General features: G+C 46.1%; 2 protein-coding genes across 6 annotated transcripts; both read left to right on the top strand.

Annotated features, from left to right (window-relative positions):
- The first annotated feature begins 29,243 nt into the window (after nt 1–29,243).
- LOC141154976 (cytochrome P450 2A5-like) lies at nt 29,244–47,536 on the top strand. Of its 2 annotated transcripts, none has more exons than XM_073641558.1 (9): nt 29,244–29,540; nt 31,755–31,917; nt 33,126–33,275; nt 33,883–34,043; nt 34,124–34,300; nt 44,848–44,989; nt 45,623–45,810; nt 46,374–46,515; nt 47,229–47,536. In XM_073641558.1, the coding sequence occupies exons 1-9, from the start codon at nt 29,361–29,363 to the stop codon at nt 47,414–47,416; spliced, it is 1,491 nt and encodes a 496-aa protein (XP_073497659.1). In that variant the 5' UTR covers nt 29,244–29,360; the 3' UTR covers nt 47,417–47,536. The 2 variants fall into 2 exon arrangements, with proteins under 2 accessions (XP_073497659.1, XP_073497660.1); XM_073641559.1 differs by lacking the exon at nt 29,244–29,540 and adding an exon at nt 30,374–30,525.
- A 5,142-nt stretch (nt 47,537–52,678) lies between these two features.
- On the top strand, nt 52,679–123,327 carry LOC141154977 (cytochrome P450 2A5-like). 4 transcript variants are annotated; one of them, XM_073641561.1, is made up of 10 exons: nt 52,679–52,826; nt 70,784–70,976; nt 98,959–99,121; nt 113,018–113,167; nt 114,794–114,954; nt 115,058–115,234; nt 117,628–117,769; nt 120,831–121,018; nt 121,296–121,437; nt 123,043–123,327. In XM_073641561.1, the coding sequence occupies exons 2-10, from the start codon at nt 70,797–70,799 to the stop codon at nt 123,222–123,224; spliced, it is 1,485 nt and encodes a 494-aa protein (XP_073497662.1). In that variant the 5' UTR covers nt 52,679–52,826; nt 70,784–70,796; the 3' UTR covers nt 123,225–123,327. The 4 variants fall into 4 exon arrangements, with proteins under 4 accessions (XP_073497662.1, XP_073497661.1, XP_073497663.1 ...); XM_073641560.1 differs by having other exon boundaries at nt 52,702–52,870; XM_073641562.1 differs by lacking the exon at nt 70,784–70,976 and having other exon boundaries at nt 52,702–52,870.
- Nucleotides 123,328–126,988: the final 3,661 nt, after the last annotated feature.

The following is a 126,988-nucleotide window of genomic DNA, read 5'->3' as shown; positions in this document are numbered from 1 at the left end:
CCCAAATATTTTTTCAGAGCTAAATGAAGAAAAAAATTATTTTTAATTTGCAACCTGATGGAGGTCAGTATAGATGGACTAATAGACCAAGTCCCACACACTGCTAGAAGCCCAAATATTTTTTCAGAGCTAGATGCAGAAAAAAAATATTTTTAATTTGCAACCTGATGGAGGTCAGTATAGATGGACTAATAGACCAAGTCCCACACACCGCTAGAAGCCCAACTATTTTTTCAGAGCTAGATGCAAAAAAAAATTATATTCAATTTGCAACCTGCTGGAGGTCAGTATAGAAGGACTAATAGAACAAGTCCCACACACTGCTAGAAGCCCAAATATTTTTTCAGAGCTAAATGAAGAAAAAAATTATTTTTAATTTGCAACCTGATGGAGGTCAGTATAGATGGACTAATAGAATGATGCTATGCCCAAAAGATTTTACTTCACTAGGTGCAGTAAAAAAATTGGTATTCTATACACAGGTGTTATATCTTGCAACACAGATAGGCTACTCCAGGGGCGGACACAGACTGTAGTGGGCCCCTGTGCAAGAAATTTTGGGGGGCCCCCCCTGCCCTTCATAAGGCAACAAAGTTATGTAAACATAACCCCCCATTTGCATCTCTCACCCCCCCATGTGCAGCTCTCATCCCACCCATGTGCAGCTCTCACCCCCCGTGCATCTCTCATCCCCCCATGTGCATCGCTCATCCCCCCATGTGCATCTCTCACCCCCCCATGTGCATCTCTCATCCCCCCATGTGCATCTCTCACCCCCCCATGTGCATCTCTCACCCCCCCATGTGCATCTCTCACCCCCCCATGTGCATCTCTCATCCCCCCGTGCATCTCTGATTCCCCCCACTCCTAGTTAATTAATTGTATTTAAAAAAAATAAAACTTGTTATACTTACCCCCATGCAATCCCTGCAGAATCCTGGCGCTCGTCCACGTCGCTGCCACCAGGTTCTCCTGACGTTCGGCCATGTGACGGCGCCACATACATAGCCATCAGCTTTTGTTTTGGCCAAAAGATTTTTAAAGCCGCCACCACGATAAGGTAGACTCTTCTGGCCGGGCCCTACTCTAACCTATTAAAATTTTCTTAAAATATCCAATACTCTTTTTAGATATATTTTTATTTAGTTTTCTTTAAGGGAATGTGTCATATACATTTTTTTTTTAAATGACCAATAATACCACATACAGGGAATACCGCCACACCATGACCAGACCACATATTACCACAACATAGTGACCGAATAATACCACACAGAAGGGAGAAAAACTGCCACACCATGACCAGACCACATATTACCACTACATTACTAATATTACCACCACATTACTAATATTACCATAAGTGTCATTATACACGGGAGCTCTATACATGGTATGTATAACGTAAGTGTCCAGGTAATCTAGTGATCACCAGTGAAATTATACACAGGAGCTCTGTATATAGTGTCAGTGTACAGGTAATACAGTGATCACCAGTGACATTATACACAGGAGCTCTGTATATAGTGTACAGGTAATACAGTGATCATCAGTGACATTATACACAGGAGCTCTGTATATAGTGTCAGTGTACAGGTAATACAGGGATCACCAGTGACATTATACACAGGAGCTCTGTATATAGTGTCAGTGTACAGGTAATACAGTGATCACCAGTGAAATTATACACAGGAGCTCTGTATATAGTGTCAGTGTACAGGTAATACAGTGATCACCAGTGACATTATACACAGGAGCTCTGTATATAGTGTCAGTGTACAGGTAATACAGTGATCACCAGTGACATTATACACAGTGTACATGTAATAGACTGACTCACCGGTGACGTCTCTAGGTGAAGTCCTTCATCTTCGCTTTTCTCCTTCATCCAGCACAGACCGCCATCACGTCTTCCAGCCAGGACTCGTCTCTGCATAAAATAACACAGTTATCTAGAGCACATTCCCCAACTTCTACATTACGCAGCTGAATACAGACGTGCATCCACCATCAATATATGGTTAGTTATTATGCAACCTACCATTCCAAATATAAATTGTAATCCACCACTGTGCCCCCATTAACTGTAAATAGGCACTTAATATATAGTTTAATTAGAACCTCTACTCTTTCCGCCAATTTGTTACCAGTCACACTCCTGCATCCGCAACGCCCCCTACTCTATACTTCCTGCTCCCCGCATTCAATATTTACATGCACCCCCTGCCCCAATTCATTATATCATGTCCGTGCTCTCCCCACCCCATCATCATTTATCATTTACTCTCCCCCACCCCACATTCGTTATGTGCAGCTCATTATCCCCCTACTACCAATTCCCCCATGTGCAGCTCTCAAACCCCCCCATGTGCAGCTCTCACCCCCCCCATGTGCACATCTCTCACCCCCTCCCCCACATGTGCCCCTCTCGTCCCCCTCCCCCACATGTGCCCCTCTCTCATCCCCCTCCCCCACATGTGCCCCTCTCTCATCCCCCTCTACCACATGTGCACCTCTCTCATCCCCCTCCACCACATGTGCACCTCTCTCATCCCCCCCACACATGTGCATCTCCCATCTCCCCCCACCACATGTGCATCTCCCATCCCCCCTCCACACATGTGCATCTCCCATCTCCCCCCCCACACATGTGCATCTCCCATCTCCCCCCCACACATGTGCATCTCCCATCTCCCCCCCCCACACATGTGCATCTCCCATCTCCCCCCACACACACATGTGCATCTCCCATCTCCCCCCACACACACATGTGCATCTCCCATCTCCCCCCACACACACATGTGCATCTCCCATCTCCCCCCACACACACATGTGCATCTCCCATCTCCCCCCCACACACACATGTGCATCTCCCATCCCCCCCCACACACACATGTGCATCTCCCATCTCCCCCCCACACACATGTGCATCTCCCATCTCCCCCCCCACACACACACATGTGCATCTCCCATCTCCCCCCCCCCACACACACACACACACATGTGCATCTCCCATCTCCCCCCCACACACACACACACACATGTGCATCTCCCATCTCCCCCCCCCACACACACACACACACATGTGCATCTCCCATCTCCCCCCCTACACACACACACACACATGTGCATCTCCCATCTCCCCCCCCACACACACACACACACATGTGCATCTCCCATCTCCCCCCCCACACACACACACACACATGTGCATCTCCCATCTCCCCCCCACACACACACACACACATGTGCATCTCCCATCTCCCCCCCACACACACACACACACACATGTGCATCTCCCATCTCCCCCCCCCACACACACACACACATGTGCATCTCCCATCTCCCCCCCCACACACACATACACACACACACACACACACACACACACACACACACACACACATGTGCATCTCCCATCTCCCCCCCCACACACACACACACACACATGTGCATCTCCCATCTCCCCCCCCCACACACACACACACACACACACATGTGCATCTCCCATCTCCCCCCCCACACACACATACACACACACACACACACACACACACACACACACACACATGTGCATCTCCCATCTCTCCACTCCTAGTTAATTGTATTTTAAAAAAAATAAAACTTGTTATACTTACCCCCATGCGATCCCTGCAGAATCCTGGCGCTCGTCCAAATCGCTGACAGCAGGTTCTCCTGACTTCCGGCCATGTGACGGCACCGTCACATGACCGGAAGTCAGGGGAATCATGAAGGCGCTGCTGCAACAGCGCAGCTCAGCGCTGAAATGTCCCGGACCCGGCGCATAGCATGGGGCCGGGGGCCCCATGAGGAGAGAGACGCACAAGAGGGGGGCCCCCGAGGGGGCCCCTACCGGCCGGGCCCCATACTGGAGTCAGGGCAGTCATGCCCTGATGGCGGCCCTGCTGGAGGCTGGAGGGGCCCCCTCTCCCTCGGGGCCCCCGTTCAATGAACCGGCTGCACGGGCGGTAGTTCCGCCCCTGGGCTACTCCACTGACTAACACACTCTGCAATAGGCCAAAAAGGATTAGCTTTGCTAGATTCAGCCAAATGCTGTGAAAAAAACTTGCACAGCACTGGCACAGACCTGCCTGGCAAAAACTGATAGGAACTCATGTAACCTAGTCCTGAAAAGGACTCCAATTACAATTAGTCTTTACTCCCACAACCTATCTATTTAAGAGCACAGACCTCCCTGATAAAAGTCGTAGGAAATGCTGCAACCTAGTCCTTAAAAGGACTGCAATCACAACTATTCCCTACTCCCAAGCTATCTGTATATTTGTGCGAAAATTGGCTTGAAATTAACAAGGTATAGCGCACACAGCAACAGCGGTGCCGTCTAACACGCAGCTGCAGCAGTGAGAAAATGGTGGCGACGGGGAAAATGGCTTGGTCTTATAGGGCAAGGACATGTGACATACACTGCCAATGACACATGCCCTTGCTTGTGTGAAAAAAAGCACTTCGCTCCGTGTGTGCGCTGCTGATAGGCTGACAGATTGCACCTCCCCACTGCAAATGCGGGAAAGAGAAAAAAAAATGGAGATCTTCATTGTTCCTGCAGAGATCCATCCCCTGCCCCTCCCCCCACCCCGCTGTACACTCAAACTGCGTATTAACATTAATTTTCATCATTACTGAGAAAAAATCCAGTTATGATTTTGGTGCACGAACAGTTATCGAACATAACCTCGAACAGCCGAATTTTTCTCAAATTGTTCGTGTTCGCCGAACGGCTCGAACACCGCCCAAAACAGCTCGAATTTGAGATTGGCGAACAGTTCGAGTAGAACAACGCTCATCTCTAAAAAACACTGCGTTATATGGACATTGATATAAGTGACTTTGCTGAAGGCTGTAACTGGAGCCAAGTGGGCCTGTCCGCCACTTGAAAGGCTCACGGATGTTATGTGTGTAAACATGCCGGTGAGACACTGAGATGGACTCGGTTATGAGCGGTTTATGATAAATAATAAACTGCTGGATTGTGAAATACCGGAAAGGTGTTGCCTGGTGTGCTTTAATTGTCCCGGTGCAGCGAGTATCGTATCCCCCAGCATGATGACTAAAGCTGCCTTACAATATCCATATATATATATACAGTACAGACCAAAAGTTTGGACACACCTTCTCATTTAAAGATTTTTCTGTATTTTCATGACTATGAAAATTGTACATTCACACTGAAGGCATCAAAACTATGAATTAACACATGTGGAATTATATACTTAACAAAAAAGTGTGAAACAACTGAAAATATGTCTTATATTCTAGGTTTTTCAAAGTAGCCACCTTTTGCTTTGATGACTGCTTTGCACACTCTTGGCATTCTCTTGATGAGCTTCAAGAGGTAGTCACCGGAAATGGTCTTCCAACAATCTTGAAGGAGTTCCCAGAGATGCTTAGCCCTTGTTGGCCCTTTTGCCTTCACTCTGCGGTCCAGCTCACCCCAAACCATCTCGATTGGGTTCAGGTCTGGTGACTGTGGAGGCCAGGTCATCTGGCGTAGCACCCCATCACTCTCCTTCTTAGTCAAATAGCCCTTACACAGCCTGGAGGTGTGATTGGGGTCATTGTCCTGTTGAAAAATAAATGATGGTCCAACTAAACGCAAACCGGATGGAATAGCATAGCGCTGCAAGATGCTGTGGTAGTCATGCTGGTTCAGTATGCCTTCAATTTTGAATAAATCCCCAGCAGTGTCACCAGCAAAGCACCCCCACACCATCACACCTCCTCCTCCATGCTTCACGGTGGGAACCAGGCATATAGAGTCCATCCGTTCACCTTTTCTGCGTCACACAAAGACACAGTGGTAGGAACCAAAGATCTCAAATTTGGACTCATCAGACCAAAGCACAGATTTCCACTGGTCTAATGTCCATTCCTTGTGTTCTTTAGCCCAAACAAGTCTCTTCTGCTTGTTGCCTGTCCTTAGCAGTGGTTTCCTAGCAGCTATTTTACCATGAAGGCCTGCTGCACAAAGTCTCCTCTTAACAGTTGTTGTAGAGATGTGTCTGCTGCTAGAACTCTGTGTGGCATTGACCTGGTCTCTAATCTGAGCTGCTGTTAACCTGCGATTTCTGAGGCTGGTGACTCGGATAAACGTCCTCAGAAGCAGAGGTGACTCTTGGTCTTCCTTTCCTGGGGCGGTCCTCATGTGAGCCAGTTTCTTTGTAGCGCTTGATGGTTTTTGCAACTGCACTTGGGAACACTTTCAAAGTTTTCCCAATTTTTCGCACTGACTGACCTTCATTTCTTAAAGTAATGATGGCCACTCGTTTTTCTTTACTTAGCTGCTTTTTTCTTGCCATAATACAAATTCTAACAGTCTATTCAGTAGGACCATCAGCTGTGTATCCACCAGATTTCTGCACAACACAACTGATGGTCCCAACCCCATTTATAAGGCAAGAAATCCCACTTATTAAACCTGACAGGGCACACCTGTGAAGTGAAAACCATTTCCGGTGACTACCTCTTGAAGCTCATCAAGAGAATGCCAAGAGTGTGTAAAGCAGTCATCAAAGCAAAAGGTGGCTACTTTGAAGAACCTAGAATATAAGACATATTTTCAGTTGTTTCACACTTTTTTGTTAAGTATATAATTCCACATGTGTTAATTCATAGTTTTGATGCCTTCAGTGTGAATGTACAATTTTCATAGTCATGAAAATACAGAAAAATCTTTAAATGAGAAGTGTGTCCAAACTTTTGGTCTGTACTGTATATATATAGATAGATAGATAGATAGATTCATCTATATATATATATATAGTACAGACCAAAAGTTTGGACACACCTTCTCATTTAAAGATTTTTCCGTATTTTCATGACTATGAAAATTGTACATTCACACTGAAGGCATCAAAACTATGAACTAAAACATGTGGAATTATATACTTAACAAAAAAGTGTGAAACAACTCAAAATATGTCTGATATTCTACGTTCTTCAAAGTAGCCACCTTTTGCTTTGATGACTGCTTTGCACACTCTTGGCATTTTCTTGATGAGCTTCAAGAGGTAGTCACCGGAAATTGTTTTCACTTCACAGGTGTGCCCTGTCAGGTTTAATAAGTGGGATTTCTTGCCTTATAAATGGGGTTGGGACCATCAGTTGTGTTGTGCAAAAGTCTGGTGGTTTCACAGCTGATAGTCCTACTGAATAGACTGTTAGCTGCTTTTTTCTTGCCATAATACAAATTCTAAGTAAAGAAATACGAGTGACCATCATTACTTTAAGAAATGAAGGTCACTCAGTCCGAAATATTGGGAAAACTTTCAAAGTGTCCCCAAGTGCAGTTGCAAAAACCATCAAGTGCTACAAAGAAACTGGCTCACATGAGGACCGCCCCAGGAAAGGAAGACCAAGAGTAACCTCTGCTCCTGAGGATAAGTTTATCCGAGTCACCAGCCTCAGAAATCGCAGGTTAACAGCAGCTCAGATTAGAGACCAGGTCAATGCCACACAGAGTTCTAGCAGCAGGCACATCTCTACAACAACTGCTAAGAGGGGACTTTGTGCAGCAGGCCTTCATGGTAAAATAGCTGCTAGGAAACCACTGCTAAAGACAGGCAACAAGCAGAAGAGACTTGTTTGGGCTATAGAACACAAGGAATGGACATTAGACCAGTGGAAATCTGTGCTTTGGTCTGATGAGTCCAAATTTGAGATCTTTGGTTCCAACCACCGTGTCTTTGTGCGACACCGAAAAGGTGAACGGATGGACTCTACATGCCTGGTTCCCACCGTGAAGCATGGAGGAGGAGGTGTGATGGTGTGGGGGTGCTTTGCTGGTGACACTGTTGGGGATTTATTCAAAATTGAAGGCATACTGAACCAGCATGGCTACCACAGCATCTTTCAGCGGCATGCTTTTCCATCCGATTTGCGTTTAGTTGGACCATCATTTATTTTTCAACAGGACAATGACCCCAAACACACCTCCAGGCTGTTTAACGGCTATTTGACCAAGAAGGAGAGTGATGGGGTGCTACGCCAGATGACCTGGCCTCCACAGTCACCAGACTTGAACCCAATCAGGATGGTTTGGGGTGAGCTGAACCAACAAGTGCTAAGCATCTCTGGGAACTCCTTCAAGATTGTTGGAAGACCATTTCCGGTGACTACCTCTTGAAGCTGATCAAGAGAATGCCAAGAGTGTGCAAAGCAGTCATCAAAGCAAAAGGTGGCTACTTTGAAGAACCTAGAATATAAGACATATTTTCAGTTGTTTCACACTTTTTTGTTAAGTATATAATTCCACATGTGTTAATTCATAGTTTTGATGCCTTCAGTGTGAATGTACAATTTTCATAGGCAAGAAAATACAGAAAAATCTTTAAATGAGAAGGTGTGTCCAAACTTTTGGTCTGTACTATATATATATATATATATATATATATATATATATATATATATATATATATACACAGTAGGTGTGGAAAGTATTCAGACCCCTTTAAAATTTTCACTCATTGTTTCATTGCAGCAATTTGGTAAATTCTAAAAAGTTCATTTTATTTCTCATTAAAGTACACTCTGCTCCCCATCTTGACTGAAAAAAACAGTAGTTTTTGCAAATTTATTAAAGAAAGACTGAAATATCACATGGTCATAAGTATTCAGACCCTTTGCTCAGTATTGAGTAGAAGCACCCTTTTGAGCTAGTACAGCCATGAGTCTTCTTGGGAATGATGCAACAAGTTTTTCATGCCTGGATTTGGGGATCCTATGCTGTTTTTGCAGGCAGATCCTCTCCAGTTCCATCAGGTTGGATGGTGAACGTTGGTGGACAGTCATTTTCAGGTTTCTCCAGAGATGCTTAATTGGGTTTAGGTCAGGGCTCTGGCTGGGCCATTCAAGAATGGTCACAGAGTTGTTCTGATGCCACTCCTTTGTTATTTTAGCTGTGTGCCTAGGGTCATTGTCTTGTTGGAAGGTAAACCTTCGGCCAAGTCTGAGTTCCAGAGCACTCTGAAAGATGTTTTCATCCAGGATATCTCTGTACTTGGCCGCATTCATGTTTCCTTCAATTGCAACCAGTCATCCTGTCCCTGCAGCTGAAAAACACCCCCATAGCACGATGCTGCCACCACCATGTTTCACTGTTGGGATTGTATTGGGCAGGTGATGAGCACTGCCTGGTTTTCTACACACATACTGCTTAGAATTATGACCAAAAAGTTCTACCTTCATCTCATCAGACCAGAGAATCATATTTTTCATATTCTGTGAGTCCTTCATGTGTTTTTGAGCAAACGCTATGCGAGCTTTCATATGTCTTGCACTGAGAAGAGGCTTCCAACTGGTGGAGGGCTGCAGTGATAGTTGACTTTGTGGAACTTTCTCCCATCTCCCTACTGCATCTCTGGAGCTCAGCCACAGTGATCTCAGGGTTCTTCTTTCCCTCTCTCACAAAGGCTCTTCTCCCACGATTGCTCAGTTTGGCTGGACGGCCAGGTCTAGGAAGACTTCTGGTGGTCCCAAACTTCTTCCATTTAAGGATTATGGAGGCCACTGTGCTTTTAGGAACCTTGAGTAACACAGAAATTATTTTATAACCTTGGCCAGATCTGTGCCTTGCCAAAATTCTGTCTCTGAGCTTCTTGGGCAGTTCCTTTGAGTTCATGATTCTCATTTGGTCTGACATGCACTGTGAGCTGTTAGGTCTTATAGACAGGTGTGTGCCTTTCCAAATCAAGTCCTATCAGTTTAATTAAACACAGCTGGACTCCAATGAAGGAGTAGAACCATCTCAAGGAGGATCACAAGGAAATGGACAGCATGTGACTTAAATATGAGTGTCTGAGCAAAGGGTCTGAATACTTATGACCATGTGATATTTCAGTTTTTTTTTTTAATAAATTTGCAAACATTTTTACAGTTCTGTTTTTTTCAGCAAGATGGGGTGCAGAGTGTACTTTAATGAGAAAAAAACAATGAACTTTTTAGAATTTACCAAATGGCTGCAATGAAACAAAGAGTGAAAAATTTCAAGGGGTCTGAATACTTTCCATACCCACTGTATATAGATATAACTGCACTGCTCAAAAAATAAAGGCAACACTTAAACAACAGAATATAACTCCACGTAAATCAAACTTCTGTGAAATCAAACTGTCCACTTAGGAAGCAACACTGATTGACAATCAATTTCACATGCTGTTGTGCAAATGGAATAGACAATAGATGGAAATTATTGGCAATTATCAAGACACCTGTAGTGTCGGCGTCCCTGCCTCCTGCTAGGCAGGGACGCTGTTCCCCTCACCTCTCCGCTCCGAGCCCGGCATCTTCCTCCCGCTCTGCTGGCAGCACGCGCTCCTTCCCGGCCACGGTGTTTAGGGCGCGTGCGCGCGCGCTCCCCCCCTCTTAAAGGGGCCGCGCGCGCCGTCCTAAGGAGTCCCCGGCCAATGGCCGGAGGACTTCACCATATATAAGGCACCTCCTCCAAAATGGAGGTACCCGAGCAATGTTGTTGCACTGTTCACTACTCTGCTTCAGCCCTCAGGTCCCGTTTCCAGTTACCTGCCAGTTACCTGCCAGTTTCCTGCCAGTTTGCTGTCTGATTCCTGCCTGTTATCCGCTTACCTGCTTGCTAGCCTGAGGTCCGACGGTCTGCCTTCCGACATCTGTCAGTCTGTCTATGGACCAGCTTGCCCGCTCACCTGGGAGCGCTCACCTGCTACCTGTCTGTTAGCCTACCTGGAGGCTCCGCCGTCACGTGCTGTGACCACCTGCCAGTCCAGAGACTCTTGCCCGCTCACCTGGGAGCGCTCATCAGCTACCTGCCTGTTAGCCTACCTGGAGGCTCCGCCGTCACGTGGTGTGACCACCTGCCAGTCCAGAGACTCTTGCCCGCTCACCTGGGAGCGCTCATCTGCTAGCTGCCTGTTAGCCTACCTGGAGGCTCCGCCGTCACATGCTGTGACCACCTGCTTATTTAGAGACTCTCTCCTGCTCACCTGGGAGCACACATCTGCCATCTGCCTGCTAGCCTACCTGGAGGCTCAGCCGTCACAGGTCGTACCTACCCTTTACCCAGAGACTGTCCCGGTCACTTGCCGTGACCTCCTGCCCGTTTACCCAGAGACTGTCCCGGTCACTTGCCGTGACCTCCTGCCCGTTCACCCAGAGACTGCCCCGGTCACTTGCTGTGACCTCCTGCCAGTTTACCCAGAGACTGTCCCGGTCACTTGCCGTGACCTCCTGCCCGTTTACCCAGAGACTGTCCCGGTCACCTGCTGTGACTACCTGCCTGTCTTCCCTGGTCGCCACCCGCTTCTTTACAAGGACCGCCCCCTTGTATAAGTTGCTCAGAGGTTCCGCCTCCCAGACCCGTTACAGTTTGCTCGGGCCATGGAACCCGGTGGCACCCAAGCTCCGTCGCTCTCGGACCTATGTCATGAACTGTCCCGTCAGAGGTCCCAACAGGAGTCCATCCTGAGTCACCTGCGGAATGTCAACTCCCGCCTGGACACACTGACTGCTCCACCAGCAACCACCCCTAGTGTCATGACTCGCAACCCGGCAGCGCCGCTGCCCACCAACACCATGGTATCCTGTCCTGGACCCCGGCTTTCCACACCTCCTCGCTTCGGAGGTGACTCTGCCCAAGTTCGGGGCTTCATAAACCAGTGCACCCTGCACTTTGAACTCTTGTCCCACCAGTTTATCTCCGACCGGTCCAAAGTGGCCTTTATCATGTCCCACCTTAAGGGGGAGGCTCTGGCTTGGCTAAATCCTCTATGGGAGAGAGGAGACCCCCTGGTGGCCGACTTGTCAGCCTTTCTCACGGCTTTCCGGAAAGTCTTCGATGAACCCGGACGGAAGACCTCATCCGCTTCGTCTCTGCTACGCCTCCGTCAGGGAAGTCTCACCGTGGGCCAATATGCCATACGGTTTCGTACCCTTGCCTCGGAGCTGGCCTGGGATAACGACGCTCTGGTATCTGTCTTCTGGGAGGGTCTGTCCGGCCGTATTAAAGATGAACTCGCTGGTCGGGACGTTCCTACCACTCTCGACGACTTAATAACTCTTGCCACCGGGATTGACCTACGGTTCCAGGAGCGTGCCAAAGAGGTCACCCGTGAGAGGAGGTTTCCACGTCTAGCTCCTACCTTCCAGAAACCCGTCACTCCCTCCGTTACTCCCCAGGCACACTCTCCTGAGCCTATGCAGGTCGACCAGACCAAGATGGTCAAAACCCGTCAAGACTTACGCCGTGCCGAGGGGAGCTGCTTCTACTGTGGCAGTAAGGAGCACCGGATCCGTACCTGCCCGGAGAGGTCGGGAAACGCCTGTGTCTAGGATCGCTCAGAGAGGTCGTCCTAGACAAGAATAAACCCTCTCCATCTCTGCTGCTGTCAGTCTCAATCATCTGCGGGGAGAACCGTTATTTCGAACTAGCCCAACTTGACTCTGGAGCAGCCGGGAATCTTATTTCACTGTCCCTGGTAGAAAAATACCGCATTCCCACCAAACCTCTGGCTGTACCCTTATCTGTTGCTGCCGTGGATGGGGGCCTCTTACCACGTCCCATCCAACTCATCACCGAATCCATTACTCTGCAGGTGGGAATGCTGCATTCTGAGAGCATCTCCTTTCATGTTCTGCCTGGACTCTCTCACGCCCTCTTACTAGGCCTACCTTGGGTCCAGAAACATGCACTCGTGCTTGACTGGCAGACCGGAGAAGTCCTTCGCTGGGGACAGGACTGCCATAAGACTTGTTTGGTTCCCGTTCATCCCGTCCGTCCTTCTCCTACCCCAACTAATCTACCTGGACTTCCGATTCCCTATTGGTCATATGCTGATGTCTTTAATAAAAAGGAGGCAGAGACATTACCCCCTCATAGACCATACGACTGTCCTATCGACCTGTTACCCGGTACTACTCCTCACCGTGGGCGTATTTACCCGTTGTCCGCTGCTGAGACCCGGTCTATGTCCGAATATATTGAGGAGAATCTGGCCCGGGGATTTATCCGGAAATCTACCTCCCCGGCGGGAGCAGGCTTCTTTTTCGTTAAAAAGAAGGACGGCTCTCTCCGTCCCTGTATAGACTATAGAGGCCTTAACCAGATCACGGTGAAGAATAAGTACCCCCTTCTGCTCATTCCGGAATTATTTGATCGTCTGAGGGGGGCTAGAATCTTCACCAAACTGGACCTCCGTTGGGCGTACAACCTGGTCCGTATCCGTCAGAGGGATGAATGTAAGACTGCATTCAACACCCGGGACGGCCACTATGAATATCTGGTAATGCCCTTTGGTCTTTGTAACGCTCCCGCCGTCTTTCAAGAGTTGGTCAATGACATCTTCCGGGACCTTCTCTACTCCTGCGTAGTGGTGTACCTGGACGACATCTTGGTCTTCTCTCCGGATCTCCAGACTCACCGGAGGGATGTTTGTCAGGTCCTGCTCAGGCTCAGGCAGAACCACCTCTTCGCTAAATATGAGAAGTGCCTCTTTGAGCAGACTTCGCTTCCGTTTTTGGGCTACATAATTTCTCAGACTGGCCTACGAATGGATCCTGAGAAACTGTCTGCCATCGAGAAGTGGCCTCGACCGGAGGGGTTGAAGGCTATTCAGCGGTTCCTGGGCTTCGCCAACTACTACCGTCTCTTCATACCGTACTTCTCTTCCCGGACTGCCCCAATTTCCGCGCTCACCCGTAAGGGCACTAATCCCAGAGAGTGGCCGCCCGAAGCAGAGGAGGCCTTTCTTTCCTTAAAACAGGCCTTCTCTTCCGCCCTGGTGCTGCATCGCCCGGACGGCAACAAGCAGTTCTTCCTGGAAGTTGACGCCTCCTCCTCTGGAGCCGGAGCAGTACTTACCCAAAAATCATCTTCCGGGAGAATGGTAACTTGTGGCTTCTTCTCCAAACTCTTCTCCTCTTCCGAGCGCAACTATTCCATAGGAGACCGATAGTTATTGGCATTGGAGGAGTGGCGTTACCTGCTCGAGGGGGCTCTTCACCCGGTAATAATTTACACTGACCACAAGAACTTGGCTTAACTCCAGCATGCCCAGAGGCTTAACCCGCGCCAAGCCCGGTGGTCCTTGTTTTTTGCTCACTTTGATTTTGTTCTTCATTTTCGCCCGGCTGACAAAAACATCAAAGCGGACGCCTTGTCCCGATCCTTTCTGGTGTCTGATCTCGAGGAAGAACCTAAACATATCATCGATCCCGCCAGAGTAATGCAGGTGGCTCCCGTGAGTCTAAATCGTCTCCCTCCCGGTAAGACGTTCGTATCGGTACCTGATCGGGAGAAGATCCTACACTGGGGTCACTCGTCTAAACTAGCTGGCCACGCCGGTCAGAAAAAGACCCTCCAGCTTATTACCCGGCACTACTGGTGGCCTACCCTGCACAAGGACGTAATAGACTTTGTTTCTGCCTGTGTGTCCTGCGCCCGCAACAAGGTTCCGAGACACCTGCCAGCCGGTCGCCTCCTTCCTCTGCCAGTACCTGCTGCCCCCTGGCAGCATATAGCTATGGACTTCATAACCGATCTCCCCGTCTCTGCCGGTTGTACGGTCATTTGGGTGGTCGCTGACCGCTTTTCCAAGATGGCTCATTTCGTTCCCCTGCCAGGCCTCCCGTCTGCACCCGAGTTGGCTAAAGACTTTATCCACCACATCTTCCGCCTTCATGGCCTGCCCCTCCACATCGTGTCGGATCGTGGTGTACAGTTCACCTCACGCTTCTGGAGAGCCACTTGTAAACTGCTAGACGTCACCCTGGACTTCTCCTCCGCTTACCACCCTCAGTCTAATGGTGAAGTGGAGCGGATCAATCAGATCCTGACCAGTTACCTCCGGCACTTTGTTAATGCCCACCATTCTGACTGGGTGGATCTCCTGCCATGGGCCGAATTCTCTTACAACAATCACGAGAGCGAATCTTCCTCCAAATCCCCGTTTTTTGTAGTCTTCGGTCAGCATGCTCGGATCCCATTTCCCGTCTCCACCTCGGTGGATAATCCGGCTGCGGAATCTCTTGTTAACAAATTTTCCTCCATGTGGGAGAGTACCCGGTCCGCACTCCTTCAGTCGTCCGAGCGTATGAAAAGACACGCTGACAAAAAACGTCTGGATCCTCCTCAATTCCGTCCTGGGGATAAAGTTTGGCTCTCGTCCAAGTATGTCCGGCTCAAGATTCCTTCCTATAAGTTAGGGCCTCGGTTCATCGGTCCTCTGGAGGTCATCAGTCAGATCAACCCGGTGGCCTATAAATTGAAACTCCCGGCCAACTTGCGGATCCCTAACACCTTCCATGTATCTCTCCTCAAACCCGTGGTACTTAACTCTTTTTCCAAGTATACAGGTATGCCTCCTGCTCCGGTTTCCGCTGAAAACGAGTTTGAGGTAGAGAACATTCTGGCCACCAAAAGGGTAAGAGGAAAGACCTTTTTTCTTGTAGATTGGAAGGGGTTTGGTCCTGAGGAGAGAACGTGGGAGCCCCGGGAGAACATCCATGCCCCTCTCATCCTTGCTAAATTTCTGTCTGGCCTAAAAAAGGGGGGGCCTAAAGGGGGGGGTACTGTAGCGTCGGCGTCCCTGCCTCCTGCTAGGCAGGGACGCTGTTCCCCTCACCTCTCCGCTCTGAGCCCGGCGTCTTCCTCCCGCTCTGCTGGCAGCACGCGCTCCTTCCCGGCCACGGTGCTTAGGGCGCGCGCGCGCTCACCCCCTCTTAAAGGGGCCGCGCGCGCCGTCCTAAGGAGTTCACCATATATAAGGCACCTCCTCCAAAATGGAGGTACCCGAGCAATGTTGTTGCACTGTTCACTACTCTGCTTCAGCCCTCAGGTCCCGTTTCCAGTTACCTGCCAGTTACCTGCCAGTTTCCTGCCAGTTTGCTGTCTGATTCCTGCCTGTTATCCGCTTACCTGCTTGCTAGCCTGAGGTCCGACGGTCTGCCTTCCGACATCTGTCAGTCTGTCTATGGACCAGCTTGCCCGCTCACCTGGGAGCGCTCACCTGCTACCTGTCTGTTAGCCTACCTGGAGGCTCCGCCGTCACGTGCTGTGACCACCTGCCAGTCCAGAGACTCTTGCCCACTCACCTGGGAGCGCTCATCTGCTACCTGCCTGTTAGCCTACCTGGAGGCTCCGCCGTCACGTGCTGTGACCACCTGCCAGTCCAGAGACTCTTGCCCGCTCACCTGGGAGCGCTCATCTGCTACCTGCCTGTTAGCCTACCTGGAGGCTCCGCCGTCACATGCTGTGACCATCTGCTTATCCAGAGACTCTCGCCTGCTCACCTGGAAGCACACATCTGCCATCTGCCTGCTAGCCTACCTGGAGGCTCAGCCGTCACAGGTCGTGCCTACCCTTTACCCAGAGACTGTCCCGGTCACTTGCCGTGACCTCCTGCCCGTTTACCCAGAGACTGTCCCGGTCACTTGCCGTGACCTCCTGCCCGTTCACCCAGAGACTGCCCCGGTCACTTGCTGTGACCTCCTGCCCGTTTACCCAGAGACTGTCCCGGTCACTTGCCGTGACCTCCTGCCCGTTTACCCAGAGACTGTCCCGGTCACCTGCTGTGACTACCTGCCTGTCTTCCCTGGTCGCCACCCGCTTCCTTACAAGGACCGCCCCCTTGTATAAGTTGCTCAGAGGTTCCGCCTCCCAGACCCGTTACAACACCCTTAATAAAGGAGTGGTTCTGCTGGTGGGGACCACAGTCCACATCTCAGTACCACTGTCAGTGGTCACTTTTGAGTGTTGGCTGTGCTTTCACACTCGTGGTAGCATGAGACGGACTCTACAACCCACAGAAGTTGTTCAGGTAGTGTAGCTCATCCAGGATGGCACATCAATGTGAGATGTGGCTAGAAGGTTTGCTGTGTCTGTCAGCGTAGTGCCCAGAGGCTGGAGGCGCTACCAGGAGACAGGCCAGTACACCAGGAGACGTGGAAGAGGCCGTAGGAGGGCAACAACCCAGCAGCAGGACCGCTACCTCCGCCTTTATGCAAGGAGGAACAGGAGGAGCACTGCCATAGCCCTGCAAAATGACCTCCAGCAGGCCACAAATGTGCATTTGTCTGCACAAACGGTTAAATACCGACTCCATGAGGGTGGTATGAGGGCCCGACGTACACAGATGGGGGTTGTGCTCACAGCCCAACACCGTGCAGGACGCTTGGCATTTGCCACAGAACAAGAGGATTGGCAAAGTCGCCACTGCACCCTGTGCTCTTCACAGATGAAAGCAGGTTCACACTGAGCACATGTGACAGACATGACAGACTCTGGAGATGCCATGGAGAGCGAGCTGCTGCCTGCAACATCCTTCAGCATGACTGGTTTGGCAGTGGGTCAGTAATGGTGTGGGGTGGCATTTCTTTGGAGGGCCGCACAGCCCTCCATGTGCTCACCAGAGGTAGCCTGACTGCCATTAGGTACTGAGATGAGATCCTCAGACCCCTTGTGAGACCATATGCTGATGCGGTTGGCCATGGGTTCCTCCCAATGCAGGACAATGCCAGACCTCATGGACCATGGACTGGCCCGCCCGTTCCCCAGACCTGAATCCGATTGCGCACATCTGGGACATCATGTCTCGCTCCATCCACCAACGTCACGTTGCACCACAGACTGTCCAGGAGTTGGCGGATGCTTTAGTCTTGGTTTGGGAGGAGATCCCACAGGAGACCATCCATAACTTCATCAGGAGCATGCCTATGCATTGTAGGAAGGTTATATAGGCACGTGAAGGCCACACACAATACTGAGCCTCATTTTGACTTGTTTTAAGGACATTACATCAAAATTCGATCAGCCTGTAGTGCGTTTTTCCACTTTAATTTTGGGGGTGACTCCAAATCCAGGCCTCCAATTTGATTTCTATTGATGATTTTTGTGTGATTTTGTTGTCAGCACATTCAACTTTGTACAGAACAAAGTATTCAATGAGAATATTTCATTCAGTTAGATCTAGGATGTGTTATTTGAGTGTTCCTTTTATTTTTTTGAGCAGTGTATTTCAGTACTGGAAAGCTTTTAATTTCTTGGTAAATACACTTGGGGGGAGAAGAGAGAGAGAAGATCCCACTCATCATATGAACTTATATTCTACAGCAGAGAGAGAAAGAGGACCTGCTGATCATAAGGGGTTATATTCTACAAGAGCGAAAGAACCCCACTGGCCATAAGAGTTTACACTCTACAGCAAAGAGAGGAACCCGCTGATCATAAGAGTTTACTCTCTACAGCAGTGAGGACCCCGCTGATCATAAGGCTGTGTGCCCACTCTGTGTTTTTCAAGCTTTTTTGCTGCGGAATTTCCGCAGCGTAAACGCTTGCAAAACACTTGGTAATCCGTGCCCCATGATCCCCAATGAAAATCTGCATGTTCTGTGCCCATGGTGTGGAATTTTCCACAGCGGATTTTCCTTGCGGAAAAATCCACAGCATGTCCATTATTTGTGCATTTCTGCATGAGGATTTGAGGTCCCAATGCATTTGAAAAACGCAAGTCAGATCAGCATGTAAAAACGCTGCAAAAACGAGTGAAAAACGCGTGTAAAATCCGCAAGCGTTTTTGACAGCCAAGAACATGCAGAAACGCTTCAGAAATTTTCTGCTTCATTTCTGCATCGTGGGCACATACCCTAAGAGTTTAAGTTCTACAGGAGAGAGAGGACCCTGCTGATCATAAGAGCTTACACTCTACAGGAGAGAAGAGACTTACCTAGTGACACCGGAGTTAGAAAATGACTCTGCCGTATAAACTGTGTTCTGCAGGGAACCGCTGATTTGTGATGGCCTCGGAACTAAACACAAGTGTACAAGGTGTGATGATCTGCTAGATGTTGTAGCTGCAAGACATTATGGGGAGGCCCGCACGGCCACACAAAAAGACATTAGCCCACTCTCGGATGCTTCAGCAGCATGGGAAATGGTGCTGGGCAAGTCTTTTTTTTTGCAAACGGCTAATTGAACCTCGCGCAAAACTGAAAATTTCAGGAAATTCAACTTAAACATATATAATATTTATATATGTGTGTGCAAGACTGGACCCTTGTAGTCCGGTGGAACAACCAGCTTCTCCAACAAGATATTCAACAAACACAGGATTCTTAAAGTCTTACAATGCAGTGGTGCAATTTTTGAAATGGTTGAAATTTCATCACTTAAAGAAAGCTTATTCTGCCTTTCTCCACTTTGTGGCTTCTTTGGTGTGCCAGGACTCATGCCAGTTCTAAGCAACACTCTTTTGCAGGTCTCACATACTCCAAATCTCAGTAAGGCGGTCTCTCTCTCATTTCAAGGCCTTGAACTCTGCTGCTGTCTCCTGACAGTATTCCCGAGCCTCTAGTACACCTGTAACACAGTCACAGGATAGTCCCCTCCTGGAGTCCTGTCTCCTGCCAGTGTTGTGCTCTCTTGCCAGTCTCCCCTTCTAGGTGCTTCCTGCCACCTGTCACCAACTGCCAGACCTTTACTCTCAGTACAGCTGTCCCTAATGAGGACAACACTACTGCTTGTGGAGCTATGCCGGCTACTCTGTGTCATTCTCCACAATGGACATAACACTCTTCCTCCCTACCTGGGGTTACAATAAGGATTTTGGTATGGGCTGGCAGAATTTCACTGACTCTTCTCTGTAAAGTTCTCATTCTTATACTGGCCTTCACCTCTACATTTACTGAATCCACATAGGAAAAAGTTTCTCCCCTTTTTCCCCCTTAAACTGTAGGATGACTTACTGGGTCAAACACATCCCACATTCCATTTCAGCAATCTTCCAGTTGACCCCTAATCACCCAGTGAAGATGTGTCACCAGCACCAGTTTGCATACCAAAATATATTTTATGCGATGGAATAAAAATTGTACAATTTCTGTATATTATTCTGTTGGCAACATACCCAGTTTAAATGCAACATGGCAGATCAGGATACAATGGGTGTAAGTCCATTGTGCATCAATGCTCACAGGGAGCATGTATTTGGACAATGACGGCACCAAATTAAACATACATACATAGCAAATTACAGAGGTACCATATATTGTTATCCTGAAAAATACATTTTAATGTACATTGACCTTAGGATAGGACATCAATATCAGACCGATGGGCATCCAACACTCAACAAACTGATGAATCAGCTATTACAGGCTCTAGCGCCAGCCAGTTGAAGACACATTAATCAGAGCGCCCCTATTCATTGTGTAGTGGCTGCTGCTGGGGACTGTAGAGCAGAGCTTGTAACAGCTGATCGTTAGGTACCGGGTGTCATATTTCCAATGATCTCTTATCTCCTGGGGTTAGGCCATCAATATATTCTGACTGGACAGCCCCTTTGATATAAAATCACTGCTGGTCTAGGGTTTAGCTAAAATTCTTCTGATACTCTAAGGGTTAACATTCCTTGTGGTCTGGGTTGTTTTAGGGGCTAATTTTTTTTGCTTTAAAACTTAATATCCGTAGTGATCCTTGGAGTTTGCGGGGGTTTATGACTTGTGGTCTCATGGTCTTGGGAGTTTTATGCTATTACATGTTTATGTTGGTGACAGTGACAATTTCTCTGTGTATTGTGGTGAAAGACTTAACTTCTTGGCCAATATTGTCATATTTATGCATCTGGGGAATTTAGTTCTTGAGTAATTAGTAATTTGTGCTGTTGCTTTCTACAATCCCGGGCAATGATTGTGTTAGATAAATTCGATTGAGAGCAATATTTCAGAACTGATGTGAATAGTGAGTATTTTATACAATAGACTCAAATAAGTTGACTCTGTATAAGCAATTTTAATAACTTTTAGAACCATCTATGGTAATGCAACTGCTTATGATTCCTATATTTGGTCTGATAAGAGGGACTGTTGAACTGTGAACTAACATATATGTTGCTTTGTATCTTTACCCGGAGAGATTTATGTTTATTACCCGTATTCTCCTCTGCTATATCACTATCGTCAGCAATATTGACCTTTCTGTTTGTCGCAGCGCTAAATAGAACAAGCCCAGTCAGCTCTTACAACAGGCATTTCTTATATCTTAATCTTAGGTCCTCCTCAGAAAAGTATAGGACTCACTTCCAAATATAGTAAATCAGAGTATAAGGATGGCAAAGGTAGCAAAAAGAACTAGGATAATACCATCAGGGCCCAAAAGCCACACTGTAATTGAGCTTTTACTAAAACCAAGAATACCGATGACGTAGGAGAATTATCGCTAGCGATCTAAGGGCTAATCTAGACTGGACGCTGAAAAGGTGGGTTCTGTGTAGGCCATCATTGAGTCTGTTTTACCCGTGTACATCATCATCCTGTAGTGGCTAACTCTGGGGAGTCAGCCGAGACTGTGGAAGTAATCAACCTAATTAAGAGTGTTGGGTTAATGATAATTAAACATTTCGGGTGTAGCATCGGCGTCTCTGTCTCCTGCCGGGCAGAGACGCCGTTCCCCTCACCGCTGCGGTCCAGGTCCGGCGTCTTCCTGCTCCCCTGCTTCTGTGGCACACACTGCACCCAGCTTCCCGGGCACCGTGCTTAGGGCACGCGCACGCTCCCTCCCTCTTAAAGGGGCCGTGCACGCCGTCCTAAAAAGTCCCCGGCCAATGGCAGGACAACTTCTATATAAGGCACCTCCTCCAAAATGGAGGTGCCTGTGCAAGGTTGTTGTTCCATGTGCTAGCACTTGCTTCAGCCCTCAGGTCCCGCTGCCTGTCAGTCCAGCCCGCCAGTCTGTCTATAGTTCTGCCCGCCAGCCTGCTAGTTACCTGCCGTGCCCGCCAGCGTGCCTACCTGGAGCACCTGCCAGTTACCTGCCAGTTACCTGCCATGCCCACGAGCCTGCCAACCCAGAGCGCCTGCAAGTTACCTGCCAGTTACCTGCCGTGCCCGCCAGCCTGTCTACCCGGAGCACCTGCCAGTTATCTGCCATGCCCGCCAGCCCGCCAACCCGGAGCACCTGCCAAGTAACCTGTCGTGCCCGCCTGATTGCCTACCCGGAGCGCCTGTCTGGCTATTAGCCGTACCTGGACCACCCGTCAGCGTGCCTGCCGTGCTCATCCGCTGTACTGGTCACCTCCTGTCATCTGACCCAAGGGAGTCGCCTCCTCTCACACATGGTCGGTCCCAGAGTGGCACCTGGTTCACCTGCCCAGTCCCTCCCTGGTTCACGGAGTCGACTAAGCCGCCGTGTGACCTGGATCGGGGCGAGTAGTCACTTAGTCACGCCCCTCTGGTCCCTCCTTGCACCGAGCAGAGAGGTTCCAACACCCGGACCCGTAACAGTTTGCACCGGCCATGGAACACGGTGGCCCCCAGGCTCCTTCGCTCTCTGACCTGTACCAGGAGGTCTCACGTCAGAGATCCCGACAGGAAACTATCCTGTCCTATCTGCAGATTGTCAACTCCCACCTAGACATGCTGTCCACCCCGTCTGTGTCCATCTCTAGCCGAGCGGCACCCACTCCGGCGGCACCTCCACCTAGCGGCGCTGTGGTACCCGGTTTTGGACCCCGGGTCTCTGCACCTCCACGTTTTGGTGATGACCCTGCCTTATGATGGGGCTTCATAAATCAGTGCACACTGCACTTTGAACTCCAGGCACACCAGTTCACCTCCGACCGGGCCAAGGAGGCGTTCATCATGTCTCACCTCCCCGGGGAGGCATTGGCATGGCTAAACTCTCTGTGGGAAAGATGGGATCCCCTGGTGTCCGATCTTCTGGCTTTCCTCACTGTCTTCCGGAAGGTCTTCGATGAGCCCGGACGAAAATCTTCTACTGCCTCCTCACTTCTCCGTCTCCGCCAAGTGAGTCTCACTGTGGGCCAGTATGCCATAGGTTTCCGAACCCTCGCATCTGAACTTGCCTGAAACAACGAGGCCCTGGTGTCTGCCTTTTGAGAGGGTCTTTCCAGATGGATCAAGGATGAGCTAGTCGGTCGTGACATCCCTTCCACCCTGGACGACCTGGTGTCGTTAGCTACCCGGATTGACATGCGTTTTCTGGAACGTGCTAAGGAGCCTACCCGGGAGAGAAGATTTCCGCTTCTCGCTCCAACATTCCAACGGCCAGGCTCGTAACCAGCAATTCCCTGGCCATGTTCACCTTAGCCAATGCAAATTGACCAAACCAAGATGGTCAAGTCTCGCCTGGAGACGCACCGAGCCGAGGGGAGTTGCTTCTACTGTGGCACTATAGAGCATCTGATCCGTTCCTGCCCGGTGAGGCCGGGAAACTCCAGTGTCTAGGACCGCTTGGAGAGGTCGTCCTAGGCAAGAGTAAATCCTCTCCATCCTTGACTCTGTCTGTTTCTATCTCCAGTGGTGAGACCCGCTTCTTCGAGACTGCCCATCTGGATTCCAGAGCCGCTGGGAATCTTATTCAACAGGCTGTTGTGGAGCAATATCAGATTCCTACCGTATATCTGGCTGAACCGCTGGCGGTTGCCTCCGTGGATGGGAGGCTTCTTCTGGAAACCATCTTGCTCGTCACTGAGCCTGTAACCCTTCAGGTGGGAATGCGGCACTCGGAGAAGATCTCCTGTCATCTGCTGTCCAGTCTCTCTCACCCCCTCTTGTTTAGTCTACCCTGGTTACAAAGTCATGAGCCAGTCCTGAATTGGAGGTCTGGTGAAGTGCTCTGTTGGGGTCAGGAATGCCATGAGTCGTGCCTGGTTCCGGTTCGTCCTGCTCACCCCCGTCTACTCCGGCTAATCTACCTGGTCTGCCAGCACCCTACTGGTCCTATGCGGACGTCTTTGACAAAAAGGAAGCGGAGACACTACCACCACATAGGCCATATGATTGCCCCATCGACCTGGTACCTGGTGCTTCGCCTCCCCGCGGGCAAATCTACCCCTTGTCGCAGGCTGAGACCCGGGTCATGTCTGAGTACATAGAAGAAAATCTTGCTAGGGGATTTATTCAGAAATCCACCGCTCCGGCTGGAACAGGATTCTTCTTCGTCAAGAAGAAAGACTGCTCTCTACATCCCTGTATTGATTACAGGTGTCTTAATCAGATTACCATCAAAAATAAGTACCCCCTGCCTCACATCTTGGAGCTGTTTGACCGCCTTAAAGGTGCAAAGATCTTCACCAAGCTCGATCTTTGTGGGGCGTACAATTTGTTCTGGATCCGCCAGGGAGATGAGGGGAAGACGGCATTCAACACCCGGGACGGTCATTACGAATACCGCGTGATGCCCTTTGGTTTCTACAATGCTCCATTCGTTTTCCAGGAGCTGGTTAATGACATTTTCCGTGATTTCCTGTATTCTTGCATGGTGGTGTACCTGGACGATATCTTGGTTTTCTCTCCAGATCTGCCCTGACACAGGAGGGATGTTCGTCAGGTTCTGCTAAGACTCCGGAAGAATCGTCTATATGCTAAATTCGAGAAATGCCTCTTTGAGCAGGCCTCCCTACCGTTCCTGGGCTATATTATCTCCGAGACTGGTCTGCAGATGGATCCCAAGAAGGCGTCTGCCGTCTTAAAGTGGCTCCGACCGGAGGGGTTGAAGACGATTCAGCGATTCCTGGGCTTTGCAAACTATTACCGCCTCTTCATTCCTCATTTCTCCTCCCAGACTGCTCCCATCTCCATGCTCACCCGTAAAGGAGCAAATCCCAGGGAATGGCCTTCTGAAGCGGAGAAGGCCTTCGTCTCCCTTAAACAAGTCTTCTTTTCCGCTCCTGTGCTGCACCATCCGGATTGCAACAAGCAGTTCTTCCTGGTGGTTGATGCTTCCTCCTCCGGTGCCGAAGCGGTGCTCACCCAGAAATCCTCGTCCGGGAGAATAGTAACCTGCAGCTTCTCCTCCAAGCTCTTCTCCTCGTCCAAGCGCAATTACTCCATAGGGGATTGTGAACTGCTGGCCATCAAATTAGCGCTGGAGGAATGGGGCTACTTGCTGGAGGGGGCTCTGCACCCGGTGGTCATCTACACTGACCACAAAAACCTCGCTTATTTGCATAACACCCAAAGACTAAATCCGCATCAGGCCAGGTGGTCTCTATTATTTGCCTGATTCTGCTTCACTCTGCATTACCGCCCGGCGGACAAGAACGTTAAAGCTGACGCTCTATCCCGCTCATTCCTGTCTTCTGACCAAGAGGAGGAGCCTCTACATATCATTGACCCCTCCAAAGTGATCACTGTTGCTCCATTGGACCTGTCTCATCTTCCACCCGGTAAGGCCTTTGTAGCGGTTCTGGATCGAAAGAAGGTTCTACTCTGGGGTCATTCATCCAAACTATCCGGTCATGCTGGCCAGAGGAAGACCTTTCTGCTCATCGCCCGACATTACTGGTGGCCTTCACAGCGCAAGAATGTTGCCGACTTTGTCGCGGCTTGTTCCTCTTGTGCCCATAACAAGGTTCCCAGGCACCTTCCAGCCGGCTGCCTCCTTCCTCTTCCCGTGCCTTCCACTCCGTGGCAACACATTGCAATGGACTTCATCACGGATCTTCCTGTATCAGACAGTTGTACTGTTATTTGGGTGGTCGCTGACCGCTTTTCTAAAATGGCCCACTTCATCCCTCTGCCTGGTCTTCCGTCTGCATCTGTGTTGGTTAAGGACTTCATCCATCACATCTTCCGTCTTCATGGCCTACCCCTCCACATTGTGTCTGATTGCGGGGTTAAATTCACTTTGCGCTTCTGGAGAGCTACGTGCAAGCTGCTGGATGTCTCTTTGGATTTCTCTTCTGCTTATCATCCTCAGACCAATGGTCAAGTGGAATGTATCAACCAGATCCTTACCAGCTTTCTTCAGCACTTTGTCAATGCTCACCATAACGATTGGGTTGAGCTCCTGTCCTGGGCTGAGTTCTCCTATAACAACCATGAGAGCGAGTCTTTTTCTAAATCCCCGGTTTTTGTGGTCTACGGTCAACACCCCCGGATTCCGTTTCCCGTATCCGCTTCAGTGGACAATCCTGCCGCGGAGTGTCTCGTCAGTGAATTTTCCGTGATTTGGGAGAACACTAGATCTGTGCTTCTTCAGTCCTCCGATCGGATGAAGAAGCATGCTGATAAAAAACCTCTGGATCCGCCTCAATTCTGCCCGGGAGACAAAGTCTGGCTCTCCTCTAAACATGTCCGTCTCAAGATCCCATCATATAAGTTGGGTCCGCGGTTCATTGGTTCGATCAAGGTTCTGAACCAAATTAACCTGGTAGCTTACAAGCTGAAACTCCCGGTCACCTTAAGGATTCCCGACTCCTTTCATCTATCTCTCCTCAAACCTGTTGTCCTTAATTCTTTCTCTGACGATCCAGGTACCACCCCAGCTCCAGTCTCCGCTGAGGACATCTTTGAGGTAGAGAACATTTTGGCCACCAAGAGGGTAAGAGGAAAGACTTTCTTTCTTGTGGATTGGAAGGGATTTGGCCCGGAGGAGAGGTCTTGGGAACCCAGGGAGAACATTCATGCCCCTCATCTTCATAAAAATGTTCTCATGGGCCTAAAGAAGAGGGGGCGTAAAGGGGGGGGGGGGCACTGTAGTATCGGCGTCTCTGCCTCCTGCCGGGCAGAGACGCCGTTCCCCTTACCACCTCGGTCCAGGTCCGGCATTTTCCTGCTCCCCTGATGCTGTGGCGCGCACCGCGCACAGCTTCCCGGGCACTGTACTTATGGCATGCCCACTCCCTCCCTCTTAAAGGGACCGCGTGCGCAGTCCTAAAAAGTCCCACGGGGAACTTCTCCTATATAAGGCACCTCCTCCAAAATGGAGGTGCTTGTGCAAGGTTGTTGTTCCGTGTGCTAACACTTGCTTCAGCCCTCACGTCCCCCTGCCTGTCAGTCCAGCCCGCCAGTCTGTTAATAGCTCTGCCCGCCAGTCTTCCAGTTACCTGCCGTGCCCGCCAATCTGCCTACCTGGAGCACCTGCCAGTTATCTGCCAGATACCTGCCGTGCCCGCCAGCCTGCCAATCCAGAGCGCCTGCCAGTTACCTGCCAGTTGCCTGCCGAGCCCACCAGCCTGTCTACCCGGAGCACCTGCCAAGTAACCTGTCATGCCCGCCTGCTTGCCTACCCGGAGCGCCTGTCTGGCTATTAGCCGTACCTGTCTGCTTATCTACCTGGACCACCTGTCAGCCTGCCTGCCTTGCTCATCCGCTGTACCGGTCAGCTCCTGTCATCTGACCCGTGGGATTCGCCTGCTCTCACACAAGGTCGGTCCCAGAGTGGCACCTGGTTCATCTGCCCCGTCTCTCCCTGGTTCACGGAGTCGACTAAGCCGCTGTGTGACCTGGGTCGGGCCGAGTAGCCACTTAGTCAAGCCCTTCTGGTCCCTCATTGCACCGAGCACAGAGGTTCCACCACCCGGACCCGTAACATCGGGTAGAAAAAACCTTAAAGAAGCACTCGCATCAAAATTTTTATTCGCTTAATATATTGCAGTCATCATATTATATAACACTGTGTGCTTACAATTGCTAATTTTTGCCTTTCTACCAAGATAATTGTTATCTTTTCTCTGCTCTATGCAGAAAAAGAAAGTTTCTTTTCTCTGCATAAATCATTCTCCTCTTCAACTCCTGACCCAGCTACTCCCTTCTCTCACTTGCCAGGGACTTATCCAGTGACTTATGACTCATGCAGGGTTAATTGATCTCTTGTTTCTAAATAGTGCTTAGAAGGATTCAGTTTTTAATCATGTAATGAGAAGATAAGAATTATCTGGGTAGAAAGTCAAAATCAGCAATTTTAAGTACACAGTGCTATACAATATGATGACTGCAATATATTAAGAGCATACAAATTTTGATAGGAGTACTTCTTTAACCATAGCTATGATTAAAAAATTTTCTACTCGAAACGTGTAAGCATTATGGGCTTTATTTTTTAACATGTGCACACACTCACATTTTTTTTATCCTATATGATTAAGAGCTAAGTTTTAACTACTTTCCTTTGGTGCTGGATAACATTCCCTTTTGGACCCTTGAGAACTATTTGACCTGGAAGCAAGACCAGTGCATACTCTGTGCACCACTCCCAGACCACAGACTGTCTGCCCTGGAAGTCTCCTGAGATACTTATCTCTAACATATAAATGGGGATCGGAATTGACACTTTTTCTACTAATGGTAGTTACTAGCTATAGTTAGGTCCTGTTAGGGGCTGAAGATAGTCCCTATCCTTGTGTGCTATAGTGAAGACTGGTTGCCCTGAAGGCCTTGTGTGTCCTGAACTAGTATGGACTGGGTGGCGTACACGTGGCAGGATGACATTGTGGGGTGATTAAGAGTCAGGTCAAAAGTGGAATGGCAGTTCTAGTGTCTATGGGCATTAAAGTAGAATGGGCTTGAAGTATGGCTTAAATATTCTGTAGTGAGCACATGTAGATGCCTTTGAAGGAAAAGTATGAGTGGACAGAACCTTTAATAAGCTGTTTTTTTTTTTCATAAAGACAAAGTCCTTGGGAACAGGCCCAGTGCTAAGAAAGGGAGAAGCGAATTTCAAGCAAATATTGAGATATGTGTCGAGACTTTGTGAAACAACAAAATATTAGATGCAGTTCCTACGAGCTGAACAAAGTCTCAAGAAAGAAGGTTACACAAACTGTTCTGGGTGTTATTATTTTGTTTTCTTTTGTGACATTAAAAATAATTAAAAAAAAAGCTGCACTTGGCTAATCTTCAGCGCTCCGATTAAGAATAAATGGAGCGGCACTGTGCAACTGTGCATGATCCAGTTACACTCCATTCCGGTTCTCTGAATCGCTGGGGAACATGGCAGTCAGACCTCCAGAGATCTAAGAGATATCCCCTATTTCATGGATAAGAATTAACTTACTAACTTAAGAGTGCCCTTTTAATCAAATAACTTGGCATGTCATTGTATCATCAGTATTTAGTAAAGTTGAACTATTTCAACGTGACACTTCCTAGTGAGACGTTTTTCCATGGTTTGGTAAAGTTCGGAAGATGGCATTATCCAGAGTATTCTGTCATCGGAATACATTTTTCAAAGTATTCACAACTACAAACAATTTTTGCAAACAAATATTGTATTATAGGTACATTTTCATAAGATTACGTCCCCTGTAAAGGTGCACGTCCTGCACAATACACACATCTGACTCCTTATATGGATCGTCTTGTGAAATTGCCTTATTTAGTGATAGACTTCTCTTTCATTCAGAGCCACTTATCATCCTGTGCAAATAACAACCGTCAGTAGGTGAATACATACAGTCATTCTGCTCCATAAAACCCATGCCAATCTTGTACATTGGACTCACGTGAACTCAAATAAAAGACTATTAAACAACACTTCCCCTGTGCTAGGTGCAGCCTGCTCTTGTGCACTGGCTGTATCATACTTTCCACATACCTGTTTTCAGTCTACAGGGAATATGGAGCTAGGAGTAACAGGTACCATCTTTCTGACCTTGTGTGTCACACTGGTCTTGTACATCCGTGCATGGAGAAGAAAATTGAGAAGTAAAAACTTACCCCCTGGACCTCCCACCCTTCCAATACTGGGAACTATTCTGCACGTGAGCACTTCTGAAATGCCCCAGTCTTTGGTGAAGGTGAGTAGTATTGAGTTATATAATTTTAGAAGTACATAAGGGGTAACATCTCTCCTTGTGGAGATTGACATGCCTGACATGCCAATTAAAGGAGACTTTTAGGCCAATGCTCCTCTGGTGAATTAAATATGCAAATTGCCTCTTCAGAGAGGAAGAAGACTTGAATTCTAGTGCCACTTTTTGGAGGTAGCAATACTAAAAGTGTTTGCAAATTGAGACTTTTATCCTAAGTCATATGGCAAGGCTTGTTAAAGGGTCAAGATTGACTTTTAGGACTTCTACTTCCGGTAGGTGGCACTGGAGTACAACTCCTCTTCTTTCCTGAAGAGAACATTTGCATATTTAATTTCCCAGAGGTCCATTGATGGCTTATAAGTCTCCTTACACTGACATGTCAGGCATGTCACTCTCCACAAGGAAATTATCTCATCAGAGAAGAAGAGGACTAGAACTCTAGTGCCACCTATAGGAAGTAGCAATCCCAAAAGTCAATATAGACTCTCTAATGAGCCTTGTCACATGACTTAGGATAAAATCCAGAATCTCAATTTGCAGACACTGTTTCGGGGTTACTGCCCCTCGTCAGTGCAAATTGTGAGATCTAGTTTCGCAGGGTGAGAGGCGTCTGACCAGGATCCAAGGGGGGACACATTCCCCTTTAGACCTCAGTTAGAGGCCTCTCATACAGCCAAATCAGATCTCATACTTTGAACTGAGGAGGGGCAAATCCCCAAACATGTGACAGCAAATTGAGATTCTGGTTGGTCTTTTATCCTAAGTAATGTGGCATGGCTCAATAAATGGTCGATAGTGACGTCTATGACTGCTACTTCCACTAGAGTTCAAGTCCTCTTCCTCTCTAAAGAGGCAATTTATATGCTGTGAAGTATATGTTGCACTATATTCACCATTGTTCATGGTGGTCTGTGTTTTTGGGATCATTTACAAAGCTGCGATGATTCAGATCTGCGGAGCATTTCTCTTAGTAAGTATATTGACTAGAGTCACCTCACTGGAAGGTCACAGGCAACGTTTAGTAGTAAAACAGATACCTTTATTTTTTTTTTCTTGCTTCTCACAGAGAGGCTCAAAAATTTAGTTACTACTTGGCTCCCCCAAATAATATGCTCCTTTATTTCAAATAAGGATAAGTCTAACAAAAGACTTCAGATCTAAATCAAGTGATCTGGCCAACACAGAACTATTAAGTGACGCACTCTGTAATATCTCAGGTTTGATAGACTAGGTAAATATTCTTACCAGGAAAACATTTCTTTATCCAATTTCTTCTAGACATAGTGGAAATACTCTGGAAATAGTGAATTTCACTGTTACTAACCTGATGTGTTCATTCATGTGGCAGGCACATTGATTTACATTGGTACTTTAATTCTAAATAGATGTTTGGTTGTCACGGGGATACCGCGACAGAGTGGGGTCAGACAATCGCAGCTTCTGGTGACACATACACCTGCGGTTGTTAGAACGACTTCACCGTCCTATTAGCAGTTTTGGCTATCTTTAGTGCTGAAAGGGGTAAACTGCTTAGTTGAAATTCTGGAGTTCTCTGTCTTGGGCTCTTCTGAGTTTGTTACTCCCAATAGGTATAAAAACCCTCCTCCTTGCTTCTCACCTTGCCAGTGATAGTTACCACTACCTGGTTTGGAGTTGAGGGAGAAAGTTCAGTGTTTGGAGTAGGTGGATGGAGAGTTTTTCAGGCGATTGCTGGGTGGAGTTGGTTTACATGTCTATCCCTATCCTCTCCCATTTAGTTTCTTCCTTCCTATTCTTCCCCTGTTTCCCACTCTGTAGTTTTGTGAGTGTATATGTATTATTGTAGTTTTATTTTATGCCTGTCTGTTCACCCATCTGTCTGATTAGTGTTTACCTATGCACTTCAATCTCACACCTTCCTGGGTGGGGGAGGGAACAGATAAGGGAAAGGTAGGAGCATAGTAAGGTACAAGACCCTGGCATATCCACCATTCGGGGTAACCCGGAGGACAGGGATTGCCTAGGGCGTCCCTAGTTCAAGGGATCGAGTAGGTGCCAAAGTCTTTTGTCACTTTGTGAAAATGGTTTTGTAGATACTTCCATTTGTTATTCATTAGCTCCTTCGCAGTTGACTCACTTCTGATCATGTTACCATTGAATGATAGGTTTAATGAGCCAATTGTGACAATGTAATATAACTTTCTATCTTTAAATTTTTAGCTCAGTAAGCAGTATGGGCCGGTGATAACTATATTTATTGGCAATAGCCCCATGGTGGTCCTTCTCGGCTATGATTGTGTAAAAGAAGCCTTAGTGGATCATAGCGATGTGTTCACTGCACGAGGAAACACATTTTTTGCAAGTTCAGTTTTCAAAGATTATGGTGAGTAGTGATATATTTTATACTATTTTTAGAAGTCAGAAAATGGGACAGCAAATACTGGATACCAGAGAATGAAGTGCAAAACACTAGTTGGCCACATGGTCTGCCAAACACTAAGCATCAAGAAATGAGACTATAAACCAAGAGACATAAGGGATTGGGGGACAAAATCAGTGGACACCTGGAAACCAGAGATTGGAGGATAAAACACCAAAGAGCCCAGGGCTATCACTCACTTGCCACCAAGAATCACCAAGAAACCATGGATGCTAGGGAATGGAGGACAAAATCAGTGGACACCTGGACATTTGGCAATTGAGTACAAAGCACTAGACAGCAGCAAGGACTAAAAAACACTAAACACTAAATTAGCTAAAAAATCAAAATCTAACAATCAAATCAAGAAGTGGGACACCAAACTAAAGGACACAAGAAAATTAGGCACAAAACAAGAGAAGACTAAGGCACGAGGTAATAGAGTACACAGCACTAAATAGCCTAAAGGTTTACCAAACATTGATCACCAAAAAGTAGCAAACCAAATGGGACATTAAACCAATGATGACCACCAGATCACCAAAAAATGGAGTAGAAGAGAAACGATAGTCACAAGGTCTAATAAACAATGAAAATATAGGCATGAGACACCAAACTGATGGATGCAAGAGAATGAACGACAAAGTTAGGAAATACCAGATCACCAGGGAGTAAAGTACAGAGCAGTAAAGAGCCCACAGATTTACCTAAATGAAATCACAAACACAAAGTGGAAAACCAAGCCACCAGGTACCATGAATGTGGTACTAATCGAGACATATTAGAACATCAAGAAAACAGAATAGAAAATGCACAATGCCTACTAAAGGATAGGCTAGAAGTGGGACATAACACCAATTGACAGAGGTGTATAAAACTAGACATTGAAGTGCTGAGCTAGTTGACATGTAAGACTATGAATATTAAACTAAGATGATATATCAGTGACTAGAGCACAAAAATCAACACACACCGAGATTGGTACTTGAGAAGGCATATTTTGGCATCAAGTTTATCCCAATACCAATTTGACTTGTTAATGGTCATAAAACACACATTTCCACTGTATTTAAATATATAACAGAATCTCTCAAAGACAAATGCATATATTATTTATATGCTACACCCTCATAGTTTTTTTTCACATTGCTGATTTTCCTCTTTAATTTTAGGGATTGTGCTTAGCAATGGTGAGCGTTGGAAACTGTTACGTCGTTTCTCACTTACCACCCTTAGGAACTTTGGGATGGGGAAAAGAGGCATTGCAGAGAGGATCAAAGAAGAAGCCCATTTTCTGGTAGAAAGGTTCAGAAATAATGGAGGTTTGTGAGGACTTGGATATATTATTGACTACTGATGCTTGTAATGAAGTTATTTTTCAGATGCATTGTGGAGGGCATGGTTGAGAAGCCAAGACATAACATAACAATGGCAGTCATTGTATGACCATATGAACGTACAGTAAGCTGCAAAAACTACAGTATAATGTCTCCATAACAGAGCACTAAGCGACAGGGACTAGAGATGAGTGGATTGATTCACAGGACTCACAGGTGGCTAGACCGGAGTCCCCCTAATCTCTTATCCTCTAGTGTCCCTGGTGCTTTTTTTCATTAGCCACGGCTGGTACGATATCATCTGTGACGTCGAACCAGATTACGTTGCACCAGCTCTGACGAATCAAATGTCACACCAGGGATGCCAGAATGTAAGAGATTCATGAGACTCCCATCTAACCACCAGGTATCACTGACCAGGACACTGGACTGGAGTCGCGCAAATCGTTCCGGTCATCTCTTATATGGACCCCTTTGTATTGGCTAAATTTCAAAAGTCAATATCAGTATAGAATACTTGATGTGATGGAAATAGAGGCTGCAGTTAGGAGCTTACACAAATTTCTGATCAATCTTTTGTGTCTCTATATAGAAAATCTGTTTGACCCAACTGATTCATTACGTTTGGCCGTCTCTAATGTCATCTGCTCAATTGTGTTTGGAGAACGCTTTGATTATGAAGATGAGAAGTTCATGACCCTACTGTCACTACTGCAGGAAATGTTCACCCTTCTGGCCTCTGCATGGGGGATTGTAAGTCAACCTACAGCAAATTCTCCTTAAAGTTGACCTCCAACTATAAATCAGGTAATGAAAATACATTATTTTCACAGCTGCTCAATCTGTTTCCAAAGATGTCAAATTATATACCAGGACCTCATAAGAAGGTCTTTAGAAACCTGGATCAGCTCAAAGGATTTGTCCTTCAAGCTGTTGAGAACCACAAAAAGACCATTGACGTGAACTGTCCACGAGACTTCATTGATAGTTTCCTAATAAAGATGGAAGAGGTAAAGTCAATAAAAAAAAAAAAAACATTTTCCCCAAACTGATTTTTTACCACACCTCTGTACTGCTGCTGGGTTCCTCATCTGTCTCCACACTTACTCTTTTGTTGGGAAGTATAAGTTGACCACAGTAGCTCACAAAATGTGACCACTGTATTTAATCAGGGTCTGCTGTCTAAAGGATGTTAATGATGCCTAGTTAGAAGAGAAAGCCAAAAGAATCTTCAATGTTTTGGCAGAAAAATAAGTTTGTTATCAGAACACAATGGGTACTACTAGCATGCCTGGAATCATTACGGCAGTGTTGACACTACCCAGACTAACAGTCATAACTCTCATCACAACGGTTTTTCGTTAATTGTTGACCCCTGGGATGATTTAAAAGCAAAATACCTAAACAGATAGTTTTTTTTACTGTTTCATTTTACTCCTAAAGGTGAATTCACACATTGCATAGTTTGTTGCAGAAATTTCAGCAATTGGAAATCCATTTCATTTATTTGGAAATCCATTTCATTCATTTGAATGAGATCGTTTAAGATGAGTGGGACAGTTGCAGAACTTTCCGCAACAAATTTTGCAACAAAAAAGTGAACAAGTGGAGAAGCACTAAATGCATAATTATTAAGCAACTTTCTAAATAGTTTTCATCAGACATTTTTTTTCACAATTTTGCTACTACAGAGTGCCTGTTAGTTCTGTTAGTCCTTTATCTAGCTGAGTGTTCTGCAAAATTGTTACAAACCCATTGGAGTTTTCACTCATGGTTCTGATGGCAACTTCTTTCTTTCTGTTTTAGGCCACGGCCCCTCTATCAGTATTTGGTCAGTATTCAGTCAGTATTTTTCTCAGGAGTCGGAGCCAAAACCAGGTGAGGAACAATCAGAGAAAAGGTATACTAGAAACAAGTCACCAATTCTGCATTTATCACCCACTCCTGGTTTTGGCTCCCACTCCTGAGAAAAAATACTGACCAAATACTGATAGTGTAGCCGTGGCTTTAGAGAGAACAGCGGAGAGGTGTACAAGGGTTGTGCATATACAGAAACCATAGGGGAGAGAGTGGGGAAAGCATAAACAGTTTCAGAGAGTTCAGGTAAAACAGGCTACGGAAAAGAAGGACAGCTCATGAGAAGGAAGTAAATCCAGAACATAAGTTGTGCTGATGTATGCGTAAAATAAGATACCTGGATACACAGTGAGTTCACATCCAGCCTATATTACTGGAAGGAACACTCCCATAAGAGAAATATTTAAAGCTTGAAAATCATCTTTTGCCATGTCATAGGTGTTTATATAACTTTTAAGAGCAGGTAGTACTGATGTAAAAAGCTCTGGGCAATGTTGTTATGGTAGAATGGACAATGTACAGTAATATGGTGACAAAGATGAGGGGGCACACTATGCGTCTGGAGGAATGGAGGTTCCTGCACCAGCATAGAAGGGGATTCTTTACGGTCAGAGCCGTGAGACTCTGGAACTCTCTGGGAGAGGAAGTGGTGATGTCCAACTCACTTAATGAGTTCAAGAGAGGCCTGGACGCCTTTCTTGAGAACAATAAAATTACATCTTATGCTTAGTTAATTAATCCAGGGATTTAATCTGACTGCCAGATTGGAGTCGGGAAGTGAATTTTTCCTCAATGATGTAAATTGGCCTATACCGCATGGTTTTTTTTTCCCCTTCCCCTGGATCAACGCTGCGGAATAGCTGCAGTGCACAAGAAATAGGCTGAACTCGATGGACGCTTGTCTTTTTTCGGCCTTATAAACTATGTAACTATGTAACTATGTAACTATGACTCTGTGACTCTACACAGCAGCATAACTGCCCAATGACTTCATGTATATGATTTTCTCATAGTATGCACTCGTAAAAAAATTGTAAAATGAGTGCACAAGTACTACAGTATGTACAGTGAAGGAAATAAGTATTTGATCCCTTGCTGTATTTGTAAGTTTGCCCACTGACAAAGACATGAACAGTCTGTAATTTTAAGGGTAGGTTAATTTTAACATTGAGAGATAGACTATCCAAAAAAGAAATCAAGAAAATCACATTGTATGAATTAGATAATTTAATTTTTTTTGCATTTTGCAGTGAGAAATAAGTATTTGATCCTTCTGGCAAACAACAATTAATACTTGTAAAAATGTTCAAAATCCATATATTGCCCAATCTGGCTGGAGTCATGATAAAATCAGTCTCCTCATAAATAAATTAGCAGTAGATTACTATAAATATACAGTGGTGGCCAAAAGTATTGGTACCCTTGCAATTCTGTCAGATAATACTCAGTTTCTTCCTGAAAATGATTGCAATCACAAATTCTTTGGTATTATTATATTCATTTAATTTGTCTTCAATGAAAAAACACAAAAAGAATTGTCCTAAAGCCAAATTGGATACAATTCCACACCAAACCTAAAAAAGGGGGTGGACAAAAGTATTGGCACTGTTTGAAAAATCATGTGATGCTTCTCTAATTCGTGTAATTAACAGCACCTGTAACTTACCTGTGGCACCTAACAGGTGTTGGCAATAACTAAATCACACTTGCAGCCAGTTAACATGGATTAAAGTTGACTCAACCTCTGTCCTGTTTCCTTGTGTGTACCACATTCAGCATGGAGAAAAGAAAGAAGACCAAAGAACTGTCTGAGGACTTGAGAAACCAAATTGTGAGGAAGCATGAGCAATCTCAAGGCTACAAGTCCATCTCCAAAGACCTGAATGTTCCTGTGTCTTCCATGCGCAGTGTAATCAAGAAGTTTAAAGGCCATGGCACTGTGGCTAACCTCCCTAGATGTGGACGGAAAAGAAAAATTGACGAGAGATTTCAACGCAAGATTGTGCGGATGGTGGATAAAGAACCTCGACTAACATCCAAACAAGTTCAAGCTGCCCTGCTGTCCAAGGGTACGACAGTGTCAACCCGTACTATCTGTCGGCGTCTGAATGAAAAGGGACTGTATGGTAGGATACCCTGGAAGACCCCACTTCTTACCCCGAGACATAAAAAAGCCAGGCTGGAGTTTGCCAAAACTTACCTGAGAAAGCCTAAAACGTTTTGGAAGAATGTTCTCTGGTCAGATGAGACAAAAGTAGAGCTTTTTGGCAAAAAGCATCAACATAGAGTGTACAGGAAAAAAAAAGAGGCATTCAAAGAAAAGAACACGGTCCCTACATTCAAACATGGCGGAGGTTCCCTGATGTTTTGAGGTTGCCTTGCTGCCTCGGGCACTGGACTGCTTGACCGTGTGCATGGCATTATGAAGTCTGAAGACTACCAACAAATTTTGCAGCATAATGTAGGGCACAGTGTGAGAAAGCTGGGTCTCCCTCAGAGGTCATGGGTCTTCCAGCAGGACAATGACCCAAAACACACTTCCAAAAGCACTATAAAATGGTTTGAGAGAAAGCACTGGAGACTTCTAAGGTGGCCAGCAATGAGTCCTGACCTGAATCCCATAGAACACCTCTGGAGAGATCTCAAAATGGCAGTTTGGAGAAGGCACCCTTCAAATATCAGGGACCTGGAGCAGTTTGCCAAAGAAGAATGGTCTACAATTCCAGCAGAGCATTGTAAGAAACTCATTGATGGTTACCGGAAGCAGTTGTTCGCAGTTATTTTGGCTAAAGGTTGTGCAACCAAGTATTAGGCTGAGGGTGCCAATACTTTTGTCTGGCCCATTTTTGGAGTTTTGTGTGAAATTATCAATTATTTGATTTTTGCTTCATTCTCTTTTGTGTTTTTTCCTTGCAAGCAAATTAAATGAAGATAATAATACCAAAGAATTTGTGATTGCAATCATTTTCAGGAAGAAACTGAGTATTATCTGACAGAATTGCAGGGGTGCCAATACTTTTGGCCACCACTGTATATATATGTATATGTATATATATCTACATCTGTGTCTGAAACACCCAGAAAAAAGCACTGAAAAGAGGCTATAATACTAAAAAATAATAAATTTTATTCATATTCAATTAAAATCATGAAGTGCCACACATACACAAAGGCACACAAACAAACAGAGTATTGTGCAAAGAGGATTATCCAAATAATTGAAGGCAGTGGTAGAAAAACAATCAGTATACATTCATTGCATCAAAAATGTTTAAGGTCATGTTCGTATCGAGTAATGGCTACCAGCACTGTTGCTGGTGATAAGCTCATATCAATTTAGACCATGAATTTGAACACGATCGATATCTCAATCAGACTTACCCATATTGGGACACCACCACAAGCCGCCCCAACGCGCGTTTCGCACACACCAGAAGTGCTTTCTCAAGGGGAGTGTGTTATAATGCCGTACATACCCTGCATTTGTACCCACAACACTTCACCAGGAGCCAATTACGTCAGCGCATGCGAAACTTACTTCCGAGTCATGAGTGCAATTAGTTTCGGCATTCACCACAGCCGCGTGTCTGCGAGGACAATATCCTCGTGACGTCAACGACACGTGACTGCAGTAATAAGAAGCCCTCGCCAATGCAGTGACCGGGGTGAGATATGCATGCGTGGAATCGGCGCCATGTTATTGGAGCAACAGAAAGAATATATAGTATACCCAGGCATATCACCTCACAATTCTGATATAAGTATTCCAGGGGAAAAGCCGCCATTTTTGTGGAGTATAATAAAGGCAGCCAACACATCCAACACACAGGAAGGTAAGCCCCAAATACCATCATCTACTTCCATAGGCACTATAGACCAGCATCCTGGACTGTCCCAATAGACCCGGGACAGGGCCAAAGGTAGGTAGATTATAGTCAATCAAAAATTGTGGCACGTCTTAAAGCTGGCATGCTTTAACCAATCCAGCGACGTGCCACACAAATAACAGAAATCAGGCATACTAAAAATTAGTAGTCTCAGGGGAGACCATAAAGAAGGGGGCATAATCATACTGGGAATCACCCATCTTAACTCCTAAGAGTGCCGTAAAAACATTAAATCATCATCTATACAACCCCATACTACGAATAACATGATACAATTAATTTCATATCAATCACAAATCTGTATATCAAGCAATACATATGCTATCCAGATGGTGTTTTTCATCTACTGTAGTTGATGTTCTTTATCCAATTGATCATGTTCATCAGTGGATTGGTCTCAAATAGCCCCAAGACAGTGTCCATATCTGTATGTCATTTCCAACACATCTGCTCCTAAAGCCATCCGATAAGTGGTATCACAAATAATTATGCAGGAGTCCTTTGCTAGAAGTTGAATAAACATAAATTAAAAACACACAAAAAAATGACACAATAGAGATTAAAAAATGCAAGAGACACCTATAGGAATGGAGCAAAGCTGTTTTTTTCATTAAGCCCGTTTGGGGACATTGTTCCAAGGTCAAAAATCCACCGTGACTCTAATTGTGCCAATATCTTTTTATCATCACCACCTCTAATGCCACGGTGGACCTTATTTATACCCCTCACCTGGAAACCTTGTGGATCAGAGTTGTGATAGACCGTAAAAAGTGTTTAGGTATAGTTTTCAAAACTGAAAGATCATCCACCTCCCCTGCCGCAATGATGTCCCTCACATGCTCTCTTCTCCTAATACACAGCTCCTTAGATGTGAGCCCAACATATATTTTGGAGTATGGACAACATATGACGTGCTGCATGATATGTAGTTGGTGACCACAAAATGCCGAGTCCCATCTGCTGAGGAAAATGAGGTGGCTCTGATAATGTTTTTATTACACGCCAGGAAAACACCCCCCATTTTTGTTTCCTCTCCCCAAGAAGTTCTTTGATTCAACCACATAATAGCTCTTCACGAAATGATCCTTGAGATTTCTACAACGCCTTGCTGTAACTAACGGCTTTTTAGAAATTTCCTTGCTCAAAACTGGGTCCGTCATCAGTACTGACCAATGTTTATTTAAAATTTGATACATAGATTGCCATTGGCAGTTAAACGTAGATATAAATCTCGGTTTATGATTGCCGTGCTTAATCTTCTTGGATGGAATAAGGAGTTTTTCCTGCGGAACCGCCCTGGCTCTAGAATATCCGTTTTTAATCATTTTGTGGCTGTACCCTCTCTCAACAAATCTGACTGTTAGGTCTCTAGCTTGTTGCTCGAATGCGCCATCTGTTGAACAGGTGCGCTTAGCCCGCTAAAATTAGCCTATCGGAATGGCCTTGGCCTTTATGGTAGAGTGCATATGTGCTGAGAAGGAATGCAGTACCGAGTTGACTGATGTTTCCTTATGGAAGATGTCAGTCTGGATGAATCCCCCATCATCAACAACTATGGCAATGTCCAGAAAATCAATCTCTTTCCTACTGCATTTGTAGGTAAGTTTGCCACACTTAATACTTGGTGGCAAAACCCTTGTTGACAAGCACAGCAGTCAGACGTTTTTCCTAGTTGATGATGAGGTTTGCGCACTTGTCGGGAGGAATTTTGGTCCACTCTTCTTTGCAGATCATCTCTAAATCATTAAGATTTTGAGGCTGTCGTTTGGCAACTCGGAGCTCCAACTCCCTCCATAAGTTTTTCTTGTGATTAAGGTCTGGAGACTGGCAAGGCCACTCCATGACCTTAATGTGCTTCTTTTTGAGCCACTCCTTTGTTGCCTTGGCTGTATGTTTTGGGTCATTATCTTGCTGGAAGACCCAGCCACAACCCATTTTTAATGTCCTGGTGGAGGGAAGGAGGCTGTCACTCAGGATTTTACGGTACATTACTCCATCCATTCTGTCATTGATGCGGTGAAGTAGTCCTGTGCCCTTAGCAGAGAAACACCCCCAAAACATAATGTTTCCACCTCCATGCTTGACAGTGGGGATAGTGTTCTTTGCGTCATAGGCAGCATTTCTCTTTCTCCAAACACGGCGAGTTGAGTTAATGCCAAAGAGCTCAATTTTTGTCTCATCTTACCACAGCACCTTCTCCCAATAACTCACAGAATCATCTAGGCGTTTTTGGGCAAACTTCAGACGGGCCTGCACATGTGCCTTCTTGAGAAGGGGGACCTTGTGCACACTGCAGGATTTTAAACCTTTAAGGCGTAATGTGTTACCAATGGTATTCTTGGTGACTATGGTCCCAGCTGCCTTGAAATCATTAACAAGTTCCCCCCGTGTAGTTTTAGTCTGATCTCTCACCTTCCTCATGATCAAGGATACCCCACGAGGTGAGATTGTGCATGGTGCCCCAGATCAATGTCGATTGACAGTCATTTTGTATTTCTTCCATTTTCTTACTATTGCACCAGCAGTTGTCTCCTTCTCACCCAGCGTCTTACTTATGGTTTTTCAGCAAATTCCAGCTTTGTGCAGGTCTATGATCTTCTCCCTAACATCCTTGGAAAGCTCTTTGGTCTTGCCCATGTTGTAGAGGTTAGAGTCTGACTGATTAATTGAGTCTGTGGACAGGAGTCTTTTATACATGTGACTATGTAAGACAGCTGTCTTTAATGCAGGTAATGAGTTGATTAGGAGCATCTAACTGGTCTGTAGGAGCCAGAACTCATAATGGTTTGTAGGGGATCAAATACTTATTTCTCACTGCAAAATGCAAATACATTTATATAATTTATACAACCCCTGGCAAAAATTATGGAATCACCGGGCACGTAGGATGTTCATTCAGTTGTTTAATGTTGTTGAAAAAAAGCAGATCACAGACATGGCACAAAACTAAAGTCATTTCAAATGGCAACTTTAGGGCTTTAAGAAACACTAAAAGAAATCAAGAAAAAAAATGTGGTACTCAGTAACAGTAATTTTTTTCAGACCAAGCAGAGGGAAAAAAATTATGGAATCACTCAATTCTGGGGAAAAATTATGGAATCAACCTGTAAATTTTCATTTCCAAAACTAACACCTGTATCAAATTAGATCTGCTCGTTAGTCTGCATCTAAAAAGGAGTAATCACACCTTGGAGAGCTGTTGCACCAAGTGGACTGACATAAATCATGGCTCCAACACGAGAGATGTCAATTGAAACAAAGGAGAGAATTATCAAACTCTTAAAAGAAGGTAAATCATCACGCAATGTTGCAAAAGATGTTGGTTGTTCACAGTCAGCTGTGTCTAAAATCTGGACCAAATACAAACAACATGAGAAGGTTGTTAAATGCAAACATACTGGTAGACCAAGGAAGACATCAAAGCGTCAAGATCGGAAACTTAAAGCAATATGTCTCCAAAACAGGAAATGCACAACAAAACAAATGAGGAACGAATGGGAGGAAACTGGAGTCAATGTCTCTGACTGAACTGTAAGAAACCACCTAAAGGAAATGGGATTTACATACAGAAAAGCTAAACATAAGCCATCATTAACACCTAAACAGAAAAAAAAACAAGGTTACAATGGGCTAAGGAAAAGCAATCGTGGACTGCGGATGACTGGATGAAAGTCATATTCAGTGATGAATCGCGAATCTGCATTGGGCAAGGTCATGATGCTGGAACTTTTGGTGCCGTTCCAATGAGATTTATAAATATGACTGCATGAAGAGAACATGCAAATTTACACAGTCATTGATGATATGGGGCTGCATGTCAGGTAAAGGCACTGTGGAGATGGCTGTCATTACATCTTCAATAAATGCCCAAATTTACATTGATATTTTGGACAGTTTTCTTATCCCATCAATTGAAAGGATGTTTGGGGATGATGACATCATTTTTCAAGATGACAATGCATCCTGCCATAGAGCAAAAACTGTGAAAACATTCCTTGAAAGAAGACACATAAGGTCAATGTCATGGCTTGCAAATAGTCTGGATCTCAATCCAATTGAAAATCTTTGGTGGAAGTTGAAGAAAATGGTCCATGACAAGGCTCCAACCTGCAAAGCTGATCTGGCAACAGCAATCAGAGAAAGTTGGAGCCAGATTGATGAAGAGTACTGTTTGTCACTCATTAAGTCCATGCCTCAGAGACTGCAAGCTGTTATTAAAGCCAGAGGTGGTGCAACAAAATACTAGTGATGTATTGGAGTGTTCTTTTGTGTGTTTGTTTTTCATGATTCCATATTTTTTTCCTCAGAATTGAGTGATTACATAATTTTTTCTCTCTGCTTGGTCTGAAAAAAATTACCCTTACTGAGTACCACATTTTTTATCTTGATTTCTTTTAGTGTTTCTTAAAGCCCTAAAGTTGCCATTTGAAATGACTTTAGTTTTATGCCATGTCTGTGATCTGCTTTTTTTCAACAACATTAAACAACTGAATGAACATCCTCCGAGCCCAATGATTCCATAATTTTTGCCAGGGGTTGTACAATGTGATTTTCTTGATTTTTTTTTTGGAGATATTCTCTCTCTCAATGGTAAAATTAATCTACCCTTAAAATTATAGACTGTTCATGTCTTTGTCAGTGGGCAAACATACACAAACAGCAAAGGATCAAATAATTATTTCCTTCACTGTATATTACTTACAAATAGTGGAAGCCAGCTAATTGGCCAATGTGAAGGATAGTGGAGGGTATGGTAGTCATAGACAGCATTCAAATACAAAACCTACAGATATGCCCACGAGTGTATTAAAATACAGACTTTATTACATCAAATTTAAAATTAGCAAAATAAAAAATAATAATGAAGGATGATATCATCATTAGAAAATGGCAAAGAAGATACAAAAATTTGAGGTAGTGCACTAGTTAGAAAGTAATAATGAAAAAGTATATACAGTAAATGTACTGCCCCCTGAGGAAGTGGTTTGTCATGAAACGCGCGTTGGGACAGTGGGACATGAGACCGCACTGTACACAGGATGTACATGTACAGCAGCAACATACTAACATGTAGATAACCATATGATTTTGTGTTACTGATGTTCCATTCAGTGTTGCATGTACTTAACATTTTTCAAGATAATGAATAGAAAGAGTGCAGCATCAGTTAAACACAGGATAAAAATTTATTGATGCATCTTGCTATTTGTTATATACAATTTGAACTAGGCAGGCTATGTATGTGAGATTTTGTTATGACAGTTACTATTAAGTGAATATATTTTGGTCATTTACATTGTTAGGAATTTTGGTCTTGTGTTCGTATTTTGAGGCACCTTTTGCATGTGTTTTTTTTTAAAGAATTTCAATAAAGTGGTTTTGATTTTATATGTATGGGCAGTCATTTGATATATCTCATCAATTAGATTATGAATGTCTACATTGATAATAATTATCTATAGAGTGACGCCATTATTTGGGTCTGAGTATTGGGGACACCCTATTTTCATTGGTAAGACAAATAATGTAGCACTTGTAGTGTCTGATCATAGTAAAAATATATATACAGTGATAGAACAATAATTGGATGACAACTATATGTATAGCTACAGTAACATGCCAAACATATGCTCTAGTATAAAATTGCCATAGACTCAAAATGTATGAATAGTGCCCGACACTCGTTTCGCCATGGCTTCTTCCCGGGGTACCACAGTATCATAACATTCATTTAAGCACTAAAAATCTGATGTCAGATTCCTTTTAACTAGCAATGTTTTGTGGCCAATCATATGACTTGTCCAAATCTACAGGAGAAGGACAAATCAAACACTGAATTCCACTTTGAGAACTTGTTTGGAACGGTGATAGATCTGTTCTTTGCTGGAATTGAAACCACCAGTACAACTCTGAAAAATGTCCTCCTCATCCTCCTCAAGTACCCCGATGTGGCAAGTAAGTAAAGTCCTGAGGTTTTATGATAATTGTGGTATAATCCATCAATTATTTCATAATGTTAAGAAGTGGATGAAACATTGGAAAACTTTTCACAATGTGAATATGGTTGTCATACATCAATTCTAAACATTAACCTATTAAGTTCCAAAATATCTGTGATATTTCCGAAGTTCCATTCAACTGGTTTGTGGTTGACATGAATAGGGCAGGGCAATAAAGGAGATTTTATAAGATTTTAGATCATGGGGTAAGAGGGACCTACAGAAGGGAGACACAATAGAACTGGTTGGTTATAAATGGTGGTGGATTTATCATAGAAAATGTGTACCTACTGAAAGAAAACCACAAGCAAATAAGTAGTTTGATGATAAAATAAGTGATTTTACTTACATGAATTTCTAAAGGGGATTTCAAATTGTGTTAGTGCTTATAGAGATATCAAAATGTAATAAGTTTTGGTAACTTTGTCAACTTTTTAGAAATTATCATACAGGTTTAGAGGGCAATAACACTGAAAATTTCTGATTTTTTAATGTAATTTTGCTGGCTTGCATTGAGATACATAGTCCTTTGGTTGCCTGGTCTTGGTTACTGGTTAATATCTAGTGAACATGTAGTATTTATCTATAGGGAAGATCCAGGACGAGATTGACAGCGTGATTGGACAGAGTCGATCTCCTGCCCTGGAGGATCGTATTAATATGCCATATACAAATGCAGTGATTCACGAAATCCAGAGATTTGCTGACATAGTCCCTATGGGGATTCCACATGCAGCCAGTAGAGATACAGTATTTAGAGGATACAACATCCCAAAGGTGAGAATAATAAGAAGGATCCTTACACAATTTGTGACATTTTTTGCAGTTAATTGCTTAGAAAGAAAGGTAATAAAGTAAATATCATGATAAATGGATTCAATCATTAGTGATCAGTTATGAAAACAAATACGTAAAACCTCAGTATATTCAAATAGCAAAGGCTCAGGATACTTTGTTGAAAGGTACTACATTCAAACTTTTCATACTGTCTTAAAGGAGCTGTCCATTACTATGATATTGATGACCTATTCTTTAAATGTGTCATCAAAATCTTAAATAACAGCCCCAAATTAGGGGATTTGACTGACTTATCTACTCTGTGCGGTGAGTTTTACAATAAGATGGTTCTCTTGTGCATTTTCAAAACTTAGGATGGCCAAAGATGCAAACCTTGAAGTAATTTTATATTCAAGTTTACAATAATTTTTTTTTTTTTTTTTTTTACATATGTTGACTGGAGACAATCTTTAAAGTAGACCCGAGGAGCATAAAAATATTTAAATGGTCTGATAATTAATTATTTCTTCATTTTCTTCATTCTTGTTAAACTTATGTTTCAGAACGCTATCGTGTCGCCACTATTGACATCTGTTCTTAAAGATCCCAAGTATTTCGATCAACCAGAAAAATTTGATCCGAGACATTTCCTGGATGATAATGGATGCTTTAAGAACAACGAAGCTTTTCTTCCATTCTCTATTGGTAATATGACAGGAGTATAAAAGTCATTTACTTAAAAGGTTGGGACTTAAAGGGAATCTTTTAACAGGTTTTTGCTGTGGAATCTGAGAATGGCATAATGTAAGGGCAGAGACCCTAATTCCAGTGATGTGTTACTTACAGGGCTGCTTGGTGTAGTTTGGATAAAATCCCTGTTTCCCCTGTTGTAGATGTAACAGTTGTTAAAATGCTGAGCTTTACATAGCTCCACCCACAATCTTGATTGGCTGCTTTCTTTGCACACTGTCAGAAAACTTCCAATCAGTGATGTGGGTGTGACTACACAGATTAGCTGTACTGGCTTACATGTGAGACCTAGTCCTGCAGTGATAATCTCCTGCTGATAAAACACTGATTGTACTGAAACTACAACACACAGCCTAATAAGTGACACATCCCTGGAATCAGCATTATGCTATACTCAGATTACATAGGAACAAATTGCTGATAGATTCCCTTTAATACATTTTTCTCATGGCTAGTCATTGACCTAACATAATAATGGGTACATATTTTCAACTAAAGTACATGTATCTCAGTGGTGGAAGATAAGGTAATGCTGACTTTTATCATAGATACATGATAATTGAAGGCAATTCACCATCTTCCAGATTTGTATTGCAAAAATCCCTTTATGTCCCACCAATATGTCACATACTGAAGAGTTCTAACCTTTTACATATTATTATCCACAGGAAAAAGGAGCTGTCTAGGAGAGGGGTTAGCTCGCATGGAGATCTTCCTCATGTTGACCAATATATTGCAGACGTTTCACCTGAAATCTAACAAAGCACCAGAAGATCTTGAAATAACCCCTGAACCCGGGACAAATGGAGTCACCGCCAGAACTTATCAGCTCTATGTTCAACCCCGATGTCAATAATTCAACCACGGCTAAAATATAATAAACCAGTCTTTACAGTGTATGTTCTGAATTTTATTCATGTTACTGAAGACACTGCATAAAACCAATCGCGTTGTATAATAAAAAGTTGGAAAGATACCTGATCAGATTGGCATTGGATCAACTAGCTCTGTATGTGCAATCGACTTCCTTGACAGCACTACATTATGACTTGATACTAGAGATGAGAGAATCTTTTAAAATTAGAATTTGCCAGCCTCGTCAATTTTTAAAAAAAAATTAATTAACGGTGAATCGATTAGCAGCAAATCACAAGTACTGCAATTGCACAAAACTCTCTGAGATCCCCTCAGACTGTATCCAACCCCATTCAAACTCTTTAAAGCAAACACAACCTTAGTAACATCAAAGTGACCTCAACATACATGGCCATATATAAAAGGATGGCAACTGTTCTTCACTTCTGTGCTATCACACACTATCTGTAGAAATTGTCCACTGTTTAATGGCTTTCTTTCCCTATCACTATTGCTAAGCTGTTACATCCTCTCACTATCCAGTTTTACCCCAAAATAACTGCTGCATTCCCTGTCTTTGCTTTTATACAGGCTATGATCATCCCTCCTGATTGTCTGTGCTATATTATGTAAAGTGATAGCTGCAAGGCATTATAGGGGGGGTCCGTTCAGCTGAAACTTAGGTCATATGTTACACGCGCGCCGCTAGGTTCAGATAGGGGCGAGACAGGTTACATGAATTCTTTGGAATCCTGGGGGAACCGTTACTCAGGACGAGCATAGACCATGTGCTGCAGCTTCTCTCAGGCACACAGGGGTATTGACCCTCAGGCACAGACACGTTGGTTGTTTCACTTGCTGACCAGACACACTTGACAAGAGTCCTCATAAAAGGTAGAACAGTAGCATTTAATAAGAAGCCGCATACCCAGTGCAAGTTAAGTCTTATGAGCAACAGGCTCCAGTGACAAACAGTACAGTTTCCTTAGCAGCACAGCAGTTCACAGTCTTCCCAGTAGTACAGGACAGCACAGTTCTAATGAAAAGGCACATTAACGAACACAGCATTTTTTACAGCACAGTGAGATGGAGGAGGGGGGGGGTTTGCTGAGGGAGATGATCCCTGTGACACCATTTCTTCCAGTCCTCATCTATCTGCCTGATAATACTCTACACTGCTAGCTCATGAACTCTACCTGACCTGTGCTTAGCTTCACTACTGACTTGAATCCTTTTCGCTTGCAGGGGCGCTTCTGTGAGATACAGAACACACACACCACCATTCTCTTCGGTTCCAGCCAGACAGTAAACAACTTCCCCACAATCTCCCTGGGGCTCTGATAAAGCACTTCCCTTCTCCTGTGACTGTGTTAACCCCTCGAGTTGCTGGATGCTTCTGGAGCACAACACTTTGTGTCTCATGTGCGTGTGTTACTTCTTATAGTTACTGAATGCTTTTAAAGCAATAGCACTACTTCTGCATGTCACACTCTGCAACAGCACTACTTCTGCATGTCACACATATGAGTATTCTCTTGCTGATGCCATCTTCGGCAATGTGTAAAATGGTGGCGTCCATTTTTGGCAATTAGCGCAAAGCAAATCATGGGTCATAATAATTACTAAAACTTAGACACAAATTTAATTTGCATTGAATCAATTTGCTCATCTCTATGTGATACCTAAAGTATAAAGCCTCTTTTATTAAAACTGTCTGAAAGAAATATTTTATTGTTCATCACAACTAATCACAGAGCAGTTTTCATTTCTTTATCACTGCTAGAAAAATGAAATTTGTAATTGGTTGCTTTGAGCTAGAAGACAGTTTTTATAACTTACAGGTCCACAAACACCAAGTGAATTCTAAGTGTAATGTTGGTGGGTGAGGACGGGCTTACTCTGGAGGGGTGTGAATAAGCGACTACTTGGTTTTTGCTTGAGCCTCTGGTGGTGAGAATAGGGACTGCAGTAGCTGACCGGAGGGTCAGAAACATGGGTTCGTGGAACAGGAGGGCACATACAAAAATGTGGTCAGACAATCCAAGATCAGGGCAGGCAACACGGAATCAGTAGATATAGCCGAGGTCAGGCAGGACAGGAAAACTGCTGGGATGGTAGCAGGAAGCAGAATATGGAGAAAAGCATGGACAAAAAAGGTAGGAACCAACGCTTGGGCAAAGAGTGGTGAGAGGAGGTACCTTAAATTGAGCCTGTTCACATGGGATAAGCCGGGGAACTTAATATCTGCAGGACACAGTAGGGTTAAATTCCTGCAGAGGCTGGCCATGCCCCCCTAAGGCCAAATCGAAGCAGCATGCATTTTTAACAGTGCAGAGGAGTACATCGAAAGACAAACCTCAGTGAGCAGACAAGATGCGAGGAGGAGCCACGTGGCGACCATGGTAAGTTGGGCGGCACTGAGGAGGCATACAAATTACCGCCGTGAAGTTCTGAATTTTCCATGTATCTTTTTTAGCTCACTCAAATGGGAGTTGAAAGGTATGGGCTAATCAGCAGTTTAATAGTGTTCTGACACCATGCAGCACCGCCACTGAGAGCCCCACTGCCAGGAGGAAATTAAACGTTTGGCTTCCAGTCATAATGGTGGCACCAACGTGGGTTGAGTCACCGCTCTGTAAATAGAGAGCAATGGCGGTTACAGTGACTGAGCAGTGACTGAAACTGTGCCGGTGTCTCCCCTATAACGGGAACCCGAATGCTGCCAGGCGCAATAAAATTCATTTCCTTCCGGCAGCATGGGTCTAAGTACAGGCGCCGAGCACGTTCACAACGCAATTAACTTGCAGATTAACCCCACATCTACAGGTTAATAGCGTTATTTTACATGACAGATTTTCTTTAATAGTGGTCTATAAAATGTGCCGTTTCATCAATGTGTTTTCACAACATGTAATTGCCCCAAAAATGTGCGACGTTTGCCATTATTAAGCCAGTCCTGGTCAGCACCACAAAATTGGGCGTAGCTTAGGAAGAACAGGACGTTATGAGGTCCACCCAGCAAATTCATGAAAGTTCATGCCAGTTTAGTGCCATAAATTATTCCAGAAATGAACTACAGTCAAAGTAACATTTCTGGCGAAGTCACACGGCAGTTGTAAGATGCGCCTTATTCATTAATAGGATTGTGCTTCTTAATAAATTGTGCGCACCTTACTTCTTCTTTGGCCACGGCCCCACTATCAGTATGTGGTCAGTATTTGGTCAGTATTTTTTCTCAGGAGTCGGAGCCAAAACCAGATGAGGAACAATCAGAGAAAACGTATAATAGAAACAAGTCACCAATTCTGCATTTATCACCCACTCCTGGTTTTGGCTCCCACTCCTGAGAAAGAATACTGACTGAATACTGATAATGCGGCTGTGGCCTTAGACTGACATACAAAATTCCAGTCTTAGGCTCTGTGCCCACGTTGCGGAAATGAAGCATATTTTTTACGCTTCTCCCTGGCAGGAAAAATGCATGCGGATTTTACATGAGTTTTTCCCGCCAGGTAGAAGCGTTTGTCAAGCGTTCTTCACATGCATTTCCGCATGCGGGTTATCAAGCGCTTTTCCAGGCGATTTTAGCATCACTTGGAAAAGTGCTTGACAACTTGTTCACACTATATAAATCCATACAACCGGCATGGATTTATAGTAGTGTGACCAAGTTAGTTAAAAAAAAGAATAAGAATGGTGAAAAATAAAAAAGTTTATACTCACCTTCCGATGTCTTCCCGGTGTTTTTTCTTCTCCGTCCGGTGTCTTGCACTGCTCGCGGTGGTGTGAAGGACCTGCGGTGACGTCATTGAGCCATGTAATGGGTCACATGACTCAGTGACATCATGGCAGGTCCTTCACATCAACGCGAACATTGCAAGACACCGTCCCGGAGCAGACAAAACACCGGGAAGACATCGGTAGGTGAGTATAAACTTTATTTTTTATTTTAAAATTATTTTTTTTTACAGTTTCTATGGTACCCGGGTCTGGAGGAGAGTCTTCTCTCCTCCAGACTTGGGTATCATCCGCACATAGAAACGCATAATAACCATGTATACAAATGTACTGACACGGATATTATGCGTTTCAATGCAAGTCAATGGCGGCGATTACGCTGCGTGTCCGCAAAATTAATGGACATGCTGCGGATTTTTGAGCGCAGCATAAACGCTGCGGAAAAATCCGCAACATGGGCATTGAAAGTGCGGCTTGTCATTGGGGACCATGGGGGGCGGATTACCAAGCGTTTCCCAAGCATTTATGCTGCGGAAATTCCGCAACATAAATGCTTGTAAAACGCTACGTGGGCACACAGCCTTAAAGCGTAACCATTTTAATTTTGGTTTATAATTCAATAGTGCACATGAAAATAAGCAACATTATAATTTATCTGCTTCTTTCTCCTCCTGGGCAGATCGTTCACTCTCAATTTCTTAGTAAAAGCTGGCTTCAGTGAAGACAGATTTTCCCATTACTGAGATAGGAGATGACAATTGGTGCTTATAAAATTCTATGGGGAGGGGAGGAGCTAGAGGCTGACCCAAACATTCTCCAAATTCTCCATAGAACTTTGAGCACCAACTGTCATCTCCTGACTCAGTAATGGGAAAATCTATATTCACTGAAGAAAGATTTTACCCACGAGTTGAGAATTTTAAGAACGAACAGTCCGCAAGGAAAAAAAAAACAAATTTATCCAATGAGATTTATTAAAAGGTTTCTTATTTTCACATGTATTACTGATTTCTAAAAAAAAACCTGATGGTTATGCCTTTTTGAAAAAAAAAACAAAAGCAAAAAAAACACTTTGTTGCCTGCAAGATAAAAAGAATGCATGTAGAACACAACAAAAATTTTGTCTAATTTTCTATGGAGCCCCTGATTTTTATTTCCATTCGAAGCAGCAGGTTTGGCACTTTTTTGTTTGTTTGTTTTTCCTTTTTGGAGTTACTGATTTTTTTTTTTAATTCCAAGCAGCATACTTTAGGAGTGACGTTTTTTTTTTTTTTTTCCAGGCTTTTCAATAAGCTTCTCCATAGAAAATAAAAGCATAAAAATGCATTTTGGTATGTAAAAAAAAAAAAAAAAACAGCACAAAAAAGTATCTAAAAATACAGAAGCCAAAAAAGCCCATCAACATAAAAAACAATGTGGGAAGATAACCTTAGTGGAAATGAATATATTGCATACAGTATGCAATAAAATAAAATGTAATTAACAAAATATAGAGGAGGGAATAGTTTCACTGCTGACTATACAGTAAGTAGGCTGGATAGGTTTCCTGGAGAGCGGAGAAGAATGTAAAGTCTATAATGCTACTTCCTGATCAGATGGGGGAGGACAACCCAAGAGAGAGGACATAGTCTAAAACCCCTGCTGCTTGCAGGAGACAACTTTACACCCTCCAGGTAACATTTCCTCCCCCGGTTGCACACCTGTGTGACATATCCAGGTGAGCGCTATGTATTATTTTGGAAATTCTTCCTTCTGACTTCAAAATTCTTAAAAGGTCGCTGCACCTATATCAATATGATCTGCTACTGAATGCAATCAATGACGTTATGAGATGTTTTAGCTGTGTTCGATAGATCTAGATACAATCGAGATAAGTGTCTGATCTTCTGATCCTACATTCTTTATTCTGTGCTTTTCCAAGCTGCTCGCTCTTTCACAATATTCACGCAGTGTCATGGTGGAGGTGGAGTTGGGGTGGGTGTGTAGTGTATACAGGGACAGTAGTGTTTATAGGAAGCATTAAGAGCATACAAAAGGTTTTCTGGTGAACTCATGATGAGAACAAAGCGGAAGAAAACATTCAACTGGACAGATGTGAATTTTCTCTAAAATACATATATATATATCTTAAAAAAAAAAGTGAATAAAGTTTTAGAACTGTAAACTGGGAAAGTTGGATGACAACCAATGTGGCCACCACTGCAGCTCTATTAAAGGTTGTCAACCAGCTTCCTTAGGGTTATGTACGAAAAAATCTGTACGGCAAGGCATTAACATTGATCTTTAGGATAGGTCAGCAATGCCTAATCGGTGGGGGTGCGACACCTGGCATCTTCCCGGTGTTGGTGGCAGCTGCTCAGTTGCGGAGCTACAGAGCACAACTCCATTAACTGTATGGTGACAGCTGGCTATTGCATATCTGCCCCCTATCCTAATCGATACGATGTGCAGTATGCGGCCGCAGACAACATAAATGCAATTCATTTATGGGAATGCACTGGCTTTTGGGCTATGTCTTACCTAAGGCCATGTTCAGTATTCGGTCAGTATTTTACATCAGTATTTACAGTATAAGCCAAAATCAGGAGTGGAACAATCAGAGGAAAAGTATAATAGAAACACGTCACCTCGTCTGCATTTTCACCCACTACTGGTTTTGGCTTACAAATACTGATGTGAAATACTGAACTGATGTCCGAACAGGATATATTGTAAGGCTAAGAGCCCACGATGCAGAAATGCTCCGGATTTTCCCTGAGCATTTCTGCATCTCCTTGTCAGAAAAAACGCATGCGGATTGTACATGCGGATTGTACATGCGTTTTTCCTGCCAGGAACATGCGGATGTGAAGCGTTCTTCACATGCATTTCCGCATGCGTATTGACAAGCGCTTTCCAAGCGATTTTAGCATCACTTGGAAAGTGCTTGACAACTTGGTCACACTATATAAATCCATGCAACCGCCATGGATTTATATAGTGTGACCAAGTTAATAGTTGAAAAAAAGATTAAAAATGGTTAAAAAATAAAAAAAATAAAAATTATACTTAACTTCTGATGGCCCCCGGACTTTTCTCCGCTGCATCTGGTCTATTCTACGGCTCGCGGTGGTCTGAAAGGACCTGCCATGACGTCATTTACTCATGTGACAGGTCACGCGACTGCCGACGTCAGCGGTCGCGTGACCCGTCACATGACTAAATAAAGTCATGGCAGGTCCTTTTAGACCACCGTGAGCCGCAGAAGAGACCGAACACAGCAGAGAAAAGACGGGGCCATCAGAAGGTGAGTTGAATGTATTTTTTTATTTTAATTCTTTTTCTTTACAAGTACTATGGTACCCGGGTCTGGAGGAGAGTCTCCTCTTCTCCAGACCCGGGTACCATCCGCACATTGAAATGCTTAATATCCACATGTGCACATGTAGTCATGCGGATATTAAGTGATTCAATGCAAATTAATGGCGGCGAAACCACCGCGTTTACGCAAAATAGTTGGTAGTGCTGCTTATTTTTCCCCAATGATAATCCGCAGTGGAAATTTCCACAGCATGTGCACAGCACATGCAGATTATCATTGGGGAACATGGCAGGCCTTCCACCAAGCGTTTTTAAGCGTTTCTGCAGCAGAATTGCCGCTGCGGAAACGCTTAAAAAACGCATAGTGGGCACACAGCCTAATAGATGCTCATTAGTGATGATCGAGTGTGCTCTATTAACCCCTTCAAGAGCACGCTTGGGTGCTCGCCGAGTATTTTGGCTTGCTCGACATTTCTTTTAAGCTAACAAGTGTCAAGGCTGTTTGACAGCTTTGACACTTGCAGAGATTGCCTGTCTAACTGTAGTGCTGATTCCCAGGCACCGTCTGTGTTATTCTGATGCGGCACACGGGCCGCACATGGTTGCCACACGTGTGACACACTCGGTTTCATGGGACACTGATATCTCCGGTACCGGAGATATGCAGATGTGTGAAACCAGCCTAAAGCAGTAGTCGCAGGATTTATACCTGTGCTGACAATCAGTGATTACATCAGCATTGTGTCATTAAACAGAAATACATGGAAGGAGCATCAAACACAGCGATCAATCACTTTTTTATGCACTTGCATGTTTTTTTCATTTTTTTTTTTACATTCACCACTGTAAAGCCTTTTACATGTCAGAGTCTCAAGTACATGTGGTGATAGTTCTCACACATACTGGAGACACTGACACACATTCAAATGAATGGGTCTGCGCACGTTAGTGTGTTTTCACAGACCGTGTCTGTGGGCAAAACACACTGACATGTCTGTTTTTTGCACGCTGCACAGGCCGCAAAACGTCCCACACTGATCACACATGGTTGACATCAGTGTGAAACATACTGCCGCCTGGGAATCAGCAGTCCACTTCATGCTGTTCCCCGGCACTGGGTGCTGGAGCCTAGTCTCATCATTGTCTCCGGCTTGTGTTGCGATCAGCGCTAGCAAGAGACAATGTTGAAATTTGTAGTCAGCCCCCGCTGACTACATAGAGTGTAATATTAAGAATAAAATAAAAACACATTATACTCACCTTCACACCAAATTCCCTGAAGCCATTGTCCCCTGTAAACAAATTAAAAATAAAAAAACACAATATCGTTCACCTGGCCGAAGATGAAATAATCCAGTGTCCAATGCCATAATCCATCTGTGCAACATTTCTTCATCAGAGTTCGCAGTGGCTTGAGGCGACCGCTCATGCTGAGGAGCACGGGAGAATGACTCGATCCAGTGGGTGGGCCCCTGAACTGTGCTGAGCTCATTGAGTTCAGTGCAGTTCAGGAGCCCGCTCGCTGCATCGAGTCCCTCTCTCATGCTCCTCAGCATGTGCAGTCGCCTCAAGCCACCGCACATGCTGACGAAGAAATGTCATTTGGAAGAATTACGGCTTGGGGCACTGGATTATTTTATCTTCGGACAGGTGAGTGATATTGTTCTTTTTATTTTTGGTTTGTTTACAGGGGACAATAGCTTCAGGGAATTAGGTGTAAAGGTGAATATAAGTTTTTAAAAAAAATGCATTCTTAATTTTACACTCTATGTAGACAGCGAGGACTGACTACAACTCTCAACATTGTCCCTTGCTCGTGCTGATCTCAGCGCAAGCAGGGGACAATGATGACAGATTGCTCCAGCACCCGACTTTGGGAACAGCGTTAACTGTACCGCTGTTTCCCAAGCGTCGGTACGTGTGATAATAATGCAGCACAGGGTTGTTACATGGACATCTCATGTACCGGAAATATCAGGATGTGTGAAAGAGGCCTAAGGTGCAGTTTAAGGTTTCCAGACCTCTTTGCTTGATTCATCATTTGCAAATTACTCCAGTTCCTGCTAGATTTGTTATATTTTGGCAGAGATTTTCAGACATTTAGTGAAACAAGCAATGTTTTGTGCTAAAACGTTGCAAAACAAGTTAGACACAAAAAAAAAAATTTTGCATCAAACCTATTTTGATTAATTTGGAGCTACAAAAAGGCAGAAAATATCACAAGACAATAGAAAAATGACTTCAAAAATATCTCAAATAATGAATCGGGCCTATAGCTTTTTTTTAGAAAAAAAAATCCAATCAGAACACTTGACATCTCATTTTTTATATTAGTCTGCTGATCAGTGCTTATTATAAGATATATAAATATTATAAGCCAAACATCGGACTCAGATACCGTTTGACGCTACATACAGATTACTATTCCATGTCCTTTAAAGCTGTGTGCCCATGATGCGTTTTTTAAGCATTTCCGCAGCAGCAAAAAGGCTGCAGAAACGCTTAAAAAATGCTTGGTAGAAGGCCTGCCATGTTCACCAATGATAATCTGTATGTGCTGTGCACATGCTGTGGAAATTTCCGCTGCAGATTATCATTGCGGAAAAATCCGCAGCACTACCAATTACTTTTCGGAAGCGCTGCGTTTTTGCCGCCATTGAGTTGCATTGGAACGCATGTCATCCGCATCACTGGATCTGTACATGCGGAATCCAAGCGTTTCAATGTGCGGATGGTACCCGGGTGTGGAGGAGAGGAGACTCTCCTCCAGACCCGGGTACCATAGAACCTGTAAAAAAAAGAATAAAATAAAAAATAAATATTTTATTTAACTTCTGATGGCCCCCGGTCTCTTGTCTTCCCTTGACGGCCGCTCGCGGTGGATTGAAGGACCTGCGCTGACGTCATAGTCATGTGACGGCAGGTCCTTCAGTGTAGTGTACCGCGAGCTGCCGGCAGCCAGGACGGAGCGACGCAAGACTTCATATCCGCATGTCCCTGGCGGGAAAAACGTATATACAATCCACATGTACAATCCACATGTGTTTTTTCTGCCAGGGAGAAGCAGAAACGCTCAGGAAAAATCGGGAGCATTTCTGCATCGTGGGCACATAGCCTAAAGGAGCAGTGTAAATCTCTTGTCGGTCTATTCATTAGAGATGAGCGTTGTTCGACTCGAACTGTTCGCCAATCTCAAATTCGAGCTGTTTTGGGCGGTGTTCGAGCCATTCGGCGAACACGAACAATTTGAGAAAAATCCGGCTGTTCGAGGTTATGTTCGATAACTGTTCGTGCACCAAAATCATAACTGGATTTTTTCTCAGTAATGATGAAAATTAATGTTAATACGTAGTTTGAGTGTACAGTGGGGCGGGGGGAGGGGCAGGGGATGGATCTCTGCAGGAATAATGAAGATCTCCATTTTTTTTTCTCTTTCCCGCATTTACAGTGGGGAGGTGCAATCTGTCAGCCTATCAGCAGCGCACACACGGAGCGAAGTGCTTTTTTTCACACAAGCAAGGGCATGTGTCATTTGCAGTGTATGTCACATGTCCTTGCCCTATAAGACCCAGCCATTTTCCCCGTCGCCACCATTTTCTCACTGCTGCAGCTGCGTGTTAAACGGCACCGCTGTTGCTGTGTGCGCTATACCTTGTTAATTTCAAGCCAATTTTCGCACAAATCTACAGATAGCTTGGGAGTAGGGAATAGTTGTGATTGCAGTCCTTTTAAGGACTAGGTAACAGCATTTCCTACGACTTTTATCAGGCAGGTCTGTGCTCTTAAATAGATAGGTTGTGGGAGTAAAGACTAATTGTAATTGCAGTCCTTTTCAGGACTAAGTTACATCAGTTCCTATCAGTTTTTGCCAGGCAGGTCTGTGCCAGTGCTGTGCAAGTTTTTTTCACAGCATTTGGCTGAATCTAGCAAAGCTAATCCTTTTTGGCCTATTGCAGAGTGTGTTAGTCAGTGGAGTAGCCTATCTGTGTTGCAAGATACACCACCTGTGTATTGAATACCAATTTTTTTACTGCACCTAGTGAAGTAAAACCTTTTGGGCATAGCATCATTCCATTAGTCCATCTATACTGACCTCCATAAGGTTGCAAATTGAATATAATTTTTTTCTGCATCTAGCTCTGAAAAAATATTTGTCCTTCTAGCAGTGTGTGGGACTTGTTCTACTAGTCCATCTATACTGACCTCCATCAGGTTGCAAATTCAAAATAATTTTTATCTGCATCTAGCTCTGAAAAAATATTTGTCCTTCTAGCAGTGTGTGGGACTTGTTCTACTAGTCCATCTATACTGATCTCCATCAGGTTGCAAATTAAAAATAATTTTTATCTGCATCTAGCTCTGAAAAAATATTTGGCCTTCTAGCAGTGTGTGGGACTTGGTCTATTAGTCCATCTATACTGACCTCCATCAGGTTGCAAACTGAATATAATTTTTTTCTGCATCTACCTCTGAAAAAATATTTGGGCTTCTAGCAGTGTGTGGGACTTGTTCTATTAGTCCATCTATACTGACCTCCATCAGGTTGCAAATTAAAAATATTTTTTTGTCTGCATCTAGCTCTGAAAAAATATTTGGCCTTCTAGCAGTGTGTGGGACTTGGTCTGTTAGTCCATCTATACTGACCTCCATCAGGTTGCAAATTGAATATAATTTTTTTCTGCATTTAGCTCTTAAAAATATTTGTCCTTCTAGCAGTGTGTGGGACTTGTTCTACTAGTCCATCTATACTGACCTCCATCAGGTTGCAAATTCAAAATAATTTTTTGTCTGCATCTAGCTCTGAAAAAATATTTGGCCTTCTAGCAGTGTGTGGGACTTGTTCTATTAGTCCATCTATACTGACCTCCATCAGGTTGCAAACTGAATATAATTTTTTTCTGCATCTACCTCTGAAAAAATATTTGGGCTTCTAGCAGTGTATGGGACTTGTTCTATTAGTCCATCTACACTGACCTCCATCAGGTTGCAAATTTAAAATATTTTTTTGTCTGCATCTAGCTCTGAAAAAATATTTGGCCTTCTAGCAGTGTGTGGGACTTGTTCTATTAGTCCATCTATACTGACCTCCATCTGGTTGCAAACTGAATATAATTTTTTTCTGCATCTACCTCTGAAAAAATATTTGGGCTTCTAGCAGTGTGTGGGACTTGTTCTATTAGTCCATCTATACTGACCTCCATCAGGTTGCAAATTAAAAATATTTTTTTGTCTGCATCTAGCTCTGAAAAAATATTTGGCCTTCTAGCAGTGTGTGGGACTTGTTCTATTAGTCCATCTATACTGACCTCCATCAGGTTGCAAATTTAATATAATTTTTTTCTGCATCTAGCTCTGAAAAAATATTTGGGCTTCTAGCAGTGTGTGGGACTTGGTCTATTAGTCCATCTATACTGTCCTTCATCAGGTTAGAATTGAATATAATATTTTTCTGCATCTAGCTCTGAAAAAATATTTGGCCTTCTAGCAGTGTATGGGACTTGTTCTATTAGTCCATCTATACTGACCTCCATCAGGTTGCAAACTGAATATAATTTTTTTCTGCATCTACCTCTGAAAAAATATTTGGGCTTCTAGCAGTGTGTGGGACTTGGTCTATTAGTCCATCTATACTGACCTCCATCAGGTTGCAAATTGAATATAATATTTTTCTGCATCTAGCTCTGAAAAAATATTTGGCATTCTAGCAGTGTGTGGGACTTGTTCTACTAGTCCATCTATACTGACCTCCATCAGGTTGCAAATTCAAAATAATTTTTTGTCTGCATCTAGCTCTGAAAAAAATATTTGGCCTTCTAGCAGTGTGTGGGACTTGTTCTATTAGTCCATCTATACTGACCTCCATCAGGTTGCAAATTGAATATAATATTTTTCTGCATCTAGCTCTGAAAAAATATTTGGCCTTCTAGCAGTGTGTGGGACTTGTTCTATTAGTCCATCTATACTGACCTCCATCAGGTTGCAAATCGAATATAATTTTTTTCTCCATCTAACCCAGCCAATAGTTTTGGCCTAATACCACAGTTTGGCCACTCAGCTCTGCTCGGTTCCCATCCATTGTTTTTTTGTGCAAACAACTCCAGAGTTGTGAATTAGTTAACCACCAAAATGAGTAGAAAAAGGCCTGCTGCTGGTGGAAAGGGGAATAGGCGTGTTGGGAAGGGGAAAAAAGGTTGTGTCCGTGGTGTAGGTGTTAAAGCAACAGTAACATCTGCAGAAGAAAGACCATCTTCCAGCCAAACTAAAATGTCTACTTCTTTTAGCGGACAATGTGATAAAATCCCTTTCTTACGGCCACGCCAATCGCTTCAAATTCCAGATGAGGCACAAAAACAGCAGGTGCTTCAACGGATATCAAGTGTTCCTTTAAGTGGGCTCTCCTCCACATCAACTTCAACATCACTAATACTCCAGTCCTCAAAGGTGTCACCCCAATCGCACTTGCTTCCTCACAGCTCCCAAATCTCCAGCTGCCTGTCTGAGTATGAGGTAGAACAGATGGTTGAGTCTGCAGAGCTGCTTACTCCTACTATAGCCTGAGAATCAGAGGTCGGCTCCAGCGCTTCTGTGAATCCAGACAAGGAAATGATCTGCACTGATGCCCAGAATCTTTATGAGTCGGATCCAGGACCAGACGCTGAAGGTTCTGACCATAATGTAGACCCTCATTCCCAAACTGTAACTCCTGTTGGTGGAGACAATGAGGAAGACGATGATGAGACTCAAATACCTGATTGGAGCGACAACTTTAGTTTTTTGTCAGGGCAGGAACAGGTTGGCTCTGAAGACGACGGGTGTGATAACGCACAGGGTGATGATGATGAGGTTGGAGATCCCACTTACTGTCAACCCACAGTCAGCCAAGAGATGAGGTCAGCAGAGGAGGTGGAGGAGAATGCTAGTGATGACGAGGTCAGGTTGCACCTTCCTGGACAGAGACGTAGTACTGGAAGCACGTCAACAACTACATCCTCAAACACAACTCTGCCTCTCACCACAAGTCGTGGTGGCTCTTCAGGTCGCATGGGTGCTAAGCCTTGCATAGCCTGGGCATTTTTTCAGATCGATAAAGATGACCCAACTCGTGTTATCTGTAACATTTGTCAGAAAAAGCTAAGTAGAGGCCCAAAAATACATAGTTTGAGTACTTCATGCATGAACCGGCACATGGACATGAAGCATAAGTAGCAGTGGGAAGCTCACTGTGCTACAATGCGGCCTAGCCGGCCGGGCCAGCCACAATCTGCCATATCTTGTGCATCCGCAGCCTCTACATACTCTGTGACTGGGGGGACAGCAGTCACACCTGTTTTGGGGCGCAGACCTGCCACCTCTTTACCCGCAACAGCCAGCGTGATTGGCAGGTCATCATTTTCTTTGGAGGTGGTAACACCAGCTGGTGTTGAGCGCTGTCCGACATCGATAGCACCACCTTTGGATCAAGGCAACCTAAAATGTCCGCCTGCATCTTCCTCACAGACCGGCAGTTTGCCGGGGACACCCTTATCAACCCCGTCTAAGCACAATAGACAGGCCTCGGTCCCTCAGATGTGGACAAGTAAAAGACCATTTCCTCCTAGCCATGAGAAAGCTAAGAGGTTGAAATTCACCATCTGCAAGCTCTTGGCTACAGAAATGCTGCCTTTCCACCTGGTGGACACAGAGGATTTTCGAGACCTTATGTCCGTCGCAGTGCCCCAGTACCAGATGCCCAGTCGGCACTACTTCTCAAAGAAAGGTGTGCCTGCGCTCCACCAGCATGTCGCACACAACATCTCCGCTTCTTTGAGAAACTCTGTGTGTGACAGGGTGCATTTCACCACAGACACTTGGATGAGTAGGCATGGACAGGGGCGTTACATGTCGCTGACTGGGCACTGGGTAACTATGGTGACAGCAGGACAAGGGGCTGCTGTCCAAGTCTTGCCGTCCCCACGAGTTGTGCGTCAATCCTCTTTATGTCAAAGTTCCTCTACTGCTTCTCCCTCCTCAACCTCCTCTTGGTCCTCCACCTGCACCCAAAGCCTTTCTGGTGTTATGCACACGCCCGGACTGACTGGCGTGTGCGGGTGTTGTGGTTCCACTGGACCATAGACCGGAGAGTGCCTGAAGGGGCGTGACTAAGTATCTGGCCGATCCGACCAAGGTGGCACGACGGCATACGACGCCAGTGCACCAGGGAGAAACCGGGCAGAGGGACCAGGTGCTACTGCAGGTCAAACTCCGGACACGGGGGTTGACCCACACTGGGATTACTGGAACAGGCAGGTTAGGCTGGCACAGACTGGTGTATGTAAGCAAACACGGCAGGTATGCAGATGGGTGGATACAGGCGAGTATGCAGGCAGGGAGGTACTGGCCGAAAGGACGGGCTGGAGCACAGAGAGGTTAAGACCCAGTACAGACTGGGTCACAGAACCGCAGATGCGGTAGACAAGCACAGCAGAGAGGGAACGCCCGAAGCGGTGGGCAAGAACAAAGCAGGACGGGGCTGCAGGAGCAGCGAGCACAAGCAGGGCAGGACAGGACTGCCGGAGCAGCGGGCAGAAGCAGGGCGGGGCGGAAACCGCAGAAGCAGTAAGGAAGATAAGAGCAGAGCAGAAACCGCAGGAGCGGCAAGCAAGGCAAGAGCAGAGTGAAAACCGCAAGAGCGGCAAGCTAAGCAGGAGCAGAGCGGACACCGCAGAGCGGTAAACAAGGCAGGAGCAGAGCAGAAACCGCAAGAGCGGCAAGCTAAGCAGGAGCAGAGCGGACACCGCAGAGCGGTAAACAAGGCAGGAGCAGAGTAGAAACCGCAAGAGCGGCAAGCTAAGCAGGAGCAGAGCGGACACCGCAGAGCGGTAAACAAGGCAGGAGCAGAGCAGAAACCGCAAGAGCGGCAAGCTAAGCAGGAGCAGAGCGGACACCGCAGAGCGGTAAGCAAGGCAGGAGCAGAGCAGAAACTGCAAGAGCGGCAAGCTAAACAGGAGCAGAGCGGACACCGCAGAGCGGTAAACAAGGCAGGAGCAGAGCAGAAACCGCAAGAGCGGCAAGCTAAACAGGAGCAGAGCGGACACCGCAGAGCGGTAAACAAGGCAAGGGGATAGGACTCTGTTCACAAAGAACAGACGGAGAAGGAAAGGCAGAACCAGAAGCACGCACAGTACTTACATAGAAGTAGCGAGCGTACACTAAATTCACAACAGAGGTACAGAGACGACGAGAAGGAATTTAGGAGCGGGTTCAGACTCTGCAGAAAGACGCAGAAAACAGACATAGAGGGAAAAGGGAGACAAGGTTTAAAGTAGAAACGAGGCACAGACAACAGGGAACAGAGGAACGGGAACAGAGACAGCAAGGCAGGAACACAAACAGGACTCTGTTCAGACGGGAACAGATACCGCAAGGCAGGAACACAAACAGGACTCTGTTCAGACGGGAACAGATACCGCAAGGCAGGGACACAAACAGGACTCTGTTCAGACGGGAACAGATACTGCAAGGCAGAGACACAAACAGGACTCTGTTCAGACGGGAACAGATACCGCAAGGCACAGACAGGCAGATCTAGGAATACGGCCCCTAGAAGGCGAAAGAACAGGCAAGAAGCGTGTTCACAAGAACAGACCACAGTTCAGACACAGAACTGGAAAACAGGCAGGAAAACAGGATAGGACCTGGCATGTCAGAGACAAAAAGCCAACTGACAAGAAACGATGCTCAGGCGCCATCTTGAGGAAGAAGGTGGTATAAATACCCAAAGATGGACAGCAATAGGCTGAAGGTGCAACAGGGGCGTGTCCGCAGCAGGTACAAGAAACAGGAAGTTCAGCGGGCGTCGCCCTGTGCAGCCAAAGTGGAGCAGAGCAGAGCACAAGGAAAGAAGCCAGACCAGGAAGCTGGGCAGGAGATGAAGTTTGCGATCTTGCATGATGAGAGATGGAACACCATGCAAGAACGCCGCCAGGTATGCTACATCTGGTCATGCGACAAGCTTTCTAACTGCGCAGAAGGGATCCTGCACACCTCCTTACTATGCTGGCAGTAGGGCTCAACGTCATCAGGCGGTTTTTACTTTGAAATGTCTGGGAAATGTGAGTCACACAGCTGAGGAGTTGTGGTCAGCTCTGGAGAACCACTTTCATGAATGGTTGTCTCCACTGGACCTGAAACCAGGGAAGGCCGTGTGCGACAATGCTGCAAACCTGGGTACGGCCCTTCGCCGGGGCAATGTCACACACGTGCCTTGTATGGCTCACGTGTTGAACCTGGTTGTCCAGCAATTTTTAGCCCACTATCCCGGACTAGATGGCCTTCTGCAGAGGGCACGGTCGCTGTGTGCTCACTTCCGCCGTTCGCATCCCGCAGCTCAGCGACTTACATCTCTACAGAAGTCGTTGGGCCTGCCACTTCACCGGCTAAAATGCGATGTGCCTACCCGGTGGAATTCAACTCTGCACATGTTGCAGCGACTGTGGCAGCACCGACAAGCCCTGGTGCAATACGTTGTGACGTATAGCCTGGGCCAACGAGATCCAGAGGTGGGGCAAATCACGCTGGAGGAGTGGTCTCAGATCAGGGGCCTATGCACCCTTCCGCACAGTTTTGAAATGGCGACGAAGATGTTTAGTGCTGACGATGCCATTATCAGCATGACTATTCTGGTGATTTACATGCTGGAGCACATGTTAAACAGAATTCGGAGTCAGGTGGTGGCACAAGAGGAGGTAGAGGAAGTAGAGGAGGAGGAGTTGTATGCGGAAGGGCTAATATCTGCATGGTCCAGACGGTTGGCAGCACCAAGGCGGCAGGCATGTGAGGGTGGGGGAGATGGTTTTACCAGGGCACATGGTAGCAGCCAAACTAGTGAGGAAGGTGCAGGAGCCCAGGAAGAATTGGAGGACGAACTGATGGAAGACTCATCAGATGAGGGAGACCTTGATCACATTTCTGTTGTGCGAGGTTGGGGGGAGAGGACAGAGGAAGGAAGCATGATTGTTACCTCGCCACCAACACAACAGGGACTTGTGCTCCTGGATGCGCAACACACATGAGTGCCTTCTTGCTGCACTACCTGCAACATGACCCTCGAATTGTGAGAATTAGAAATAATCCTGACTACTGGGTTGCCACACTGTTAGATCCCCAGTACAAAAGTAAATTTGCAGAAATTATTCCTGCCATAGAAAGGGATGCACGCATGCAGGAGTATCAGCAGAGACTGTTGCAGAATCTTACATGTGCTTTTCCACAAAACACCAGTGGTGCACGTACTGAATCTCACAGTTCCAACTTGCCAACCGTGGGACCGTCGAGTGTTCAGCACTCAAACCGTAACAGAAACACAGTATCTGCTGGTAACATCAATTTTGCGAAATCATTTCACCACTTTTTTAGCCCATCCTTTGCAAGGCGACAGGAGACAAGAAGTCTGACACATAGTCAACGCCTAGAGACGATGGTACAGGAGTATCTCCAAGTAAACATTGAAGCCATGACTGTGTCACTGGACGCTTGCTCTTTTTGGGCTTCCAATCTGGATAAATGGCCGGAGCTAGCCACTTACGCCTTGGAGATCTTGTCATGCCCCGCAGCCAGCGTTCTGTCTGAACGTGTGTTCAGCGCTGCTGGTGGTGTGCTGACAGATAAGCGCACGCTGCTCTCCACTGATAATGTAGACAGACTCACGTTTATAAAGATGAACAAATCATGGATCCGAAACGACTTTTTTACCCCTGTGTCATCCTGGGGAGAGTAAAAGCTTGATGATTGGTTAAAATCACCTCACCAACCATTTTAAGCTTTCAAATTACTAATCATGTTTATCTGTATCTTGGCTGGAAAATAATTTGGGCTTTGTAGCAGTGTGCAGCACTGATTCTATTAGGCCATCTATACTAAGCTCCACCAGATTTAAAAATAATAATAATTTTTAGCTGCATCTAGCCCGGAAAATAATTTTGGGGCTCCGAGATGCGCAAGACACATAAGTGCCTTCTTGCTGCACTACCTGCAACATGACCCTCAGATTGTCAGAATTCGAAGTAATCCTGACTACTGGGTTGCCACACTCTTAGATCCCCCACACTCTTCGATCAACCTTTTCATTTTAATAAAGACCAAAAAAATGGTCATTTTTGAAATTATAAGCATTAGCAGGTTATTAGAAACTGAAATCAAACAGTTTTCAACTCAAAACTTTATTCTAGGTGATGTTACATTTGCACATAGAACCCCTTGTTCGAAAGGAGCTTCTGAACTCTCTCGTCCATTGAATTTGTCAGGTTTTGGATGGTTTCTGCTTCAATTGTTTTGCATGAGGACAGAATACCCTCCCAGAGCTGTTGCTTAGATGTGAACTGCCTCCCGCCATCATAGACACTCCTTTTGATGATGCTCCAGAGGTTCTGAATGGGGTAGAGGTCAGGGGAGCATGGGGGTCACACCATAAGTTTGTCCCCTTTTATGCCCATATCAGCCAGAGATGCAGATGTGTTATGTGCAGCATGAGACGGTGCATTATCATGCATAAAAATGATCTTGCTGTGGAATACACGGTTCTTCTTCTTGAACCATGGCAGGAAGTGCTGTTTGCGAAACTCCACATACATTATGGAGTTCATCTTTACCCCTTCAGGGATCCTAAAGAGGCCGACAATCTCTCTCCCCATGATTCCAGCCCAAAACATTACTCCACCTCCTCCTTGTTGGCGCTGTAGCCGTGTTTGCGTGGGGTGTCCATCAACCAGCCATCCTCCACTCCATCCATCTGGACCATCGAGCGTTGCACGGCACTCATCCGTGAACAAAACAGTTTTGAAATCAGTCTTCATGTAATGTTTGGCCCACTGGAGCCGTTTCTGCTTGTGTGAAGTGGATAGAGGAGGTCAACAGGATGGCGTATGCACAGCTGCATACCTCTGAAGGACCCTGCATCTTGTTGTTCGGGGGACATTGGAGGCACCAGCAGCTTCAAAAACTTGTCTGCTGCTATGACAAGGCTTTTTTGCCGCTGCTCTTTTAACCTGACGTAATTGCCTGTAGGAAAGAGTCCTCAATTTGCCCTTATCAGCACGCACACGTGTGTACTGTGAATCAGCTACATACTTCTTGATTGCCAAGACACTTCATCCTGATCATCGCACAATGTTGATTGTAGTCATGCCTTGACCTAAACACTCCACAATTTGTTGCTTCTCAGCAGCCGACACATCCTTTTTCTTTCCCATTTTGGCAGAAAATGTAGGCTGCTTAATAATGTGGGACAGCCTTCTTAAGTAGTCTTGCCTTTCATTGGACACACCTGCCAAACTAATTAGCACAGGTGTCTGCAATTGCTTACAGTGATATAAAGAGCCCTGACACACATCACCATCAATGAGTTTAACTGACAAACAAACAAATTCTTCCCTTATCACTCCTAAACACTTTTTGCATAATAATTTGGAACACAGTGTACATGTGCTTTTTCACAAAACACCAGTGGTTCACGTAGTGAATCTTACAGTTCTAACTTGCCACCCATGGTCTGTATGGAGTTGTTCAATAAAGGGCCCAAAATTAAGATAGCATAGATGGGAGAGGTCTCTATGAATAGGAATTCCTAAGTATTTGATACCCTGTGAGGGCCAGGCAAAGGGAAAGTTGGACTGGATGGAATCCTGTATGGATTTGGGGAGGGAGACATCGAGGGCCTCAGACTTCGCTGCATTGATTTTAAAATTTGACCATGTAACAAAGTGATCTATTTCAGCCATAACAGCAGGGATGGATATATGTGATTGAGTGATATATACTAGGACATCATCAGCAAATAGAGATCACTTGAACTCGGTGCCTCCCACCTCAATCCACCTAATATTGGGGTTACGGCGAATTGATGAAAGCAGGTGCTCCGTCACTAGGATGTATAAGAGAGGGGACAGAGGACATCCCTGCCTTGTCCCATTGGTGATTATGAAAGGTGATGAAAATGTTCTGACGCGCCCCCTGGGCCTTGGGACACCCGGAGCCGGACCCTTTTTGGTGGATGCTGGTGGTTATAGTCTCCGTGGCGGCGACCCGGTTCCATGGCTCAGGGCGGTCAAACCAGTGGCGGAACTATTTATGTGGTTTTGATGTTTAAATGTCCGACTACGCCACCCGTGGATTGCGGTCAGAGTGAACCGCCGCTGCAGGGCAGACCGCTGAGGCTGGTGTTGTGGGTGCAGCAGAGCGTAGCATAACTCCCCACGGGAGGAGTATAGCCTCAGGGCAGTGTATGCGGAGGATGGGGGTGATGGTGCAGGGCAGCAGCAGTAACGACACGGAGTCAGTGATGCAGTCCAGGGCCTTTACTCACAGTTCTTATTATCCAGACCACGTCTGCAGGTAACGGCTGCCCACGTCGTACTGTGCTCACCAGGTGAGGGGCTCAGACAACTCCCAGATAACTTTGGAGCGCTTCACAGGACCCCCTTTGTGTGTCCTATGTCTGGCCTTTCTTACCAACCCTTCTGTCCGGCTGCCTCGGGCCTCCTCTTGGTAAACTTGGCACCAGTTTCCCTGACCCTATGTGGTGCCTTCCTAGCGGGTGTAGCGAGGGGCTGCGCCACATAAATTGTCACAGCCTCCGGTTTCTAGCTGAGGGTCGTTTCCTGCGTCCACTAGTTTCGGGGACCGGTCTCCCCCTTTGGCCTGACCCCTCCACGCAGGTGGATTCGGGCGTGCGGTGGCGACTCGCCCGTCTGCACCCATGGGATCCCATCGTTCCTCGTTCCTGGAGCCTTCTCCCTCTTCCAGGCCTGGGCCTCTGTTACTAGGCCCGCCTCCGGAGCAGAGCTCATGCAGAGCCCCTGCTCCCTGTCACTTCTGCTCAGACTTCTCTGCACTGAACTAAGATGGTGCCCACCTTTTATACTCCCTTCTCAATGCACCCAGGAACTGCTTCCTCTCTGCTCCTGCACTACAGGGTTCCCCTTCCTCAGTGTTCCCTCCCCCCACTCCAGCCAGGGACAGGGACTGTCGTGCCCATCTCAGGGGCATATTGGTCGCCCTGCCCCACGGCAATGTGGTGTAATGCATGCAGGTGTCGGGTCCTGATCCACACTCCATTCTTACCTGAGAGTGAGATATCACACCTCTGGGTGAGGTGCAATACCTCTGTAGCAACCGAGCCCTCAGGGTGCTACAGTTCCATTTATCTTCAGCCTAGGTGACGTATTGCGATACAGGGCCATGATTTTGGCTATAAAAGCGTCCCCTAGACCCCTACCCAAAACTTTTTAAGAGAATAATATATGGTGTGCCAGGAGACTCTATGGAATGCTTTCTCAGCATTCAACGAGAGTATCTAATTACAATTTTTTAACTGCATCTAGCCCAGGAAATACTTTGTGCCTAGTAGCAGTGTCTGCTAGTCAGCGGATTATCCCAGCTGTTAAGCAAGCTACACCACCTGTAGTTTGGACACTTAATTTTTTCAAAGGAAATGCTTCGGGACCACGGGATACTCAGTGAAGAGCATCAGGAGGCACCCCAAGGCATAGGGGCTGGGACTGGCAGTAGGATGCCTTGCGGTGGACAGCCGAGCTCGATCCTTATAAAAGCTTTTTAACTGCAGCAGCTTTAGTGGATGCTACTGGAGCTGGAATTACGCGGCTCCTGGCATGAGACTTGCCCTCCAATAGTTCCTTGTAAATGGATTTAAAGTGTATTCATTCAAATTAGAGAGACAATTTAAATTAAAAAGCTTAGAGCTGCCTCCACCACAGGGGGGCTCGCTCGACCCACCAGCAGACAGGCACCAGTATTGGGAGAGGGGGGCTGGCCGTCAGGGTTCACCGCGGCTCTGGCACGAACCCGGCGACACGGAGGTGGCACGGGCAGGAGCGGACTGGCCGTGTCGGCTTCTCACTTTTTGGATTCTAGAAGGGCATGACATGCCTATATCTGTGTCTCCCCCTCCTTTTACTCCTCCACCTCTTTTCTTTTCGCATGACTATATGTACTTGTCACTTTTCCATGTGTTAGTTATGTCTTCTGAGCAGTTTGTCAGCTTTTGGACACCTTTTGAAGGTGTTTTCTATGTGTTTCTATGTGTTTTTGTTTGCCTGCCATTGGTTTTAATGGTGTTCGAAGGTGTTCGACAAACAGTTCGACGAACAGTTCGGCGAACACACGGGTGTTCGACGAACCGAACTCGAACACTACGGGGGTGGCTCAACACTACTACTCATATCCTCGTGTAAATCTAGAACCGTGGACAGGAGAGTGTGAAGGTTACAGATTGCATAATGAACTCCTGTATACATTGTCTGCAATACCGTATATAATTGTCTCTCCCTATGCTCAGGTTACAGATCACAATGGAGCTGGGAGTATTCGGGACTCTCCTCCTTGTCGTCTTGATCAGTCTCATCCTGTATTTCTTCACATGGAGGACAAATCTAAAGCGGAAAAATATGCCCCCCGGACCACCGCCACTGCCATTACTGGGCACCATGCTGCATGTGAGCACTAAAGAAATGCCCAAGTCTTTGATGAAGGTGAGTTAGGATTCGTGAAGATGACCTTATAACTTGAACTAGTGCTATCCGTGGTTATGACCAATTGCACTTATCCTTGTGCTTATCTATAGGGCCGTGCCCATGTCCGTTTTTTTCTTTCTCGGACCGAGTCAGTCTGAATACAATTTGACTCCGAGAATCGGAGGGCACTCGCCCATTCAACTCTTAAAGTTCAGTGGAAAAAATTGAACCGTACTCTTATGACATCTAAGTGAGGTCCAATTTTCACGGAGTGACATAATGGAGAATGTGGAGAAACTTTTTTTTTTCCTCCGCTTTTGAGAAAATCGGATCACACTCTGATCAAAGTGTGATTAGCAAAATCGGACGAATTTTCTCGGATGTGCAGATTATGTTCATGTGACCTTGGCCTTACAAAAACTATACTACGATGGCTGTACAACATGCCCAATGATACTAATACTAATCAATTACTTTAAAGTTATTTTAACCCCTTAAAGATTGGGCAATTTTTTGTTTGTTTGTTGTTTTTGCACTTTCGTTTTTTCCTCACCTTATTCCAAGAGCCCTAATTTTTTTTCTTTTTTCGTCGATATAGCCATGTAAGGGTTTTCTTTTTATGGGATGAGTTGTACTTTTGAATTACACAGTTCATTTTATCATGTGATGTATTGGAAAAAAATTCCAAGTGTAGCTAAAAAAACAAAAAAATTGCAATTTCACAATTGCTTTTAGGATTTATTATTTAAAACATTAACTTTACAGTAAAAATTACCTGGCAATATGATTCGATTCTCCAGGCAACATTAATAACCAGGTCGATTATAGAGATACCGAGAAACATGCATAGTTGTTGAAAAAAATGTTACAAAATTGTATAAAAGAAAAATGCTTGTGTCGCCATTTCCCGAGAGTCATAATGTTTTTCCATTTTCAGGATATGGAGCTATGTAATGGTTTGTTTTTTGCACCCTGAGTCGATGGATTTTATTGATATTTAGGGGTAGACACGCTCTTTTGATCACCTCTTATTACATTTTTTGTGTTGTAGCGGTGCCTTGTTTTCCCTAAAGTATCGCTATGTTTCAATGTCAAACATACAGTACCTGGCTGAGAACATACAGACAGTGCCTGATGTGAAGCGCCCCCTGGGCCGTGGGGGTTACTCGGCAGCCGGGCCTATGGATGCTGGTGGGGGATATCACGGTGGCTGGCCCGGTCCGTGACCCAGGGCGGTCAATAAAAAGGGTTTTTTTATTTATAGGGGGGTTTATAAAGTTTGTGACGCCAACTGTGGTACCTGGTAAGGTTTACCAGCGCTGCAGCAGACCTTCGGGGGGTGATGGGATGGCAGCTGAGGTGTTTCTGCTCCCCACAGGTGGAGCGGGCCCCCGGGGCAGTATGGAGTTTGATGGTGGTGATGCTGGGGCTTGTAGTGCAGGCGGGATGGCGCAGCAGGAGTAACTGACAGAGACAGGGGATTCGCTTCAATACCTTTACTGGTGTGGATGTCAGGTACGGTCCAGGGTACTCAGTAGGGTGGGTGCACTTCAGGACTTCTCCCCAGTGAGCGGGTATAAGGCCTCCTGGTCCGTGTCTGCCTCTCTGTAAGCTCCTGGCCAGCCTGCAACTTGGCCTAGCTTATGTGTCTTGCTGTTCCTTCACCTGTCGCTCGGTAGTAGGACCTTCTGTTGGCAACCACTCTCCCTGGACGCTGGGGCCTTGTGGTTCCTGGTCCTGTAATGGGTCTAGCTTCAGGTCAGCCAGGGACTTGTAGTCCTCCTGGGATGTTGGTGATCCCTACTGGGTATAAAGGAACCCTGTAGGCGCAGACCCTGTGACCGGTTTGTATATCGGGGTGAGCCTATGATGCTCCTCTGCCCCCTCAACTCCTCTCTCCTCTCTCCTCTTGCATTCGGCCACACTCAGGGCCCTCAGAACTCGGCAGCAGACGCGCTGCGTCTTCGCTGCTCTCAGCGTCAGCACGCTCTCAGACTCTCTCTCAGTCTGACAAAACTCTAAAACACACCGAGCTGTCTCGCTCCACCCTCCATATATATATCCCTATCCGGGCTCCCTCTGCTGGTATGAGGTGGAAGGGTGGAGGTGTTTGTATGTAATGAGGGCCTCTTGTGGAGAAGTCCGTCCATGCACCCTGGGTCCTGTGGTACCTGTGCTCAGCAGGGTGCCACATTCCCCCCTAGTACAATTCAGTACTCCTGGACTGAAGCATTTTTTTTTTTCAAACAGGTAAAAACAATAACAACAATTATAATAACAACAAGTATAATAACATTAATTAAGTTACAGTAAGTCCCGTAACCTGGTGTCCGTTTCACCGATGAAAGAACATGAGGGACCCGCCTGAAAACCCTCAACGTTGGCCCTGGGCGTGGCTACAGGGCATAGGTGATCCAGGTGCTGGACCACGTCTTCGGCCACGCGAAATGGGTTTTTGTCTGTGGTCATATAAAAAAGGGGCACTTTAGGGAGTGCAACTATTTACATGGACAGTTTTTGGCTGCTCACAGTCCTCAGCCTACAAGTCATTGTATACCCTGATGGGTAGCTAAATACATGTATTAATTGTCCATTAATAAATAACAAAGGAAATACCCTACTGGGTAACTATTTACATCGCAGGTATTTTATCTTACTCCTTAAACCTAGCAGGGATCTGGCCTTTTGTACTGCGTGTTGACCTACGTAGTACTGGGGTGTTGCTGATGTCTGTGTTTGCACTGTCTGCTACCCTGTCAGATCTACGTGTGGGCAAATTGTAGAACTGTCTTAACCTCTCAATGGGACTGGCAAGTACACTGTTTACTGGGCCTTCTGGCTCTGCTTCTACCGGTGATCCTTCTTCCGGGGATTCTTCTTGAGCAGGCTCTTCTGGGGCACTTACAGGTCTTACTTGCAGTGGAGGGTCTTCTGGCTGTTGGTAGAAGTGTATCAGAGGTATTATTACAGCTCCATCCAGTTGAGGCCAATCTGCCGGGAAATCTCCTAAGACAGTATGGAGTACATCTTCTTTGGGTTCTTCAGGCACTATAAGAGGTACTTTTTCCTGTGGCTTCAATAGCCCTGGGCACAACTTCAAGTGGTCTCTTGAGACTGTTGCAGTTGTCTTACCTCCATCTTTACTAATTAGACAGTTTTTCTATTGTAGAACCTGGAATCCAACACAATGTAAGGCTCTCTTTCCCACAGGTCGTCAAGCTTGTGGTTTCTTCTCTTTCGCTTCAGCACAACTTCTCCAGGTGTCAAGGGTTTGGCTGGTGCACTCTTGTTGTACTGTGCTTCCTGCTTATCTCTCACCCTAATTAGACTGTCTTCGACACAGGCCTGTACTCTCTTGTACTGCTCCTGTCGAGTCGTATCCCAGTCTTCAGTGGACATATCTGCTTCTGGCTCTACCACTCCAAGCTCCAGGTCCATGGGCAACTTTCTGGGTCTAGCTCTCATGAGGCACGCTGGAGTACAATTGGTGGAACTCACAGGTATGTGATTGTACAGATCTAACAGGTAAGGTAGTTTGTCCGACCACTGGTTTCTTTCTTCTAAAGGTAAGGTCTTCAACAGGTCGATGACTATGTTATTCATCTTTTCACATAACCCATTGGTTTGGGGGTGGTACGGTGTAGTCCGGATCTTCTTACACCCGTACAGATGGCAAAACTCTTTGAACAGCTCGGCTTCAAAGGCAGGGCCTTGATCCGTCAGCACCTTATCCGGGTATCCATGGGGCCTGCAGAAGTATGCTTGAAACGTCCTTGCTGCAGTTTCTGCCGTCAGATCCTTGACGGGGGTTACCACCAGGAACCGGGTGTAGTAATCCACCATGGTCAGGGCATACGAGTAGCCTGACCTGCTGGGTGACAGCTTGACGTGGTCCAGAGCAACGATCTCCAGGGGCTGGGTTGTCTTGATGGACTGCAGGGGTGCCTTCTGAATCTGATTTATTCTGAATCTACAGGGTCCACAATCCCGGCACCACCTCTCTATGGAACTCCGCATTCCAACCCAATAAAACCGATTCTTCAGGAGGGTTTCCAGCTTCTTCCAGCCAAAGTGCCCTGCTTGATCGTGGTAGGCCTCCAACACCATCTGGATGTCTGTCCTGGGCACTACGATCTGCCATACCATCTCATGCGTCCTAGGGTTGACATACCTTTGGCACAGCTTCTCTATAGATGAACAGCCGGCTTCTCTCATTCCACAGTTACTTGGCTTGTGGAGACGCATCCTTTTCCAGGGAGGAACCTTCCTGGGTTATCAGCTCTTTGATACAGCTTCAACCGGGTCACTGTCCTGGGTCTCCTTCCAACTGTGGTGAGGCAAAGGGTTTAGTTTCTTACCACGATACCTCCTGGAGGTGCGCTGCTCGTGGACCATCCCATTTCTGTGGAAGGCAGGTAGCTCAATCTCCTCCAGGTCATCCACTTCTTCTTCAGTATCCGACTGGTGCGGCATTCTGGATAGGGCATCGGCATTGGCGTTCTTGTGGCCTGCCTGGTAGTTGATGGTGAACTGATAGTTTGACAGTCGGGCCATCCAACGCTGTTCAATGGCTTCCAACTTGGCTGTCTCTAGATGTGTCAAGGGGTTGTTGTCAGTGTAAGCCGTGAATTTACTGGAGGCCAAGTAGTGCTTGACTTGTTCAGTGATGGCCCAGACCAAGGCCAGGAGCTCCAACTTAAAGGGGTTATAGTTTTCCGGATTTCTCTCAGTCGGACGAAGCTTCCTGCTAGCATAGGCGATCACCTTCTCCTTGCCATACTGCTTCTGACTCAACACAGCTCCTAGTCCCTCGTTGCTGGCATCAGTGTACAGCAGGAACAGTTGGCTGTAGTCAGGGTAGGCCAGGATTTCTTCGCCGGTCAGGATCTCTTTCATCACTGCAAAGGACTCAGCCTGCTCTTTACCCCACTGGAAGGGGGGGTTCTTGCCTCTGAGGAACTGTCCTACCAGGAGATCTTGCAATGGTGCTGCCTTCTTGGTGTAGTCCTTTTCAAACCTCCGGTAATACCCGACCAGTCCCAGGAACTGACGTACCTCCTTGAGACTCTTCGGTTCCGGCCATTTCTGGATGGCAGTGACCTTCTCCGGGTCTGGTGCTACTCCTTCTGGACTGACAATGTGCCCCAGGTACTGAACCTTCTTTTTGAGCAGGTGGCATTTGGAAGGCTTCAATTTCATTCCATACCGGGACAACGACTCAAATACCTCCGACAGGTGCTTCAAATGGTCCTCATACGTCTTGGAGTACACTATCACGTCATCCAGGTATAGCAGCACGGTCTCAAAGTTACGGTGTCCCAAACAGCACTCCATCAATCTCTGGAATGTTCCCGGGGCGTTGCAGAGTCCGAACGTCATACTGTTGAACTCGCAGAGTCCCATCGGGGTAGTGAAGGCCGTCTTCTCTTGGTCCTCCTCAGCAACTGCTACTTGCCAGTACCCACTAGTGAGATCAAGGGTAGAGAAGTAATTTGCAGACTTTAGTGCAGCCAGGGATTCCTCTATACGGGGCAAAGGGTATGCATCCTTGTGTGTTATGCGATTTACCTGTCTGTAATCTACACACATCCTCATGCTTCCATCCTTTTTCTTGACTAGGACCAGGGGAGCTGCCCAGGGGCTACAGATATCTCTTATTACCCCTGCCTTCTTCATGTCATGCAACATTTCCTTCGATTTCTGGTAGTGTGCGGGTGGTATGGGCCTGTAACGTTCTTTGATGGGTGGATGGTCACCTGTGGGTATATGGTGTTGTACCCCTTTAATCCTCCCGAAATCAAGTGGGTGTTTGCTGAATACTCCCTCGTATTCCTGGACCACCCTGTGTACACCTTGTTTCTGATGGACAGGAGTGGCGTCAGTCCCAACATGGAGCTGTTGACACCAATCCCCCACCTTGGTTTCCGAGTGGTTATCCTCCACTCTGTCAGGTGAGGTTAAGGATAGAGATGAGCGTTGTTCTACTCGAACTGTTCGTCAATCTCAAATTCGAGCTGTTTTGGGCGGTGTTCGAGCCGTTCGGCGAACACAAACGATTTGAGAAAAATTCGGCTGGTCGAGGTTATGTTCGATAACTATTCGTGCACCAAAATCATAACTGGATTTTTTCTCAGTAATGATGAAAATTAATGTTAATACGCAGTTTGAGTGTACAGCGGGGTGGGGGGAGGGGCAGGGGATGGATCTCTGCAGGAATAATGAAGATCTCCATTTTTTTTTCTCTTTCCCGCATTTGCAGTGGGGAGGTACAGTCTGTCAGCCTATCAGCAGCGCACACACGGAGCGAACTGCTGTTTTTCACACAAGCAAGGGCATGTGTCATTGGCAGTGTATGTCACATGTCCTTGCCCTATAAGACCAAGCCATTTTCCCCGTCGCCACCATTTTCTCACTGCTGCAGCTGCGTGTTAGACGGCACCGCTGTTGCTGTGTGCGCTATACCTTGTTAATTTCAAGCCAATTTTCGCACAAATCTACAGATAGCTTGGGAGTAGGGAATAGTTGTGATTGCAGTCCTTTTAAGGACTAGGTTACAGCATTTCCTATGACTTTTATCAGGCAGGTCTGTGCTCTTAAATAGATAGATTGTGGGAGTAAAGACTAATTGTAATTGCAGTCCTTTTCAGGACTAGGTTACATCAGTTCCTATCAGTTTTTGCCAGGCAGGTCTGTGCCAGTGCTGTGCAAATTTTTTTCACAGCATTTGGCTGCATCTAGCAAAGCTAATCCTTTTTGGCCTATTGCAGAGTGTGTTAGTCAGTGGAGTAGCCTATCTGTGTTGCAAGATATACCACCTGTGTATAGAATACCAATTTTTTTACTGCACCTAGTGAAATAAAATCTTTTGGGCATAGCATCATTCTATTAGTCCATCTATACTGACCTCCATCAGGTTGCAAATTGAATATAATTTTTTTCTGCATCTAGCTCTGAAAACATATTTGGGCTTCTAGCAGTGTGTGGGACTTGTTCTATTAGTCCATCTATACTGACCTCCATCAGGTTGCAAATTAAAAATAATTTTTATCTGCATCTAGATCTGAAAAAATATTTGGCCTTCTAGCAGTGTGTGGGACTTTCTCTATTAGTCCATCTATACTGACCTCCATCAGGTTGCAAATTAAAAATAATTTTTATCTGCATCTACCTCTGAAAAAATATTTGGGCTTCTAGCTGTGTGTGGGACTTGTTCTATTAGTCCATCTATACTGACTTCCATCAGGTTGCAAACTGAATATAATTTTTTTCTGCATCTAGCTCTGAAAAAATATTTGGCCTTCTAGCAGTGTGTGGGACTTTCTCTATTAGTCCATCTATACTGACCTCCATCAGGTTGCAAACTGAATGTATTTTTTTTCTGCATCTACCTCTGAAAAAATATTGGGCTTCTAGCTGTGTGTGGGACTTATTCTATTAATCCATCTATACAGACCTCCATCAGGTTGCAAACTGAATATATTTTTTTTCTGCATCTACCTCTGAAAAAATATTGGGCTTCTAGCTGTGTGTGGGACTTGTTCTATTAATCCATCTATACAGACCTCCATCAGGTTGCAAACTGAATATAATTTTTTTCTGCATCTAGCTCTGAAAAAATAGTTGGCCTTCTAGCAGTGTGTGGGACTTTCTCTATTAGTCTATCTATACTGACCTCCATCAGGTTGCAAATTAAAAATAATTTTTATCTGCATCTAGCTCTGAAAAAATATTTGGCCTTCTAGCAGTGTGTGGGACTTTCTCTATTAGTCCATCTATACTGACCTCCATCAGGTTGCAAATTAAAAATAATTTTTATCTGCATCTACCTCTGAAAAAATATTTGGGCTTCTAGCTGTGTGTGGGACTTGTTCTATTAGTCCATCTATACTGACCTCCATCAGGTTGCAAACTGAATATAATTTTTTTCTGCATCTAGCTCTGAAAAAATATTTGACCTTCTAGTAGTGTGTGGGACTTTCTCTATTAGTCCATTTATACTGACCTCCATCAGGTTGCAAGTTAAAAATAATTTTTATCTGCATCTAGCTCTGAAAAAATATTTGGCCTTCTAGCAGTGTGTGGGACTTTCACTATTAGTCCATCTATACTGACCTCCATCAGGTTGCAAATTAAAAATAATTTTTATCTGCATCTACCTCTGAAAAAATATTTGGGCTTCTAGATGTGTGTGGGACTTGTTCTATTAGTCCATCTATACTGACCTCCATCAGGTTGCAAACTGAATATAATTTTTTTCTGCATCTAGCTCTGAAAAAATATTTGGCCTTCTAGCAGTGTGTGGGACTTTCTCTATTAGTCCATCTATACTGACCTCCATCAGGTTGCAAATTAAAAATAATTTTTATCTGCATCTAGCTCTGAAAAAATATTTGGCCTTCTAGCAGTGTGTGGGACTTTCTCTATTAGTCCATCTATACTGACCTCCATCAGGTTGCAAATTAAAAATAATTTTTATCTGCATCTAGCTCTGAAAAAATATTTGGCCTTCTAGCAGTGTGTGGGACTTTCTCTATTAGTCCATCTATACTGACCTCCATCAGGTTGCAAATTAAAAATATTTTTTTTTCTGCATCTACCTCTGAAAAAATATTGGGCTTCTAGCTGTGTGTGGGACTTGTTCTATTAATCCATCTATACAGACCTCCATCAGGTTGCAAACTGAATATAATTTTTTCTGCATCTACCTCTGAAAAAATATTTGGCCTTCTAGCAGTGTGTGGGACTTGTTCTATTAGTCCACCTATACTGACCTCCATCAGGTTGCAAATTCAAAATAATTTTTTGTCTGCATCTAGCTCTGAAAAAATATTTGGCCTTCTAGCAGTGTGTGGGACTTTGTCTATTAGTCCATCTATACTGACCTCCATCAGGTTGTAAACTGAATATATTTTTTTTCTGCATCTACCTCTGAAAAAATATTTGGGCTTCTAGCTGTGTGTGGGACTTGTTCTATTAGTCCATCTATACTGACCTCCATCAGGTTGCAAATCGAATATAATTTTTTTCTCCATCTAACCCAGCCAATAGTTTTGGCCTAATACCACAGTTTGGCCACTCAGCTCTGCTCGGTTCCCATCCATTGTTTTTTTGTGCAAACAACTCCAGAGTTGTGAATTAGTTAACCACCAAAATGAGTGGAAAAAGGCCTGCTGCTGGTGGAAAGGGGAATAGGCGTGTTGGGAAGGGGAAAAAAGGTTGTGTCCGTGGGGTAGGTGTTAAAGCAACAGTAACATCTGCAGAAGAAAGACCATCTTCCAGCCAAACTAAAATGTCTACTTCTTTTAGCGGACAATGTGATAAGATCCCTTTCTTACGGCCACGCCAATCGCTTCAAATTCCAGATGAGGCACAAAAACAGCAGGTGCTTCAACGGATATCAAGTGCTCCTTTAAGTGGGCTCTCCTCCACATCAACTTCAACATCACAAATACTCCAGTCCTCAAAGGTGTCACCCCAATCGCACTTGCTTCCTCACAGCTCCCAAATCTCCAGCTGCCCGTCTGAGTATGAGGTAGAACAGATGGTTGAGTCTGCAGAGCTGTTTACTCATACTATAGCCTGGGAATCAGAGGTCGACTCCAGCGCTTCTGTGAATCCAGACGAGGAAATGATCTGCACTGATGCCCAGAATCTTTATGAGTCGGATCCAGGACCAGACGCAGAAGGTTCTGACCATAATGTAGACCCTCATTCCCAAACTGTAACTCCTGTTGGTGGAGACAATGAGGAAGACGATGATGAGACTCAAATACCTGATTGGAGCGACAACTTTAGTTTTTTGTCAGGGCAGGAACAGGTTGGCTCTGAGGACGACGGGTGTGATAACGCACAGGGTGATGATGATGAGGTTGGAGATCCCACTTACTGTCAACCCACAGTCAGCCAAGAGATGAGGTCAGCAGAGGAGGTGGAGGAAGATGCTAGTGACGACGAGGTCAGGTTGCGCCTTCCTGGCAGAGACGTAGTACTGGAAGCACGTCAACAACTGCATCCTCAAACACAACTCTGCCTCTCACCACAAGTCGTGGTGGCTCTTCAGGTCGCATGGGTGCTAAGCCTTGCATAGCCTGGGCATTTTTTCAGATCGATAAAGATGACCCAACTCGTGTTATCTGTAACATTTGTCAGCAAAAGCTAAGTAGAGGCCAAAAAATACATAGTTTGAGTACTTCATGCATGAACCGGCACATGGACATGAAGCATAAGTTGCAGTGGGAAGCTCAGTGTGCTACAATGCGGCCTAGCCGGCCGGGCCAACCACCGTCTGCCATATCTTGTGCATCCACGGCCTCTTCATCCTCTGTGACTGGGGGGACAGCAGTCACACCTGTTTTGGGGCGCAGACCTGCCACCTCTTTACCTGCAACAGCCAGCGTGATTGGCAGGTCATCATTTTCTTTGGAGGTGGTAACACCAGCTGGTGTTGAGCGCTGTCCGACATCGATAGCACCACCTTTGGATCAAGGCAACCTAACATGTCCGCCTGCATCTTCCTCACAGACCGGCAGTTTGCCAGGGACACCCTTATCAACCCCGTCTAAGCACAATAGCCAGCCCTCGGTCCCTCAGATGTGGACAGGTAAAAGACCATTTCCTCCTAGCCATGAGAAAGCTAAGAGGTTGAATTTCACCATCTGCAAGCTCTTGGCTACAGAAATGCTGCCTTTCCGCCTGGTGGACACAGAGGATTTTCGAAACCTTATGTCTGTCGCAGTGCCCCAGTACCAGATGCCCAGTCGGCACTACTTCTCAAAGAAAGGTGTGCCTGCGCTCCACCAGCATGTCGCACACAACATCACCGCTTCTTTGAGAAACTCTGTGTGTGACAGGGTGCATTTCACCACAGACACTTGGACGAGTAGGCATGGACAGGGGCGTTACATGTCGCTGACTGGGCACTGGGTAACTATGGTGACAGCAGGACAAGGGGCTGCTGTCCAAGTCTTGCCGTCCCCATGAGTTGTGCATCAATCCTCTTTATGTCAAAGTTCCTCCACTGCTTCTGCCTCCTCAACCTCCTCTTGGTCTTCCACCTGCACCCAAAGCCTATCTGGTCATGCCACAAGCTTTCTAACTGCGCAGAAGGGATCCTGCACACCTCCTTACTATGCTGGCAGTAGGGCTCAAAGTCATCAGGCGGTTTTTACTTTGAAATGTCTGGGAAATGTGAGTCACACAGCTGAGGAGTTGTAGTCAGCTCTGGAGAACCAATTTCATGAATGGTTGTCTCCACTGGACCTGAAACCAGGGAAGGCCGTGTGCGACAATGCTGCAAACCTGGGTGCGGCCCTTCACCGGGGCAATGTCACACACGTGCCTTGTATGGCTCACGTGTTGAACCTGGTTGTCCAGCAATTTTTAGCCCACTATCCCAGACTAGATGGCCTTCTGCAGAGGGCACGGTCGCTGTGTGCTCACTTCCGCCGTTCGCATCCCGCAGCTCAGCGACTTACATCTCTACAGAAGTCGTTGGGCCTGCCACTTCACCGGCTAAAATGCGATGTGCCTACCCGGTGGAATTCAACTCTGCACATGTTGCAGCGACTGTGGCAGCACCGACAAGCCCTGGTGCAATACGTTCTGACGTATAGCATGGGCCAACGAGATCCAGAGGTGGGGCAAATCACGCTGGAGGAGTGGTCTCAGATCAGGGACCTATGCACCCTTCTGCACAGTTTTGAAATGGCGACGAAGATGTTTAGTGCTGACGATGCCATTATCAGCATGACTATTCCGGTGATTTACATGCTGGAGCACATGTTAAACAGAATTCGGAGTCAGGTGGTGGCACAAGAGGAGGTGGAGGAAGTAGAGGAGGAGGAGTTGTATGCGGAAGGGCTAACATCTGCAAGGTCCAGACGGTCGGCAGCACCAAGGCGGCAGGCATGTGAGGGTGGGGGAGATGGTTTTACCAGTGCGCATGGTAGCAGCCAAACTAGTGAGGAAGGTGCAGGAGCCCAGGAATAAGTGGAGGACGAACTGATGGAAGACTCATCAGATGAGAGAGACCTTGATCACATTTCTGTTGTGCGAGGTTGGGGGGAGAGGACAGAGGAAGGAAGCATGATTGTTACCTCGCCACCAACACAACAGGGACTTGGTGCTCCTGCATGCGCAACACACATGAGTGCCTTCTTGCTGCACTACCTGCAACATGACCCTCGAATTGTGAGAATTAGAAATAATCCTGACTACTGGGTTGCCACACTGTTAGATCCCCGGTACAAAAGTAAATTTGCCGAAATTATTCCTGCCATAGAAAGGGATGCACGCATGCAGGAGTATCAGCAGAGACTGTTGCAGAATCTTACATGTGCTTTTCCACAAAACACCAGTGGTGCACGTAGTGAATCTCACAGTTCCAACTTGCCAACCGTGGGACCGTCAAGTGTTCAGCACTCAAACCGTAACAGAACCACAGTATCTGCTGGTAACATCAATTTTGCGGAATCATTTCACCACTTTTTTAGCCCATCCTTTGCAAGGCCACAGGAGACAAGAAGTCTGACACATAGTCAACGCCTAGAGACGATGGTACAGGAGTATCTCCAAGTAAACATTGAAGCCATGACTGTGTCACTGGACCCTTGCTCTTTTTGGGCTTCCAATCTGGATAAATGGCTGGAGCTAGCCACTAGAGATGAGCGGTGTTCGACTAGAACTGTTCGCCAATCTCAAATTCGAGCTGTTTTGGGCGGGGTTCGAGTTGTTCGACGAACCCGAACGATTTGCAAAAAATTCGGCTGTTCGAGCTTATGTTCGATAACTGTTCTGCACCAAAAGCTTGTCCTGCATGTCTGGCGCTATTTAGAGCACCAATCATGCAGGGATTGTCTGCCACTCACTGTAATGCCACAGCTATGGTGGTTGTGGCATTACAGTGATTGCCCAAATCGATGGGAACAGTGCCAACAGTGAAACATGAAAAGCCGGCAATTCAGCAGCGGCATACACCGGTACCCGACAATTTAGAACCGAAAGCATAGAGCTTCACACATAGATTAGATAGATAGAAACATGTCAGCCACATATATATGAAGTACAGTGACAGTGTTGCTTACTGTACTTGTCATTTAGTGTAAAGGATTTATCAAAAAAAATAATAGTGTTTTCATGCACCGTCTCTTTAAAAAAGCCGGCCGGCAATTCAGCAGCGGTACCCGACAATTTGGAATAGAAAGAATAGAGAATCACACATAGATTAGATAGATAGAAACATGTCAGTCACATATATATGAAGTACAGTGACAGTGTTGCTTACTGTACTTGTCATTTAGTGTAAAGGATTTATTAAAAACAATAATAGTGTTTTCATGCACTGTCTCTTTAAAAAAGCCGACCGGCAATTCAGCATCTGTACCCGACAATTTAGAATAGAAGGAATAGAGCATCACACATAGATTAGATAGATAGAAACATGTCAGTCACATATATAAGAAGTACAGTGATAGTGTTGATTACTGTACATGTCATTTAGTGTTAAAATAAAGGATTTATTTTAAAAAAAATTGGCGTGGGGTTCCCCGTAATTTTAGGCTCTAGCGGAGGTTAAGCAGACGGCTGGGGCAGATGTTTGAAGCCTGGGAAGGGGGTAATACCCACGGAGCTTCCCAGGCTACTAATATCAGCCCCCAGCGGAATACCTAGCCTTTACTAGCTATTAAAATGGGGGACCCCCCCCCAAAAAAAATGACGTGGGGTCCCCCATATTTTAATAGCTAGCAAAGGCTAGGCAGACAGCTGGGGGCTGATATTAATAGCCCAGGAAGGGTGCCATGAATATTGGCCCCCTCCCAGGCTAGAAACACCAGCCGTCAGCCGCCCCAGAAATGGCGCATCCATAGGATGCGCCAATTCTGGCACTTAGCCTCGCTCTTCCCACTGCCCTGTAGCGGTGGCAGTGGGGTAATAGGGCTGGGGTTGATGTCAGCTTATAATGCCACCTGACATCAAGCCCAGGTTAGTAATGGAGAGGCGTCTATAAGACACCCCCATTACTAACCCCATAGTCAAAGTTAAAAGAAAACACAAACACCCAGAATAAAGTCCTTTAATTGAAATAAAGACACAATCCTTTATTGTTCTAAATTAAACCATACTTACCACCACGCCCATTCCAGCTGAAGCCAACGATCTCCTGCAATAACAGTAAAATAATAAAGCAACCTCATCCTTACCTTTCCATGGTTCCCAGGACAGCTTCAGCTCTGCTACATCGAGATGACAGGCTGGACCGCTGCAGAACGCTGCCATCCAGCCTGTCATCCCGCGGACACTGAGAAGCGCAGGCATGCTTGCGCTCCTCAGTGTCTCGCTGTGACGGCATCCAGATGAGCCGACAATGAACTCGGCTCACCTCATGCACGTCACTGACAGCGTGGGAGAATTCTCCTGCACTCAGCGCTTCAGCGTGAGAATTTTCCCACGCTGTCAGTGACGTGCATGAGGTGAGCCGAGTTCATTGAACATGAATGAGCTCACCTCATGCACGTCACTGACAGCGTGGGAAAATTCTCACGCTGAAGCGCTGAGTGCAGGAGAATTTTCCCACGCTGTCAGTGACGTGCATGAGGTGAGCTCATTCATGTCCATTGAACTCAGCTGACCTCATGTACGTCACTGACAGCGTGGGAGAATTCTCACGCTGAAGCGCTGAGTGCAGGAGAATTCTTCCACGCTGTCAGTCACGTACATGAGGTGAGCCGAGTTCATTGGACATGACCTCGGCTCATCTTTATGCCGTCACAGCCAGACACTGAGGAGCGCAAGCAAGCCTGCGCTTCTCAGTGTCTGAGGGATGACAGGCTGGATGGCAGCGTTCTGCTGCGGTCCAGCCTGTCATCTCGATGTAGCAGAGCTGAAGCTGTCGTGGGAACCATGGAAAGGTAAGGATGAGGTTGCTTTATTATTTTACTTTTATTGCAGGAGATCGTTGGCTTCAGCTGGAATGGGCGTGACGGTAAGTATGGTTTAATTTAGAACAATAAAGAATTGTGTGTTTATTTAAATTAAAGGACTTTTTTCTGGGTGTTGTGTTTTTTTTAAATACTTTACTAGAAATTCATAGTGGTCATGTCTAATATTGGCGTGACCCCATGAATTTCGGGCTTAGGGCCAGCTGATAATGCCAAGCTGGCCCTAACCCCTTTATTACCCAGTGAGCCACCGCACCAGGGCCCTGGATGAGTTGGGTACAGCGCCAGAAGATGGCGCTTCTATGAATGCGCCATTTTCTGGGGTGGCTGCGGACTGCAATTTGCAGCTGGGGGGACCCAGAAAGCTTGGGCCTCCCTGCGCTGCAGATTCCAGCCCCCAGCTGCCTAGTTGTACCTGGCTGGACACAAAAATAGGGCGAAGCCCCACGTATTTTTTTTTTTAATTATTTCATGAAATTCATGAAATAATTAAGAAAAAAAGGGCTTCCCTATATTGTTGTGTCCGGCCAGGTACAAATAGGCAGCTGGTGGTTGGGGGCAGCCCGTTCCTGCCTGCTGTACCTGGCTGGACACAAATATAGTGCGAAGCCCCACGTCAATTTTTTTTTTAATTATTTCATGAACCTAGATGGTGGCCCGATTCTAACGCATCGGGTATTCTAGAATATGTATGCGGCAGACCGGGCGCAATCAGCAGAGCGGTGTTTAAATTTGGCGCCAAAATCGCTGACTGGTAGCGGCCAGCAACCGCGACCAATCAGCAAAGCGGTGTTGAAATTTGGCAACTATATCACTGATTGGTCACGGCCGGCGGTCGCAACTAATCAGCAGAGCAGGGTTTAAATTTTGCGCCAATAATGCTGATAGGTTGTGGTCGCGACCAATCAGCAAAGCGGTGTTTAAATTTGGCGCCAATAATGGTGATTGGTCACGACCTCGACCATTCAGCAGAGCGGTGTTTAAATTTGGCGGCAACAATGTTGATTAGTCGCGGCCGGCATCGCGACCAATCAGCAGAGCGGGGTTTAAATTTGGCGCCAATAATGCTGATTGGTCGCAATCGCCGGCCACGACCAATCAGCAGAGCGGTGTTTAAATTTGGTGTCAAAATCGCTGATTGGTCGCGGCCGGCAACCGTGACCAATCAGCCGAGCAGGGTTTAAATTTGGCGCCAATACTACTGATTGGTCGCGGACGGCGACCGCGATCAATCAGCAGAGCGGGGTTTAAATTTGGCGCCAATCTCGCTGATTGGTCGCGGCTGGCGTCCGCGTCCAATCAGCAGAGCGTTGTTTAAATTTGGCGCCAAGCTCGCTGATTGGTCGCGGCCGCTATTTAAATGTGGCGCCCAAATCGGTGATTGGTCGCGGGCAGCGTCCGCGACCAATCAGCAGAGCGGTGTTTAACTTTAGCGCCAAGATCACTGATTGGTCGCGTGCGGAGAGCGCGACCAATCAGCTAATCGTATGGGTGAGGACCGGGGAGCGCCGCTGCCTGGTCGGATACTTCCGTTGCGAGAAGCCGGGAGATGAGCGACTGCTCGCAGCAGAAGTATCTCGACCCGCAGCGCCGCTCCCCGGTCCTCCCTTGACACCCTAGCCGCTGATGTCCCCACAGTATCCGCATGGTGTTACAAAGATCCGGACATTTGTGTTAAAAATCGCTGATTGGTCGCTGGCGCTGCCCGCGACCAATCACCGATTTGGGCGCCAAATTTAAATATCGGCCGCAACCAATCACCAATCTTGGCTCCACATTTAAACACCGCTGTGCTGTGCCACATTTAAATAGCGTCCGCGACCAATCAGTACAGCGGTGTTTAAATGTGGAGCTAAGATGGGTGATTGGTCGCGGAGGATATTTAAATTTGGCGCCCAAATCGGTGATTGGTCGCGGGCAGCGCCAGCGACCAATCAGCGATTTTTAACACAAATGTCCGGACCTTTGTAACACCATGTGGATACTGTGGGGACATCAGCGGCTAGGGTGTGAAGGGAGGACCGGGGAGCGGCGCTGACATCCAATTGGTCGCGGCCGCTATTTAAATGTGCCGCACAAATCGGTGATTGGTCGCCGTCTTGACCGCGACCAATCACTGATCTTGCCGCCAAAGTTAAACACTACTGTGCTGATTGGTCGCGGACGCTGCCCGCGACCAATCACAGATTTGTGCGCCAATTTAAATATAGGCCGCGACCAATCACCGATCTTGGATCCACATTTAAACAACGCTGTGCTGATTGGTCGCGGCCGATATTTAAATGTGGCGCCCAAATCGGTGATTGGTCGCGGTCTTGGCGCGCGACCAATCACTGATCTTGCCGCCAAAGTTAAACACTACCGTGCTGATTGGTCGCGGACGCTGCCCGCGACCAATCACCGATTTGTGCGCCAAATTTAAATATCAGCCTCATGCACGTCACTGACAGCGTGGGAAAATTCTCCTGCACTCAGCGCTTCAGCGTGAGAATTCTCCCACGCTGTCAGTGACGTACATGAGGTGAGCTGAGTTCATTGGACATAAGCTCACCTCATGCACGTCACTGACAGCGTGGGAGAATTCTCACGCTGAAGCGCTGAGTGCAGGAGAATTTTCCCACGCTGTCAGTGACGTGCATGAGGTGAGCCGAGTTCATTGGACATGAACTCGGCTCATCTTTATGCCATCACAGAGAGACACTGAGGAGCGCAAGCATGCCTGCGCTTCTCAGTGTCTGCGGGATGACAGGCTGGATGGCAGAGTTCTGTTGCGGTCCAGCCTGTCATCTCGATGTAGCAGAGCTGGAGCCATTGTGGGAACCATGGAAAGGTAAGGATGAGGTTGCTTTATTATTTTTCTTTTATTGCAGGAGATCGTTGGCTTCAGCTGGAATGGGCGTGATGGTAAGTAGAGTTTAATTTAGAACAATAAAGAATTGTGTGTTTATTTCAATTAAAGGACTTTATTCTGGGTGTTTGTGTTTTTTTTTTTAACTTTGACTATGGGGTTAGTAATGGGGGTGTCTTATAGACGCCTCTCCATTACTAACCTGGGCTTGATGTCAGCTGGCATTATAAGCTGACATCAACCCCAGCCCTATTACCCCCTGCCACTGCATCAGGGCAGCGTGGAAGAGCGAGGCTAAGTGCCAGAATTGGCGCATCCTATGGATGCGCCATTTCTGGGGCGGCTGACGGCTGGTGTTTCTAGCCTGGGAGGGGGCCAATATTCATGGTACCCTTCCTGGGCTATTAATATCAGCCCCCAGCAGTCTGCCTAGCCTTTGCTAGCTATTAAAAAAGGGGAGACCCCACGTCATTTTTTTGGGGGGGTCCCTCATTTATATAGCTAGTAAAGGCTAGGTATTCAGCTGGGGGCTGATATTAGTAGCCTGGGAAGCTCTATGAGTATTACCCCCTTCCCAGGCTTCAAACATCTGCCCCAGCCGTCTGCTTAACCTCCGCTAGAGCCTAAAATTAAGGGGAACCCCACGCCAATTTTTTTTTTAATAAATCCTTTATTTTAACACTAAATGACAAGTACAGTAAGCAACACTGTCACTGTACTTCTTATATATGTGACTGACATGTTTCTATCTATCTAATCTATGTGTGATGCTCTATCTTTCTGTTCTAAATTGTCGGGTACCGCTGCTGAATTGCCGGCCGGCTTTTTTAAAGAGACGGTGCATGAAAACACTATTATTTTTTTAAATAAATCCTTTACACTAAATGACAAGTACAGTAACCAACAATATCACTGTACTTATTATATATGTGATTGGCATGTTTATATCTATCTATGTGTGAAGCTCTATTCTTTCTGTTATAAATTGTCGGGTACCGCTGCTGAATTGCCGGCCGGCTTTCTTAAAGAGACGGTGTATGAAAACACTATTATTTTTTTAAATAAATGCATTACACTAAATGACAAGTACAGTAAGCAACACTGTCACTGTGCTTCTTATATGTGTGACTGACATGTTTCTATCTATCTAATCTATGTGTGATGCTCTATTCCTTCTTGTCTAAATTGTCGGGTACCGGTGTATGCCGCTGATGAATTGCCGGCCGGCTTTTTTAAAGAGAGCGTCTTCTGAGCAGTTTGTCAGCTTTTGGACACCTTTGAAGGTGTTTTCTATGTGTTTCTATGTGTTTTTGTTTGCCTGCCATTGGTTTTAACGGTGTTCGACGGTGTTCTAAGGTGTTCGACGAACAGTTCGACGAACAGTTCCTCGAACATCCCGGTGTTCGACGAACCGAACCGAACCCGAACACTACGGGGGTGGCTCAACACTACTAGCCACTTACGCCTTGGAGATCTTGTCATGCCCCGCAGCCAGCGTTCTGTCTGAATGTGTGTTCAGCGCTGCTGGTGGTGTGCTGACAGATAAGCGCACGCGGCTCTCCACTGATAATGTAGACAGACTCACGTTCATAAAGATGAACAAATCATGGATACGAAACGACTTTTCTACCCCTGTGTCATCCTGGGGAGAGTAAAAGCTTGATGATTGGTTAAAATCACCCTACCAACCATTTTAAGCTTTCAAATTACTAATCATGTTTATCTGTATCTTGGCTGGAAAATAATTTGGGCTTTGTAGCAGTGTGCAGCACTGATTCTATTAGGCCATCTATAATAAGCTCCACCAGATTTAAAATTACTAATCATGTTTATCTGTATCTTGGCTGGAAAATAATTTGGGCTTTGTAGCAGTGTGCAGCACTGATCCTATTAGGCCATCTATACTAAGCTCCACCAGATTTAAAATTAATAATAATTTTTAGCTGCATCTAGCCCGGAAAATAATTTTGGGGCTCCGAGATGCGCAAGACACATAAGTGCCTTCTTGCTGCACTACCTGCAACATGACCCTCAAATTGTCAGAATTCGAAGTAATCATGACTACTGGGTTGCCACACTCTTAGATCCCCCAAACTTTTCGATCAACCTTTTCATTTTAATAAAGACCAAAAAAATGGTCATTTTTGAAATTATAAGCATTAGCAGGTTATTAGAAACTGAAATCAAACAGTTTTCAACTCAAAACTTTATTCTAGGTGATGTTACATTTTCACATAGGACCCCTTGTTCGAAAGGAGCTTCTGAACTCTCTCGTCCATTGAATTTGTCAGGTTTTGGATGGTTTCTGCTTCAATTGTTTTGCATGAGGACAGAATACCCTCCCAGAGGTGTTGCTTAGATGTGAACTGCCTCCCGCCATCATAGACACTCCTTTTGATGATGCTCCAGAGGTTCTGAATGGGGTAGAGGTCAGGGGAGCATGGGGGTCACACCATAAGTTTGTCCCCTTTTATGCCCATATCAGCCAGAGATGCAGATGTTTTATGTGCAGCATGAGATGGTGCATTATCATGCCAAAAAATGATCTTGCTGTGAAATACACGGTTCTTCTTCTTGAACCATGGCAGGAAGTGCTGTTTGAGAAAATCCACATACATTATGGAGTTCATCTTTAGCGCCTTCAGGGATCCTAAAGGGGCCGACAATCTCTCTCCCCATGATTCCAGCCCAAAACATTACTCCACCTCCTCCTTGTTGGCGCTGTAGCCGTGTTTGCGTGGGGTGTCCATCAACCAGCCATCCTCCACTCCATCCATCTGGACCATCGAGCGCTGCACGGCACTCATCCGTGATCAAAACAGTTTTGAAATCAGTCTTCATGTAATGTTTAGCCCACTATAGCCGTTTCTGCTTGTGTGAAGTGGATAGAGGAGGTCGACAGGATGGCGTATGCACAGCTGCAAACCTCTGAAGGACCCTGCATCTTGTTGTTCGGGGGACGTTGGAGGCACCAGCAGCTTCAAAAACTTGTCTGCTGCTATGACAAGGCTTTTTTGCCGCTGCTCTTTTAACCTGACGTAATTGCCTGTAGGAAAGAGTCCTCAATTTGCCCTTATCAGCACGCACACGTGTGTACTGTGAATCAGCTACATACTTCTTGATTGCCAAGACACTTCATCCTGATCATCGCACAATGATGATTGTAGTCATGCCTTGACCTAAACACTCCACAATTTGTTGCTTCTCAGCAGCCGACACATCCTTTTTCTTTCCCATTTTGGCAGAAAATGTAGGCTGCTTAATAATGTGAGACAGCCTTCTTAAGTAGTCTTGCCTTTCATTGGACACACCTGCCAAAGTAATTAGCACAGGTGTCTGCAATTGCTTACAGTGATATAAAGAGCCCTGACACACATCACCATCAATGAGTTTAACTGACAAACAAACAAATTCTTCCCTTATCACTCCTAAACACTTTTTGCATAATAATTTGGAACACAGTGTACATGTGCTTTTCCACAAAACACCAGTGGTTCACGTAGTGAATCTTACAGTTCTAACCTGCCAACCGTGGTCTGTATGGAGTTGTTCAATAAAGGGCCCAAAATTAAGATAACATAGATGGGAGAGGTCTCTATGAATAGGAATTCCTAAGTATTTGATACCCTGTGAGGGCCAGGCAAAGGGAAAGTTGGACTGGATGGAATCCTATATGGATTTGGGGAGGGAGACATCGAGGGCCTCAGACTTCGCTGCATTGATTTTAAAATTTGACCATGTAACAAAGTGATCTATTTCAGCCATAACAGCATGGATGGATATATGTGATTGAGTGATATATACTAGGACATCATCAGCAAATAGAGAGCACTTGTACTCGGTGCCTCCCACCTCAATCCACCTAATATTGGGGTTATGGCGAATTGATGAGAGCAGGTGCTCCGTCACTAGGATGTATAAGAGAGGGGACAGAGGACATCCCTGCCTTGTCCCATTGGTGATTGTGAAAGGTGATGAAAATGTTCTGATGCACCCCCTGGGCCTTGGGACACCCGGAGCCGGACCCTTTTTGGTGGATGCTGGTGGTTGTAGTCTTCGTGGCGGCGACCCGGTTCCGTGGTTCAGGGTGGTCAAACCAGTGGCGGAACTATTTATGTGGTTTTGAAGTTTAAATGTCCGACTACGCCACCCGTGGATTGCGGTCAGAGTGAACCGCCGCTGCAGGGCAGACCGCTGAGGCTGGTGTTGTGGGTGCAGCAGAGCGTAGCATAACTCCCCACGGGAGGAGTATAGCCTCAGGGCAGTGTATGCGGAGGATGGGGGTGATGGTGTAGGGCAGCAGCAGTAACGACACGGAGTCAGTGATGCAGTCCAGGGCCTTTACTCACAGTTCTTATTATCCAGACCACGTCTGCAGGTAACGGCTGCCCACGTCGTACTGTGCTCACCAGGTGAGGGGCTCAGACAACTCCCAGATAACTTTGGAGCGCTTCACAGGACCCCCTTTGTGTGTCCTTTGTCTGGCCTTTCTTACCAACCCTTCTGTCCGGCTGCCTCGGGCCTCCTCTTGGTAAACTTGGCGCCAGTTTCCCTGACCCTATGTGGTGCCTTCCTAGCGGGTGTAGCGAGGGGCTGCGCCACATAAAATGTCAGAGCCTCCGGTTTCTAGCTGAGGGTCGTTTCTTGCCTCCACTAGTTTCGGGGACCGGTCTCCCCCTTTGGCCTGACCCCTCCACGCAGGTGGATTCGGGCGTGCGGTGGCGACTCGCCCGTCCGCACCCCTGGGATCCCTTCATTCCTCGTTCCTGGAGCCTTCTCCGCTCCTCTTCCTTCCTTCTCCCTCTTCCAGGCCTGGGCCTCTGTTACTAGGCCTGCCTCCGGAGCAGAGCTCATGCAGAGCCCCTGCTCCCTGCCACTTCTGCTCAGACTTCTCTGCACTGAACTAAGATGGTGCCCACCTTTTATACTCCCTTCTCAATGCACCCAGGAACTGCTTCCTCCCTGCTCCTGCACTACAGGGTTCCCCTTCCTCAGTGTTCCCTCCCCCCACTCCAGCCAGGGACAGGGACTGTCGTGCCCATCTCAGAGGCATATTGGTCGCCCTGCCCCACAGCAATGTGGTGTAATGCATGCAGGTGTCGGGTCCTGATCCACACTCCATCCTTACCTGAGAGTGAGATATCACACCTCTGGGTGAGGTGCAATACCTCTGTAGCAACCGAGCCCTCAGGGTGCTACAGTTCCATTTATCTTCAGCCTAGGTGACGTATTGCGATACAGGGCCGTGATTTTGGCTATAAAAGGGTCCCCTAGACCCCTACCCCAAGCTTTTTAAGAGAATCATATATGGCGTGCCAGGAGACTCTATGGAATGCTTTCTCAGCATCCAACGAGAGTATCTAATTACAAATTTTTAACTGCATCTAGCCCAGGAAATACTTTGTGCCTAGTAGCAGTGTCTGCTAGTCAGCGGATTATCCCGGCTGTTAAGCAAGCTACACCACCTGTAGTTTGGACACTTAATTTTTTCAAAGGAAATGCTTCGGGACCACGAGATACTCAGTGAAGAGCATCAGGAGTCACCCCAAGGCATAGGGGCTGGGACTGGCAGTAGGATGCCTTGCGGTGGACAGCCGAGCTCGATCCTTATAAAAGCTTTTTAACTGCAGCAGCTTTAGTGGACGCTACTGGAGCTGGAATTACGCGGCTGCTGGCATGAGACTTGCCCTCCAATAGATCCTTGTAAATGGATTTAAAGTGTATTCATTCAAATTAGAGAGACAATTTAAATTAAAAAGCTTAGAGCTGCCTCCACCGCAGGGGGGCTCGCTCGACCCACCAGCGGACAGGCACCAGTATTGGGAGAGGGGGGCTGGCCGTCAGGGTTCACCGCGGCTCTGGCACGAACCCGGCGACACGGAGGTGGCACGGGCAGGAGCGGACTGAACGTGTCGGCTTCTCACTTTTTGGATTTTAGAAGGGCATGACATGCCTATATTTGTGTCTCCCCCTCCTTTTACTCCTCCACCTCTTTTCTTTTCGCATGACTATATGTACTTGTCACTTTTCCATGTGTTAGTTGTGTCTTCTGAGCAGTTTGTCAGCTTTTGGACACCTTTGAAGGTGTTTTCTATGTGTTTCTATGTGTTTTTGTTTGCCTGCCATTGGTTTTAACGGTGTTCGAAGGTGTTCGACGAACAGTTCGGCGAACACACGGGTGTTCGATGAACCGAACCGAACTCGAACACTACGGGGGTGGCTCAACACTAGTTAAGGACTCCACGGTGTGGATAGCGTTGTTATTAACAGTGTAAAATCTGGCAACCGTGGCATATCGTGGTAATTTGACTTCATCCTCCCCACAATTTAGGAGACGTACGGGTACCCTCCTATTGCGTACATCAACCACTCCTCTGACAGTTAAGAGTGTAGGTCTGTGCTCTGAGCTAATGGGCTCCACTACCGCCTGGTAGTTTTGTCCTTTGAGACCTATTGCTGCCCTACACCAAATCAGAATTTCACTCATCGGGGGAATCACAATGGGTATCGGGTCTGTCACCCATACATTACCAATTTCACCACCTGTTAGCTTTACCTGTTGCTGGTACATAAGGGCTGGGATCTCTTTCTGGAGCACCCTCCTCTGCCCTGGTTTGGCGGTGTCAGCAATCTGTTGCAGCAAAAACACTTCTCCCAAACAGTTACCGACAATATTTGTACCAAGTATCATATACAAGTCTGTATCACCAGGATTAGACTTCACTACAATCAGTCCTTGGTCCTTTAGTTCCGCTCTCCCCATCTTCACTGTCACATTCTTAACCCCTACTAGGTTAAGAGGAAGACCGTTAGAGGCATACACGGAGAGGTTCGGGGCTGGCGGCTCGAGTTAATCTACGGACCAGTACCTTTTGTAGTGGACATCAGGTATGATGGTTACCTAAGATCCATTGTCCAGCAAGGCAGGTGTCGTGATGCCATCCAGCACAATGGTACCGATGGTACCAGTTTGATGGGCCTGTTGGTCTACTCCTGGGTGTCGGCCCTTGGCCCCAGGGATTTCTCGTTTAAAGGGCAGGTCCGGGCAGCGTGGCCTGCCTTGTGGCAACGGTAGCAGACGAGTTCCTTTGGTGGGCGGCGTTGGTCGCTGGTCCTCCCACAGGGTGGCGTCGCCTTCCTTCTTCTCCTCATCCAGGGGACATCCACAGGGTTGTCGGCTAGCAGAATCCTTCCTTCTTTCTCGGGCTCCATCCGTAGCTGTAGGGCGCTCAGGACAGTGGTCAGAGTTTTTCTTAGCTGACGCACTTCAGAGTGCAGGCTGTCCAGCTCGCTAGGAGGCACTGTTTGCATCTTTGTTTCAGCCATTAGCGAAGGAGCAGTGGGTGTTGCGAGCACTGGGGTGGCCCCACCCTGGTAACGCTGGATAGCAGTCCCTGATGTTTCCAGGTGCTGTTAATCCTTAATAGCCATGTCCTTCAGGGTGTCAAAGGTGGCGTCTGGATGATCTAAGGCCCACCACCGTGCGGTTCTGCTCTCCTCCTGGGACCTCAACCCCCGGATTAATTGTTCTGTCAGCATTTTATTTTCATCTTGTATGCTGGCTGGACCAACCTGTTTCAGGGCCCGCAGGGCTTCCTGTAAGTGCCAGGTATAGTCCCGGATACTGTCCTCAGGTTTCTGGGTACAGTGGTAGAACCTCATCCGGAGATCTGTTTCAGTGCGGTTTTCAAACACAGTTTGCAGTCTCTTAAAGATGATGGATACTGTTTCCTTGTCTGCGGGTGGCCAGGTTTCAACTTCCCGCTCTACGGCACCAGTCCATTGTCCTAGTACAACAGCGGCTCTCTGTTTGCCAGTCATAGAGTACATATCCAGCACACCGCATATTTTTCTCTTGAACCCAGACAGGGTGTCTGGTCTGCCATCATACTGGGGATCTATTTTGCTCCAGGGATATACGGCAGGGCCATAGGTATCAACGGAGTCACGACCCCTGCTGGTGGGTCAGCCGCTCCGGCCTGTGCAGCGCCGGGCGCAAGTTGGGCATCAGGAGCGTTAACCGGTGCTCCGGAGGCTTGCTGGTCGTCGGCCATGGTTGCGACCCCCTAGTAAACCGTAGCCTACCTTCTTTCCTTGGATCGGGTAGGCCACAGCTCCGCAGGCGACGGTCTCCTTCAAGGACCTTGTGTCTCCCTCGCGGCTGACGTCAGAGCGTGCGCTTGACAACGGTCTCCTTCTAGGACCTGACGCTTCCTGGTTCAACGTCAAGGCGCGAGGCGGGACCTGGGCTTCGTGCGCTTCCAGCGGTTACGCCTCTACGATTCCCGCGGTTAGCCCGTCAAATTCCCGCGCGGCGACAGGAAAATGGCAGATAATGGCGGGAAACCTCGGGAATGGCGGGAAATCTTCACCACAGTAAGTGTTACAGTCTTTTAAGGCGCACAGTACCCGGTGGCAATGGGCACGAAATCCTGTTCGTTGCAACAAGCACGAGATCCTGTTCGTGACGCCAAGACTGACATGCACCCTGGGCCGTGGGGGTTACTCGGCAGCCGGGCCTATGGATGCTGGTGGGGGATATCACGGTGGCTGGCCCGGTCCGTGACCCAGAGCAGTCAATTAAAAGGGTTTTTTTTATTTATAGGGGGGATAAAGTTCGTGATGCCAACTGTGGTAACTGGTAAGGTTTACCAGCGCTGCTGCAGACCTCCGGGGGGGGGTGGGATGGCAGCTGAGGTGTTTCTGCTCCCCACAGGCGGAGCGGGCCCCCGGGGCATTGTGGAGTTTGATGGTGGTGATGCTGGGGCTTGTAGTGCAGGCGGGATGGCGCAGCAGGAGTAACTGACAGAGACAGGGGATTCGCTTCAATACCTTTACTGGTGCGGATGTCAGGTACGGTCCAGGGTACTCAGTAGGGTGGGTGCACTTCAGGATTTCTCCCCAGTGAGTGGGTATAAGGCCTCCTGGTCCGTGTCTGCCTCTCTGTAAGCTCCTGGCCAGCCTGCCACTGGGCCTAGCTTTTGTGTCGTGCTGTTCCTTCACCTGTCGCTCGGTAGTAGGACCTTCTGTTGGCAACCACTCTCCCTGGACGCTGGGGCCTTGTGATTCCTGGTCCTGTAATGGGTCTAGCTTCAGGTCAGCCAGGGACTTGCAGTCCTCCTGGGATGCCGGTGATCCCTACTGGGTATAAAGGAACACTGTAGGCGCGGACCCGGTGTCCGGTTTGTATATTGGGGTGAGCCTATGATGCTCCTCTGCCCCCTCAACTCCTCTCTCCTCTTGCCTTCAGCCACACTTGGGGCCCTCAGAACTTCGCTGCTCTCAGACTCTCTCTCAGTCTGACTAAACTCTAAAACTCACTGATCTGTCTGGCTCCACCCTCCATATATATATATCCCTATCCGGGCTCCCTCTGCTGGTATGAGGTGGAATTGTGGAGGTGTTTGTATGTAATGAGGGCCTCTTGTGGAGAAGTCCGTCCATGCACCCTGGTCCTGTGCGCAGCAGGGTGCCACAGATGCATGGTACCCGAACCACAGCCAGCATTTATCACCTGTTAAATTCCCTTTAGGGCATGTGCTTACCACCGTATGTTTGGTCCAAAACAAAACATCAGATCGCACACGGACCAATGTTAGTCTATGGGACCGTGCACGTGTCCGATTTCTTTTTTTTTTCTTTGGACAGTCTCTTATCCTACAGTTTGATCCGATATTTGGATCACACTCGGATATGCAACTCAATGAGTGCCTGGAAAAAAAATCAGACTGCACTCGGATAACATCTGAGTGCAGTCCGTTTTCCACGCACTGACTCAATGGAGAAGATGGAGAAATATTTTTTTCCTCATCTGAGAAAATCAGATCCCACTATGCTCAAACCCTAATCAGAATTTGATCAGATTGTCATTTGTATAATCGACTCGAATTTCTTGGGTCAGTGAATATACATACACATCGTACAAAAGCTGCAGCTGCATCCCCCTCCTCCCGATCATCCATTAATTACTGCTCAGAATCTTTCCTTTAACACTTTGCCCTTACATGATAATACTGTATGACAATGTTTTCATTCTTGCATTTTCATTGCACTCACATAAAATACTGATTTATGCATAAATACCATAATAAATATACCATCCATTTGTCATAATTTCTTGAACCTTGAGCCAATTTTTGCATCATATTGTTATAGGGTAGGTAAGAAAATTCAACTTTTTTTAAATGTTTTTTATTTTTTTATTTTTCTCTACTAGCTGAGTGAGACCTATGGTCCGGTGTTCACCATCTACCTGTCCAGCGCACCTGCAGTGGTCCTTATTGGCTATGATTGTGTGAAGGAGGCTTTGATAGACAATGGGAATATGTTCAGCTTGAGAGGACCCTCAGAATTTGGAGATCTGCTCTTCAAAGGTTACGGTAAGTAAGAGATTTAAGGTCCCCTTCACACGTCATTGTGTCCGGTACGTGTGGTGACAGTTTTCACACATACTGGAGACACTTACACATGTAGACCCATTCAAATCTATGTGTGCGCACATGTCAGTGTGTTTACATGGACCGTGCTTCCGTGGGTAAAACACGTAGACATGTCTGTGTTTTGCCGGCAGCACGGTCCGCAATACGTCCTGCACACGTGCTGATGACACAAGGACGGCACAAGGATGTTACACACAGACAAATGGACCTGGATAGCACCGGTACTGGTTTTCCCAGTACCAAAAATATCAGGATGTATGAAAGAGGCCTTACATACAGTTATATGAAAAAGTTTGGGCACCCCTATTAATCTTAAGCTTAATGTTTTATAAAAATTGGTGTTTTTGCAACAGCTATTTCAGTTTGATATATGTAATAACTGTTGGACACAGTAATGTTTCTGCCTTGAAATGAGGTTTATTGTACTAACAGAAAATGTGCAATCTGCATTCAAACAAAATTTGACAGGTGCATAAGTATGGGCACCCTTATCATTTTCTTGTTTTAAATACTCCTACCTACTTTTTACTGACTTACTAAAGCACTTTTTTTGGTTTTGTAACCTCATTGAGCTTTGAACTTCATAGCCAGGTGTATGCAATCATGAGAAAAGCTACTTCAATTGGCCACTTGCAAGTTGTTCTCCTGATTGAATCTCCTCTGTAGAGTGGCATCATGGGCTCCTCAAAACAACTGTCAAATGATCTGAAAACAAAGATTATTCAACATAGTTGTTCAGGGGAAGGATACAAAAAGCTGTCTCAGAGATTTAACCTGTCAGTTTCCACTGAGAGGAACATAGTAAGGAAATGGAAGAACACAGGGACAGTTCTTGTTAAGGCCAGAAGTGGCAGGCCAAGAAAAACATCAGAAAGGCAGAGAAGAAGAATGGTGAGATCAGTCAAGGACAATCCTCAGACCACCTCCAGAGAGCTGCAGCATCAACTTGCTGCAGATGGTGTCACTGTGCATCGGTCAACTATACAACGCACTTTGCACAAGGAGAAGCTGTATGGGAGAGTGATGCGAAAGAAGCTGTTTCTGCAAGCACGCCACAAACAGAGTCGGCTGAGGTATGCAAAAGCACATTTGGGGAAACCAATTTCTTTTTGGAAGAAGGTCCTGTGGACTGATGAAACCAATATTGAGTTGTTTGGTCATACAAAAAGGTGTTATGCATGGCGGCAAAAAAACACAGCATTCCAAGAAAAACACTTGCTACCCACAGTAAAATTTGGTGGAGGTTCCATCATGCTTTGGGGCTGTGTGGCCAATGCCGGCACCGGGAATCTTGTTAAAGTTGAGGGACGCATGGATTCCACTCAGTATCAGCAGATTCTTGACAATAATGTTCAAGAATCAGTGATAAAGTTGAAGTTACGCAGGGGATGGATCTTTCAGCAAGACAATGATCCAAAACACCGCTCCAAATCTACTCAGGCATTCATGCAGAGGAACAATTACAATGTTCTGGAATGGCCATCCCAGTCCCCAGACCTGAATATCATTGAACATCTGTGGGATCATTTGAAGAAGGCTGTCCATGCTCGGCGACCATCAAACTTAACTGAACTGGAATTGTTTTGTAAAGAGGAATGGTCAAAAATACCTTCATCCAGGATCCAGAAACTCATTAAAAGCTACAGGAAGCGACTAGAGGCTGTTATTTTTGCAAAAGGAGGATCTACAAAATATTAATGTCACTTTTCTGGTGAGGTGCCCATACTTATGCACCTGTCAAATTTTGTTTGAATGCAGATTGCACATTTTCTGTTAGTACAATAAACCTCATTTAAAGGCAGAAACATTACTGTGTCCAACAGTTATTACATATATCAAACTGAAACAGCTGTTGCAAAACCACCAATTTTTATAAAACATTAAGCTTAAAATTAATAGGGGTGCCCAAACTTTTTCATATAACTGTAGATGCAAATGGATCTTGGGTAAAAATTTTGACAGAAAAATAAGTTATGGCTCTCAGAAAAAAGGCAATTTGGTGCATAAGTGTGTGTAAAAGTAGCAGGGAAAAATAAAAAAAAGTATATCATTTTATTTTTTTTCATTCAGAAAATTTTTTTATATTCATTTAGAAGCAGCTATTTGCATATTTAATTCCCAGAGTAGCATTGAAAGGCCTTTAAGTCTCCTTATGCCAGCTTGGCACTCTCCACAAAGGGAAAAGTTTCCCTTTAAACCCTACAGTCCAGCTGCCGTGGGGCTTCCTTGCATAGGAAGAGTTCTGCAGTGAGGAATGGTGAGCTGTTGATTTTTTTTTTTTTTAAATATTTCAACTAATCTATCAGAAAAAAGATGTATGTTGTAGCTGAAACCTATACCTACCATAGATTTCATCTTCTGCTGCGCAAACTGCTAAAAATATGCTCCAAATTTAAGTTTTTGCACCTTACTTCAGTGAGCTATAGGTTCAAAACCACCATAAAAATAGTCTTAATATAATACACTGCTCAAAAAAATAAAGGGAACATTTAAACTGCAGAATATAACTCCAAGTAAATCAAACTTCTGTGAAATCAAACTGTCCACTTAGGAAGCAACACTGATTGACAATCAATTTCACATGCTGTTGTGCAAATGGAATAGACAATAGATGGAAATTCTTGGCAATTATCAAGACACCCTCAATAAAGGAGTGGTTCTGCAGGTGGGGACCACAGACCTCATCTCAGTAAGAATGCTTTCTGGCTGATGTTTTGGTCACTTTTGAATGTTGGTTGTGCTTTCACACTCATGGTAGCATGAGACGGACTCTACAACCCACAGAAGTTGCTCAGGTAGTGCAGCTCATCCAGGATGGCACATCAATGCGAGCTGTGGCAAGAAGGTTTGCTGTGTCTGTCAGCGTAGTGTACAGAGGCTGGAGGCGCTACCAGGAGACAGGCCAGTACACCAGGAGACGTGGAGTGGGCCGTAAGAGGGCAACAACCCAGCAGCAGGACCGCTAGCTCCGCCTTTATTCAAGGAGGAACAGGAGGAGCACTGCCAGAGCCCTGCAAAATGTCCTCCAGCAGGCCACAAATGTGCATGTGTCTGCACAAACGGTTAGAAACCGACTCCATGAGGGTGGTATGAGGGCCCGACGTACACAGATGGGGGTTGTGCTCACAGCCCAACACCGTGCAGGACGCTTGGCATTTGCCACAGAACAAGAGGATTGGCAAAGTCGCCACTGCACCCTGTGCTCTTCACAGATGAAAGCAGGTTCACACTGAGCACATGTGACAGACATGACAGACTCTGGAGATGCCATGGAGAGCGAGCTGCTGCCTGCAACATCCTTCAGCATGACTGGTTTGGCAGTGGGTCAGTAATGGTGTGGGGTGGCATTTCTTTGGAGGGCCGCACAGCCCTCCATGTGCTCACCAGAGGTAGCCTGACTGCCATTAGGTACTGAGATGAGATCCTCAGACCCCTTGTGAGACCATATGCTGGTGTGGTTGGCCCTGGGTTCCTCCTAATGCAGGACAATGCCAGATCTCATGTGGCTTGAGTTTGTCAGCAATTCCTGCAAGATGAAGGCATTGAAGCTATGGACTGGCCTGCCCGTTCCCCAGACCTGAATCCGATTGAGCACATCTGGGACATCATATCTCGCTCCATCCACCAACGTCACGTTGCACCACAGACTGTCCAGGAGTGGGCGGATGCTTTAGTTCAGGTCTGGGAGGAGATCCCACAGGAGACCATCCGCAACCTCATCAGGAGCATGCCCAGTCATTGTAGGGAGGTCATACAGGCACGTGGAGGCCACACACAATACTGAGCCTCATTTTGACTTGTTTTAAGGACATTACATCAAAGTTGGATCAGCCTGTAGTGTATTTTTCCACTTTAATTTTGGGGGTGACTCCAAATCCAGGCCTCCATTGGTTAATAAATTTGATTTCCATTGATGATTTTTGTGTGATTTTGTTGTCAGCACATTCAACTTTGTACAGAACAAAGTATTCAATGAGAATATTTCATTCATTCAGATCTAGGATGTGTTATTTGAGTGTTCCCTTTATATTTTTGAGCAGTGTATATACCCCCGATGGACTAAACAGTCTTAAAATCCATCAGATTTATCATAGTGGTTTACGCCATTTGATATATCTAGTGCTGCTTTAGATTGTCTAGTCTTAGTAAACACTAGTGTTGAGCGAACATGCTCGACACTGCTCGGTACTCGCCCAAGCATCACGCTACTCGGGATGTTCGGCGAGCACCGAGCATTTCCGGGTTACTCGGGCGGGAGCTCGGGTCTCCGCCCTGCATGTTTGGTGCTCTTTACAGAGCCAATGAACATGCAGGGATTGCCAGCCAGTCACTGTAATGCCGCAGCCATGTTGTTTGTGGGCATTACAGTGATTGGCTGGCCGCACAGCGTCACCTCCCAAACGATCAGCCCGTCATGATTGGTGTGTATGGGTGTCTGTGCGTGTGTCTGCGAGTGTGTGCGGGGTGTCTGTGCGTGTGTCTGCGAGTGTGTGCGATGTCTGCGGGTGTGTGCGGTGTCTGTGCGATGTCTGCGGTGTCTGTGCGATGTCTGCGAGTGTGTGTGGTGTCTGTGCGATGTCTGCGAGTGTGTGCGGTGTCTGTGCGATGTCTGCGGGTGTGTGCGGTGTCTGTGCGATGTCTGCGGGTGTGTGCGGTGTCTGTGCAAGTGTGTGCGGTGTCTGTGCGATGTCTGTGGGTGTGTGCGTGCAGGCAGACATAGGCCGATGTGACACTACAACTCCCATCGGCCTATGTCTGTCCCCGGTCCACTCGTGCCAGCAGGATCAGCTCGATGGGAGCAGTAGTTCCCATCAGCCTGATCCTGCTATATAAATTGCCCTACTGTGTCCCCAATAAATTTTAAATATATGTCATTGGTGGCCAGTGGTAGCCTACAATAAATTAGTTCATACATTACCTGTCTCCGCCGATCGCCACCTAAAATAAAGTAAAAAATAAAAACCTACACCTATACTCACCTAGACACCTAATTCCCCGAAGCCATCGATCTCCTGTAATAAAATATAAAATAATAAACCACAACCTTATCCTTACCCCTCCGTAGTAGTCCACGAGTGTCCCACGATGATCTCCAGTTTAGAGCAGCCACATAGAATGTGACCGCTCTGAACCGCTGCCGCCGCTATAATGATGGGGCCGTAAAGCAGCCCCGTCATTGCATAAGCGGGTTCGCCGGAGTTCAGGCAGCGCTGCTCCGGTTAGCTCTTTTACGGCCCTGCTGTATCGTGAGAAATTCCCACGGTACAGCAGTGCCGTAAAGGAGGTCTCCGGAGCTGCGCTGCCTGAATGCACTCCGGTGACCTCAGTCAGTGGCTCCCGCTGCCGGGAGCGGACGTGTTCCCGGCAGTGTGAGCTTACAGCAGCCATGCACAGCTGTCACCATCTCCAGATGTGACAGCTGTGCATGGGAGATCAGCGCAGGAACGTGGAAAGGTAACTATTTTTTTTTAGTAAACTAAGAATTAAATAAAATTGTGTGTTTTATTTCAAATAAATTATTTTTTTCTGGGTGTAGTGTGTTTTTTCTTTTTAACACTTTGTAGGTTAGTAATGGGGGTGTCTTATAGACGCCCATCATTACTAACCTGGGCTTCATGGCAGCTGGCGCTGACATGAACCCCAACCCTATTACCCCCTGCCACCGCACCAGGGCAGCGTGGAAGAGCGAGGCTAAGTGCCAGAGTTGGCGCATCCTATGGATGTGTAGCACCCTGAGGATTCGGCTGCTACAGGGGTATTGCACCTCAACCCAGAGGTGTGATATTCCACTCCCGGGTAAGGATGGAGTGTGGAACTGAGCTCGGTAGGCTGCATGCACTACATACATCCCATTTCCGAGGAACAGGCCGACGGTACTCCCACTTAGAAATGTGCAGGTACGACCGAGTCTGTTCCTGGCTGGAGTGGGAGGGGGGTGGTACATCCCAAGTAGTGTAGGGGCAGATAGGGGGAGCAGCCTGGGTAAAGATAGGAGCTCATTGGGTGCTGGTCACCTGAGCTCACACATAGAGGGTGTATATAAGGTGGGCACCATCAGAGAACAGGGTCAGTCTTTGCAGGCAAGTCAGTCTGTCAGAGTAAGAAGCAGAGGAGCAGAGCAGCCCCAGAGAGAGAGAGGAGAAAGCAAGAGAGACCCAGAGGGGGAAACAGAAGAGAGGACTCTGAGACCCCAAATCCAATCCACGGGTGAAGAGTCGGCATCAGGGTACCGGAACCCAAGCTGGTGGGGGCAAAAACACACCCCAGCCAGAGACCGGAGGCCGTGGGCAGCGTCTGCCACGGCCACCCACCACATCCACCCCGAAGGCATACCACGTGGAGGGTCAGGGAACCCAAGGCCAAGGGTCTCCCAACAGAAGGCCCGAGGGAGCTGGACCTGGGTGGATCACTAGTGGGGACGGCCAGAGAAAGGACAGAAGGAGAGCTCAGGGTCACGCTCCGGACTCGCTTGGGGGTTGGCTGGATCCAGGACCTGGTGGATGCAGCACGGCTCGGGAGGTCACTTGAAGCTGGAGTGACCGGAACATCAGCAGTGAGTAAATACCCTTAACTGCATAACCCGACTCTGTCTTCCTTTAACATCTATGCTGCACCACCACAACCCCCATCCTCTGCACCTGACCCCCTGAGGCTATACCCCACCCGTTGGGGGTTATACCATCAAAAGCTGCACCTACACCATCAGCCTCAGCGGACCCTGCTGCAGCGGCGGCCATAGTGACCGCAATACAACGGGTGGCGTAGTCGACAATAAAGAACTTAATAACATCTGTAGGACTGCCACATACAACTGAGTTTGACACCCTGGGCACGGACCGGGTCACAGCCACTCGGAAGACTACAACTCCCATCTGATCCGGCTCCGGATATTCCCCCTAAAGAATATGGCCCAGGGGGCGCGTCAACTTTGGCGTAGTCGGCAGGATTACGTGCCCACAACACCCGGGTACTGCGTGCCTGAAGAAAAGAATGAGTTTACCTCAAAAAGAAGTCTCCTGCCGGTTCCGGAGGGTCCCCGCCATCGGACCCCATCACCAGTCGATTCCAGCCGGTTGTCCGCCATTAACCGCGTTTTCCCGCCATCTGCAGAGTTTCCCGCCACTGGGAAGCGATTCCCGCCATTTCCAAAGGTTTCCCGCCTTGGAAGAGCGGACGCCATTATGGGCGTGCCAGAGGGTGGCGAGAGGCCACCTCCCATCGTGGGCCAGGACCGAAAATGGCGCCAAAAGTGGAAACCGCCCCCACCAACAGAGACTGTGATGCTAGAGGTGTCTGTCAGCGTGAAAGAACAGCCCCTGGAGCTGACAGTCACCAAGTGGCCCCGGGACCGCCCTCGAGGTGGGAGGAGACGAAAGGAGAGGGAAAAGATGGGTGCCGCTTGGAGCAGTCTAGAGCGAGCGCACCCGGAGGCAAGAAGCCTGGAGAAGAGTATCGGAGGAGCTTACCCGGAGATGGCGAGAAAGCAGAGCAGCACCGGCCCGCTGGCCAGGAGCCTGCTGGAGACGACTGTAGGAGAGCAGAGCAGCACCGACCCGTTGGTCAGGAGCCTGCTGGAAACAACGACCCCACTAGGCCTAGTGGAGGTCCTAGCACAGCTCCCCCGAGACCGGGAGTGTGCACAGACCGCTCTGGAGGGCCTCGCAAGGAGGATGGCCCGGGTGCAGCGAGAGACGTTGGCGGAGTGGAGCCGTGAGATGGCCCAGCAGACCGAGACCTGTCAGCGGAGCACGCCACCCGAGACGAGGAGACAGACCGCCTCTGAGGATGGCGCGGGAGGACTGAAGGCTGGAGACGGCGCCGAGAAGGGAGCCGAACGAGTGGAGGCAGGTAAAGGGGACGTCTATACCCCAGACCGGGAAACCGCGTACCTGCCCCAGCTCCCCGTCGCAGAGCCCGAAGTCTATCCTGCCGTGCCCGTTGCTGCAACGTCACCGCCGCAGACTAGGCCTCAAACGGGAGCCGCGACCCCTGTGACGTCACACGCCTCGACCCCGAGCGTGACCAAGCAGGAAGTACCACCAGCCTGGTCGCAAGGCCTAGTACCCCCGGGCGCCGCAATACCAACAGCGCCCCCTACCTCCGCGGAGCCCCCGGCCTGGTTGCAGGGCCAAGTAGCCCAGGGCGCCGCCGTCCTTACGGTGCCCTTTACCTTCCAGATACCCCAGGCCTGGCCGCAAGGCCCGGGCAACCCGGGCGCCACCACCACCGCGCCCATAAGACCAAGAGTGCCGCATCTGGGAGAGGACCTGTACGCCCAGCATACGTGCCCGGATGGGCAGCCATTTATATGGCCACCAGAGTTTCACCATCCCCGACTCCGGAGAGAGAGACCCCTGGATGAACCCCTGATCCCGGCTCCAAAGCCCGTAAAGAGGATCTCGCCCCCGCTAGCGGAAGCACAGTTTGAGTGGGACCCCACCGGAGAAGATCTTATGGGGTTCACTCAAGAGACTCGGGCAGCTGCAGCGGAGCGTGCTGAGTGCTGCCGCCAACAGCTCGAGGACTTCGAGAGGGAGCGGAGAGAGAGGCGGGTCCGGGAACAGCTAGCTCAAGTAAAGAGCGCGGAGCAGAAGAGCCGGGCCAGGAGAGACCCCCGTGCAGCGCATAGTCCCCGCACCACCGGGACTGTGATAAAGTTTAACCTGCAGCATGGGTGGGGCTTCATCCGAGACCACCACACCCTAGGCGACGTCTTCGTAACCAGGAGAGACGTTGAGTCCCACCTACCGGAGGGACACAGAGGTCGTGACCTTTACATCGGGGACGAGGTCACCTTCACCCGGCACAAGTGTGCCAAAGGTCCCTACGCCCTCCATGTGCATCGCCTGACGGAGGAAGAGCTGCGGTGTGAGGAGGAAGAGCAAGAGGACCCGGACGGGTCTGAAGCCAAAGGTAACCATAAAGCAAGAGCAGGAGGACGCCGTCGCTAAGGACAGCGAAGCAGAAGCTGTATATAGTTGCCCGTCGGGGCACCGTGAACTGAAACCGTGAACTGGAACTGAAACTGAAACTGAAACTGTTGCTGTTGCTAATATAGTCCCCGTTGGGACCAGCATGTGTGAACTGTTACCCGTATTTCCCTTAATCCCACTGACCGAGGACTGAGAGCGGTCATTCCTCCCTAATACCTGGCCGAGGACTGAGAGCGGCCATATCCTTGTATATAGTTGCGCGTCCTAAAGCGCCCCCTACCGGTTTTATAGGAAAACCAGTTTTCTAGAGAGACTGTCGCACTTTACCCGGTCACACGTTGCACAGTGACCGGAGGAGGAGCCAGAGGCGACGAGAATGTTTTATATTGATATATATATATATAATGTTTTATATGTTTTATATGTTTATGCAAAAATTTGTATGTTTTTGGTGTTATGTCTTACAGCCCGAGGACGTGCTGTGATTTACCAGGGGGGAATGTAGCACCCTGAGGATTCGGCTGCTACAGGGGTATTGCACCTCAACCCAGAGGTGTGATATTCCACTCCCGGGTAAGGATGGAGTGTGGAACTGAGCTCGGTAGGCTGCATGCACTACATACATCCCATTTCCGAGGAACAGGCCGACGGTACTCCCACTTAGAAATGTGCAGGTACGACCGAGTCTGTTCCTGGCTGGAGTGGGAGGGGGGTGGTACATCCCAAGTAGTGTAGGGGCAGATAGGGGGAGCAGCCTGGGTAAAGATAGGAGCTCATTGGGTGCTGGTCACCTGAGCTCACACATAGAGGGTGTATATAAGGTGGGCACCATCAGAGAACAGGGTCAGTCTTTGCAGGCAAGTCAGTCTGTCAGAGTAAGAAGCAGAGGAGCAGAGCAGCCCCAGAGAGAGAGAGAGGAGAAAGCAAGAGAGACCCAGAGGGGGAAACAGAAGAGAGGACTCTGAGACCCCAAATCCAATCCACGGGTGAAGAGTCGGCATCAGGGTACCGGAACCCAAGCTGGTGGGGGCAAAAACACACCCCAGCCAGAGACCGGAGGCCGTGGGCAGCGTCTGCCACGGCCACCCACCACATCCACCCCGAAGGCATACCACGTGGAGGGTCAGGGAACCCAAGGCCAAGGGTCTCCCAACAGAAGGCCCGAGGGAGCTGGACCTGGGTGGATCACTAGTGGGGACGGCCAGAGAAAGGACAGAAGGAGAGCTCAGGGTCACGCTCCGGACTCGCTTGGGGGTTGGCTGGATCCAGGACCTGGTGGATGCAGCACGGCTCGGGAGGTCACTTGAAGCTGGAGTGACCGGAACATCAGCAGTGAGTAAATACCCTTAACTGCATAACCCGACTCTGTCTTCCTTTAACATCTATGCTGCACCACCACAACCCCCATCCTCTGCACCTGACCCCCTGAGGCTATACCCCACCCGTTGGGGGTTATACCATCAAAAGCTGCACCTACACCATCAGCCTCAGCGGACCCTGCTGCAGCGGCGGCCATAGTGACCGCAATACAATGGGTGGCGTAGTCGACAATAAAGAACTTAATAACATCTGTAGGACTGCCACATACAACTGAGTTTGACACCCTGGGCACGGACCGGGTCACAGCCACTCGGAAGACTACAACTCCCATCTGATCCGGCTCCGGATATTCCCCCTAAAGAATATGGCCCAGGGGGCGCGTCAGATGTGCCATTTCTGGGGCGGCTGACGGCTGGTGTTTCTAGCCTGGGAGGGGGCCAATATTCATGGCACCCTTCCTGGGCTATTAATATCAGCCCCCAGCTGTCTGCCTAGCTTTGCTAGCTATTAAATAGGGGGTACCCCACGTCATTTTTTGGGGGGGGTCCCCAATTTTAATAGCTAGTAAAGGCTAGGTATTCAGCTGGGGGCTGATATTAGTAGTCTGGGAAGCTCCGTGGGTATTACCCACTTCCCAGGCTTCAAACATCTGCCCCAGCCGTCTGCTTAACCTCCGCTAGAGACTAAAATTATGGGGGATCCCACGCCAATTTTTTTTTAAATAAATCCTTTATTTTAACACTAAATGACATTTGAGGAGTTAATAAAGATGCAGTCCCTAAATTATTATTTATTTTTTAATTAATTTTTCCCAAAAATTTTGACGTGGGCTTTGCCATATTTTTGTATGCCAGCCAGGTACAGCATCCAGCTTCTATGAACGCACCATTTTCCGGGGTGGCTGCGGACTGCAATTTGCACCGGGGGGGGGGCAGAAAGCTTGGGCCTCCCTGCGCTGCAGATTCCATCCCCCAGCTGCCTAGTTGTACCTGGCTGGACACACAAATAGGGAGAAGCCCCACGTATTTTTTTTTTTTATTATTTCATGAAATTCATGAAATAATAAAGAAAAAAAGGGCTTCCCTATATTGTTGTGTCCGGCCAGGTACAAATAGGCAGCTGGTGGTTGGGCGCAGCCCGTTCCTGCCTGCTGTACCAGGCTGGACACAAATATAGTGCGAAGCCCCACGTCAATTTTTTTTTAATTATTTCAGGAAATTCATGAAATAATTAAAAAAAAATTGATGTGGGGCTTCGCCCTATATTTGTGTCCAGCCAGGTACAGCAGGCAGGAACGGGCTGCGCCCAACCACCAGCTGCCTATTTGTACCTGGCCGGACACAACAATATAGGGAAGCCCTTTTTTAAAAAAATTATTTCATGAAATAATTAAAAAAAAAATACGTGGGGCTTCGCCCTATTTTTGTGTCCAGCCAGGTACAACTAGGCAGCTGGGGGCTGGAATCTGCAGCGCAGGGAGGCCCAAGCTTTCTGGGCCCCACCCGCTGCAAATTGCAGTCCGCAGCCACCCCAGAAAATGGCGCGTTCTCATGCTGAAGCGCTGAGTGCAGGAGAATTCTCCCACGCTGTCAGTGACGTGCATGAGGTGAGCTGAGTTCATTGACATGAACTCGGCTCATCTGGATGCCGTCACAGAGAGACACTGAGGAGCGCAAGCATGCCTGCGCTTTTCAGTGTCTGCGGGATGACAGGCTGGATGGCAGCGTTCTGCTGCGGTCCAGCCTGTCATCTCGATGTAGCAGAGCTGGAGCTGTCCTGGGAACCATGGAAAGGTAAGGATGATGTTGCTTTATTATTTTTCTTTTATTGCAGGAGATCGCTGGCTTCAGCTGGAATGGGCGTGATGGTAAGTAGAGTTTAATTTAGAACAATAAAGAATTGTGTGTTTATTTCAATTAAAGGACTTTATTCTGGGTGTTTGTGTTTTTTTTTTAACTTTGACTATGGGGTTAGTAATGGGGGTGTCTTGTAGACGCCTCTCCATTACTAACCTGGGCTTGATGTCAGCTGGCATTATAAGCTGACATCAACCCCAACCCTATTACCCCACTGCCACCGCTACAAGGCAGTGGGAAGAGCGAGGCTAAGTGTCAGAATTGGCGCATCCTATGGATGCGCCATTTCTGGGGTGGCTGACGGCTGGTGTTTCTAGCCTGGGAGGGGGCCAATATTCATGGCACCATTCCTGGGCTATTAATATCAGCCCCCAGCTGTCTGCCTAGCCTTTGCTAGCTATTAAATTAGGGGGGGCCCCACATCATTTTTTTGAGGGGGTCCCCCATTTTAATAGCTAGTAAAGGCTAGGTATTCAGCTGGGGGCTGATATTAGTAGCCTGGGAAGCTCCGTGGGTATTACCCCCTTCCCAGGCTTCAAACATCTGCCCCAGCCGTCTGCTTAACCTCCGCTAGAGACTAAAATTACGGGTAACCCCACGCAAATTTTTTTTTAAATAAATCCTTTATTTTAACACTAAATGACAAGTACAGTAATCAACACTGTCACTGTACTTCATATATATGTGACTGACATGTTTCTATCTATCTAATCTATGTATGATTCTCTATTCCTTCTATTCTAAATTGTCGGGTACCGCTGCTGAATTGCCGGCCGGCTTTTTTAAAGAGACGGTGCATGAAAACACTATTATATTTTTAAATAAATCCTTTACACTAAATGACAAGTACATTAAGCAACACTGTCACTGTACTTCATATATATGTGACTGACATGTTTCTATCTATCTAATCTATGTGTGAAGCTCTATTCTTTCTGTTGTAAATTGTCGGGTACCGGTGTATGCCGCTGATGAATTGCCGGCTTTTCGCGTAATACATTCTACATTATTCTTAGTTGTTTTACTTCATATAGAATTAACCTACAAGGAAAGAAAGGGTTTATTTTCATTCCGATATTTGTGTCCCATTGACTTGCATTGGTTTCCTGTATCGGAATCGGCGATATCCGATACTTTTTAGGTATCGGTCTGATCCAATCCGATACGATATTTCCTGATATCGGAAGGTATCGCTCAACACTATCCTTAACATATTTCACAGGAAAGCACTTTCACTTTCGTTTTTGAACGTTTTATTTTGAGCCTGTAAAAGTGGCTTAATACCTCTGACCACGTTGTTGACAGCAGTGACCTGGGGGTCAGAAATGCTTCCTGGGGCGATCCACATGCTGTCCCCATGTCATTTGAGCACTGTCACTATCGTTTTGGGCACTTGTTAGGCTTTTAAAAGACTGCCGGGAGAGCCGCCGCAAAAATGCTCGAGTCTCCCATAGACTAACATTGGGCTCGTTGCTCGGGTCGAGCACCCGAGTATCACGGCGAGCTCGGCCCGAGCTTCGAGCACCCGAGCATTTTAGTGCTCGCTCAACACTAGTAAACACCAATTATTGGTCGGCTTACTTTGTGCCAAAAATGTGCACCAAAATGTTGCACTCTAGTCGACTGAAACATTTAACATGCCAAAATAGTTGCAACCCTAAATGGTTGTAGCGGTTACTTGATAATGAGAAGTACGGGTATATCTGTTTATTGTCTTCTAACCATAGGAGTGATATTGACCAGTGGTGAAAGATGGAAACAGTTGCGCAGATTTTCTCTTTCTACCCTGAGAAATTTTGGAATGGGGAAAAGGAGCATTGAAGAACGTATACAAGAAGAAGCGCAATACTTGACGGAAGATATTGGGAAGAATGGAGGTGAGTCAACAAAGCGGACGAGGAGATGTGTCGATGAGGGGTTGAAGTTTGAGTTACATTATGCTATAATTTAGTGTAATAATATAAATAAAACGCCATATATCACATGGTTTATTATATATTTTATCTCTACCTGGAATATTTTTATGTAATGAAATTGAAATAGTTAGACAGCAAAAAAATAAAATAAATCAGTCAACTGCAAACTTACTTATCTGTTATCATTCTCCTGCTTTTATCTTACATAGCCTAAAGCTTCTTTCCAAGGAGACTTTCCACCAAAGCCTGGTTGCATATGCGCAGTAATTGCATTGCAGGCAGGAACAGGGGTTAACTCTTGAGTTCACATCCTCTGCTCTCCAGTCCATTGATTTTTATAAAGCACTTAGACAGCTGCTTACTTTCCCCTTCCTGTCAACTCCTGAGCAAGAGCTGCTGTTATCTGTCCTGCAAAATCACAAGCCCCAGCCCACACCTTCAGATGTTTTTGGAGCAATTCTCCTGCGCCATGAGCCATGGGCTTGTTCTAAGGGACTGTTATATTTATGTGCGAATGTAATGATAACAGTGAAGACTTCAGAACAAGCCCCTGACAAAGACTGTCAATGTGTCACAGTGTCAAGCTTGTGTAAAATTTCAACAACGTGTAGATGAGATTTTTAAGGTGTCAATAACTTAGCAGCTACTGCATTACGCTGTGGATTTTCCACATGAATATCTGCATAATGAGCATTTAACCAAAAGAGGTTTACCCGGGGTATACTTTGAAGGACTATCTATCATGGGTGTCCGATCTACAGAATGTTACGGGTGCGGGTGGTGGAACCTCTGTGCTGTGATGCAAGGAGGGACCAGAGGGGCATGACTAAGTGCCTACCCGGACCGACCCTGGCTACACGGCGGCTTAATCGACTCCGTGAACCAAGGAGGGACTGGGAAGGTGGACCAGGTGCCACTCCGGGACCGACCTCGTGTGAGAGCAGGCGACTCCCACGGGACTGAAAGCCGAAGCCCATAGGGTGACAGATGAGCATGGCTGATAGGCAGGAAGGCAGGCAGGCAACTCAGCTAGGCAGGCAGGCAGGTTTGGCTGGCTGACGGGCATGGCTAGTAGGAAGACTGGCGGGCACGCCTGATAGACAGGCTGGCGGGCATGGCTGATAGACCTGAGGGCTGGAGAGCGTGTAAGAATACAAACAACAACTTTGCACAGGCACCTCCATTTTGGAGGAGGTGCCTTAAATAGGGGCAGTCCTCCGACCATTGGCCGGGGACTTTTTAGGACGGCGAGCGCCCTAAGTTCAGTGCCCATGGATCTGCGCGCGGTGCACGCACACTGGGCAGACTGCGCTGGATGGCCAGAGGGAGGAGCAGGGAGCGCCGGACTGGGACCATGGCGGTGAGTGGATAGGCGTCTCTGCCGGGCAGGAGGCAGAGACACCAACGCTACACAGAACTCCATCTGATCAACAAAAGTAAGGAAGTGAGCAACAGAACAGGACATAGCCAGATATTTTTGTTTTTTAGCTAGTCATCTCACTTTACACCTTGTATGTCAAGCCAAGATCAAAGCTGAGAAAGGAGACATCTGTAATCAATTTAATAGATTTGAACATCTCCTTCCAGGCACCCCCTTTGACCCCACACATATGCTGACCTTGGCTGTCTCTAATGTTATCTGCTCAGTTGTGTTTGGAGAACGTTTTGATTATGAAGATGTCAAATTTAGGACCCTTCTTTCCTTACTAAAAGAAATAACTCTACTTATGTCTTCCACTTGGGGAATTGTAAGTTAACATTTTACGCAACTCTTGGTAAAGTTTTTGGTTAACCTGCCCTACTATAGAAGGGATTGCAAAATGATCAAATATTGCATGATTTTTTTTTCAGCTTCTCAATATCTTTCCCAAGACCCTCAGCTTTATTCCCGGACCCCACCAAAAGATATTTACAAATCTGGAGAAACTGAAAGACTTCATTGCAGAATCCTTGGAAAATCACAAAGTGACACTTGACCCAAATTATCCTCGGGATTTCATTGACTGCTTTCTAATAAAGATGGAGGAGGTGACGTATTAAAGGGAAACAGTCTCCACAGTATAAACAATAGCCAACATCTTTATTTACTCTTTTACTGCAGTCCATTGACCTGTATCTAAACCTTGAATTTCCCCTGCATATGCCAAAAAATACCTTACATTCTTCTGGCAAAGTGCACAGTCCAGTCCGAAGGTTTTTTTTTTTTATTTTCTCATGCATCCACAATTCCTGCAACTGCTATCCACCTGGCTTGATTGATGTGGATGATGCATCCAATGTCATCCACATATTGCTGTGAATCTTGTACCTGTGCAGTTGAAGCGCTGGTCTGCGCAGGCACTCCATGATCTACCAGAGTAAGTGCAGGGCAAGGTTCTATAATGTGCTGGCACTGGTACCTATTGACCTGGAAGTGAAGCCGTGCCAGCGCATACACAGTACAGGACTTTGCTCTGTCCTTAGTATAAAGTGCCTGTACAAGATTCACGGTGATCTATGATTTGTGATTGATGTAGGACGCGTCATCCCAACCAATCAAGCCAGGAGGATGACAGCTGCAGGGATTGAGGAGGTACCAAGACCACGGACTGCACCCTACGGCAGAAGTATATAAGGTATTTTGTGGCATGTGTAAGAAGAGTTCGGGGCTTAGATGTACAGTACAGACCAAAAGTTTGGACACACCTTCTCATTTAAAGATTTTTCTGTATTTTCATGACAATGAAAATTGTTCATTCACACTGAAGGCATCAAAACTATGAATTAACATGTGTGGAATTATATACTTAACAAAAAAGTGTGAAGCAACTGAAAATATGTCATATATTCTAGTTTCTTCAAAGTAGCCACCTTTTGCTTTGGTGACTGCTTTGCACACTCTTGGCATTCTCTTTATGAGCTTCAAGAGATAGTAACCAAAAATGGTTTTCACTTCACAGATGTGCCCTGTCAGGTTTAATAAGTGGGATTTCTTGCTTTATAAATGGGGTTGGGACCATCAGTTGTGTTGTGCAGAAGTCTGGTGGATAGACAGCTGATAGTCCTACTGAATAGACTGTTAGAATTTGTATTATGGCAAGAAAAAAGCAGCTAAGTAAAGAAAAACAAGTGACCATCATTACTTTAAGAAATGAAGGTAGTCAGTCCAAAAAATTGGGCAAAGTTTGAAAGTGTCCCCAAGTACAGTTGCAAAAACCATCCAGTGCTACAAAGAAACTGGCTCACATGAGGACCGCCCCAGGAAAGGAAGATCAAGAGTCACCTCTGCTTCTGAAGATAAGTTTATCGGAGTCACCAGCCTCAGAAATCGCAGGTTAACAGCAGCTCAGGTTAGAGACCAGGTCAATGCCACACAGAGTTCTAGCAGCAGACACATCTCTACAACAACTGTTAAGAGGAGACTTTGTGCAGCAGGCCTTCATGGTAAAATAGCTGCTAGGAAACCACTGCTAAGGACAGGCAACAAGCAGAAGAGACTTGTTTGGGCTAAAGAACACTAGGAAAGGACATTAGACCAGTGGAAATCTGTGCTTTTGTCTGATGAGTCCAAATTTTAGATCTTTGGTTCCAACCACCGTGTCTTTGTGCGACGCAGAAAAGGTGAACGGATGGACTCTATATGCCTGGTTCCCACCGTGAAGCATGGAGGAGGAGGTGTGATGGTGTGAGGGTGCTTTGCTGGTGACACTGTTGGGGATTTATTCAAAACTGAAGGCATACTGAACCAGAATGGCCACCACAGCATCTTGCAGCGGCATGCTATTCCATCCGGTTTGCATTTAGTTGAACCATCATTTATTTTTCAACAGGACAATGACCCCAAACACACCTCCAGGCTGTGTAAGGGCTCTTTGACCAAGAAGGAGAGTGATGGGGTGCTACGCCAGATGACCTGGCCTCCACAGTCCCCAGACCTGAACTCAATTGAGATAGTTTGGGGTGAGCTGGACCGCAGAGTGAAGGCAAAAGGGCCAACAAGTGCTAAGCATCTCTGGGAACTCCTTCAAGATTGTTGGAAGACCATTTCCGGTGACTACCTCTTGAAGCTCATCAAGAGAATGCCAAGAGTGTGCAAAGCAGTCATCAAAGCAAAAGGTGGCTACTTTGAAGAACCTAGAATATAAGACATATTTTCAGTTGTTTCACACTTTTTTGTTAAGTATATAATTCCACATGTTTTAGTTCATAGTTTTGATGCCTTCAGTGAGAATGTACAATTTTAATAGTCATGAAAGTACAGAAAAATCTTTAAATGAGAAGGTGTGTCCAAACTTTTGGTCTGTACTGTAAGTCAATGGACTGCGGTAATAGAGCAGATAAAGGTGGTGGCCTTAGTTTATTTTGAGAAAAACAATATATAGTATATTGCTCATTATAAAGTGTCTACGACAGAAATTTAAAAATAATCTGTGACTTCGTAGGAGAAGAGCAATCCAAACACTGAATTCCACTTTGATAATTTATTTGGCACGGTCATCGACCTCTTTTTCGCTGGCACAGAAACGACGAGCACAACCCTGAAGAATGGTTTACTCTACCTTCTCAAATATCCAGACGTGGAAAGTAAGCATTCCCTTTTTTTGTCAGAGGGTTGGTAAAACCTAATGAGGCTGTCAACAATTATAAAAACACGGCTGCTTTCCACAAAAAAAGAATGTGGCACACCTGTTCGTTGGTTATATCGTGTTTGCTCTTTGTTTAAAGTGAATGGGACACATTTTTATAATTAGAATAATCTTTCAAAGGGAAATGATCTTCCAATCTAACATGAGAAGATTTATTTCATGAAGATCACAGATTTCATAAAGGGAAAGCATAAAAAGTTTTAGTAGTATGGCTCAACCTAAATGTAACTGTAGACATGGATGTCGTTATAGAGGTTGTCGAGCTTACAAAACCAGTCTTCATAAACACTATTTAGGAGTAAACAAGAGGGGTTCCCTTTAGGATCTCCCATCTTTTTGCCATAGAGGAGCACAGTTAATAAGAGCATCTCTCGCGGTGTAGTACCTGTCCTATTCTGCTCTACAAAGACAACCCATTGATTGGAATGGGCATTGTGGAATGCCACATTTTCACTTTGGATGAGTTTATGGAACATTAAACACTAGCAGCTTTTGCAACTATTGGACCCAGCAGGGGGCACTTTGTGATCATTTTATTTTAAATGGACCCTTCAAAGGCTTCATGCAGTGAACCATAATAATGAGATAAGTGCAATCTATTGTTTTGACGAATAGCACTTGTCGCCATGTTAATCCATCTCCAAGGAAAAAATTGTAACATACCCGAGTTTGAACTTATATATGATGACACTCAGATCAAACTCTGACAGAGTTTGTTATAAGTGACATTAGCATAATCAGCCCGATTCTCTCACGTGAGAGAATCTACGGCCGTGTGACTACAGTATAACAAGTAGGAATTGTCTAAAGCGGAGAACCAATCAAGCACATATTTATAAAAGTGTTTGGCAAAAACATAAAATGGCCCCTAAATTTTATCGCCTACAGTACCTTAGTTTAGGACATTTGCTGATCCAATCCTCTAATATCATTCCACTTATGGAATAGAAAAACTGCAAGGATTTTGCAACAATGTTTTTTTTTCAGACTCTTGAATGATACAGTTATATGAAAAAGTTTGGACACCCCTATTAATCTTAAGCTTAATGTTTTATAAAAATTGGTGTTTTTGCAACAGCTATTTCAGTTTGATATATGTAATAACTGTTGGACACAGTAATGTTTCTGCCTTGAAATGAGGTTTATTGTACTAACAGAAAATGTGCAATCTGCATTCAAACAAAATTTGACAGGTGCATAAGTATGGGCACCTCACCAGAAAAGTGACATTAATATTTAGTAGATCCTCCTTTTGCAAAAATAACAGCCTCTAGTTGCTTTCTGTAGCTTTTAATGATTTCCTGGATCCTGGATGAAGGTATTTTTGACCATTCCGCTTTACAAAACAATTCCAGTTCAGTTAAGTTTGATGGTCGCCGAGCATGGACAGCCTCTTCAAATGATCCCACAGATGTTCAATGATATTCAGGTCTGGGGACTGGGATGGCCATTCCAGAACATTGTAATTGTTCCTCTGCATGAATGCCTGAGTAGATTTGGAGTGGTGTTTTGGATCATTGTCTTGCTGAAAGATCCATCCCCTGCGTAACTTCAACTTTATCACTGATTCTTGAACATTATTGTCAAGAATCTGCTGATACTGAGTGGAATCCATGCGTCCCTTGACTTTAACAAGATTCCCGGTGCCGGCATTGACCACACAGCCCCAAAGCATGATGGAACCTCCACCAAATTTTACTGTGGGTAGCAGGTGTTTTTCTTGGAATGCTGTTTTTTTTTGCCGCCATGCATAACGCCTTTTTGTATGACCAAACAACTCAATCTTGGTTTCATCAGTCCACAGGACCTTCTTCCAAAATGAAATTGGCTTCTCCAAATGTGCTTTTGCATACCTCAGCCGACTCTGTTTGTGGTGTGATTGCAGAAACGGCTTCTTTCGCATCACTCTCCCATACAGCTTCTCCTTGTGCAAAGTGCGTTGTATAGTTGACCAATGCACAGTGACACCAATCTGCAGCAAGTTAATGCTGCAGCTCTCTGGAGGTGGTCTGAGGATTGTCCTTGACTGATCTCACCATTCTTCTTCTCTGCCTTTCTGATGTTTTTCTTGGCCTGCCATTTCTGGCCTTAACAAGAACTGTCCCTGTGTTATTCCATTTCCTTACTATGTTCCTCACAGTGGAAACTGACAGGTTAAATCTCTGAGACAGTTTTTTGTTTCCTTCCCCTGAACAACTATGTTGAATAATCTTTGTTTTCAGATCATTTGACAGTTGTTTTGAGGAGCCCATGATGCCACTCTTCAGAGGAGATTCAAACAGGAGAACAACTGCAAGTGGCCACTTTAAGTAGCTTTTCTCATGATTGCATACACCTGGCTATGAAGTTCAAAGCTCAATGAGGTTACAAAACCAAAAAAAGTGCTTTAGTACGTCAGTAACAAGTAGGTAGGAGTATTTAAAACAAGAAAATGATAAGGGTGCCATACTTATGCACCTGTCAAATTTTGTTTGAATGCAGATTGCACATTTTCTGTGAGTACAATAAACCTCATTTCAAGGCAGAAACATTATTGTGCCCAACAGTTATTACATATATCAAACTGAAATAGCTGTTGCAAAAACACCAATTTTTATAAAACATTAAGCTTAAGATTAATAGGGGTGCCCAAACTTTTTCATATAACTGTATGACTATTCTCAGAGAAAACTTGGAATCCAAGTAATTATTGTCTCCAAATGCTCTAGCAGTCATTAATTCCCGCCAATGAGCAGGAATTGGTTAATACCTGTTAACTTCAGCACAATGCGGCACTGAGTAATCCAAGAAATGTTAGTTCTTGGTAGAACCATACTAGAGCCATGTTGATGTGGACAACCTAAGATGACCACCTCTTTGCTGACACTTAGCTATTTCTATACAATAAAGTCCTATGCAGCTTCACAGTAATGCATATAATATAATATTAAAAGGTAATAGAGGAATTTTATAGTTTAGTTATCCTCTAAAAACTTGAATTCTAATGTGTATCGTTATAGGTAAGATTCATGAGGAGATGGATCATGTGATTGACAGGAATCAATCTCCTTCAGTAGAAGATCGAGTCAAGATGCCTTACACAGACGCTGTTATACATGAAATTCAGAGGTTTGCGGACATCACACCATTGGGACTTCCACATGCAACCAGTCAAGACACAACATTTCGAGGATACCACATTCCCAAGGTCAGAAGTGAGAGAACGGCAATGCTGGGTTGGATAATGGTGGCACGTCCTAGCAACTTTTTCTTAAAGATAGGCTTGTCATATACACATAACTCCAAAGAGATAGGTTTATGAGGGTCAAAGAAAGTGAACCATAAACCACAGTGACAAATACCGTAGAGAAAAAAAATGTCATGTGACTAGAAACCCTATAATATTCTATAGGTCCATGGTGCTGTCCAGTGTTTGTTTTGTTTTCTTATAGGTGAAGTTCATGGTCTGGTTTTCATCTTTACAGGACATTGTAATTTTTCCAGCGCTGACATCCGTCTTGAAGGATCCAAAATATTTTAAGAATCCAAAACAATTTGATCCCACAAACTTTCTGAATAACAATGGCAGCTTTCGGAAGAATGAAGCATTTGTGCCTTTCTCATTAGGTAATGTTTTTGCGATGTTAATTAAAATATCATAGGTTTCCTTACTTCGACAGATATTTCACAGGCAGAATTTAGTCACAATACGGATTTATCTCTTTGATCAAAGAAGTCAATGTCAACAGTGTATCACAGTTGTTGTTAACTGATGGCATTGTGGGGGCTTCAAGTGGGATCATTGATTCTGTTGAAGCATAATAGGCATTGTGGGGGCTTCAAGTGGGATCATTGATTCTGTTGAAGCATAATACATCACATTTAGCCGGAACCAGGACAAGTATCGCCCACATAAAAGGTACATTTTGAATGGATTTTCACATTGAGCACTTGCACTTTATTGTGAATTTCAGTTGTGAAATCCGCACTGAAATCTTATGTGATTTTCATATGGTTTCTAAAAACGTCATTGGTTTCCAGTAGAGGAAAAAGTGGCTATAGATGTGACAACAACAGTCAGCCATAATCCTCACATAACTTGCACTTTTTAGCCCCCGTGTACTGTTCTAAAAGGAATTTATGTAATCTATCAGTGGCTTCTCTGTAATTATCATGGTTGGACCTCAATGAGGTAAGAAAAAGAGTAATTGGCATAGTAGCTGTTATGGGATCCAATTAAGAGTGGCCTTCTCTTTGCCTACTTAGCCTAATGTCAACTACCCAACCTGCGTAACGGCTCATGCAGATTAGCGTATTTGCATCAGATCGCACTCAGACCAATGTTAGTCTATGGGGCCGTGCACATGTCTGAATTTTTTTTTTTACCCCTCTGACAGACTCCAAGGAAAAAATAGCTGCATGCCTGAGTTTTTTGATCCGATATTCAGCTCACACTTGGCCATGCAAGTCAATGAGTGCGTGAGAAACATCAGATTGCACTCAGATGCATTTGAGTGTAGTCTGATTTCCGCGCAATCACAGAATGGACAAGATGGAGGATTTTTTTTTTCTCCATCTTCTCCTCATCCGAGACAATCAGATTACACTGTGATCACACTCTGATCAGAGTTTGATCAGAGTGTCATTTGCATAGTTGGCCTGATTGTATGGGATAAGAGAATCTATGCTCATCTGCACCTACCCAAAGAAAATATATACCCAGATTTAGCCAGCATAGCAGCCGATATTAGTCACTGTCACTAGAAGATGAGAAATCTGAAAGGTGGTAGTGATGAACGAGAAATAATGTGCACAGAGAAATGGGCGACGCAGTGGAAGCAATGATGCAAAGGAAACAGTAGTGAGAACCATGATGATCAACTTTACAAGTTTGTGGTCATGATAGACTGAATACTTTTCAACGTTCAGTCATTGTCCCTTGTCTCTGCTCAATACCACACAATTCTCAAAACTTGTATGACCTTTACTATTCCTTGACCAAAAAAGAGGCTTAAAGCCTTGTAATGCAGTTGGGGCAGTTGAGCGTTGTATCTTGCACTGCTTTTGCCTCAAGCTCCAAGAAGATAAAACTCATTACAAGTTCCACACTTTGCAACACCAATTATTAATGTGGTGTCCAGGCCTTATGAAAGTTGTAATCTTGTTTTGAATTGGTTTGCTAAAAATTGTTGGGTTGTCCAGTAACCATTTTTTGTTAACTCTTCTCCACAGGCAAAAGAAGTTGCATTGGAGAGGGTCTGGCACGGATGGAATTATTTCTCTTTCTGACAAATATATTACAAAATTTCAATCTGAAACCAGTAGTAGCCCGGGAGGATATTGAAATCACCCCAGAACCAAATAAAAATGGGGCAATACCAAGGACCTACCAGATGATTGTGATTCCCAGATAACTGAAGAGCTCTTAGGAAACTTTTTCTTTATTGGTTAACCATTTCCCATAATTTACTGGTTTGTTATACAATAAAAATTAATATTAAAAGTTGCATTATGATATATTGTTGTGCATGCTATCTCTGTGTAGATATTTTCATAATCATCTGCTACCTTCCTCTCATGTTCTCACAAGATATTCTTCTTTGATTTGCTCCTGTATTCGCATCATAAAATTATCTCCAAAATTTCTCTCATGTGTCTCCCATACTCAGGGACGCACTACTTTAGCACATAATGAAAGATTGTCCTCTGCATTTGAAGCCTACAAGCGCAACCAGAAAAGCCTACCACTATCAATAAACTGTCAACACCTCATTACAACCTTAGCTGCTTTTAACCAACTTTACCTACCTTCTAATCCGGTATACCTTAAACATAATAAGCCTGCGAGGGCAGGACCTTCTTTGGTCTGGAGAGGATATGGACATTGCCACCGGTTCAGAGGTCAACTCCAGCTATGATTGTGTCTAAGACAAAAGGGAGACTCCTCCCCAGAAGATAGACTTTCATTGCTGGCTTTCTTTGCACCATGATAGACTTTGAGAGAGCTAGCATGAGGTTAATGAAGAGGCCGTCACAAAAAAAAATCACACTAATCCTACTACATAATGTACGGTAACCGGACACCTATAGTCTTTATTCCAGGTACACTGATCAGCACCAATTTTCCTCAAGAAAACCCCCATATAAACATCTTGAGGAAAATTGGTGCTGATCTTCAACCAATATTCCACAGAGACCACAAACTGAAAGAAATATTGTCAGAACTACCACTTCTCTCCTACAAACAGCCCACTAACTTAAAGAATCTCCTTGTCAGAAGTGCCCTCTCATCACCATCAGTGACGGGCACATTCCCATACAAAAACAAAAAATGCAAAAGTTGTACCCACATATTACCATCAAATACAGTATGCATACCAAACACAAATCAAAACTATAAAATCATGGATGTCTTTTCATGCACATCCTCCAATGTGGTGTACATGATACAATGTACAAGGTGCCCGGATGGAGTTTATATTGGGGAAACTATGCAAAGGCTGCAAATGAGAATGAATTTACACAGACACACAATTAAGAATGAACTGGACACGCCTGTGGGAACACATTTCGCTAGTCAGGCACACTGTATGAAAGATCTAAAAGTTTTAGTACTAAAAGGTGTTACGGGTCCGGGTGATGGAACCTCTGTGCTGCGGTGCAGGGAGGGACTAGAGGGGCGTAACTAAGTGCCTACTCGGAGCGACCCAGGTCACACGGCGGCTCAGTCGACCAGGCAGGTGGACCAGGTGCCACTCTGGGACTGATCTTGTGTGAGAGCAGGTGACTCCCATGGGTCAGATGACAGGAGCTAACCGGTACAGCGGATGAGCATGGTAGGAAGGCTGACAGGTGGTCCAGGTAGATAAGCAGGCAGTTACGGCTGATAGCCAGGCAGGCGCTCTGGGTAGGCAAGCAAGTGGGCACGGCAGGTTACTTGGCAGGTGCCCCGGGTTGGCAGGCTGGCGGGCATGGCAGGTAACTGGTAGGTGCTCCAGGTAGGCAGGCAGGCGGGCACGACAGATTACTTGGTAGGTGCTCCGGGTTGGCAGGCTGGTGGACACGGCAAGTATCTGTCAGACTGGCGGGCAAAACTATTAGACAGACTGGCATGCTGGACTGTAGACAGACTGGCGGCAGGACTGACAGGCAGTGGGATCTGAGGGCTGAAGCAAGTGTTAGCACATGGAACAACAACCTTGCACAGGCACCTCCATTTTGGAGGAGGTGCCTTATATAGGAGAAGTCCTTCGACCATTGGCCGGGGACTCTATAGGACGGTGCGCACGGCCACTTTAAGAGGGAGGGAGCGCGCTCACGCCCTAAGCACAGTACCCGGGAAGTTGCGCGTGGTTGGCGTCACAGCAGCAGGGGCGCAGGAAGAAACCGGACCTTCACTGCGGCGGTGAGGGGAACGGCGTCTCTGCCCTGCAGGAGGCAGAGAATCCGATGCTGCAAAAGGTCACTTCAAAGACGATGGGGAGAGAAGAATCTGGGAATTCAAATTGATAAAGATGTTCAATTCACTGACAAAAGGACTCAATCTGACACCTGGGTTTATGACTCACTACATGGAGTCAATGCACACCTCCACCAGATAGTCTCCAAATAATTGACACTAGAGGATGGTGGACAAAATTGCCTAGACATTAAATAACATAATAGTAGGCATTAGAGAGAAAATAAAAAAGACCACTCTCTAGTAGGTTCCAAAATAAAAGAGATTTGTGAAGTTTTGAATATATTATTAGCTACTGGATGCTATTTTTTCACGTGGGGAGGAGGGCAAAGTAGTCGACATGGCTAAGAAACCAAAAGAACCAAACAATGTCACCATGAGCAGACACGAACAGAAGAGGGCTTCTCTGCAAGAATAGTATGTGGGCCTTTTGCAGTCCAAAACCTCATCATAATGCTCAATTACAACTGCTTTGGAGATGGTAGTGCCTCCCCCTTAGTTCTCTGGCCCCTGTTCAGTTGCAATGGTTGCACCAATGGCACATCCGCCACTGAAAGTCACCCATTACAGTGCAAGTCACTATTTCATCATATGAACTGAAGCTGCAAACATTATAATTCCTAAATTTCTGAGCCATCTGCAGTCTCCAAAAAAAGGCAACCACAGAGCTCAACAATGCTCCAATTTACTGGCTAAACATAATAATTTTGGAGCAATCAGCCGGATGTAAAAACCATCTCTACTACTTTTTCATTAATTTTTTTGTAACTTGCCAACTACGAACCAGTGTTTACCCATATGTAATGGGAATGGAAAATGGACTAGTCAAGATCACAAGATAGTGGATGTGAGCTTACATCCATTTCTGATAACTCTTTTGTGTCTCTGAGTAGAAAATCTGTTTTATCCAACTGATATATTGCACTTGTCCATCTCTAATATCATCTGCTCAGTTGTGTTTGGAGAACATTTTGACTATGTAGATGTGAAGTTCATGACAGTTCTGACATAGGTCGGATCTTCTAACTATATTTTCTCTGAAATGTCAGTGTTTCACAGAAGAGTATACCTGGCTGCAACTGTGCCATCAGGCTCTGCTTCATGCTGCCCGTGGTATGTAAACCCCCTAGCTACCAATCCACCGTAACCTTTGTAGGTTTCCACATTATGGATAGTGGTTCCTCAGGAGGCTTGAGGAGTAGCTCATAGATATAAACACTGTAAAAGGCTTGAGGGAAACAATATCATGGAAGCAGGCTTTTATGCATCACGGAGCTTATTATGTTTTTCCATCAAGCCTATTTCATAACATCTTTATCCCCTTGTGCTTTGCTCAGTCTTGGTAAAGGTGTTGGTATATGATCTTTGTACAAGCTATCACTGTAGTTAATCAGAATTAAATTGTGTATTTTCTACTGCTGATGAAAAACAGGCAAAAAACACAAAAAAATAAACCAAAAAGGCATAGCTCCCAACAGTCCCAGATTCAGCGGGACTGTCCCGATTTGAAGGGTCAGTCCTACTACGTCAGAGCTTTGTCCCAACTTCCAATACTTCATTGCTCTGTAGCTACTCCTCCTCTGAGATGGGGTCATCATCTCTCTGCTCACATTTACATACATTAATACATTAAATAAACAATTCTCTTGAGATTTGTTCTCAACGGGAACTGAATTTACAAGTTCTATCTTTGTAGGAAGTTGCTAAATCCATGAGCCA

The sequence above is a fragment of the Phyllobates terribilis genome, unplaced genomic scaffold, assembly GCF_046119375.1.
Source record: "Phyllobates terribilis strain yellow unplaced genomic scaffold, ASM4611937v1 Scaffold_7__3_contigs__length_470593459, whole genome shotgun sequence".
Lineage (NCBI taxonomy): Eukaryota > Metazoa > Chordata > Amphibia > Anura > Dendrobatidae > Phyllobates > Phyllobates terribilis.
The sequence above is the reverse complement of the archived record's forward strand: the minus strand, read 5'-3'. Positions and strand labels throughout refer to the sequence as shown.

Bases quoted from the DNA above. Each gene is read 5' to 3' on its own strand.
- LOC141154977 (XM_073641561.1), top strand. From the start codon at position 70,797: ATGGAGCTGGGAGTATTCGGGACTCTCCTCCTTGTCGTCTTGATCAGT. The intron at 115,235-117,627 runs GTGACGTATTAA...GTGACTTCGTAG, and splicing joins TTCTAATAAAGATGGAGGAG to GAGAAGAGCAATCCAAACAC. The intron at 121,438-123,042 runs GTAATGTTTTTG...TCTTCTCCACAG, and splicing joins ATTTGTGCCTTTCTCATTAG to GCAAAAGAAGTTGCATTGGA.
- LOC141154976 (XM_073641558.1), top strand. From the start codon at position 29,361: ATGGAGCTAGGAGTAACAGGTACCATCTTTCTGACCTTGTGTGTCACA. The intron at 31,918-33,125 runs GTGAGTAGTGAT...CTTTAATTTTAG, and splicing joins TTCAGTTTTCAAAGATTATG to GGATTGTGCTTAGCAATGGT. The intron at 45,811-46,373 runs GTGAGAATAATA...CTTATGTTTCAG, and splicing joins GAGGATACAACATCCCAAAG to AACGCTATCGTGTCGCCACT.